General features: G+C 43.0%; 1 protein-coding gene across 4 annotated transcripts; it reads right to left on the bottom strand.

Annotated features, from left to right (window-relative positions):
- Positions 1-82,835: 82,835 nt before the first annotated feature.
- Positions 82,836-143,675, bottom strand: NUAK1 (NUAK family kinase 1). 4 transcript variants are annotated; one of them, XM_008179367.4, is made up of 8 exons: positions 143,236-143,368; positions 141,987-142,048; positions 112,098-112,218; positions 98,968-99,119; positions 97,285-97,350; positions 88,531-88,650; positions 88,063-88,195; positions 82,836-86,921 (listed from the first exon to the last, which is right to left on the bottom strand). In XM_008179367.4, exons 3-8 carry the CDS (start codon positions 112,168-112,170, stop codon positions 85,768-85,770), a joined length of 1,698 nt encoding a protein of 565 aa, XP_008177589.2. In that variant the 5' UTR covers positions 112,171-112,218; positions 141,987-142,048; positions 143,236-143,368; the 3' UTR covers positions 82,836-85,767. The 4 variants fall into 4 exon arrangements, with proteins under 4 accessions (XP_008177589.2, XP_005300841.2, XP_065420817.1 ...); XM_005300784.5 differs by lacking the exon at positions 141,987-142,048 and having other exon boundaries at positions 143,236-143,675; XM_065564745.1 differs by lacking the exons at positions 141,987-142,048; positions 143,236-143,368 and adding an exon at positions 112,803-113,138.
- Between the last annotated feature and the right edge of the window lie 504 nt (positions 143,676-144,179).

The following is a 144,179-nucleotide window of genomic DNA, read 5'->3' as shown; positions in this document are numbered from 1 at the left end:
AGACAAAGAACACTGCCTTACAGTGGGCAAGCTCCTTGCTCGTCTCATGTTTCCCTTTTAATGTGCAGTTAAGCTGGGTAACATTTCTGCTTACCCAAGTTAATCGGAGCTTTGCAGGTATGAAAATATTTGCTCTCTCAGGGCAGAGAGCAGCCATTGTTTGCCACGGCTTGAATTCCTAGCAAATGTTTTCTTATATTTACTTGATTCTCATCTCCTTTAGCTGAACCACAGCACAATCCCCCTTTTGTAACATAAACACCTTGGTATGACATGTAGAGATCTGTTCTGCTGAGCCATTTAGAAGGAAAGCATGCTTGTAACTGTGTAATTGAACTATATGCTGATATCCATGTGCCAGGGAACACTAACTTCTTCTAAACTAGCCATAGTCTCACATTCCCAGTGTTTTTCCAGATGGATTATAGCTGAAACCATATCTTTTATGTCCTTAAGATGCAACGCAGCAACACACAAGCTCCTTGAGCTCCACAGAGCATTGGGTGGAAAAGTATTTGCTTTGCCAGATCTGTGCTAAGTATTTCTCCTGACAGTGGCATGTTGAAAAACCATGTTACTGTGAGCACTGATAGCTACACTGTGCTTTCATAAGGGGGGGGAGGGATGTCATGGGTAAAGGTTAACTGACAGTGATTGATTTACTGTAGTTTTAAACAATCAAGCCAATCCTTTGAATAAATGTTTGTTTAACATTGAAAATGTTTGGGGTTTTTTTTCATGACACAACAAATGAAGTTCAAATGTTGACTGACGGGGACATAAGCAAGGTCAGGCTTACTTTCAGCCTTTTAAAATGAAATGCCTCGTTATAAAACAGCCTAATATGAAAAAATGTTTTGCCAATGAACAGAATAACACTCATACTATATTCTTTCTTGTAGTTTTCTTTTAATAAAAAACTTTAAAGAGTTCTATTATGTGGCACTTTTAATCAAAGTGCTTTACAAAGCAGATAAGTATCATTATCCCCATTTTACAGATGAGTAAACTGAGGCATAGAGTGGTGAAGCAGCTTGCCCAGGTCACCAACCAAGCCAGGCATAGAACCCAGGTTTCTTGAGTCCCAGTCCAGTTCTCGGCCCACTGGGGCACAAATTTCAGTCAACGATTCTCTGGCTGACAAAAAATGGATTATAAAAAGCTGGTAAGATAAGAAATGAAGTAAACACTATTTACCAATAATAGCTTTTAAATAGCAACGTGCTCTTTATGGGCCACGTCCAACTCCCATTAAAGTGGGATTGGGCCATATGTGACCTCACCACTTCATCAAGCAATGTTTATTACTTCATCAAGGTCTGAGCTGCGAGGTTCTGTGGCCTCTCCACTCCAATGGACTTTGGTGTGACAGGAAGACACCTGGCATATTACAGGACCACACCCCATTGTGCTTGAAAATGGGGCTGGGGTGTGTGCTAGAGCTCGAGTGGATCCTGTACACTATACTGCAGCATATGCAAACCGAATTATTGTAAAAGAAAGGGTGTCAGTGATACAGAGCAAAGCCAGTAATGGTGTCAGGAGACTTATTACTGTACTTAGCAGTGCAGCTGATATTAAATACATTAATTTATCTAGATTCTCTCGTGTGGTTTTCATCTAGATGCCAAAGTAGAAGTTATCAGGATAGGACAAGAAGTTGCTGGCAGGAGATAGAGAGGGGTCAGTTGTATGTGTGCTTGTTGGAGCTAATGATGAAGCAAGCTGGCAATCCCACCGATCAGGGTTGAGGAATTTAGGAAGTCAACCAGCCTAAGGAATTCAATTATAGTTTTCTAGACAGGCTCTTAGCGCTCAATCCTGCAAGGTGCTGAGCCCTCTGGCCATGGTCCAACAAAACACTTAAGCACGTGCTGTGGACCAAAGAAAAGAGTGTTATGTTGGACTTACTCCTCCACCACTTCTTCCAGAATGGCTGGAGACTGAGCATCTGGTGGGACCAGCCAGAGATTGGAGAGATTTGAAACCCCATCATGGCACCTGTTTGGCTGTTGACAAACCTAGTGATTATACATGCTGCTGACTGGGAAGACAGGACAAATCTCTCCTAGAAGTAGTAAGTTTTCACAGTATCCCTCCCTGAAGCTAGTTAATTTGGAAGCCAGCAGGTATTAGGGCATATTTACGATTTAGGAGTAGATGGATCTTGCATCTAATCCAGTAGAACAATTCCTATGTTCTTGTGAACACTGTGTAAGACTGAAGGAACACAAAGATTCTGGCTAGCCTTTGAGTTAAGTTGAGTTAAGTTGATTAAACTGGGTCTACCTCTTTCCACCCAAAATACTTATTTCTGCTATTTCATGATACCAGCATAACTGGTAGTGGTGGCTGACTCTTTCTAAAAAAAAACCCAAACAGGTGTAAAATCAGCCTCCTAGCGATATCTTCTCTGATACTAGTCATCATAACCGTATCACAGATGTAGTTCTTGTTCTTACACTTTGTAGAAAGAGTAATCTTATATGAAGTTGTAAAACGATCCTAAATGACGGCATGTGCAGTAAATCTACATAAATCCTGTAAGAATCCCATTCAAATCTCTTTCCGTGCCTAATAAGAGCAAGCCCCCCATCTTCCATCTATATAGTTTTACATACATCAAGAAGTAGTCTAGGATTTTCTTAATGATTACCCTTTCGTAAGAGCACAGCTAATCCCTCTGGGCCCAATCCTGAAGTTCTTATTCAGGCAAAATTCCCATTGACGTCAATGAGTGTTTTGACCATGTAAGGATTTCAGTAGCGAGCCCTGTGATATTAAATACCGTTTTGCTCAAGGTTTTACTCTATGTAAAATTATAGTAATCTTGGACCTGGTTCTATTGGTTAGAACTAGAGTGCAGAGCTGTGCAGCTAAATAGCATAATAATATTGAATGCAGTAGGGTCTGCAGGCTATCTGCTTATTTTATTGCGGTACCAAACTGGCTGCCAAAATGTTTTGAGTTTTTAACCACATGTCCTGTTTAGTAATAGTACTTATGGTACTGCAATTATGGTAGATTTTGGACTAGTTTTGCATTAGTTATGTATAATACACGCTCCATTTATACAACAAATGTTAAGGGTCTCTTGTTTGTCCCTACATCACTAGTCTAGTCATTTTTCTTAGCTCTGAAAGGTAATCTGAAGGGTTTGAGGCTTGTTTTCTTTCACAAATGTACAAAGGATCACCTTGGACTTTTGAGAGGAAAGGGAGAAATAGACTAATTACCCGAATATACTGTCACTGATATCAGACAGTTTGTACACTTTAAATATCAAGAGTTTTGTAAAAAACCTAACCAAAACAGAAAAACCTCTTAGCTGCAGTCTGAACACCAAAGGGCTGGATAAAGAGAAGCCTGCCTTTAGAGATTTATACTGTTGTTTATCAAGGTGAACATATCCAGCAATTCCTAAACTATTCTTCAGATCAATAGCCAACAACAATGAAGAATAACGAGCTCCAGTGATCATAGTCATGTAGCCCATCAATCTTTTCATACATCCAAGTTGCACAGAGAGATCTGGCAGGCAGGGCTGGCATCTAAGTATTCTTTCATTTAGTCCTGTCTCCAGTTTGATGATTGAAATTATAAAGGATTTCAAATGCTATTTTGAATGCTGTATCTACAGTACGTACCTCCCTGACAAGCAATTGCAGATTACTTTCCAAGGGAGGTAGTTCTGGCATCTGCAGATCACCAGCGTGGAAGAGGAAGTGGTTAGGTCACTAGCCTAGGTCTAGGGAAATTTGGGATCAAGTCCCTGCTCTGCACACAGGCTTCCTGTGTGACCATGGGCAAGTCAATTAGCCTCCTTGTGCCTCAGTTTCCCATCTGAAAGTGGGGATATTCACACGTCTGCCCAGGGGTGTTGTGATGATAAATACACTAAAAGATTGTGAGGTGTTCAGCTGTTATGGTAATGAGAGCCATATAAGTGCCTACGATAGAGACGTGCTTATTGTATACATCTTGTTTGATAATTTCTTTTCATTCATAACATTTGAAGACTATGTCCAGAAGGAAGACATGGTTGAAGGTCCAAGACACCTAAAACCCCTTTAGATCATTCTTAATATTTTACCACAAAACATGAGATATGCATCACATTTTACTGCTCGGTAAAGGAAATTCAGTCACCTCAATTAAGTATAAAAATATTGCTCATACCACTACATGAACATCGTCAGAGTCTTTTCATCCAGTGAACTGCTAATGCAATGGGGACCATATAATAAATGGATTGCTTTCTGCCTCTATCTTGAATAGCTTACATTTTTATGTAAAGTCACCATCAACTACATACTGTAAGTAATAGTTGAATAACTTATAAGTTGTATTTATCTATGTAATTAAACTTAGAAGTAAACCTATTCAAGCCCTAGGTGTACACTTCCAATCATCTGACAATGATGTCATGGCATCACGTGTGTTCTCATGGGGCTGTATAGTTCAATGCACACAGAGCAAGATTGCCAACAGATAGCACAAAGGGATGTGCAGGCTGCCACTGAAGACTTGACATGACGCTTGGCCCTTTTTTGATCAGTGTTTTGTACCTTACAACCTTTATTGATAATTGCTCTCTGTTAAAATCTGCCCTTGGCTAGGTCTTCAAGGTGAACAACACCTGCATGAGGTGAGATTCTGCTTAAGGGTGTCTTTGAAGCATTTTCATTGACCATCCCTCCTACACGTTTCCAGTTTCAGTTCACCACAGAAAACTATTTTTCGGGAGTCTGTCATTGCCTGTTCTGATAATGTGACCTGTCAACCTAACCAGAGCTTTGAGGATAATTGACTCGATGCTAGTTGTTTTTGCTTTTAAGGATGGTAATGTTTGAGACTTTGTCTCTCTAGTGGACATTCAGAATAGAGCAGAGACAGTGCATGTGGATTTTTTCAAGTTGCTTAATGTGCCCATGTTTCACACCCCCACTGTTTCAAATGCCTGGGAAAAAAGGATGAGCTTTGCAACATGCTCTGTAGTTCCCCATATTTGGGGTATTACAGATCAAAGGAGGTGCCCACAGAAAACACTTAACACAAACTTTCCTTTGTATAGATATATAGCTGATAAAGTAGCCTCTGCAGGAATCAATATACTTTTCTACTCTCATAGAGTTCACCTGTGCACAGCTCCTGATTTGTCTCATTTGGGTATTTTTCTAGGTCAAATTTAAACTTGTTCCATTTATTCTAGGTTGTTTAAACCATTTAAAATGAAATCCTCCCATCCAATATCTGGAAATTTGTACTACCTGAGGTAAGAAAACAAGCCCTTGCAAATCACATAGGGAGAGTAATTCCTCTTAAATCCTTAAGTAATCTTTAGTGTTTACTGTGCTGAAGCCTTGGAAACTTTCCTTTATAGAGGATAAATCTCTGTTTTTATTTGGGCTTGTCCTGATCTAAATTGTCAGTTGATGAGAGCATTGTAAGATAGTGAGAACAGGTATGTCAATTTCCTGGTTAAATAATCTTTTAGAGTTTCCTGACCTAGCAAAATGGAAGTACTTGTTGCAGAGAAAATATACTTTGGGGATGACAGATAAAGCAATCTCCATACCTGCCCCAGACTCCTTTGTTACCAGGTTAATGTTGTTGTTAAGTCTGTGAATTTCAATCAACATGAGTAGGTGATTATGGTCTTGATTCCAGAAAGTGCTGAAGTGCTCTCCTGAGTAGGGCTGCTTCCCTGAACTTGGGCCTATGTCATCTAGGACAGTAGTTCTCAACTGGGGGTCCATGGCTCCCTGGAGGGCCGCAAGCTGGTTTCAGGGGGTCCATCAAGCATGTCTGACATTAGACTGGCTGGAGCCCCACTGCCCCTTTGGGCAGAAGCCCCAAGCCCCGCCGCCCCACAGGGCTGAAGCCTGGAGCCCTGAGTCCCCCCGCCCAGGGCTGAAGCCGAAGGCTGAGGAACTGAGCTGGGCTGTGGAGTTTTTATAGCATGTTTGGGGGGCCTCAGAAAGAAAAAGATTGAGAACCCTTGATCTAGGGCCTGATCCAGCTGCCATGGAAAGCCTCACACTGACTTCATTGGATCAGATCTCTATTTAACAGGACTATAGAATCACTGCATAATACAACTGGTCCTTTGTCAACTGCATTCAGGGGCCAGATTCTGCTCTCTCTTTCATTTGGGATATATCCAAAGTAAATCCATTGACATCAGTGGAGTAATTTAATATTTTTTCCTGTGTAATTGAGAGAGGAATCTTTCCAACGAACTGGGTAGTAGAAATCAGTCAGCATTCCAGCTAGGAATACTCTACTTATTTGCCATGGTCAACATTGTGAGGTTTAAGAGCCAAAACATGACTGAAAATCTTTCTCCAGGTTTGAGGTATGAGATATTTAAATCTTAGAGATTATATTATTAAAGTCTTTTCAAAAATATACAGTGTTCAGATGTGTGTCTTGGATAACAAGAGTGCAAGTGTGTCACATCTCTGTATATTTCACATTTTGGGGATAACAATCTTTATCGCTCATATACAAAGGTATGTGTAATACATTGGCTAAGTGAGTCGTGCTCTTCTAGGGGCTGGTTTATATAGAGGATATGAGTCTACTACTGCTGCCAACTGATGGAGTTACTCCTTAAGGTCAAGCTCATGAGGTCTGTGCTTTAGATGATGAAGGTTCTGGGCTGTAGTCTCATGACATGTAATCATAGTTCTTACATATAAAAATATTTTTAAAATTATGTACAAGAACAGAGCCACACACAATGCCAGAGATGAATTCCCCCCTGGGCTTCTCAGCTCCGAGGAGTCTCTGAGAGACAGCCAATTATCTCAGGATAACTAGAATTTTGACTGTAGATCTTGCAGAAGGTATGGGAAGGAGAAGGGAGCTGGAAACTCAAGAAAAGTTTGTAGGAGAAAGAGGGACTGCTGGGACAAAAATGTTTTAGAACCTGACATAAAGGCTCCAAAATAGACCTGCAAATACTATAAAAGTATTATATCACATTAGAGCTATTTAGAGCCTTTGAAAGTATTATTTAAAAAACAGATATGGCTTGGAAGTAAGTCCTGCCCTGAGATACTATGTCAAGTACATAAAAGAACTCCAGACATAACACAGAGGTTTGATTGTCCAGTTATTTTAATCTAAGTATAAGAAAACAAGAGGTGGGACAAGAAAATGCATGTTTGCTGTTAAAGAAAAAATGCTTTGCGACCTAATGTATCAGGACGATATTGCTCAAGAACAAAATACTCTTATGTCCGGTAACATTGCCATCAAGAGTGAGACTGTGGCTTACCCAGTCTTCTGCTTAAGCAGTCAGTGGGACAGGGAAAACAGGGATAATTCCCAGAACCTGGGCAAAACAGCGTGTAGGTGTGAATGAGAGAGAATTGCATGAAACACTAGGCAAGGGACCCTTTAGATGATATATTCTTTGGGGTGGGCATTAAGAATTCCCACTTCATAGTTTGTCCATGAGACCCTGGAGAAACAGTAGTTCTCACAGACATTGCCAGGTGTTGGCATCGCAGCAGGGAGTAGAAGGTTGCTCCAAGCCATTGCTAAAAGTGACTCCGGCCCTCTTATCAGCCCCAATGAAGAACTAAAGCAGTAGAACCTCTTTCACATCTGACACCCTGTGAGGAGCTCCATGTCCCAGATTTACATGCAAGAAGCCATTTGCATGGCACAACAACAACATGCTTTATTGGTCTGATAAAACACCAGGGACTGTGCGGAACCAAGGGCACTGTTATGACTGGATTGCGCCCATGTTTTACTCAGCTGAGCAGGGACATAAGGCCCCATCCCCCAACCCTTTGTTCACACCACCTGTATCTTGGGACAGAGCCTGGTGTGGAGCACTGCCCCATGCTCCAAATACTCCTCTACAGTGAGCAAAGGGGCAGGGAGGGAGGTGGAAAAAAGCAGAGGTGGGAGGAGTTTTGGCTCCTCCTCCCCACTCATTGACCAGAGTAGCTGGTCATGGAGAGGGGGAGGAGTAAACAACACCCTTTCAAGATTGTAATAACATTGTCCCTTTGGCCTGGCGGGGTTGTTTTTGTTGGGAAGAGACATCACGACACCAGTCATGTATATTGGGGTAATATTGTTGATTTACAAGTACTGTACACAAAGTCCTGTTTCCCTGATCACAGTCAAAACAAACAGGAACAGGCAGTTTCCTTGCTCAGAAATCCTCAAGTCTGCCACTCCAGTTGGCTTTGTGCCCAAGAAGCCCTGTCCTCTGCTTCCTCTCAGAGTCAGACTCACAACTCCTCCTCCTTTCTCTCTCCAACATACTGCCTGCTATCAATACCCTATCCCCTGCATGGGCAACCAGGAAACTCCTATTAATCTACTTGGCCTGCCGCATGGCCTATGGCTTTGGTTAGGCTCCCCCATTGTCTATAGTTGTTTTTACTACATGAAGGAGCTTGATTGAGCCTGATAGTGATTGACACACCCATTGTGTCTAATGAGGTCTGTGATTTTTTTTGGATCCAAGACCCATCCAGTAATAGCCATTAGCACTTTTACCCTTTTTTTCATGTTTCTCTCTGCCCCATTTTGTATGTGTATATTCCCCCAAAGCAGTTCAGTATCTAGATGTAAGTCCTAAATTCCAGGTAGCTAAGGATACCAGTTGTGCATAAATTACACAGAGGAGTCATGTTCCTGCATATCTTATCTGTAGTTCATGGAAATCAGCTATGTAGAGAGTCCAAGAGAGCACCATTTCCATAATCCCATCAAACAGCTCCATTTCACCTAAAAGAGAAGTCCATGAATTTCTTACTTAGATTTATTAGTGTTTACACTAGTTACTAAAAAGTCATGGTCAGCAGCTCTAGCCAAACAGTTTTCTGGTATTTCTGGGGCCAATGTTTCTCACCAGTAAGTGCTGTTTTGCTTCAATGCCAAGGGTTTCTTCAAGTCTCATAGTTTGTTCATAGCCCCTCTTAAAACAATTTGAGGAAGTCACACTTTGGTATATGCTGATAATTCTTTGGCTTATTGTTGAATGTATCAAAACTGTCAGCAATAGTGCTCTACAGTTTAACATAACTTGTTTGTATGGGGGAGAAAGAAGCACACAGTCACCAATGGGATGAGAAGACTGGAGTTTATTATATAATATACTTTATATCCAAGGATGGCGAGAGATGAATTGATTAAGCCTTGCAACATCTCTGTGATGTGCAATAATGGAGTATTTAATGTCTTCTCATTTTGGGTAACCAAAGTAAGACACTTTGGACTTGATTTTCAGAGGTGCTGATCACCTACTGATTTCATTGACTTCCTCTGGAATTGAGGGTCCTCAGCACTTGTGAAAATCATGCCCGAGGTGATTCAAGCTAAGGCCAAAAACTGAGGTAACCCAACTACGGAGGCCACTATTTAAAATTTTGGAATAATTTAATTGCCCAAGATCCTATGGCAGGTCAATGATGGAGCTGAAATTGAACCCAGCTTAACTCACTTCCAGTCCCCAGATAATGCTCCCTCTCTAGGGATATTGAAGCATATTGTCAATGTGTTTCTCTTCCAGTACATTCTCTTCCTGCCTAAATGCCTGTTCTCTCTTATTGAAACTTCAGTGACACATTGTTCGTATTATAGCCAAGCATCAAGAAGTCAACCCTACTTTTATTTTAAAAGTACAAGGCTTGATTGTCCACTCTTACATCAGTCTGATGCTGGTGCAACTTCATCCACTTGCTTAAAACTGATGTCACCGAGTAAGGAATCAAGCCCCAGTTTCCAGTTCTCTTTGGCTTCTTTCCTTTGCATTACCTGCAGGTTCTCTCTTGAGGGTCAGTAGATTCCAGGAGTACATGTGCTGTTTCCATCCTTTCCTTGTGATACTGGCATTTTTCTCTGGAATGTAATTGCCCATTTCAATAATGGAAGGATTCACAAATGGCCTGCGAAGGGAGGGGAGATGCTCTTTGTTTAATCTCTGACTAATATCAAACCATGCATAATAGATGTAGAACATACTGTACTGCCTGGCTTTACTCTGCACAGTGTCAGTAGAGGTACTAGAGCAAATATCTACAACACTGCATCCTGGTAAATTTGAGATTTAACCTCTAAACAGAAAGTTACATAACCTCCCACTTCCAAATCCAATCAAAACAGGCTCTCTGAAAGACTGTAACTGTCAATTTATCCACTGTGGTATCCTCTGGGGTTTTGGTTAAGTATATCACAGTTACCATGATTAATGTGTACAGAGGTTTTCAGTGGGGACCTGTATTCTTCTATTTATCTAATGAGAGGATTTATTTTCACACTTTGGGTAGAAACAGGCACACATTTTGTGTGTGCCGGAATTGTGCACTGTGTTTATGTGATAGAAGGGGCCAGTTGCTCTCCCTCGGAAGTGTTGTGCTGCAGCAAGACTGTTTTATCTTGCCAGTGACACCACCATTTGACGTCCTGACCTTGTTTTCTAAACTCTGAGTTAATTTAGTGCTCTATTAGCACAATCACAGAAAACACCCAGCCCCTCAAACCTTGTGGGCTTAGTTTGTCTTCCCTCATCCAAGAAGAGTTATCAAAAACCTGATTTCCAAGTAACAGGTCTCCTACTCATTCCCATGCTTCCTCCACTAGCACACCCCTGCTCGGCCCCACCCAGAATTCCATCCAATTGCAGTCATGCTCTCCCTTTAAGCAATAAGCACTCAGCTGCTATATTCACAACTGCCTAGTCTACATGCAGAAGCTGACCCAGTTTAACTGAACATGCAACGTGACACAGGGTTGGTGACATCGAGTTGGTGAAACTTTGTGGGTGGACACTCTTACATTAGTTTAGCTTGTCCAAATAAGGGCAAGCTACAACAATGAAAGCCAGGCTTAAGGCCAGTCTACCCAGAAAGTTGCACCAGTTTAACTGAATTGGTTCAACATCATAACTGTCTGGCAATTTCTGTGTGTAGACCGATGCAGCAATGCTCAGGCTGACATGCTGGAGAAAAAGTAAAAACACCAAAACAAAAAACCACCAAACCAGAGTGACAGTAAAACATATGACAATTGGACTAAATTATCTGCTCATCAACGGAGATGTTGATTTAACGCAGCAGAAGCCAGGGTGCTTTAGTTCTATAGAGGAGGAGGAGAGGGGAGAAAGACTGTGGCATAGAGGACAGAGCACAGGACCGGGACTCAGGAATGTGTGTGTAGCAACTAACGCTTTGGTTCATTATAATGTACTCACTGTGGGTGTATTGTCATATCAGCCAGTAGCAAGTTAGCTTGTAGAGGTGTGGCCTAGTGGGTATAGTACAGCCAGGGACTCAAGAGACTTGAGATCTCTTCCTGGCTTTGCCCCTAGCATGCTGGGTATCCATCGGTAAGTCATGTGGTTGCTCTGTGCCTCAGTTGCTCCGCCTGTAAAGTGGGGATAGTGACATTGATCTCCTTTGCAAAGCATTTTGAGATCTGCTCATGAAAAAGTGCCATGTAACAGCTATGTCTGATTATTATTGTCAATCTCTCCACTTAAACAAGAGTTTCTTTAAGAAGTATGGGAGCAGCTTGGGTTTTTGGAGCAAAAGGACGAGAGTTCTAATCTCACCGTTGTAAGGGGGAAGTGTGCACACTCGTGAGCACATGCCTTCATGTAGTAAATGGGCCAGAGGCTCAGTCCCTCCAGCAGCACCCAGGGGACTTCAAGCAGCAGCTGAGGATTTGCCTGGCATGGGGGAACACTCAGCTGCTGTAGGACTAGCGTAGGGTGGGCTGGGGGCTGGGCAGGGGTGGAAGGCTGATACAGCACCCCATGACGAGGGAACCAGAAGCTATCTAAGCTCCTCCTCGCCCCTGGGTTCACCGCACACGGCTGTAGTTCGGTGTGTCTATTGTCTGCAACATGTGGATTTATAACACTAAGTGCACCAGATAGTGGCATCCTCGTTAGAGCTGTGTGAAATTTGGTAACGAAACCTGAAACCAGGTTTCACCTGCCTTCAGGTCCTGTTACAAAACTGCATGGTGGCCAGGTTCACTAAAAGTAGCTGGCCTTTGGGCATGTCTTCACTGCATACTAAGCCCAGGCTCTGACTCAGGGTCGAGCCCAAGCCCTGCTTCTGTCCACACCCAAATCAGTCTGACTTGAGTCAGCAAGCACTCAGTACTGGGTCCTAAGACACGGCTGGAGAGTGAGTCAGAGCCCAAGTCTGCTGGGACTTGGGTCCAAACTCTGTCATTTTCCAGTGTGGACACAGGTCAAGCCACAGATCCAAGTTGGAAGATCTGCATAGTACGGTATGATGGTAGCCCAGCTGTGAAACCCAGGTTTACAATGCAGTGTGGCCACTCAGTCACTGTGGGCTTGGAAACTCCACGCCCACAGACCTGGGTCCCAAAGACCTGAGCTTAGCGTGCTGTGTAGGCATTCCCTGGGAGAGCCTGCGCCAAATGTCCAGCAGACCTGAGTCCAGGTATCATATTATGTGGAATCCAAGTTTTTCATCAGTGATTTTTCAGTTTCTACCTGAAAGCAGGCAAAACTCTGCAGCTCTGGCTGAATTTCATTTTGAAATTTTGGTTTGTTCCATTCCAAGACTCGAAGCAAAACTCAGGGGGTCTAACAAACAATAAGAGAGTGGATTTGTGTGATCTTGGCTTAATGTGTGTTTTTGGACTTAAATGTGGATGTTTTTTAATAGTGTAACTACTACTCACCCCAGCCAGACCTTAAAGGGGTTTTGCTTGTGATATAAGGCCTTGTCTAGCTTATAAAATTAATATAATAAGCCTTGATTCTCTCTTACACTTAGGCCCCTTTACAATGATCTGGGGCTTTAAGAACATAAAAATGGCCGTACTGGGTCAGACCAAAGGTCCATCTAGCCCAGTATCCTGTCTACCGACAGTGGCCAATGCCAGGTGCCCCAGAGGGAATGAACCCAACAGGCAATGATCAAGTGATCTCTCTCCTGCCATCCATCTCCACCCTCTGACAAACAGAGGCTAGGGACACCCTTCCTTACCCATCCTGGTTAATATCCATTAACGGACTTAACCTCCATGAATTTATCCAGTTCTCTTTTAAACGCTGTTATAGTCCTAGCCTTCACAACCTCCTCAGGCAAGGAGTTCCACAAGTTGACTGTGTGCTGTGTGAAAAAGAACTTCCTTTTATTTGTTTTAAACCTGCTGCCCAATAATTTCATTTGGTGGCCCCTAGTTCTTGTATTATGGGAACAAGTAAATAAATTTTCCTTATTTACTTTCTCTACATCACTCATGATTTTATGTACCTCTATCATATCTCCCCTTAGTCTCCTCTTTTCCAAGCTGAAAAGTCCTAGCCTCTTTAATCTCTCCTCATATGGGACCCATTCTAAATCCCTAATCATTTTAGTTGCCCTTCTCTGAACCTTTTCTAATGCCAGTATATCAGGATGTAAATGTAACTCACTCCCACTTTAAGACCCTTTTATGCTGTCAGAGCAGCATAAAGTGGCCTAAGTATCAATGAGACTCAGGTTCAATGTCTTTTGTTGGGCACACATCACCAAAACGAATTATAGCTGATTTTCCTATTAAAAAAAACTACTGATAAATGCTGAAAAACTGTCCTCCTCTCTCAGAACATTTCTTACCAGGATGTGGTTAGAGCTAACCAATACCTAATCTGTAAAGTGCCAGATCTTGTGTGCTACACTGTCAAGGGATCAGTTTACTGGGCCAGTCATCATGCTAGCTTGGGAAGAATTACACATGCTTTCAATGATTAATTTCTCTTTCTGATTGGTATTCGGTTGCACTTAGAGGATTAAGTTCCTTCCGTGACTGTTCTCCCACCTACGCACATCATTCTAATGCAGCACTTATTGTATTGACGGTTGTACATTTATTTCATGGTGATATCCTATGTTTCTGAATTAAACAGAATGGGGCAAATTTATCTCTGAGGTAAGTTAATTGAAGACAGTGAATTTACACCAGGAGGAAATTTGGTCTGTGGTATTAAAGAAATAGTGAGACAAAATCCACAAGATGAACCAGCGATGTATGTGTATGCTAAGCAGTATGCATGCCTCAAAGAGCATTCTTTAATCTTTGGAGGAATTAAATAGCCTACCCTTTTTTAACTGTGCCAAGAATCAGGGCTCAGGTTAGCATGGATCAAATCCTTCTTTGTTACCCCAGCACTACTTTAATAAACCCACTACTTTATTAACCTTTATTAACAAGCCTGCCAGCCTGACATTGCTGTTTGTTTGAATATAAGTATCAAAACACTCCTTATTATAATATACGTGATCTGAAATAGAAGAGTCTTGGTATATGTTTGCCTTTACACTTCAGTGAGGAAAGAATAGAAGTATGTTACTCTGCAGATGCATGTGTGTGTATATATACATTATATGTAACATATGCAATGTGTAAATGCACATGCAGAGTGATACATGAATTGCAGATGGCGTACAGTATGCCCCAGTCTCCTGGGAATTAGTCAGTAATATACAACAACAACAACAACAACACAATCTCTGGGCTCTGCACACACCACACACACTCAACAAAACTAAAGGTTTCTTAAATCGTTATGCCAAATTGTAATGCAAACAGTGTACAGAAGGATGAACAAAGAAAATAATTGACATTTCCATCCTGAGGCTTCTCTCCAGATTAGAGAGGCCCCAGGGCTGGAATGTTATTTTCTTTGTTCTTCATCCTTTTGCTGGTTGTTTGCATTACATTTTGGCATAAGATGATTTAAGGCGCCCTTAGTTTTGATGGATGCAGGTGGCGTGTGCACAGCTCTTCAGTAAATAATGTTACCAATATGGATTGCTTTAAACGGCTCTGCTACGGCTTTAAAGAACGCTATAGCTTAATTTGAAAATGCATTTAGGAGATTAAATAATGTCTCGGTGCTGGATTATTATGTCTTCTCTGATTTGAATATTGTTCTAATTAAGACCCCAAACTCATAATTATTTAAAACATAACAGTAAGTGACTGGTTCTTTTTATTGTTATCAATTAATACATGGTGAGGGAATTAACCCAAAACACACATACACAAAGGGAAAGAGTAACCTGGCAAGCAGTAATACTGGAACAGCCCTTGGGATAATAGACAGCAAATCAGATGTGACATTGTAATATTATATGACTGCAGAAGAAGCCAGTGCAGTTTTGGGGATACATACACAAAGGGGTCCCAGGGAAGGGAGGTAATAATCTCTTGCAGTACAGCTCTGGCACAAAAGCAGCTGGAATACTGTATCAGTGCTAGATTTTGTGTACTAGAAAGATATTGGCAAACTGTTGAGGGGGGTTCAGAGAAGAGAAACACAAATTATCAGGGGGCTTGGGGTTTAAGAGGAAAGATTCAAAGAATTGGCTGAGTGACAACTGGATATACTTGCAGCCTGGGGCCTAACATCCAGCAGAGAGAGGGTAGAACAATCTTCTTCTAGCCGTAGTCCCATATATATGGGTTCAGCTTTTCAAGTCCTTCTTCTCCATTCCATTCTGTCTTGAAGGAGTTCCTCAGAAATTCCTCAGTTAAATCTTTTTGTATGACATCCATCCATTGAGTTTTGGGTCTTCCAACTCTTCTCTTACCCTCATTTCTAAATTTAACATGTTGTTTCCTATATATTCTTCAGATCTTCTTGACACATGCCCAAAGCATCTAAGTCTAGACTCTCTCAACTGTTCTATGATTGGTACCACTTTCACACATCCCCTAATTCATTCATTCCAAGCCTGTTCCATCCTTATAACTCCAAGCATCCATCTTAATATTGTCATTTCCACTGTATTCAAGATCTACTCCTATCTCTTCCTCAGTGCCCATACAAAAGTGCAGGCCTGATTACTGTCTTGTAGACCTTACTTTTCAGTTTGATAGTCATTCTCCTATCACAGGTCACTGTGCTCACTTCTCTCCATTTAGCGCATGTCTCTCAGGTTCTGCTTATAAATTCGTTGCTGAGTACACTATTTTCCTGTACTAATGAATCTACATACTTGAACTTCTGTACCTTTGGTAGTGGCTGGCCCTCCAAACTTCATCTTGTTGTTTTCCTGCAGAGTATCACCGAATCTACAGACCATCTACAGTTTGTTTTATTCCTGCTGATTTTCATGTCATTTCTTTCAAGTACACACCTCCATCTCTCTAAATCTTCTTCCACTTCCTCTCTGCTCTCCTCCGCAAGCTCTATATTACTTGCAAAAAGCCACTCTGAATGTTTTCTGTAAGTGCGTCTGTGACAGACAGACAATTTCCTGCAATATCCTGAATGAACTTTATTGAGTTAAGTTAAACCTTATTGAATTAGGGGATACATATACAAAGGGGTCACAGGGAAGGGAGGTAACAATCTCTTATAGTACAGCTCTGGGGCAACGGCATCTGGAATACTGTGCCCAGTACTCTGGGGACCCCTTTGGGGTCTATTGTATTAAAAATGCAGTTGTGTTTGTGTTATTGAGGAATTACATGTATTTCCCTGGGAAGGGTAAATAGGAGAACAGCAGGGGCTGATTAGGCAAATTCACTCTGATTGTAACATCCCCAGAGAAGCCATCCCCTGGTGACTCATATAAACTAGTTCAATCTGGATTCTCCAGGGACCGACAAACAAAGAAAGGGTTTTTGGATAAATAGCCTGGTTTTAAAGTGACTCAGGGTCACCTTCCTGATCCAGCAAACAGACAAGGCCCCAATCCTTATGGAAGAGTTGAAAGAACTGGGCCTACTGAGGCTTCATAAGACTGGGTACTTGTTCTGAGCTGAAGATGGGCTGAACTTGTAACCACAAGGCATTCCCCCTTGCTAAAGCCCATGTTAGGGACAGAGTTAACTCTGGTAAGCTTATTAGTATGTATGTCGGTTCTTTTATTGTTTTTAATGTTTTCTCGGTAGTGTTTGTTACCATAAGAATAAAGTAGCCTTGCATAGAAAGTGCTGTGTGGTACCTTCTAACTGTAACAATTACACCTGTTAACCATCTCTGAATGAAGAGAAAGCAAGCAGGTGTCTTTGGGCAGCCTGTCTGTGCTGGGAATCACACAGTGAAGGCAGGGAGCTGTGCAGCCTGGAAATACCCCAGTCAGAAGGGAGGGAAACATAGTTCTCCACCCAAGTCAGGTTGCAGCTGGGGAGCTGGGAGCCTGTGAGTGGATGCCCCGGCTGGACCACTGAGAGGCAATACCGGCACAATTGCCCTGAGCTGTGAGAGATTCAGTCACCAGGGTGAACAGAAAAGGGCTTAGTGCCAACCCTTGATGTACTCCGATGGACTAGAAACTGTTCAGTTTCGCCACCTGGCCTTCTGACTGTGGTAGCAGCACCCTTGTACATGTCCTGGACAAGTCTGATACAGTCTTCAGGGATCTGTTTTTCATTCTCACACATCACCGGATGACCAGCAAAGAGAGGAATTACTAAGCTATACCTAGGAGTTATAGGAAGAAACTAAGACAGGGAAAAATGTTCAGTTAATGAAATATATTCAGCTGTGGAATAGTATCCAAGGGCAGGCGGTGGAAGCAGGAGCCGTGGTGGTAGGCAGAGAAGGGTTAGCAGAGACAGCCCCTATCCCTGCAGGATGGTCCCTGGCTCTGTAAGGAAGGGGGTTCTCTCACCAGTCGTCTGCAATATTGGGAGAAGGTGTGAACTTGCATGTTCTAGTACCCCCTAGCACTTCTCATCAGAGAGAAAGCATAGGGAGAACTCTGCAGGGGGAAATCTTACTGAGTTTTCTTCACTCCTGCAGGTTTTTCCGCATTAAATGGGCGATCTGGTCCTATATCACACAGCCCTTTAAAATACAGCTACCTCAGGGGTGGATGGTAGCAACCAATCAGAGCAGATCACAGTACACACCAGGGAGTGGAAAAGGAAAATTCTGGCCAAGGATGTCGGGGAAAACTTTCTTTTACAGGAAGTACATTTGGGTCTTTAAAAACAACAACGAGGAGTCTGGTGGCACCTTAAAGACTAACAGATTTATTTGGGCATAAGCTTTCGTGGGTAAAAAAACCCACTTCTTCAGCTGCATGGAGACAAGCTTAGATGCTTCAGAATCAAGGTCTTTGTCCTTCAGAGCAGACAGGACTTTGGCTTTAAATGTCTCAGCGAGGAGTGAGTGTGAGAGAGAGAGATGCACATAGATGTACACATACACACACACGGTACATTGCTTGGAACTACAGCTTATTTAAGTGAAAGTCTGGCACATTCTGAAAACGTAGCCCCTAGAAAGTGCAGGTGTGTTAGATGTTTTTTCTCATACCACTAACCTGTCCTTTCTAGACAGTATGTTAAAAAATCTATCAAGTTGCGTAAAAGGGAATCATACCGATTAAAAGCAAAAGACTTGGTTCTCCCAGTCGACTAGTTTTACACTAGTGTAATTCCATGGGTTTTGCTGGAAAATACTTCCAATTTACACCCAACCATAAATGAAAGAAGAATTGGACCCAAAATGTTTACACAAAAATAAATATTTCAAGGCATCATAATCAAACAGAGAAAAGAAATGAGAGGTTGTGAACAAGGGTGCAGTGCCTTCTGATGAGCCCTTGGTTACTTTTCACAAGCATCAGGAACAGTATCTTGGGGCATTGTCCAAATCCTGCCATTGTGGGACCCAGACACAGTTTCAGGATCTAAAGGCAGATGATTGACATGAACATTATTGATCAGTCAATAGGGTGATGGTTAAAATAGAAAATCCACTGATTTCTAAGGGAACAGTCTAAGTTCAGGAAATTGCAAAGACATTTTTATATTATTCAAAATCTGCTTTGCTTTTTAAGTTCTAGCTTAAAAGGGCAAGATTTGTTTTTAAAAGCATTGTTTCATGGGAAACTGTTGAACACACACCATCATGATCTCTATCGTTCAGGTCCCTAACCAGGGTGCCATCTTTGACTCCTCCCTCTCCATCACCTCTCACTTCCAAGCCAAGTCCAAATGCTGCTGTTTCTAGCTAATCTGTATCTTTGTATATTGATGCCCATCACCATAGTAGCTAAGAGCCTTGTAAGAGTAAAAACATCCACAAATCTCTACCTTTCTTCATTCCCTCCCACAGAGAGGCCAGTTTAAGATTTTCTCCTGTGTGTATTTAAAGGGACACTGTCTAACTTTCGGGACAAATTTGACAAAGTTGTGATGTGGGCAGTCGTGAATTTTGAATGGCCGTTTTGCATAGTGACTTAGGCTTTATCCAGGCAGTAGCTGCACATTTCATCCCATGTTTCCTTTTAGGAAAAGCATTTCTGCCTTTAGATCTTCATGCCCCTCTGCTGAGCAGCAGCAGATTGTTGGAGGTTCATGGGATTTGGAGCAGGAATTGGTGACACAAAGTCAGGATATTTTCTTTGTCTAATTCATTTATTTACAAACCACAGGAGTCCTCTTCTCAGAAGCAAGGGTGGTAAGGAGCAGCACACGGACAGCAGACAGAAACACCAGGCCTAGCATCTCTGCTCTCTCTCAAGAAATGTCTCTGTCTCTCTCACATAGATCCACAAGCCCAAACCATCTGCTTCTGTTTCTCTACAGCTTCTACTATTCACTCCAGCTGCTTACGCGCACGTGGAATCAGCCTCAACTTCTGTTGTGGCTGCATGGCTGGCAGTACCTGAGCCAAAGCCTCTCAGTACTCTCTTAGCATCCCTCTGGCTACCTGCTTGTATCCACCCATTCTATAGAGCAGCGGTTTTCAAACTGGGGGTACACGTATCACTACGGGTACATGAGCTCTTGTCAGAGGGCACGCGAGCAAAATCCTGTAATGGCAGACAACACATTTTATTTAGTCAGACTTGGCAATCTAATCACGGGTATGTTATGACCCTATCTCAGATGGGGGTATGCAGTAGACTACATTATTTGGAAAAGGGTACGCAGCCTAAAAAGTTTGAAAACCACTGCTCTAGGGAATTCCTCCTACCTCAGTGACTTAATGGTGGGCCATGACAACATATTATATTTTATAATGATGTCATGCACTGGTGCAGAAAGAAGGCTAGTGGTCAGTCTTAGATCATCTAGCAGTGTGGTCTTCCTCCACATCTGTAAGAACAATAAATTTAGAGCCAAATTCTCTGCTGGTGTAAATCAGTATAATTCATGACGCTTCTCATCCATAAATCTTAACTGTTTCTGTCTATCCAGACAGAGAAAACACTCATCCATGCCATCATTTCTTTTTGTCTTGATTCCTCCTCTCTGACACCCACATCATCCCTTCAGACCATTCAACATGGCGTTGATAAAATCATTTTCCTTGTTCAATCAATCAATCTGATCATGTCAGCATCCCCTCCTTTGAATCGCTTCACTGCCTCCCTTTCTCCAATACACCAAGGTCAAACTATATGTCCTCGCTTTCCATGCCCTCCATAAATACACCCCTCCACTTACCTGAGCTTGTAAGCGGAGGGTGGAAAAGGGTGTCTTAACTCCCACCCACTGTGACTAAGCAGCAGCTACTAGTTGACTGCAGAGCTGTGTGAACCATTTATAACTGCACCCCAAACCATCGAGAAATCACCTACCAACTGCAGCCCAAGTTTGCCAAAAGAATCTTTATGGTCTGTGAATCTGGGCACATTTTCACAAAAACTCTGGCAAACTTTCTCTAGGAGAAGGCAGTGTCCTGGAGAGATGGATGGGTTTCTGGTGAAAAACATAGCAAACTGTGGCCTGGTCTACACTACGGGGTTAGGTTGAATTCAGCCACGTTAGGTCGATTTAAAAATGACTGCATCCACACAACCAACCCCGTTCCGTCGACCTAAAGAGCTCTTAAAATCGACTTCTGTACTCCTCCCCGATGAGGGGAGTAGCACTAAAATCAACCTTGCTGGGTCGAGTTTGGGGTAGTGCTGACGCAAATCGACGGTATTGGCCTCCGGGAGCTATCCCAGAGTGCTCCATTGTGACTGCTCTGAACAGCATTTTGAACTCTGATGCACTGGCCACGTACACAGGAAAAGCCCCGGGAACTTTTGAATTTCATTTCCTCTTTAGTCAGTATGGCGAACTCAGCAGCACAGGTGACCATGCAGTCCCCCCAGAATCGTAGAGCGTAGACTGTTTCTATGCTCCTCCTATCATCTCCGTCCCTGAGGTTATCACAGATTAGAAGGCAAAAAAAAAGCACTCACAATGACATGTTTTCCGAGCTCCTGGAGTCCTCCCGCACTGATAGGGCACAGCCTAATGCATGGAGGCATTCAGTGGCAGAGGCCAAGAAAGAATTAAGTGAGCGCTAAGAGCGGAGGCAGGATGCAATGTTGAGGCTAATGGGGGAGCAAACGGACATGATGAAGCATCTGTTGTAGCTGCAGGAAAGCCAACAAGAGCACAGACCCCCGCTGCATCCACTGTATAACCGCCTACCCTCCTCCCCATGTTCCATAGCCTCCTCACCCAGACGCCCAAGAATGCAGGGGGGGAGGCTCCAGGCACCCAGCCACTCCACTGCAAAGGATGGCCCAAGCAACAGAAGGCTGTCATTCAAACAGTTTGATTTTTAATGTGGCTACAATAAGCAATGTGGCCTTGTCCTTCCCTCCTCCCCCACCCCACATGGGCTACATTATCTGTTATCTCATTTTTGTCTAATTAATAAAGAAAGAATGCATGGTTTCAAAACAATAGTTACTTTATTTCGAAGGGGGGAGGGAATTAAAATCAACAAAGGGGGCGGGTTTGCATCAAGGAGAAACACACACAACTGTCACACCAAAGCCTGGCCAGTCATGAAACTGGTTTTCAAAGCCTCTCTGATGCTCCTTGCTGTGCTCTTCTAATCGTCCTGGTGTCTGGCTGCTCAAAATTGGACGCCAGGCAATTTGTCTCAACCTCCCACCCCGCCATAAACGTCTCCCCCTTACTCTCACAGATATTATGGAGCACACAGCAAGTTCAATAACAATGGGAATGTTGGTTGCGCTGAGATCTGACCAACAGTGCCAGCGAGCTTTTAAATGTCCAAAGGCACATTCTTCCACCATTCTGCACTTGCTCAGCCTATAGTTGAATTGCTCCTTACTACCGTCCAGGCTTCCTGAATGGATCCCCCGAGCAGGAGAGCAGAATTGCAGCGGAAGTGGTGGACGAGGCCGGTTAGCAGTTCTACTGCACCTTCTGCTGCCAGCAGCACCCAGGAGGACCAGAACGGATCCCCTGAGCTCGTCGCTGGGAAGCAGGAGAGCAGAGTTGCAGAGGAAGCGTTGGAGCCATACACCATGCCCTGAAGGTTGCTAAGAGCCGGGCAGGGAAGACCGGAACCCCCGGCCAAGCTACATGTCCGACAAGGACAATTAGCAGTCCTACTGTACCGTCTGCTGCGAAGGCAAGGAGCTGCTGCTGTGTGGCAATGCCAGCTGCTGCAGGTGCTTCTGTGTCGAATGCTTGGAGGTCCAAGTGGGGCAAGGTACCTCGGCCAAGGCAAAAGAGCAAGAGCCCTGGAGCTGTTACATGTGTCAACCACAGAAGAGCTATGGTGTGTTACAGCACTGACCAGACTGGAATGTACGACTTCTTCATCAGTGACAAAGGACAGGAATATGATGCACCTAAAATCTAAAAAGGCCCACACATTTCCCAGAGTTACTACCCTTGATAACAGAACATCAATGATTGCATTGGCTACTTGGATCACAGCAGCCCCCACAGTAGACCTGCCCACAACAACAGCAGTGACGGTGAGCTGAGCGGGCTCCTTGCTTGCTGTGGTATAGTGTCTGCATGGGTAACCCAGGAAAAGAGATGCAAAACGATTGTCTGCCATTGCTTTCACGGAGGGAGGGGCGACTGACGACATGTACCCAAAACCACCCACGACAATGTTTTTGCCCCATCAGGCATTGGGAGCTTAACCCAGAATTCCAATGGGCGGTGGAGACTGTGGGAACTGTGGGATAGCTACCCACAGTGCACCGCTCTGTAGGTCAATGCTAGCCATGGTAGTGAGGATGCACTCCTCTGACTTAATGCGCTTAGGGTGGACATACGCAATCGACTGTATAAAATCGATTTCTAAAAATCAATTTCTATAAATTTGACCTAATTTCATAGTGTAGACATACCCTGTGTGTTTTCAGTTGCATTTCCCTTTTGAACGTAAAACTCACTAGATCTGAATTCACATATACTAAAAACAAGAAACAGGTTTTACCATAACCTCAGTGAACCCAAACTGCTATGTGCATTTAGGCATTAGGTGCTCTGTGGCTCCTAACTCCCATTGGGGGTTCAACGGGTGTTAAGCACCTAAATATCTTTGAGGCTCTGGGGTCAGATGACTTGCCCAAGCTCACACAGGAAGTCTGTGGCAGAGCAGGGTCTCCCAAGTCTGAGGCGAATACCTTAACCACTGGACCATCCTTCCTCTCAAGACAAAGGACATGTGCTCATTGACATCAGCTGATGATCTGGTGCAGCATTTTGCTAAGGTGCCTCCAAATGAGGTAGATCTAGGGCCATGCACTCTGCTGTCTTTGCTATTCACAACCCAGCGCTTCTTGCAAAACCACTGCTAAATGATGTGACCCTATTCGTGCCATGGAAAAAGGTTCTCACTGGATTAATAGTTGTTGGGGAAAATATGAACTGATTATACTTTAGACACCTAACCTAGATGGCAATAAATTCAGCGCAGAGTTTAGCATTTTAAAAAAGAAATTTAATCTGAAGAGTGACAGCATATGCAAAGAATAAAACCAAAAGCTTACTAGCTAAATACTGAACTCATGAAGCACTACACTGCTCTGTGTGATTAGCAAGGTGCCAAAACTGATAGCAAACTGGATTATCTTCTTCACAGTGTGGCCTGGTTAGCACAAAGATAAATGACAACTTTTAACAATGCAGGTTGCAATTGCAGTGAATCATAGAATCATAGGACTGGAAGGGACCTCGAGAGGTCATCTAGTCCAGTCCCCTGCACTCATGGCAGGACTAAGTATTATCTAGACCGTCCCTGACAAGTGTTAGTCTAACCTGCTCTTAAAAATCTCCAGTGATGGAGATTCCACCACCTCCCTAGGCAATTTATTCTGGTGCTTAACCACCCTGACAGTTAGGAAGTTTACAGTGAAGCAATATAGAGATCACAGGCAGTTATTAATGGAATTACTTTGGGATATGAAGCTACAGTTAACATTCTCCAGCTGGACGTGTTACCTCTGGTTCTTCTTATCCAAATGGTCTATTAATAAATCGTTATGAAAAACACAAAGGCCTGATTCAGCAGTGCATTACTCCCGGCTGACAGCACTGTAACTCCCCGTTGACGTCAATGGAATAACACTCGGGAGGAACTGGAGTAACCCAGCAATGAATCAGGCGCATAGTCTCTAGCTATGCTCATCACCATGGCTTCTCACTGCAGTGGTATTTCTATCAGACTTCCTACCCAAATCCTCCAGCAGAATATCACTGAAGTCAAAAATCTGATGCTTTCATATTGGACTGCAGGCAGTTTACAGCTCCGATACACACACAAAAGTATTGTTACAGCTGATGACTTATCTTGAATTGGCTGCTATGTATTGTTTTGCAAAGCCGCTGCTTCATGTCTGATTTGACAGCTTTGATGTGACATTTCTCGGATTTAGTCTGGTTTGTGTGTGTGTGTGACAGCCTACTTTAACCTCATGTGTCTGCCAGATCTTATACTGTACCTATAATTATACAGCTTTACCCATATTAGGCTAACTAAGCCTATCCCACCTTATGCACTATATTCCAAACAGTGACAAGTTTACTGAAAGGAGATTAAAGGCCTGGCGTACTCACCAGAGACGCTGGGATCCATAGCAAAGGAATCAGCTGGATACTGTAGCAAGTAGTGTTTTTAAAAAGCGTGTGTTGGGGGTGGGGTGAGTTGAAATGGTTTTTATATATCTTAAGTCTGATCCTCTGAGGTTACATCACGCAAGGTCCTGAGTGCCTTCAGCTCCTATTGGGGCAGATTCATCCCTGTACCAGTAGTGATGGACAGAGATGAGGAGGTCTGCGTCTCCCCTATTCAGAGGCTGCAAGGGACCAGTTCATTCACCCAAGCACCCCTGTTGCAATAGCTCCTCTGGGCCATTGCAGAAGTGCAGAATCACCACTGTGAGTGAAGGACTCCTCTGGCCACGTCCCTTGCTTTCTCCCATCCTGCCTGCTCCCTCCCCAGAATTGCTCCAGGACTACTGTGGAGATGATGCAGAGGTGGCAGAGTTGACTCTGCACCTGGGGTAGGGCTCCCATGCACAAGAGATGTTCCTCATAGCCAGGCTTAAACCTCCTTTGTTGGTGCTAAGGGACCCTAGAGCAACAATGGACCTTGCCCAGTGGCTTGAGTGATTGTTGAGAACTTTAAGGCACAAGGGTTTTGCTTTGTTCTTGCAGCTTGGCACTTAATTACTCCTTGAGTGACACTGTCGGGTCATGAATCCTTATCCATGAATAAGGGCTGACGGTAGTGACTAAACCAACGCTGTGTTAGAGAAGAGCCTCATGATGCAATAGCACACATACAGTGGCTGTGCAGCTAAAATTGCTCTATCCATTAGGCGCTGTCAGTGGTACAACACAGGCCCACGCAGTAACTAAAGAGGCGAGGAATTCAGTGTTGTTTTTCTTCCCAAGGGAAACCCTTCCAGTAAATAACCAGCTTTCTTTGAAGACAATAAACGATGCCGGTGGATTTACACTTTTAGGGAAACCAAATCTGTTTTTCCCCGTGCACTTTGTGGGAAAGGCCAGACACGCCTGTGCATGCAGGGAGGGCCATATGTTTGACTAACTTTTTGGCCTTTCAGCGGAGACAAAGTTCGCACGTAGGTGCTGTGTTTGTCAAGGAATCAGACTTTACATAGCATTGTATAGCTTTCTCTGGTGTAAATGCTGACGGTGGCCTTGCAAAACACCCTCCATGGTGACAAGGCAGGCTTGGCGTGTGTGTGTGTGTGTGTGTGTGTGTGTGTGTGTGTGTGTGTGTGTGTGTGTGTGAATTTTGCGCATGCACACGCAAAGGAGTTATTGCTGCACGTTCGAGTTTAGCCAAATGGCTATGGAGTATGTTCTAGTCACAAGGGAGCATTTGCTCACCAGGTTGGCGGTGTTCTGTTATTTACACAGCTGAGGTAAAAGTTGTTCAAGAGGAAGGGTGGTGTCATGGGTAAGGATTTGGAGTGGGACTCCAGCTTCAATTCCTGGCTCAGCCACAGATTCCTATATGATTTTGGGCAAGTCACTTAATCTCTCTGTGCCTCGGCTCACCATTTGTTACACAGGGATGATAATAATACTTCCTGCCCCCTCCCCCTTTGTCTGTCTTGCTGATTTAAATTGTAAGCTCTCCAGAGCGGGCCCTCGAGCAATGGGGCCCTGAGTTGGGTTGGGCCTTCTGGGCGCTACCTTAATACAAATAATAAATAATCCACAAAGCTACTTAGGCATCTAAACCCAGCTGTAGGTACCTAAGTCCTCCACTGTGATCCACAAAAATCCCATCGAACCCAGGAGGCACCTAAACTCACTTGGCCACCTATGTTTTTCGAAGTAAGAGTTCCCTAGGTATCCGCCTCTGAGCATGTGCACTATTGCCTCACTCTAGCCATCCAGATGCCTGTCTCCCATGTAGGCCTCAGAGCAATCCACAAACCGGGGGAAGACAGGCATTCAGCCGCCTAACTTGCCCACAGGACCCGATCCAGTAGGCACCTGCTAAGCATGCTGACTGGGTTGGGCCCCATTTGAAAGCACGGTGATGACGCCACTCTTATTTCTTCTCCTACAGTGGTTAAAGTGCTTAGCTGGGTGGTGGGCAACACAGGTTCAGTTCCCCCCCTTTTCAGCCTGAGGGGGAGAAAGGATGTGAACAAGGGTCTCCTACCTCTCAGGAGAGTGCGCTAACCACTGAGCTGTTCTGCTGTAGGGCTCCCGCCATCTCACCTGTGGAAGCTGTTCCCCTGTGATTGGAGTAGGGGGATGGGCCCAGGGGTCACCCACCTCCCAAGTGAGTGCCCTAACCACTGGACTACAGAGTCATTCCCATGCCCTTTTTTTCTGGCCCCATTGATTGTTTAAGTGTTGAGCCACAGTGGAACAGCTTCAACAGGAGAGACTGAGGGAGCCCACCTCAGAATAGCCCAGAGCTCAGTGGTTACAGCACTCTGTTGGGAGGTGTGAAACTCCTGTTCAAATCCTTCTGGCAGAGAGGGGAGAACTGAACCTGGGTCACTGACATCCCAGGTGAGTGCTCTAACCACTGGGCTAAAAGCTATGAGGTGGGCAGTAACACCACTTCCTCCTCTGGCCATTTTGTGTGGAGTGAGGCAGGTGCTTAACTCACACCAACCAGAAACAATGTAGGCGCCTAAGCCAGACGAGAAGTTCCTGTCCATGGATCACTAGCGGAGCTAGGTGCATCCCTGCTGCCTGAACTTAGGTGCCTATCTCTGAGAAAGGGGCAGGGCTTAGCACATTGGCATCTCCCCTGGGCTAGCTTAGGTGGCTCCCTGCCTAGCACTCTGGCTTTTGTGGATCATGTTTTAGGGCACCTGTCTCATCCCATTCATTGTATAGGGAGACTAGGCACTTTACTCAAGCTTTGTGGATCACAGTGTTTCTATGCAGAGCCGTTGGCCATTATCTTTGAAAACTCATGGCGATCGGGGGAGGTCCCGGATGACTGGAAAAAGGCTAATGTAGTGCCCATCTTTTAAAAAGGGAAGGATCCAGAGAACTACAGGCCAGTCAGCCTCACCTCAGTCCCTGGAAAAATCATGGAGCGGGTCCTCAAGGAATCAATTTTGAAGCACTTTGAGGAGAGGAAAGTGATCAGGAACAGTCAGCATAGATTCACCAAGGGCAAGTCATGCCTGACTAACCTAATTGCCTTCTATGAGGAGATAACTGGCTCTGTGGATGAGGGGAAAGCAGTGGATGTGTTATTCCTTGACTTTAGCAAAGCTTTTGATACAGTCTCCCACAGTATTCTTGCCAGCAAGTTAAAGAAGTATGGGCTGGATGAATAGACTATAAGGTGGATAGAAAGCTGGCTAGATCATCGGGCTCAACGGGTAGTGATCAATGGCTCCATGTCTAGTTGGCAGCCGGTATCAAGCGGAGTGCCCCAAGGGTCGGTCCTGGAGCCAATTTTGTTCAATATCTTCATTAATGATCTGGACGATAGCGTGGATTGCACCCTCAGCAAGTTTGAAGATGACACTAAACTGGGAGGAGTGGTAGATACGCTGGAGGGTAGGGTTAGGATACAGAGACAAATTAGAGAATTGGGCCAAAAGAAATCTGATGAGGTTCAACAAGGACAAGTGCAGAGTCCTGCACTTAGGACGGAAGAATCCCATGCACTGCTACAGACTAGGGACTGAGTGGCTAGGCAGCAGTTCTGCAGAAAAGGACCTTGGGGTTACAGTGCACGAGAAGCTGGATATGAGTCAACAGTTTGCCCTTGTTGCCAAGAAGGCTAACGGCATTTTGGGCTGTATAAATAGGAACATTGCCAGCAGATCAAGGGACGTGATCATTCCCTTCTATTCGGCATTGGTGAGGCCTCATCTGGAGTACTGTGTCCAGTTTTGGGCCCCACACTACAAGAAGGATGTGGAAAAATTGGAAAGAGTCCAGCGGAGGGCAACAAAAATGATTAGGGGGCTGGAGCACATGACTTATGAGGAGAGGCTGAGGGAACTGGGATTATTTAGTCTGCAGAGGAGAAGAATGAGGGGGGATTTGATAGCTGCTTTCAACTACCTGAAAGGGGGTTCCAAAGAGGATGGATCTATACTGTTCTCAGTGGTAGCAGATGACAAAACAAGGAGTAATGGTCTCAAGTTGCAGTGGGGGAGGTTTAGGTTGGATATTAGGAAAAACTTTTTCACTAGGAGGATGGTGAAGCACTGGAATGGGTTACCTAGGGAGGTGGTGGAATCTCCTTCATTAGAGGTTTTTAAGGTCAGGCTTGACAAAGCCCTGGCTGAGATGATTTAGTTGGGGATTGGTCCTGCTTTGAGCAGGGGGTTGGACTAGATGACCTCCCGAGGTCCCTTCCAACCCTGATATTCTATGATTCTATGATTTTTCTAGGCACCTAGAAGTTAGGCATTGCAATGCCGAGCATCACAGTGCCTAAGTCTCTTAATAGATTCCACCATAAGTGACCATCTGGGGTCATATCTGGACTTTCTCTGCCTTGTGCTGATTGGCTGTTTGCTCCAACCCTTCCCATCACCTCCCTTGAAGTCTTGTCGTCTCAGATTCACTCTACTACTGCTCCTCTTCTCCCCGGCCCTGCCTTCCACACCTTCATTGCCTTCCCTTTTCTTTCCATGAGCTGATGCCTTCCTAAACAAAACCCACCCACCCTCCAAAAAAATCATGAAACTAACAAGACATTTACTGCCATCACACTGTTCACTCTGCCTGTGTGTTCTACCCTCCCCCTCTCTCCCCGCATCTGTCTCATCAGTTTAGACAGTAGCTCTTCAAGGCAGGGACTGTCTACTACTCTGTGTTTGTACAGTACCTAGCACAGTGGGGCCCCATTTTTTGGTTGGCCCTCAGGCACTACTGTAATAAACATGATTGTTGTTAATAATAATGTAATTATTTTGGGTGGGAACAAAAATTGGGGTTTTAGCAAAGGGATTCTCTGCTTTGCCTCTGGTAGAATTTCATTGGAGCAGAAATACCTTTAATAAAGTATTGCCAAAATTGGAAGCATTGCAATACATGAATTGGCCCCATTAAGGCATCAGCATTCACCCCTAGTTTATTACACAAAGGTTTCCAAGTTATGGCAGTATCTCCCTAGATTTGGTATAGGGAATAACCATGGCGTCGCAGATGGCTGTTCAAGTAAATACTGACTTTTTAATAGAGACCACTTAACAAATTTGGCATATTTAATATATAAGAGATCCAATGCAGTTTTGTGTTTATCATGCCTCCTACTCACTTGTCCTGTGCACCAGCTAAATTCCATTTAAGACCTAAATGTTGCTGTGCCCAGAGGAATTTCACCTTAAGATGTGGTATCTGTATACTGATTTGGCTGGAAGCTTTCCAATTTGAGGCCTTAATTCAGTAAGGTACTAAGCATGTGTCTAAATTTAAGCACTTGACTAGTCTTGTTGAAGTCTGAAAATGCTGAATGAGGGCCTGACTTCACAGAGGTTTATTTGCCCCTTTTCAATTGTTTTCCTCCTTCTCCTTCAATACAGTCTTATCCACATGGATAACTAAGGCTTCTATTTATTTTTGTCAAGCCTGTCCGCAGTTTGCTATCACAAAACGAACACCCCTGCCCTTATGGCACATACACATGACAGTTTAGCTAAAGAGATGCTGTCCTGCTGTGCCACCACTCCCAGAAGGAAGAGTTACTGCAGTAGCTCACAAATGTAAAGAGCTGAAACATGGAGCTAAATAACAACAGGAGAGTACAGTTAGATTGGATTCACTTCCAAGCTATTATACAGCACTGTAGCGTGCTTTACTACTAGACAATTTCCCCCTGGGACATTAACAGTGTTACATACTAGAGTGGGGGCCTGTAGATTTTTAATGTCAGATGCTAGTAGTATGATGGCTGCCATCTTGGCTGAGACACTGGGCATTAAACCAGGGACCTCGAGCTAAAAGCAGTGAGGTAAAGCTCTCTAGGTAGTACTGTAATGCATTCAGATCCTCTGCAGATCAGCACAGGGCCTGGAGGAGCTGCACCGTTTTAGGATGGGCATAAAAAAACCTGCACCCCAAACAGTATCCACTTATAAGTTCATAACTAATGTGTTGAATGGATGTTAATTCTCTGTTGACACCAGCAGGGAGGATCATTGCACAAAGGGGGCACCGAGAAAAGTTTCTAAAGAGGGAGTGAGTCAAAGTTTGGTATTTTGTAGTGCAGAGCTGACTTGTGTTTTTTGCTACATAGACTGGGGGAGGGAAATTGAGGATTTACCCGACATATTTGAGCTGGAGGAATCGCAGCCAGGAGCTGAAGCAAATGCCTCGATTGTGACATCCTGGCAAGAAACTTGTTCTAACAAGTATCTATTTTGAGAAGAGAAAAAAGACAAAAGTTGGCAAGAGTCACTCACAGCTCTGCACTTTACACGGATATTTTCTTATACTCTCCAGGCCACAGGGACCTTACCATGCTTCTCTGACTACAGTTTTCTGTGCTCCAATGGAGCCTCCCTCTTGATCTTCAAGGCCCTCCTGAACACCCATAGCCCTCTCTCTAGCTTTGTGCCTTTGCCTTTCAACATTCTTTTGTGCTCAGTTTTCCTCCAGCCTTTGGCACTCCCCTATTCTGCTTTTTGTGGTATGGTTACGTTTGACTCTACTTCTCCAGTTGCAGCTGCCTCAAATCTCCTCTGAACTGTCTTTTCAACTCACATTATTGCCAAAGTGTGTTTCCTCAGGTATCTGAGCTGTCAGGTAATACTGACTTTCAGTCACTACTAACCAGATTCACCCTAGGGCCTGATTCTCATCTGCCTGGGCCCTCGTGGTCATTGAGACCTGGGCAAAGTGAATGCAACGTGTCTGTAATATGCTACCAAACTAAAACGGTGGCATTTAACACCCACCATGGACCACTATAAATCGCAACATAAGGCCCATTTGTCACCATTATCAGTCCCTTGAGTAATATTGCCTCCAAATATTTGCAAATATTTCATGCATTTCAGTTATTTCTATTTTCTCATGAATAAAGGCTCTGGCCTAATTCTGCTCTTACTTACATCACTCCTGAATTGAGCTATTGCCAAACAGTGTTATTCCTGACTCCCCCAGTAGGAGAAGGAAATCATGCCCTGTGTTTGCATTTATATGGTTATCCTAAATATCTGCTATTCTAGATGTACTAAACAGCATCCTAAACTAATCTGGTATTAATGACATTTTATAAACCAGCCCAGAAAACAGACCATGTTTAATCTTGAATTTTTCAGGAAGATTATACTCAATGTGGCGATGTTTTTCACTTAATCTCTTAATGCTATCTAACATCAATGGAAATACTTGATGGCATTATCCCGAATCAAGGCTACGTGACTGGGGGAACTGAGGAAAATGCAAAGCAATTTAGCCTGCAGGAGCCGCGGTGCCTCTTGTCACTAGTTGCAGGTTTACTAAGGATTTGTCTTCACTACCGGGGAGATGGATGCTGCTGCAATTGATGCAGCGGGTGTCGATTTAGCGGGCTTAGTGAAGACCCACTAAATCGACCGCACGGCGCTCTCCGGTCACCCCGGTGCTCCCCGAAAGGAGTAAGGGAAGTCGACTGGAGAGCGTCTCCCATCAAAGCAGTGCAGTGGGGTAAGTTGACCTAAACTACATCAACTCCAGCTGCGTTATTCATGTAGCTGGAGTAGCGTAACTTAGGTCGATTTACCCCGGTAGTGAAGACAAGTGTCACATTCTGGTTCAACCTGGCAACACATTTCCAAATGAAATAACTAATATGGGCGGTTTAGCACTGATACATTATTGACATTGATAATGTTTATACAGAAGACTTTTGACAGGCAAGAATCAGTTAGCATTGTTACAAATCCCTGGTTTGTTGGTGGGATCATGCAGAAAAAAGTGACCTTCTCTCCCAAGGTCGTATAGCATACATTTAAAGTAGAACTGGATCTGGCCTAATTAAAATTCCCTCAGAGATCCCTAGACAACAGAATATAAATGGGAGGAGGGAGGAAAAGTAGGTAATTGTTTCCTCAGATAAAGGGCTTCAGACTGAGGAAGCCAGACAAACACTGAATTGCAGTGACCCAGAGCCAGCTATGTAGCGACACAGAGAACATCAAGTTCTAACAATGCAGCGCAGTCACATCTACGAAAGGAATCAGAAACTCAAACATCAGGCACTTGGCAAAACAGTATTAAGGAAGCTGCCAGGATATGTCCTAGTAGGTGCCACCAAAAATGCTAACTCACAAAACTGGATACCAGCCCGTCAATACTGATGGACATTGATGTAAACAAGGGCAAGTTATAGTCCTGTGGAAAAACACTTTGCCAGAGAGTTAGGCTCACCAGCTAAACAGATAAGTGATTCTGATTTTCCTCATGTAGTGGCAACTGGCCAATTATTCACAATAGGAAAAAACCAAAATAAACCAGGTTAACTTCAGTCAAATGTTATGCCCATCACAATAAGGGGAATCCGGATGTGCAGAGGAGAACTCCCTGATGAGCCCAGACAGGAAAGAAACAAAATAATCACTCAGTGCTGTAGATCCGCTGTGGAAAGAGGCTCCCGGAGCCTTGCTAAATAAAGAACAGCAAAGTTCAGTCCCACAGGTCTGGAGTTATTAGATGGATGACCACTGATTCTGATTCTTGTAATTATAATGATTCCTTTTCCCACTGGAAGGGGTTAACAGGTCATTAGAGCTTTTGCAACTGGTAGAAGATGATGACTTTACAGAACAGGGGTGATTCTAGCAAAATATTTTTCTGGTTCACCACTCAAAGTGTATTCTAGAAATTCAAGAATATCCAAATATCCTATCCAATCCTGGCTCTTTGGTCTGCCTCTACCCCTGTTTTGCTATAAATAATGGCAGCAATCATAGGGCCTGTGTCAAATAATATTTCCAAGTAACTCACTCAGATATTCAGCCCAGAAATTGCCTCTACCTTCTTCCCTATAGGCACCCTGAAATTTTGGCCTGGTCCACACTAACAAGTTAAGTCGATCCAGCTACTTCACTCAGGAGTGTGAAAAATCCACACTGTTGAGCAACATAGTTAAGCTGACCAAACCCCCAGCATCGACAAAGCTAGGTTGATAGAAGAATTCTTCCGTCTCTTGGAGAGGTGGATTACTTATGCTGACGGGAGAACCCCTCCAGTGGGGGAAAGTAGTGTCTAGACTGAAGCGCTACAGCAGGGCAGCTGTGCTGCTGTCGCGTTACAAGCATGTCGCGTTACAAGCCATGCATAGATTAGATAGACTGTGGCACTTATGCCACTGCCCTCATGAGGAATGAGGAGCATTGGGGAAGTTATGCCTCAGGCAGACACAATCTCTTTTGGGCCTCTGCTTGGTGCAGTGAGGTGAGCAGTTCCATAGTGCACCAGCCTTCCTCCAGCCACTGCAGAAGGGGCAGGAGCTGTGCTATATGATCTCCTCTCCTCCTCATCCTTCCCTGCCCCTCTCGCCTCTCTCCCAGTGTCTTGCATCCCAGGGGGAGCAGAAGTGAGCAGTGCCTGTGCTCCCTAGTGTACAGAGGTGGCTGTTGTGCAGAGCTTCCTGCACATTCTGAACACCCTCAGAAAGGCCACTTGGAATGTGGACTATAAGGTGCCAGATTTTGATCTCAGTCAGACCAGTATAAAACTAGAATAAGTCCATGGATGACAATAGACCCTAGACCAGGGGTCGGCAACATTCGGCACGCAGCTCGCCAGGGTAAGCACCCTAGTGGGCCGGGCCAGTTTATTTACCTGCTGACGGGGCAGGTTCGGCCAATCGCGGCCCCCACTCGCCGCGGTTCGCCGTCCCGGGCCAATGGGGGCGGCGGGAAGCGGCGTGGGCGAGGGATGTGCTGGCCGCGGCTTCCCGCCACCCCCATTGGCCCGGGACGGCGAACCGTGGCGAGTGGGGGCCGTGATCGGCCGAACCTGCTGTGTCAGCAGGTAAATAAACTGGCCCGGCCCGCTAGGGTGCTTACCCTGGCGAGCCACATGCTGAACGTTGCCGACCCCTGCCCTAGACAATTACCCTAGAATCAGCTTGGCCTTAGACTCAATGAATCTATTACACCTGTGTGATACAGAGCACAATCTGGCCCAAAGAAACCCCACTGTCAGATGCAGCTAACTTTCCATTCCTATAAATACGGATTCCCAACTGCTCATAGATTCAGAGAGTTGAAAGCCAGAAAGGGACCTTAGATCATCTAGTCTGTTGTAGATCACAAGCCATAGAATTTCACCCAGTTTCCCTTGTGCCCAATAATTTGTGTTGGGCTAAAGTCTGTCTTCCAGAAGGGCATCCAATCTTGATCAGGAGACATCAAGAGATGGAGAATCTATCTTTTCTCTCAGTAATTTGTTCCAATGGTTACTGTTAAAAATGTGTGCCATGTTTTCCATTTGACTTTGTCTGACTGTAATTTCCAGCTATTGATTATTATTATGCCTGTCCCCACTAGATTAAAGAGCCATTTAGTACCTGCTGTTTTCTCCCCATGAAGGTCCTTACACACTGTAATCAAGTCACCTATTGCTATTCTTTCTGATAAACTACGCAGATTGAGCGTCTTCAGTCTCTCCCCATAAGGCATATGTTCCACCCTTAAATCATGTTTGTGGCTCTTTTATGCACTCGCTCTGATTTTTTTCAATATCCTTTTTAAAATATGAACACCAGAAACTGGACACAATGGTTCAGCAGCCTGCTCTCAGGAAAGGGGAAGACTGGAGAAGATGAAGTGTCATCTGAAGGGGCCAATAAGATCCATGGCTCCTTTGCTGAATTTGGTTGGCTCTTGGCATAACAAGGATCCAAGAGCAGAATTTGGACCATAAAGAGTAACTATATACTCCTAGTGCAACTGCATCATAATTCCATGCTTCTGCTGAATACAGTGCTTAGCAATTACACACAGCAGGCCCAAAAATATCATTTAACACGTATGCAGGTTTTTAAGGCAAAAATAATGATGAATTTACTTGGTGATTATATAGTACTTACCACATACATATTATGCCAATGCATGATACTCACCATGTCATTAAATGGTCAATAGTTGCTCTGGAAGTAAAGAATACTTGTAAAATTGTTTCCTGTAAAAGAAAGCATCGTTAAAAAATCATTAACATCTTCCCCATGACATTTTTCCTAGGGATAAATATGCAAGTCTTCTAGTTTAACTTTAGGCAGCCAACCGTCTGCTGGAGACATGTTTTGTTTTTATTGTGGAAGCGTATCAAGATGTTGCTTTCAAACTCTCTATCTTAGCTTTCTGTGATGCTTCCTTCCATTCCTTCCCCTCTCTTGGCCACTTATTCCCCTGACCCTAAAAATATAAAATAGAGACTGATTGTAAATTTTAGCCAAACCTAGAAAAAAATGACTCGCTCCAGTTGCAGGCAATGGACATGGCAAAGTTTCCATTGACTTCAGTGGGCAAATTCTGACAAGTTACACCTGTGAAAACGTGGCGTAACTCCACTGAAGTGACTAGCGTGGGTGGATATGGGTGGGTGTAAATGACAGTTGAATATGGTCATAGTGGCAGCAGGATCTGCTCCTCTTTTTTTAAGCCAAGGCACATACCAAAAAGGACTGGGGTTCATAATCTATTAGGTTTCTCTTTAGCTTTGCTGACAGGTTATGTGAGCTGATTGGACTGCGGTGTTATTAAGATACAAGGGGGCGAGGGGGTTACAATGAGGGGACACTAGGAACAATACAAATTCTTCAGATGATGTGGCTCTTCCAGTGCTTAATCTGTGCCAGGGCATGCCAGGGTTGAGCCCGACCATCTTTAGGCTTGGCGGTTCATAGCCCTGGCTTGGCTTGCTGCATCAGTTCTGAATGTAAAATAATTGCTTGAACCCCAGCACCTCTTTCATGACAAATTAAGCACTGGACTCTTCTCGTGATTTCTCAGATGGTCAAATTCAGCTCTCACTTACATTGATGTCCATCTAGATTAATTCCACTGAAGTCAGTGGACCATAAGAATTAAGGAGAAAGCTCCATCAGTCGCCATTGCTAGAAATGACAATCAGGGCTTGTGGTGTGATACAGAGACATTTAATTGGAAGTACAGGAAATTTGGGGTTCTAAATGTTTAGCTCTTCTTTTGTTTTGTTTTGCGGTTTATTTGTTTGGGTTGTTTGGCATTTTGGAAGTAGACTGACAAGGAAAACTGGGAAAAAAAGATGCATGCTCATGTGGCACAAGTTAAGCTACAAGAGTGGAAATGACCCATCTGTAGAGGAACAGCAGAAGGCGCATGCATCACTTAAGTCCTCAAAATAGGGCTTTGTGCTGGTCTCCTGCACAGGGTTGTATTTCACTCTAATTCTTTTATATATCAAGGCCCCATCATGGGAATATCGAGGACAAAAAATAACCAACATTAAACTATTAATGGTCTGATCCAACATCCATTGTAGTCAGTGGAAAGACACTGACTTCAATGGGGGTTGGATCAGGTCCAAGAGTATAAATGAAACCTGTCAGTTTGAGATGGCTCCTTCTGTATCGTATTCTGAGGTCAGAGTAAGAAGATGAATGGCCTTTGAGAAGTGCAGAGAGCTCAGTGAACAGTATGGGAGGAAAAAGAAGATGCAAACACAGCACCTTCAACCACAGGATTACTTGCTGACTGGCAGGTGCAACAAGTATTTTAATAGCTACAGGGCTGAACCACATGAAATATTTCTAGTAACAAATGCCAGACCTCAAAATATTGTGAGGATTGCATTCTTTCTTTAATAATAATAAGGTTTGCCTCCTTTGAAAGCCACACATTTTCATTAGCCATGGCTCTGAGGAAAACCACCCTTTTTCAGATGTTTCTCAGCTGATGGATTGCTTTGGGGGCGTGTCTTCTGAGGATCCTAGGGACATGGCTTCATCTTCCTTGCATGTCTCATTAGGCTATGCATACCTGTGTCTGAAGATGAATTAAAGAAATGGAGTCATTTAAAGTAGCCATGTCTGTAAAAAATACATCTCAATTGTAAGACAATGCATATAGTTCAGGGATTTGAATACAATCATTCTTCACGGGATTTTTTTTGTTCCGGTGGATGTAATACATTAAACTAGCTTCCTTGGAACCTCTATTTTTATATCTACATGACACATGCAGTTTTTCTGGAGCCAAATAAGGCTGCACAATTACTGCTTACTTGTATTCTGTTATCCAGCTGAGGAAAACCTAGTCTTTCTGGCCTGCTATACTTTTAATAGAACTAGTACCTAAAAATATTCTGCTGACCTGTTGGTTTAAGATGATTTCCCTATCATAACATCCTGGTCCTTTCTGCTCTCCTGAAGAGATCAAAGGCTATCTATTTTAAAATGGTAAAAAGGCCAAAAAAGAACCACTCCGATCTAGGTGCAAGCAAAGGAGGCAGGTCTGCTCTAAAAACAGGAGCAGCAAGAGAGATGGATGGTGACTCAAGGCTTGATTCTGCTCTCAATTATACTGTGTAAATCAAGAGTAATTCCCTTGAGCCAGTGACATTACCACCAGTTTTAAATGGTGCTCCTTCATGATCAGTTCGAGGCTTGTCTGCCTTCCATCCAGAAGGATGGAAATTCTAGTGTGCTCTAGAGTGTCACACATTAACTGGCCTGTGTGGACTGTGCCGGTGTGCGCTAGAATCATAGAATCATAGAATATCAGAGTTGGAAGGGACCTCAAGAGGTCATCTAGTCCAACCCCCTGCTCAAAGCAGGACCAATTCCCAGCTAAATCATCCCAGCCAGGGCTTTGTCAAGCCGGGCCTTAAAAACCTCCAAGGAAGGAGACTCCACCACCTCCCTAGGTAACGCATTCCAGTGTTTCACCACCCTCCTAGTGAAATAGTTTTTCCTGATATCCAACCTGGACCTCCCCCACTGCAACTTGAGACCATTACTCCTTGTTCTGTCATCTGCCACCACTGAGAACAGCCGAGCTCCATCCTCTTTGGAACCCCCCTTCAGGTAGTTGAAGGCTGCTATCAAATCCCCCCTCATTCTTCTCTTCTGGAGACTAAACAATCCCAGTTCCCTCAGCCTCTCCTCATAAGTCATGTGCTCCAGCCCCCTAATCATTTTTGTTGCCCTCCGCTGGACTCTTTCCAATTTTTCCACATCCTTCTTGTAGTGTGGGGACCAAAACTGGACACAGTATTCCAGATGAGGCCTCACCAATGTCGAATAAAGGGGAACGATCACGTTCCTCGATCTGCTGGCAATGCCCCTACTTATACAGCCCAAAATGCCGTTAGCCTTCTTGGCAACAAGAGCACACTGTTGACTCATATCCAGCTTCTCGTCCACTGTAACCCCTAGGTCCTTTTCTGCAGAACTGCTACCTAGCCATTCGGTCCCTAGTCTGTAGCAGTGCATGGGATTCTTCCGTCCTAAGTGCAGGACACTGCACTTGTCCTTGTTGAACCTCATCAGGTTTTTTTCGGCCCAATCCTCTAATTTGTCTAGGTCCCTCTGTATCCGATCCCTACCCTCTACTGTATCTACTACGCCTCCTAGTTTAGTGTCATCTGCAAACTTGCTGAGAGTGCAGTCCACACCATCCTCCAGATCATTAATAAAGATATTAAACAAAACCGGCCCCAGGACCGACCCTTGGGGCACTCCGCTTGAAACCGGCTGCCAACTAGACATGGAGCCATTGATCACTACCCGTTGAGCCCGACGATCTAGCCAGCTTTCTATCCACCTTACAGTCCATTCATCCAGCCCATACTTCTTTAACTTGGCGGCAAGAATACTGTGGGAGACCGTATCAAAAGCTTTGCTAAAGTCAAGGAATAACACATCCACTGCTTTCCCCTCATCCACAGAGCCAGTTATCTCCTCATAGAAGGCAATTAGGTTAGTCAGGCACGACTTCCCCTTCGTGAATCCATGCTGACTGTTCCTGATCACTTTCCTCTCCTCTAAATGTTTCATAATTGATTCCTTGAGGACCTGCTCCATGATTTTTCCAGGGACTGAGGTGAGGCTGACTGGCCTGTAGTTCCCCGGATCCTCCTTCTTCCCTTTTTTAAAGATGGGCACTACATTAGCCTTTTTCCAGTCATCCGGGACCTCCCCCAATCGCCATGAGTTTTCAAAAATAATGGCTAATGGCTCTGCAATCTCACCCGCCAACTCCTTTAGCACCCTCAGATGCAGCGCATCCGGCCCCATGGAATTGTGCACGTCCAGTTTTTCTAAATAGTTCCGAACCACTTCTTTCTCCACAGAGGGCTGGTCACCTTCTCCCCATGCTGTACTGCCCAGTGCAGCAATCTGGGAGCTGACCTTGTGCGTGAAAACAGAGGCAAAAAAATCATTGAGTACATTAGCTTTTTCCACATCCTCGGTCACTAGGTTGCCTCCCTCATTCAGTAAGGGGCCCACACTTTCCTTGATTTTCTTCTTCTTGCTAACATACCTGTAGAAACCCTTCTTGTTACTCTTAACATCTCTTGCTAACTGCAACTCCAAGTGTGATTTGGCCTTCCTGATTTCACTCCTGCATGCCTGAGCAATATTTTTATACTCCTCCCTGGTCATTTGTCCAATCTTCCACTTCTTGTAAGCTTCTTTTTTGCGTTTAAGATCAGCAAGGATTTCACTGTTTAGCCAAGCTGGTCGCCTGCCATATTTACTATTCTTTCTACACATCGGGATGGTTTGTTCCTGCAACCTCAATAAGAAGTTCCCTAATGCACTGTAGAGGGGTTTTGTTAGGGTCACCCCCCCTCTGGAGCAGCTGGGAGCCAGGCCGCCTCACTACTGAGGTCCGCTGAGTCAGGGAACCAGCCGGGTGAGTCAGGAAATAGTCAAGTGCTCAGGTCCTTAGGGAGGGGCTGAGCAAATAGTTCCAGAACAAGCCCGGGCCCTGGGTCAGGGCGGGGCGGTAAACAAGCAGTCTAGAGCTCAGGCCCCAGGCAGGGGCTGAGCAAAATAGTTCAATATCAGGCCCAGGCCCTGGGTCAGGGCGGGGCAGCAAACAAACAGGGGCTCAGACCCTCAGACAGGGGCTGAGCAAATAGTTCAGGAATAAGCCCAGGCCCTGGGTCAGGGCGGGGCAACACACAGTCTGGAGCTCAGGCCCTCATGCAGGGGCTGAGCAAACTAGTTCAGTATCAAAAACCCAGACTCTTGGTTCTGAGCATCTGGGGCGAGGGGGGGACTGCTACCCATAAGTGGGGTGGCAGGGGGGATGCAGGCCCGCCCACTCCACTGCATCCCAGCCCAGGGCCCTAACAGCAGCAGGCAGCCTGCTGCTATGTCAGTGGGGATCCTGGCCGCAACACACTGACATCGGCTCTGGGTGTGCCGCAGCCAGACTAGGGTTGGCTGCCCCCGGGCTACTTCCTACCTCCCCCTCTAGCGGTACATGCATCTGGTCAGTGTCCTCCAGGGAATCAAGGACCATGGGCTCCTCAGGGTACTCGGCGAGCAGTAGGCTTGGCAGCTCCTCTGGGTCGCTTCTCTCCGGTAGGGTTGACAGCTTCTCCGGGGTCTGGTCGTCATCAGGCCTTGACTGGTATGGCCAGTCCTCGAGTCGGTCACAGGCTGCAGGAGTCTCCCCAGCGGGAGCTAGGCCCCCAGCATCTGGCTTCTCCGGCAGCCAGGCAGCTTCTGAGACCTGGGATGCGGCTTTTATACTTCCGGATCTGTGCTTTGACCTTTGGGGGGCGGGTGCAGGCTCCAGTGGCTCCACCCACTTTGGCAACCAGAGGGGCTCGTCCCTCTCTGGGGCGGCTGGGAGCCAGGCCACCTCACTACATGCACATTAATATAGCCCTGTATGAAATGGGACTGCATTAATGCACATTAGGGAACTTTTAGTGTGCACCACAGGCCAGTTACTGCATAACACCTAGTACCCACCTGAATTTACACCGCTCTAGTGTGGACTAATGCACATTGTAGATTAGCCCTAGACTAGCCTATGTGAGATCAATATGATTCAGTCATGACAATGGATTAATTTTTCATCTGGTGTGAATCAGATTTAAAACAGGTGGGGATCTGGCTCAGTATATAGAAAGAGAATTGATAGAGAACAACAATATAAACAATTTGGATTTAGTTTGGGGATAAATTGAGAGTAATGAATTATATTTCTGCGGCACACAGTACATGCTATATATTGGCTACAAAAATTAAGAAACACTGAGCACTAGAGTTGGTTGACTCTAGTAAAAAATGGGGGAGAGGGTTGTTGTCAACAAATTTTTTGTGGAAAATCTTTGATGAAAATGAGCATTTTTTTTCATTTACACCAAAAATTTTCAATGAGGGAAAAAGTTGTTTCCCAACCAGTTCTCCTGAGTTCTCTCAGTTCCCAGTGCACAGGTGCTGACTCACCAGAGCCTTTAGGGTCTTCCAGGAGTGAACCCTGGAAAAGAGAGAGATTGCTTGAAAATCACACAAGGAGCCTTGGCAACAGAACTCTCCCTAGTGGAAATCTTTAAAAGGGTCTAAACAATGTGCAAATTGTTGGGATCTATGCTGTAGTTAAAACAGTATAAAGCCATAGGAGATATTCTGCTGACTCTGTACTGTACTTTGTTCTGGCTAGACCCCCCACTTCGAATACTGGGCCACCTCATTGCAAAGCCGAGGTGTGATCAGACATCACTTATTGTCCACCGAGGAGTGGAAATGAAAACAGTTTAACATCTGCTACTCCTCACAGCAACAGAACAACTCAAGTGTGCAACTCAACTATCTAGCTTTTATACAAACAAAATATCACATCAGCATTTACAATATTATAAATCAAGGTTACAACCCCGAATGATCTTAGTCACACTATAAATAAAGATAGGTAAATCAGAAAAAACATCTAAGCTAAAAAAACCCCATGTCTATTGAAATTTATGCTGCTGCTAAAACAAAAGGGATGGGATTCAATGGGAACAGATGTTCCTTGCATGCTGTTGCCTCCACCCATGCATTTTAAACAATATTCAGATTAAATTGAGCATTCATAATGATATTTTTTTTCCTAATGCTTTTGTAAGGTCTGGCTCTTTCCCCCACGCCCCCATTCCCTGACATTTTTATCTCCCAGCTGCGAATTTCATAGATACTTCAGACTGTATCACTCACAGGCGGTCTAAAGTCTTGACTCCTCTTTTGGATTCTGTAGACATTAAAGCTGATACGGCCGACGCTTAGCTGGTTGGTTGTACTATGTCTTGAAAATTAAATCTTTAAACAGGCCAAGTTGGACTGTGCCTTTGAGAACAGAGCTAAGCAATAGCTGAGTCCAGACGTTTCAGTACACCCTCCTCCTCTCCCTCCCTCCTCCCCCACACACATACAAAGAGTGGCCCAGGAAGGCACTGTGGCTCAGACACACAATTCAATGATTCTCAGGAATAATTCTCTCTCTGCTTCTGTCTTGCTCCTTGGTGTATGTGTGCAGTAATTTGCTGCCAGCAGAAAATTAGGACACACACCCAACAGCTGCATTGGCTAGTGCATTGGGGGGCCAGAGCCAATGTTCCACCCACCCCCTGTGCTTTGGGGTTGGGAGTAGCATTCCCCCACTTACTCCTACAATCCTGGACCAGAGGCATGGTAGCCCATGCAGGGATGCAAGGGATGGCCCTACTACTGCTGACTCCACTGTTTGGCTGTGCAGTCCAAGTCACAGTACAGCCCTTAGAGAATATCATTCAACAAGTAAGAAGGAGGACACATAAGGTTTCATGGGCCAAAGCAGCGTAAAGAGGCCTTGGGATAAATGACAATCAGGTCCTCATTTGCATAATAACTTTCATTACCACTATTCTATTATACACAGGTTCTTCTTATACTACCCTCATCACTGTAATAGCTAAACACCTTCCAACAGGGTATTCAGCAACATACTGACAAAGTGGGGATTTAAGGTAATAGGAACACCCTATTCTATACAGGTTCTTTTGCTGCACTCGACACCATAGTGCAGAGGCCCCAAACTGTGGAAGTGCCCCCTGGGGAAGCGCAGAGGAACATTCCGGGGGGGCACAGTGGGGCCCAGGCCAGCCCCCACAGGGAGCGAGGAGGGAGCACCACCAAGCCCCGCTCTGCTCTGCTATGGCCACGTCCCCAGCTCCAAGCCCCATGCCCAGTCCTACCCCCAGCCTCAGTCCCCGACCAGGGCCCGGCCACGGCTCCACACCCAGCCCTCTCCTGGCACTGGCCCCGCCCCCAGCCTCAGCACCTGGCCACAGCTCCGTTCCCAGACCTGCCCCCAGCCTCAGTCCCATTACCCCTGTCTGCAGGGGGTGAGGGGCACAGAGCTGAACAGTTTGGGGACCACTGCCATAGTGTCTGAGAACCTTCCAGTAATTCATCAAGCAACATGATTAACATCTGCCACGAGTTTGTCCAAGGAAAAAATATTTTGACTTTTTAAAATGTGTTTTAAAATAAAAATGCAGATATTTTCTAAGGTGTAGAATCAAAAGGAAATGTGTGACTATATCTGATTAGATGGCATAGTTACCAAGGGACCACATTTTCTATGGCATTTATATCCTGACAATCCATTACCTGCAATGCAGATGCACGTGTGAAACTGGGTGCCTGGGTGTAACTGTGGGGAGAATTTGCCCCAGTGATTTCCTCTGAACTTCATTGTTCACTGCTAAACTGCAATTGCCACTGAGTTCTCCTTCATTTTGAACTACCCCAAACAGTTACAGACATCGGCATGGGACTAGGCACCTGACAAGGGGTATTTTTTAAACTCCCTTTTTAAGAAGACAAAAGAATGTAGCAAGGGTTTGAATTGGGTTGGGTTTTTTAGATCTAATTATGCACCAAAGTCTGTAAAGTGCTCAGTATCTCCTGGGTTGTGCTGTGCAGCCTCCACTCCCATTCACTTCCGTAGGATTGAGGCCTCTCTTTGCTCCTTGTAGGATGTGGTCAGAACCTAGAGGCTAGGGGCCTATGGTTCTGATTCAGGAAAGCATTTAAGCATATACTTAACTGTAAGCATATCAAGTAATCCCATCCCTATTCAGCAAAGCTTTTAAATCCTTGCTTAACTTGAAGGACGTGCTTAAGTCCTATTGATTTCAATGAGATGTAAGCATATACGTAAGCCCTTTGTTTAATCAAAGCCTATATGGTTAAACAATCCTAAATGTAAAAGATTTTTTCTTTATTTTACATTTCCAGTATCCCGTTCTAGTAACACAATTTGCCAGACATTTGTTTGGATTTGTTATTTTCAAGGCACAATTTTGTGCACTTTTCCCTCTGTCATTAAAGCAACAAGCCAAGCAAATAAATAAACAGCAATAGTTCTAGTGTTCTATACAGATTAGTGGTGCAGCTGGAGTGAAATTCTTTTTTGTTGTTCACCGTGTCAGTGAATTGTTCTTCTCCAGATGTTTTTTTCTGATAATTAGTGCTCCACAAAATTCATTGTGGCATTTAAAGCTGGAGCAGGGAGAGAAGCCAGTTTTGTTGTATGTAACAGAAGGAGTTTTGTGAACTAAGTTCATTTTCAGTTTTCCCAGATAAACACAAATCTTACGATTTAACTGTGGTCCTCATCCTGCAGTGCTGTATTCCTTCTTCACTCAAATATCCCACTGAAGTCTATGGGACTCATTGACTAAGAAAAGATTGCACAATTGGGCACTATATATGTAACCTGAATTAAAAAAGCAGTTTATGAAAATCCAAGCAAAAATCAAAACTTGCACCCAATCCTGCACCTTTGAAGTCAATAGAAGTTTTGCCACATAGGAATACTCATACTGGGTCAGACCAATGGTCCATCTAGCCAATATCTTATTTTCTGACACTGGCCAGTACCAGATGTTCCAGAAGGAAAGAACAGAACAGGGCAATGTTGAGTGCTCCATCCCCTGTCGTGCAGTCCCAGTTTCTGACAGTTGGAGGCTTAAGGACACCTGGAGCACGGGATTGCATCCCTGACCATCTTGACTAATAGCCATTCATGTACCTGTCCTCCATAAATTTATCTAATTCTTTTGTTTTTAACCTAGTTACACTTCCGCCATCACAACATCCCCTGGCAACAACTGTCACGGGTTGACTGTGCATTGTGTAAAGTATTTCCTGTTGTTTGTTTTAAACCTGCTGGCTATTAATTTCATCAGGTGACCCCTGGTTCTTGTGTTCTGTGAAGGAGTAAATAACACTTCCCTATTCACTTTCTCCACACCAGTCATGATTTTATAGACTTCTATTATAACCTTCCCTTAAGTCATCTTTTTTCCAAGCTGAACAGTCCCAGTCTTTGCAATCTCTTCTCATATGGAAGCTGTTCCATACCACTAATCATTTTCATTGCCTTTCTCTGTACCTTTTCCAATTCCAATATATCATTTTTGAGGTGGGGCAACCAGAATTGCACACATTATTCAAGGTGTGGGCATACCATGGATTTTTCAAAGTGGTATTCTGATATTTTCTGTTTTATTATCTATCCCTTTCTATTAGCGTTTTTGACTGCCACTGCACACTGAGGGTATGTTTTCAGAAAACTATCCACAATGACTCGAAGATCTCTTTCTTGAGTGATAACAGCTAATTTGGACCCCATCTTTTTGTATGTATAGTTAGGATTATTTTTCCATTGTGCATTATTTTTTCATCTGCCATTTTGTCACCCAGTTTTGTCAGATCCCTTTGTAATTCTTCAGTCATTTTTGAATTTAACTATCATCTGCAAATTTTGCCACCTTACTCTTCACACCCTTTTCCATATCATTTATGGATGTGTTGAACAGCACAGGACTCAGTACAGATCCTTGTGAGGAGAGCTATTTAACTCTCTATTGTGAAAACTGACCATTTATTCCTACCCTTTGCTTCCTATCTTTTAACCAGTTACTGATGCATGAGAGGACCTTCCCTCTTATCCCACAACTACGTAGTTTGCTTAAGAGCCTTTGATGAAGGACCTTGTCAAAGGCTTTCCGAAAGTCCGAGTACACTATATTGACTGCTTGTTGACTCGCTCAAAGAATTCTAATAGATTGGTGAGGCTTGATTTCCCTTTACAAAAACCATGTCGTCTCTTCCTCAACAGACTGTGTTCATCTATGTATTTGATAAGTTTGTTGTTTACTATAGTTTCAACCTATTTGCCTGGTTCTGAAGTTAGGCTTGCTGGCCTATAATTGCCAGGATCGCCTCTAGGGCCTTTAAAAAAAAATAGGCATTACATCAGCTACCCTCCAGTCATCTGAAACTGAGGCTGATTGAAGCAATAGGTTACATAGCACAGTTAGTAGTTCTACAATTTCATATATGAGTCCCTTCAGAACTCTTGGGTGAATACCATCTGGTCCTGGTGACTTATTACTGTTTAATTGATCAGTTAGTTCCAAAGTTTTCTACTGACACCTCAATCTGGGACAGTTCCTCAGATTTGTCACCTAAAAATAATGCCTCAGGTGTGGGGCTCTCCACCATATCCTTGAAGCCCAATACAAAAAATTCATTTAGCTTCTCCACAACTACCTTGTTTTCCTTGACTACTGCTTTAGCATCTTGATTATCCAGTGGCTCCACCGACGGTTTGCCAGGCTTCCTGTTTCTGATGTACTTAAGAAAAATTGCTTTTAGTTTTTGTGTCCTTAGCTAGGTGTTCTTCAAATTTTTTCTTGGCCTGTCTTATTATTTGTTTACCCTTGACTTGCCAGAGTTTATGCTCCTTTCTATTTTCCTCACTAGGATTTGATTTCCAATTTTCAACTGATGCTTTTTTTTTTTTACCTCTAGCCACCTCTTTTACTAGGCTTTTTAGCCAGGCTTGCATTCTTTGGTTCTCTTGCTGACTTTTTATTATTATTTGGGTTATACATTTAATTTGAACCTTTATGGTGGTGTTTTTAAATAGTTTCTGTGAAGTTTGTAGGCATTTAAGCCCTGTGACTGTTCCTTTTAATTTCTGTTTAACTCATTTCCTCATCGTTGTGTAGTTCCCCTTTTTGAAGTTAAATGCTATTGTGGTGGGTTTCTCTGGCATTTCCCTCCACACAAATACACACCCCACATGGATGCAAAATTTCATTGCATTATGGTCACTATTACCAAGCGATTCAGCTATATTCACCTCTTGGACCAGATCCTGTGCTCCACTTAGGACTGAATCAAGAATTGCCTCTCCTCTTGTGGGTTCCAGGACCAGCTGCTCCAAGAAGCGGTCATTAATGGTGTCTAAAAATGTTATCTCTGCATCCTGTCCTGAAGTGACATGTACCCAGTCAAATATGAAGATAGTGAAAGAAAGCATAGTCAAATAAAGCAAAAATCTTAAATCAAACTGTACCATGGATGGATGCTATGGAAAGAAATTCCATGCTTGAACAATAAAAATATAGCAGTAGGAATATACTACTGACCATGTGACCAGGATGGTGACAGTGATTGTGAAATGCTCAGGCAGATTAGAGAGGCTACAAAGGCAAGAAATACAATAATAATGGGGGATTTCAACTGATAGTGCCACTCCTCCACCAGTGCAATCTACTCTATCATTCCTATATACACTTCTACCCCGATATAACGCTGTCCTCGGGAGCCAAAAAATCTTACCGCGTTATAGGTGAAACCGCGTTATATCGAACTTGCTTTGATCCGCCGGAGTGCGCAGCCCCGCCCCCCCAGAGCACTGCTTTACCACATTATATTTGAATTCGTGTTATATTGGGTCGCGTTATATCGCGGTAGAGGTGTATTATGTACCCAGGTATCAGCATGACCCATTGATTATCCTCATTCCATCAAGTTTCAGCAATGCCTATGATATCAATGTCTTCAGGCACTCTAGTTAACCCATCTTAGTATTTAGACTTCTAACATTTGGATATAAGCACTTGTATATATTGTCAATATTCCATTGTTTGCCTTCATGTGTGTGACGGGTTGGATCACAGAAACCCCCTTGGGGCTGCCAACTGATGTGCCAAGACTGCCCCTGCTTTCCTTGCCAGCTTGGGACTCCAGAACCCTGCCTGGTTGTGCCAGACACACTTGCTGGCCACAAACACAGACCCAGGTCTGAACCACGTTACACAAACTGCAAGCTTAACTGAAAGCAGCTTAAGAAGTGTTCCTGTCTCTAACACTCAGATGCCCAACTCCCAATGGGGTCCAAACCCCAAATAAATCCGTTTTACCCTGTATAAAGCTTATGCAGGGTAAACTCATAAATTGTTTGCCCTCTATAACCCTGATAGAGAGATATGCACTGCTGTTTGCCTCCCCCGCCCCCAGGTATTAATACATACTCTAGGTTAATTAATAAGTAAAAATGATTTTATTAAATATAAAAAGTAGGATTTAAGTGGTTCCAAGTAGTAACAGACAGAACAAAGTGAATTACCAAGCAAAATAAAATAAAACATGCAAGTCTATGCCTAATACAGTAAGAAAACTGAATACAGATAAAACCTCACCCTCAGATGTTTCAATAAGCTTCTATCACAGACTGGACACCTTCCTAGCTGGGCACAATCCGTTCCCCTTGTACAGCCTTTGTTCCAGCTCAGATGGTAGTTAGGGGATTTCTTGTCATTGCCCCCCCTTTGTTCTGTTCCACCCATTTATATATCTTTTGCATAAGGCAGGAGTCCTTTGTCCCTCTCTGGGTTCCCACCCCCTCCTTCTCAATGGAAAAGCACCAGGTTAAAGATGGATTCCAATTCAGGTGACATGATCACATGTCACTGTAAGACTTCATTACCCACTTGACAGCACACACGTATATAGGAAGACTTACAAGTAAAACAGAGCCATCTACCGACAATTGTCCTGGTTAATGGGAGTCATCAAGATTCCAAACCACCATTACTGGCCCACACTTTGCATAATTACAATAGGTCCTCAGAGTTATATTTCATATTTCTAGTTTCAGAGACAAGAATGATACATTCATACAAATAGGATGACCACACTCAGTAAATTATAAGCTTTGTAATGATACCTTACAAAAGACCTTTTGCATGAAGCATATTCCAGTTACATTATATTCACACTCATTAGCATATTTTCATAAAATCATATAGGGTGCAATGTCACAATGTGTTTTATTTAAATGGGATTTTTTTTACATTTGACTGTTCCTCACTAACTCCAACCTGTACTTTACCAACTCCTTTCCGATTCTCTTTACTAGGACATAGAGTTCCCCCTTTAATAAATTCATCCCTAAGGGATGTCTCCACTTGAACTGGGGGCTCCTCCACACCTGTCGGTTCCCCAAGCCCTAAGTTTAAAAACTCCTCTCCAACCTTTTTAATTATAAGTGCCAGCAAGCTGGTTCCATTTTGGTTTAGGGGGAGCCCATCCTTATAGGCTCCTCCTTTCCCAAAAGGTTCCCCAGTTCCCAATAAGCCTATATCCCTCCTCCCTACACAATTGTCTCATCCATGCCTTGATACCCAGCAGTTCTGCCTGTCTAACTGGCCCTTCATGTGGAACTGGAAGCATTTCAGAGAATGCCTCTATGGAGGTCCTGGACTTTAATCTCTTACCTAACAGCCTACATTTGGCCACCAGGACCTCTCTCTTACTTTCCCTATGTCATTGGTACCTACATGTATCATAATCACTGGCTCTTCCCAGATCTGCAACCATCTGGCAGGCAATTTACCATGTAGTTCTCCCGGCCATCACAAACCCAGTTGTCTATATTTCTTTTAATCAGATCCCCCATTACTATTATCTGGCTTTTCCTAGTAATTGGGGTTCCCTCCCGAGAAGGGTTGTCCTCAATGCGAGGACATCATCTGGAAGGAAGATCCCGAGTATGCAATTCTTTCCCTGAGACTTTCAGCCTCCTTAACAGCATAGAGGCTGTCAGACAGGGAGTGGGATCTGCTCTATTGTGTCCCTGAAAGTCTCCTCTGTGTACCTCTCTGTCTCCCTTAGCTCCTCCAGTTCAGTCACTCTGGCCTCAACAGCCTGAACCATGTTTCTCAGGGCCAAGAGCTGCTTGCACTGAATGCATACATACGGCACCTGCCCGCAAGGCAGGTAATTGTACACGCTGCATTGAGTGTGCTAAACTGGATAGCCCCTACTCTGCTGTGGGACTTTTGTCTGCATTATTTTTACTCTTGAAGGTTTGTTTGCTTGTTTTGGGGGGATGGATTTATTGGCCTAAGTTTACAGTATGTATGTTCGGTGTATCTGTCTCTCACACTCCCTCTCTAAAGTCCCTTGCAAAACTCCCCTGTTGGCTAGATCCTCTGGTCGTTTAGGAGCTGACTTTTTAAACCACTGTTCAACCTGAGTTAGCCCTGCCCCCTTGTAAGCAGAATCAGGACCTAAATAAGATGGCAAAATGCTTGACTGCTGTGCTGTCCATTGTGTGCAGCATATAACTTCAACAAACAGTAAGACTGCTTCATAATCATAATCATAAAATTTCAATTGCCCCAAATAAAATGAAATGAAAGCTAGAGAAGGCTGTTATTGCCTAGCTTTGAAGAAATTAGTAGACTAGCACCTGAAAAACACGGGGAAGAACTTTAGGTTCAACTCATAAAACAAGTTTTGGGCTGCAGAATTCTTGCACAGCGGAAAGCATACAGATGTCCAGCTTATGCACCAGTTCTGTATGTAAGTGTTTCATTAGCCCTGCCCTTATTAATCCTCTGTTGTCTGTGCCCCTTTAGTAGAAACAACCTTATATTGAGAATTAGCCACATGAAAAAGGTGGGAAATGCATCCTAATTTCTCATTCATAAAAATGAATGGCTCCATTTATAAAAACATAGGATGATGTTGAAATTACAGGGAAACCAGAGTACCATGACAAGCTCAGTGAGTTCAGCACTTACGGTGCTTACTCCATTGTCTCTCGTGAGCAGAGCAATGTCATGAATAAAGTCCTGGTACTGAGAGTTTTAAAGGGGAGGGGTGTGCCTCATCAGAAGTGCAAGTTTAAGAGGAGATGAGAGCATTCTGAAGAATAAAGCCAAGAGAAGAGAGAAAGATGCACCAGGAACAAGAAACATTAAACCAGGTTTGGACTAGAGAAATTTAGTCCACCACAAGAGTGAAAATGAGACGGATTTAGGCTTGGTGATCTTGAGGCAGTGGGATCAATTTGTACAGAAGAATAGAGGAAAACACACATAACTTACCACCAGGTGCTTCTTCCAGGAGTGCCTCTTGGAAGAGAGCACTCAGATACTTTAGAAATCAGCACATTATAAATGGATGGATGTGGATAGAGAGAGAGATCAGGCAGAAGAGAAGAGAAAAGTTTCCTTTTGGCTTGAGAGGATTTCTCTCTCTCTCTCTCTCTCTCTCTCTCCATGTAGTTGGTCAGCAACACAAAGCAACCTCTACAAGAGGAAGGATAGGCTTGAGGTTAGGCTCTGGGTTTGGACTCAGGAGATCTGAATTCCATTCCTGGCTTGGCCACAGACTTTCTGTGTGACCTTAGATAAAACAATCTCACTGTGCCTCAGATCCCTATCTATGTAACGGGATAGTTCTTTTTTCTCCTCTCTGTCTTGTCTATTTTGACTGTGAACTCTCCAGAGTGCAAGCAGGGGCAGCTCCAGGTACCAGAGCAGCAAGCGCATGCCTGGGGTGGCAAGCCACGGGGGGCAGCCTGCTGCTCCCTGTGAGGGCGGCAGTCAGACTGCCTTCGGCGGCATGCCTGCGGGAGGTCCGCCGGTCCTGTGGATTCGGTGGCAATTCAGCAGCGGGTACGCCAAAGCCGCGGGACCGGCAGACCTCCCGCAGAAACGCCGCCGAATCAGCGTGACCAACGGACTGCCCGCAGGCACGCTGCCGAAAGCCGCCTGACTGCTGTGCTTGGGGCGGCAAAAGACATAGAGCTTCCCCTGGGTGCAAGCACTGTCCCTCTATATATATGGACAGCACCTCCCTGATCTCAGGTAGGGGATATCTAGCTGCGTCTGCTCCTGCAATATAAATAACAATACTGTCTCTGAAATCAATGAGAGTTTTTCTCTTGGCTTGGATGGGAGCAGGACCAGACACCAGTTATATTTATGATAATACAAGTGATATCATTTAGAGCAAAATTTTCAAAGGGCCTCTAGAATTTGCTTGCAGTATTTGAAAGCTCATCTGTTGCCACAAAAACACTCACACTTGCCCACCCTGCACAACGGATTATTATGCAGGACAGGTATTACGTTTGCAAACAAGAGCAGCTGCAAAAATTGAGGACACATTACCAGACACCCCAACCAACCTGTGTTTGTTTAGAGGCACTTTGAAAATATGGAACTTGAAATACCTTTAGCAATGCCTCACTGTGTAATCCACATTCGTTATTAGGAGTGTGCTACTATTTTTGAACATACTAAAATCTGACGACATGTCCATGAGGAGTCCATGGAATTCATTTTAAACAATAGCAAAAAAAAAAGAGCTGAAAACTTCAAATCGTGAGTGAAAGTGGATGCCAGGTTTTTTGCGTGCCAAACGTACAGAAAATGCAATTCACTATTTTCATAGGCATGGGTTTTCCTGAGTGGAATTTCCATGAAAACAGTTATTCCAAATTATACTCCGGGCATTTTTTACAGAAAGATCCACTTTCCTTGCAGTCATCTCTTTTTTTTAACACCAAACTCAACCACAAAGCAAACCATCCATCCCCACAGCCTAAACTACCTGAGTTTAATATTTATTTAAGATGCTGAAATCTGCTAAGCCACTTCCCCCAGTCAACCTCACCTGCTACAGGTGTATTTCGTTCCTCTCATCTGCTGAAGTCACAATGTCACCCAAATGCTGGGTTTTGTTGGGTGGCGGGTTTGGCTTTTAAAACAAGAACAAAAATGCAGCTTCTAAAATCAACTAGCATGTATATGGAAAAGCTTAAGAATGAGATTTTAATATTTCTGAACAGTTAACACAGATATGTTAACCAGTTTTTCCCCTCCCTAAACACGAAGATCCAGCATTTTTTATATTCACTCCTTTGTGGGGGGGAACAGGGGAATCCTTCAGCTCCATGTGTTTTCACAAATGAGACATATTATCCTCTCCCTGCCTTCCAGGAAGAGGAGGGAGTGACTGGTGTGAGAACAGCTCACTTTTCAAGTGTACTGTAGTGTTAACACATATACAGCAGTGTTGTCTAGTGATCTGATCACACACCTGGGAACCAAGCACTCCTGCATATTAACCCCAGCTCTGCCACTTACTTCCTTTGTTGCCTTGAATGAGTCACTTGCAGGGCCTAATTTTCAGAAATGCTGAACACCCTCAAATCCTGTTGAAATATGTGGGAGCACCTCCAAAAATCAGGCACCTTAACTTTTCTGTCATATCTGTAAAATGTGGCTGATGACACTTCCCTTCTTCACAGGATTGTTGTGACGGGATTATGTAGTGCTCATGAAGTGTGAGGTAAAGCCCTAAGTAGTAGTATTACTATTAACAGAGGACAGTTTTTATGCAATACCAGTCCCAAGGCAGAACACATTAATGTCTGCAAATGAGTCACTCAAACACGTGTGGCCATGAAATATACTGATGGTTTACACAGGACTGTGCTGGCACTTGATGACGGAACTTCAGTGTGCATCGGAGACACAACTATAAATAAACCTCCATACCATACTGCAGAACCAGCTTTCATTCTCACGTGGGTCCCTCCGAGGACCCAGGAGTAACAAGCTTTGGGGATTGTACTTCTACGTCCGAGTCACTTTCTACTGCAGTTGGCGGTTCCATTTCACCTCTGGTGAGCTGAGAACATCCTTAACTGTGCACCGAACCTTGCAGCGGTTGTTAGCACGTCTCCTGTTTTAATAATCCACATTCAATAGCCTGACATTCTGCACAGCTTACAGCATGTCTCAGAAGCAGCTGACTTCCTTAAGTACTGAAGCAGGGTACCTTACATAACCTTGGCGAAGGAAACACCAACATTTCCCCCTCACCGCCTTTGTTTTCGGTTGCTAATCTAGGAAACACACGTCCTTTCTATTTACTGAGAAAATAATTAATACGAACCTCGTTGTGCCTGGATCCCACTGCTCCTCGCTATTAAAATGGAAACCCTTGTGCTGCAGACATGGCTAGGCTGCTAGAGCACTTAAGCAACACACCGTGAGTTGCAACCATTTACTACGTGCAATTGTTTCTATGAGACCTAATAGTTCTACCATTGTTATTATAACACTGTGCACTAATATAAATGAGCCTGTAAATGGGGAGGCAGATAAACTAAAACCATTATAATCACAGCCTGGGTTGTAAATCACAGGCCAGCGTGTTGTGCTGTGGTTTGACTGAGAGCCAGGCAATAGTCAAATAATCAAACTGCAGATGTCGGGATAGCAAATTTAAACAGTGGCAAAGAGCCAAGCAAGGGCGGGGGGTGGCGGGGGGAGGCAGGGCTTTGCACAATGCAGGAATTCCCCCTTCCCCCTTTGTTGTTAACTGGGGTCTATGAAATAACCAGACATGTTAACCAATAATAGCATTGTTCCTTGGAAGCGTGTGTGCCAGCAGGGGCTCATGGGCTCAGCCAACCTCATTCAGCGCAGCACTAAATATCTGCAATAGTACTAATAATTAGCATGAGTTTCCTGACTTCTGAAGTTCCCCCCTCCCTCCCTCTGCAAATGGTGGGAGTTAGAGCTTCGGCCCTGAGTGAGAGGAATCCAGGTGTTTCAAAGAGTTTGAAAATGCCGGCCGAATTCCGATGTCCTTAACATGGGCGTAAATCCAAAGGAACTTCACGGATTTCGGTGCAGTCACCCCCAAATGTATGCTCGTGTCACTGACATCAGAATCAGGCCCTCGACTTTGAACAAAACACCCTCCTGTGTTGTTCTAACCTTCTTGCTCTGATTTTCCCTTTGCCCCATTGCTTATTTCTGTCTCTGTGCTCTTATTAATGACCACAACAATCCTGAGTAATCTAAAGTCTCTAACCACACAGCCCAGAACACAGCTACAATTCAGCGCCTAAGGCTACCCACTAATAGCCTTGTGACAATTAATTAGTGCCTTATGCTGAGGGTGGTGCCAAGCTGCACGGTCCCGCTCCCCTCCCCTCTCTGCACCCTGCCCCCAACAAGCATCAGGGGGTACTGTGCCTCAGAGAGCCCTGTGTCCTACTGGCTCTTTTTGGGATGGCAATTAGCAGGGAGAAGGCCCTGTGTCTGTGAGTGCTCAGAGGTTGCACTTGTATTTGGTCCCTGAGCAGTTGACACCAAGGAGGGAAGGTTCCTTGCACCCACATTCTCACAGCTGGCACATTTCTGTGCAGAAGCCAGATATAATCTGGCCTGAATTGTGTTGTCCATTGAGAGAATAGTGATTGTTGTTGCATTGGTGTGGGGTTAGGCAATGAGAACCCTGAGAGAAAGGAAGTGAAGGACCAGAAGTGGCACTGCAGGAATTATAAGCTGCATGTTCAGACAGTAAATGTGTTTAGTTGAGGACATGAGGGGGAAATTCACCCTGTGCAAAGGACCAGCACAAGGCCTATGCAAAATTTAAGCCCCATAGGGCCTTGTGCTGGATACAATAAATATCACTTTATCTTTTTTCATCACCTGGCAAACCTGAGAACTCACGCGCTACGTGAACCTAGCCGTTACCCTCGATAACAGTCTCAGCATGTAAACGGGGATGAGGAGTCCAAAAAAACAAACAAATGGAGGCTGAGATGACCAGAAGTATGAATGGTTTCAGAGTAGCAGCCGTGTTAGTCTGTATCCGCAAAAAGAAGAACAGGAGGACTTGTGGCACCTTAGAGACTAACAAATTTATTAGAGCATAAGCTTTCGTGGACTACAGAAGTATGAATGAAATCCATAACAAGGGGGAACCAGACTGGAAAAGTAGGCTTGAAAGGCAAGGCAGGGGAGCTACCTCCTTTGCAGGTGTCAATCGTCTTAGCACCACTAAAAGTCAGTGCATTTGAGCTGAGAATTCTTGCTATGATTGTGACTGTGGTAACAATGACAGGACACTCCTGAATGCTCGGGCTGTGTTCACTGTTTCCACAGTTGTGAGAGATGCAATGTGGTTGCTTTTCACTTCCAGTCAGAAGCCAGACTCTGTATCAGTAGTATATAAACAAAGGAAGTATGTTTTCATTTGGCGAATATACAAGCCCAAGCCACTGCCCCATGACATTTCAAGTGATATTATAAGCTTCTTTTAGGAAAGTACATTTCCATTTGTTTCTCTGACAACCCAAGGCAAACAAAATGGCTGGATTTCAGTTTTCTATTTAATACACATCAGCACGCTGTCATGGGAGGTGACAGGAGGGCAGTAAAATATGAGAGCCTCCTTCATGTTATTTTAAAATGACCATGGAGGAATTTTTGTAACGGTTTTGTTTTTTTCCAAATGTAACATTTAAAGGCTGTCAGCGAGTGGTAAGAGCAGTCGCTCATCAGGCACCATGGAAATGTTTTGCTGAAGCAAGTAGCAGGTACTATCGTGCAGGAGATAAAAGAGTGGCCTGGATGGAGATAGTCATGACCTGAGTTTGCCAGCGGTAGATGAAGACTTGATGGATAACAAATTGGTTTATAATTATATTCTAGAACTCTCTCCTTCCCCAGACCGTGATGCTGACACAGCAGCAGTGAATGGTACTGTCATTTCCCTGAAATTCAGAGATTCATGCCACCAGCAGGACAGTTTCCCCTTCCTGCTCTGGAAGTGTTTGCAGCTGAAGTGTCCTGAAGGTTATGTGAACTCTCCCTACTCCAGCTCCAAGCACAAGGACCATAGGCATTGGGTGGCTAGGGCCAGACGGGGGCACTGCTCCCCCCACCCCAAATTTATGTCTGCTGCAGAAGTGCAGTGCTCCCGGAGTGGTCCGGAGCATTGCTCCTGCATCTGCAATACAGGACAGAGCTACACTCCAGCACTTCATAAATACCCACAGCGAGTTTCTTGCCTGCCAGCTCTGCTCTGCTCCCAGCCTCCTCTCCTCCCCCCACACACAAACACCTGACAACTCTGTCTGGGACTTGTAGTCCTGCTGGGGGGCTGGGCTCCCTGCCTCTGTGCCACTGGCTCTGGGCTCTGCACACTACAGCTCCCACAAGGCCAGGAGGGAGGCTAGGGCAATGCACTGGAGAAGCAGCGATGTGTGCAAGCCAGGCCTGCTGTGTCAATATCAACAGCAGCTGCCGGAGTTTCAAGGGTATCGGCTTGGCCCAGTTGGTATCAATATCTTTGCAAATTGTTCCCTCCTTCCAACAGGCTCCTTCTAGACACCCAGGACTACCCCTGCCCCTCCCACGCTCTGCTAAATCACAGGGAATTATTTATCCCATCCCACTCCTCAAAATAAATGCCTTATCTGCCACTCCTTTTATATGCACAATGTACTTCGTTTGGTTTGGCACTAAATGAACTAGCTAGCCCTAACCTTGGCTCTAAGAAAGAAGAATGGCTCCAACCAAATACATGGAGGTTAGCTGAAGAGAGGAAAGAGTTAAAGAAGAGAATTCATCAAGAAGGACACAGCAGTAAAAGAGATATTCTCAAACAAAAATATGTGGGCAAAGACAAGGAAGTTAAAAAATCATCCAGAAGAGATAAGAGAGAATGGACAGAAAATAAAGCAAGGGAAGCTGAGGAGATGTACAAGAGAGGGGAATTCCAAAAAGCTCTTTCAAATATCTAAACAGCTGACATCACAATTCTCAACTGTTGTGGCATTATGAAGGCTCAGGATGGTACAGTTTTAACCACAGAGGAAGGACAGAAAGCCCAGTTGGATGGAACATTTTCAGGCGGTGCTCAGCCAGTCAGAACACTAACACACATTGAGAGATGTGAAGCATTGGCTGACTTTATCCCTAGAAGTAATAGCCTTTGCTGAAGTAGCTAAGACCATAAACCAACTGAAGAGTGGAAAAGCAGCAGGCTATGATAAGATCGATGCCGAAATGTTAAAAGCTGGAGAGGAAGTGATGGTCAATTACATAGGCAGGTTGTACAGGTTGGTTGGTGGAAAGGAGAGCTGTCCTAAAGATTGGAGAAGAGGTGTTATCTGCAAAATTCCTAAAAAGAGGAGCCACTTCTATCTGTACCTGGAAAAGGGTTTTGCACTATCATTTTGAATAGGATGAAAACTACTGTTGATAAAGGACTCCGAGAAGAACAGGCTGGATTTCAAGCTGGTAGGTCATGTTCAGACCAGATTTTCACTCTGAGAAGACTTATTGTGAGAGGCTCAAAATACCAGTGGAAGATGAACATAACATAAGAATGACCATACTGGGTCAGACCAAAGGTCCATCTAGCCCAATATCCTGTCTATGGACAGTGGCCAATGCCAGGTGCCCCAGAGGGAGTGAACCCAACAGACAATGATCAAGTGATCTCTCTCCTCTGCTCTCTCTCTCTCTCTCTCTCTCTGCCATCCATCTCCACCCTCTGACAAACAGAGGCTAGGGACACCCTTCCTTACCCATCCTGGCTAATATCCATTAATGGACTTAACCTCCATGAATTTATCCAGTTCTCTTTTAAACACTGTTATAGTCCTAGCCTTCACAACCTCCTCAGGCAAGGAGTTCCACAAGTTGACTGTGTGCTGTGTGAAGAAGAACTTCCTTTTATTTGTTTTAAACCTGCTGCCCGTTAATTTCATTTGGTGGCCCCTAGTTCTTGTATTATGAGAATAAGTAAATAACTTTTCCTTATTTACTTTCTCTACATCATTCATGATTTTATATACCTCTATCATATCCCCCCTTAGTGTCCTCTTTTCCAAGCTGAAAAGTCCTAGCCTCTTTAATCTCTCCTCATATGGGACCCGTTCCAAACCCCAAATCATTTTAGTTGCCCTTCTCTGAACCTTTTCTAATGCCAGTATATCTTTTTTGAGATGAGGAGACCACATCTGTATGCAGTATTCAAGATGTGGGCGTACCATGGATTTATACAAGGGCAATAAGATACTCTCCATCTTATTTTCTATCCCCTTTTTAATGATTCCTAACATCCTGTTTGCTTTTTTGACCACCGCTGCACACTGTGTGGACGTCTTCAGAGAACTATCCACGATGACTCCAAGATCTTTTTCCTGATTTGTTGTAGCTAAATTAGCCCCCATCATATTGTATGTATAGTTGGGGTTATTTCTTCCAGTGTGCATTACTTTACATTTATTCTTTAAATTTCATTTGCCATTTTGTTGCCCAATCACTTAGTTTTGTGAGATCTTTTTGAAGTTCTTCACAGTCTGCTTTGGTCTTAACTATCTTTAGCAGTTTAGTATCATCTGCAAACTTTGCCACCTCACTTTTTGCCCCTTTCTCCAGATCATTTATGAATAAGTTGACTAGTTGATCGCTTTTAACTTGCTTGATTTTATGAAAGTGTTTGATAGCGTCCACAGAGAAGCCCCCTGGAAGCTCCTGGGACACTATGGAATTCCAGCAAAGACTGCTAATTTGATAAAAATGTGTATGATGAGTCTGCATGCTGCATCAGGACAGGGAGTGGACAGCCAGAGTGGTTTAAGATTTAAGATACCGGTGCAAGGCAATGTTGTGTGCTATCCCCACTTCTCCTCCACATTGTCATAGGCTTCCTGATGAGAAGAGTGATGGTTGTTGTCAAGGACATTGGTTCTGTGTGGGCTGCAAGACTTAGATTTTGCAGATGATATAGTTATATTGGATACCAGCTTGGACGGAATGAAAAGACTCTTTATGAGCAGAAACTGCTAAAGTGGAACTTTGTATCAGTACGCAGAAGACCAAGACCAGGGAGGTAGGAGAGAAGGCTGTCAACACAGGTAGACATGTGATTGATGGAGAAGAGCACAAACAAGTTGATAACTTCATCTCTCTTGGAAGTACAATATCTGCTAGTGGTCAGCTCACTAATGAAGCGAAGGCAAGAATCAGTAAAGCCAGTGGATCATTTTACTGTTTGTCAAACATCTGGAAGAATAAGAAGAGGCATCTACACACTTAAATGAGAATGTTCAACACTATTGTCCACCTCACTCTACTATATGACTCAGAAATGTCACAGATAGTGAATGTATACAACAGGAAGCTGAATGCATTCAACCACTGCTCGTTAAGAAGAATATTGGGAATTCGTTGGACAGAATGTGGAACCAATGTGGAAGCACTGCACTGCAGGTGTCAGCAGACTGTGGACTCAGTAATTAGACACAGATGGCTACAGTGGTCTGGCCATGTCATCAGACTACCTTGTGGCAGAAGCACAAAGTACATCTTAGGCTGGATTCCACCTGGAGGGAAAAGAGGGCATGGAAGACAAATGAATGACCTATCACAGGATAAGCGAAAAGGATGCTACCATCATAGAGAGAACTTATGATGGAGCCAAACATCTTGCTCTGGACAGACAGCAGTGAGGAAAGTGGGTTGCCTCAGGTGCCACTAGGCAGAGCTGATTCTAAGTAAAGAAATCTCGGTCCAGCCCCTTGGGACAAAAGCCGCCACTGTGGGGGTGAGTGCAGGTTGGGTTCGCTTTCCAATGCCCCACCCCCTGCGGCCTGCCCTCCATACCGGGCCTGGATAGAGACAGCAACCCCCCACATACACTGGGGAGTAGGGCCTGATACTCCCAAAGAGTGAGCTCTTCCTGCACACACACAGGGGTGGGGACCTACCCCCACTCTGTGCACCTAGCATCCCCCAACCCCCATGAAGATAATTTTCCTCAGCTGCCTCGGGTGAGGATACTGGCAAGGTGTTGTTTTAAAAAACTCATTAGCAGATTGAAACCCCTTTCCGGATTGCTCTCACCATATGAGGAGGCTGAAAGCCTCCTCCTTTCTGCCCTTTCTCCTTCTTCCTTTCTTTAAAAAAACTGTGTCTCTGAGACAGAGAGCTGATTCCGCCTGAAATTCCTGCTACAGCAAATACAACGTGAGAGCAGGAAACTGTGCCACTTGGAGCACTTCCTGTAAATGACGACTTTGATTTACACTGACTATAGATCCTCTCTCCTGGATTCCAAATTCCATGGGCCTTTCCTGCCTTTTCAGTCCAGCATACCATTTTTAAAACTGCCATTCTTTTGATCTCAGGCTTACCGTAAACCAGTGTTGCTCAGAGGAAACTTGCAGAGAAAATTCTACGTCCTCTCATGCATTCCTGCATTGCTTACTTGGTGAACAGAATTTTTTCTGGTATGTGATTCAGCCAAGCTTCCTCTGGTTGTCATCCAAAAGATAAAAACAACGCAACCTTGCATCGCTGATACATTGTGCTATGTGTGATATGAAAGACTTATTATTCTTTTGCTACATATAGGTGCTTTGCTGTAATGTGCATAGATTAAATCAGTTCTGAAGGTCACAATGAACATTAAAAAATCATTAAAGAAATTGCAAGATTGTAACAAGCAGCTTGGTGAATAATCAGATCATCCTGCTGGGAATGCTGATGACTGTACATAAAGGAAATTTCACCTTGCGGCTTATAAATTTAGTTGACTAAATTAAGAACAAAAATACTAGACAGACTCAGCTTGATTCACCACGGTGTCACTCCAATTTATTAACACAATAGAGTTACGCCAGCATAAAAGTGGGGTAGCGCACTGGTAAATCGGGTCCATTTTGTTTTTAAAGGCTCAAGACTTGTTGCCATTGACTTCAGTAAGAACAAGGATTAGGTTGTACGTATACCCACCGGTGCCATACTCTAGCTGTGCAAAAGGTGAATATGGTAGCTGATGCACCTTGAAAAATTATATGCTTGCATTTCTGGTATACAAGTTGCACCCACTTATAGTGAACTCAGATTGAGTGACGGTTCACAGATGAACTGGAATAAAAGTCCAATATTGTTTTAGTGTGTGGCAGTGCAGACATTTCAAGTCCATATATAGTGAAACTCTTCTTATTAGTTCAATTATTCTGTGAAAAGAGTGACTTCATCGCAGGAGAGGTCTTCTGTACTTGCTGCTATGAAAGCTGAGCTCTAAAGCTTCTGTAATAAAAATATGACTGAGAAGACTGTTTAAGATCCCATGCTATTGACAGTACCATAAACATTAGAGAAGGAAATGACCTGGTAGGTTATCTGTCCCATCACCCTGTTGATGCAGAGTTACTCTCTGTGGTGTATTGTTGTGGGTGTTGGCTAGTCTACTGCTAAATAGGGTGTCTACCAATTTCCTTGGGAAATTATTCTGTGGTTTGATTAGACCTTCCCAGGATTCTTTTCCTAATACCCAGCCTAAATTTTCTTTTACTCAGCTTCATCCTAAACCATTCCTCTCCCCGCTTGGTGTGATTTGCATCCTTCAGATACTTCTAGACAGTTATTATACCCACCCCCTTCACTTGTCATTTAGCCAAGTTAAACATAGTCAGCTCTTTTAATCTTTCTTCATAAATCCAATTTGCTTTCTTGAAATCTAATCCCCTTCTATTTCAATGTGCTATCCACCCATTCCTGGGAATGAAGACGTCAAATACTTTATGGTTAATTCCACCAGCTATCCCCACTACTGACAGGAAGGAATCATTGTGAGGTTGTGAAGCAGATCCGGGATAGCTTCTATTCTGGTTGAATCCTCTGCTCTCTGGATCATGACCATGGCCTCAATGACCATCAAATTTTGGGATCTCTTTGAAGGTTAAAGTCATTGGAAATTTCTGAAGCTGAAACCCTATGCATCACTTTGCAAACTAACTCCGGAGGGTAACAAATTAGCCATTTTAATTCTTATTTTATATTCTGTGATATATAATAATAATATCTAGTTCTTAAATGTCAAAGCACTTTACAAACAAGATTGGTATCATTATCTCCACTTTGTAGAGGGGGAAACTGAGGCACTTCCCAAAGTCACCTAGCAGGCCAGTGGCAAAGCCAGGAATGGAGTTAAGATCTCCTGAGTCCCAGTCCAGTGATCTGTTCACTTGGACACATTGTCTCAAAGACAGCAGTGTAACCAACATAGGGTACACTTGAGTGTTTTTTCACTTGCCTGCTGTGAAGGTATGTTAACATATAGGGTAAAATTTGACTTTCAAATGGGAGTAGGATCCTAAGTGACTTAGGAGCTTATGAAAATGTTACCTACATTGTGATTGGTTTTCAATGAGTGACGCAAGTACCAATGTGAGACAGAACTTGTTCACACAACTGGAAGAACATTTGTTATTCTTTCCCAGCACCGAATTTCGTATAGCCTAAGGGCAGGCCTGTGTAAATAAGAAGCAAACATCCACTCCTGTGTGTTGTCAGCCACACAGGGTCAGGGGTTTGTTAAACTATATTTTTGCACCAAGCTCAGAGGTGGTGTCAAGGAACATCTCTTTACTTATCTAGTTGTTGTTCATAGAGTTAACATATGTCACCAGATCATCAGATGGCATAAACTGGGAGAGGAAGGATGGCCTACGACTTGAGAGACTTGAGTACCAGAATCTGATCTGCTACAAACTCCCTGTGTTACTTTGGGCAAGTCATTTAGCCTCTCAGAGACTCAGGTGGAGATAACACTCCCCTACCTCACAGGGATAATGTTTGGATAAATATACAAAGGCACAGTACACTGAGACACTCGGATAGTGTGGCCAAAATAGATATTTACCTAAAATAGATAGATAAACTGGTGTAACTTTATTGACATCAGTCAGTGGGTGCTGGCTCATGACCTTTATGTAGATCATTGGAGGATACTAGAGCCAGAGGTGGCAGAGAAGGTATCCCAACCCTGCTACTGACCTCTTGGTGAGATCTTGGGCAAGTCACTTAACCCCCTCTGTGCTTGGTTTTCCATGTGTAGAAGGGCACAGTGATGCTTCCCTGCCTTTGTAAAGCATTTTGGAATTCTTAGATGAGAGAGGCAGTATAAATCCAACTATTCTAATCACCAAACCTGTTTGTAAATTTCTCCTCAAGCCACAACAACTTTGTGGTACTGATAATGCTTTCCACCTCAGACCTGTTCCATAGGAGCTTTATTGTACAGATAAGGGAACACATTTAGGCGGAGATTTTCAAAACTGCCTTAGAGATTTGGATACTCAGTCTTCAAGGTATCTCTGAATAGATCAGCTTCGTATATTGGTGATAAACCATTGAAACAACTTACTAATGGATGTGGTGGAGTCGCCATCCATTGGAAGCTTTAAATCCAGAGCAGATGACTTTGTAAAAGAGTTGCTGGAGCTCAACCAGAAGTTGATTCAGGAATCACTTGATAACATTCTATGTCTTGTGTTAGACAGGAGGGGCAGACTAGAGGTTCTTCCTTTCTGCCCTTAAAAGTATTTTAATAACCCAGAGTAATGGGGTTTACAAACCCCTCCCTAAGTCTGAGGCAGGGGATGTGCTGGAGCAGGACTGGGCCAGGAAAGTTCTGCCCTTCAGGCACAGCCGAGCATATTCCTGGGGCAAGGAGCAGTATTAAAAGAGCTCCAGCCACCCAGGCAGGGGGAGGAGAGAAGACATTTCCAGGAGGAGCACTGTCCTGAGACAGGAGGAGAAGAAGGAGCTCTTACCAAGGCTGTGAGTCTTCCCTCTGTTCCTTTGAGACATCACCCAGAGGGAGGGAGAACCACATGTGGGCCACCAGAAGGTCATGTGCATCAGCCCCGAGGTTCTGGGGGTTTGAAGCAAAGCACTATAATCAAACAGCAGCCACTTCCCAGACTGAGACACTGGGAGGGGTAGGAGGTGGGCCAAGCACAGGCCAGCCCATGCTGTCATATTGTCAGAGTCCTGAGCCTGGACACCACACACACACCCATATTCCCCTACCCCAGCCCTGGAATGGGCAAGACAAGCTGTTTCCAGTCAAGAAAGCTGACCCAGCTGCTCCCTGTTGAGGGGGTCCTGACACACTGAACTGAAAGAGAATCTAGAGCAGCAGCCCCTGACCAGTAAACCTGCTGACTGAACAACCTTGCTACACCCACTTACATAACTCTATGTGGATAGTTTTCATATATTTTACATTGGGTGTTGGCCTCATTCAAGTGCAACACCTAAGAGAAAATGTCTAGAGAAGAACCAGGCTAGTTAGAACAGCTCTTGGGGAAAGCTGCAAATAATGAGGGAAAATCCCCAGTGCACATGATCTGAGTATACGCCTTGTCCCATTTTTATTTCCTCGGGCCAGCATTTTTTGTTCATCTAGTCTTTATTTACATGTTGCTGAATCTCCATCTAACTGCAGTTGCAGAGTGAGTGATCAGGAGAGCTGGTTGAAGGTTTTTGAAATTTTAGATGACATTTTTTCATGAAAAAATTTAAAAAAACTGTGAAAAATGTTTTCCGTTTTTCGACCAGCTCTGGTGATTGTATTGTTTTAATGGCATGTTTGATAAGGATGGGGAAAATACCTAATTTTGATCCATTCTTTTCTTTTTGCAAAAGCACTGATAGTGACGGCATTCCAAGCTGCTTGTGTTGGGTTCTTACACAAATGACATAATGGGCAGTCAGGTGATTCCATGATGATCCATCATGTTCTATCTACCAAGTACTGTGGCTGGTCTGTGAGTATTCATAGTCAACTAGACAGGCATTCCTATTGTGAGGACCTCCCGCAGGTTGCTTGGCTTAGAACACAATGAGCTCATAAGGATACGCATACGCAGCTGTTGGGGTAAGATCACAGTCCCAAGTTAATGGAAATACAATGGAGAAGGAACATTCTCTATATCTATCACAGTCCCAAATACCTCAAACAGCTGGGGGAAACAAAATTCTATCAGATTTCTAACTCCTTCTCTGGTCATGATATCTTTCCTATGAGATCTGGCCTACACTGTACCCTCTAGTCACCAAGAGAAACCTACAAGTCTACAGGAGATGTCTGGAGTAGTGACCAGTGACTTCAGTTAGAATTGTGCTTGGGGACTACAGAGTTTGCCTCATTATTATTTAGACAGTGTCATAAGTGTACATGATGTTTCACAACCAAGCACAATATCAAGTCCCTACCCCAAGGAGTCTCAAATCTATATGATATTTTACATAGCCGGGAATGACAAGCAAACTAAGAAAACGTGGTCTAGATTAAATTACTATAAGGTGGGTGCACAACTGATTGAAAAAATGTACCTGAAGAGTAGTTATGAATGGTTCGCTGTCAAACTGGGAGGGCAGATCTAGTGGGGTCCAGCAGGGGTCAGTTGTGGGTCTGGTACTATTCAACATTTTCATTAATGACTAGGATTATAAAGTGGAGAGTATGCTTACAAAATTTGCAGATGACACTAAACTGAGAGGGGTTGCAAGCACTTTGGGGGACAGGATTAGAATTCAAAATAACTTTGACAAATTGGGGAAATAGGTCTGAATACAACAAGATGAAATTCAGTGCATTGTACTTCATTTAGGAGGGAAAAAAATCAAATGCACAAATACAAAATGGGGAATAACTGGCTAGGTGGCAGTACTGCAGAAAAGGATTTGGAGATTATAGTGGACCACAAATTGAATATGAGTCAACAGTGTGATTCAGTTCCCCCCCCACACACACACACCCAAATATATATATTCTGGGGTGTATTAACAGGAGTGCCATATGTAAGACATGGTAAGTAATTGTCCTGCTATACTTGGCACTGGTGAAGCCTCAACTGGAGTATTGTGTCCAGTTCTGGGTGCCACACTTTAAGAAAGATGTGAACAAATTTCAGAGTCCAGAGGAGAGCAACAAAAATGATAAGTTTTAGAAAACCTGTCATACGAGGAAAGGTTAAAAATCAGTGGGCATTTTTAGTTTTGACAAAAGAAGACTGAGGGGGACCTGATCACAGTCTTCAAATATGTTAAGGCCTGTTATATAGAGGACGAGGATCAACTAGTCTCAATGTCTACTGAAGATAGGACAAGAAGTAATGGGCTTAATCTGCAAAAATGGAGATGTAGGTTAGATATTAGGAAAAACTTTCTAACTATAAGGGTAGTTAAACTCTGGAATAGCTTCCAAGGGAGGTTGTAGAATCCCCATCATTGGACGTTTTTAAAAACAGGTTGGACAAACTCCTGCCATGGATGGGCTAGGTTTACTTGGTCCAGCCACAGCACAGGGGGCTGGATGTGATGACCTCTAGAGGTACTTTCCAGCCCTACATTTCTGTGATTCTATGACAAAAAACATGAGAGGCCAGGGGGTCTGGGAAAGTGCAGCTCTCAACAGTGAATATCAAGTACATCATATTATGGATTCATTTTGTTAGCTCATCTTTGCCTTTGGGGAAAAAATGTAGTGTCACATTACAAGGGTTTGTGGATGGAGAGAAGGCCAGGCTGGAATGGAAGGTTGACTGAAAAAGTGAGTCTTCAGGAAGAATTTGTGGGTGAGAGAAGCAACACAGATTCTAGGGAGTGGAGGAGGGGCACACTGGCTGTGGAGGCTACTGCTGGTCTGTCTCCAAAAGTGGCCACCAAGTGGCTTGTCTGTTGCTGCTCTGTGACCTGGAGAAGGGAGATACATCTCCTTGGCCATGAGGAAATCCTCATTCCACAACCCAGCAACTTTGACTGCTCCTGGATTCCAGTGTTTGGCCTCCTGACTTCAAAGAAAGTTGCATGCTTCTAGCCAAGGGCAAAATTTGCCCTATGTTAGGGGAGCCAAGGTGTACAAACCAATGGATTTGATGACCAACTAAAGCCAGATTCTGACCCAATTATCACCTGTGCATCCCTGTTAATTAAATTGACTTCAGTGGGATTAAGCTGGAAGTAAGTGAGGAAAGAACTTGGTCCGAAAGTAAGAGCCATCAATTAGACAATGAAAAACAGCAGGCAAGCCCTTAATAACAAGAACAAAATTAAGGAACTAGTGTTACAAAGAAACCACAAAATGGATACCAGTAGCCATGAAGTACAACAGGTGTAAACAAAAGCCTACCGAAGGGACAAAGCAGCAAAAAAAAAAAAAAAAAAAAAAATTAAAAATCTGTGAGGCTACTGTGTGTGCAGAGATCCTGAGTGGGGAGTGAGGTTGGAAAAGAGCATTCTCCTAGAAGTGGACTGACACAGGCTGATAATTTTGACAAAGCTCCTAACATCTGATCAAATGTGACAGTGGCTGATGGGCACAGCGACACCCTCAGGAATGAAGAAGCTGAGAAAAAAGTAATCGGTAAAACTAACCATTTTTATTTGCCCTCTAGCTTTATGTCCTTTCTTTTCGGTTTGCTTTGCTTGGGCACTTTAAAAAAAAAAACGAAACAGATTAAAGGCCATCTTACATTTTTCTAAAGTTTAAACTATGAGCAGAGGAGATTTTCTGTGTCACTTGGGAAAGAAAAATCTTCATGTAAAACCTGATTTGACGGCCCATTTTGAGTTGCAGCTGCAATCATACTGGATAACATGCAAATGAAAACACGCACAGTAGTTCATTCTGGGTAAGAGCCAAACAACAATAGCAGCTTTGATATTGGTATTGTTCATATTGTCTCTAAACACACCTAAAAAAGGAACTTCTAAGATACAGTTATAATTAAAATGTCCTTATTTTGCAGTTTCCGAGGAAGGCAGTGGTGTATTTTCTGCATGCAATAAGCCCCATGTAGCACACCTCACACATTTTCATCAGTCTGAATTTAAGACAAAGACTTGACTTTTGAAGTCTTAACAGGGAAACTCCTCCAAAAATCGGGGAGGAGGTGGATTTTCCTAAGCACCGCTCTCTCTGTCGGCGCCAGAGCACCAACTGCGGATGCACTCCACCGACACAAAGAGTGTTGTGTGAACATGCACAAGCGATATAATTACAGTGGTTCATGAATGTCAACGTCAGTTAAATTGACTTAACTATAGTGTGGACATGGCCTAAGGTTCCTAAATACCTTTGAGGATCTGTCCCTTACACTGCTCTCATCAAGGTCAATGGAAGCTTTACCACTGACTTCGGAGGAAGCAATTAGACCACTGCTGGGTACTTTTGAAAATCCCTCCTTTGGTTTATCTATTAATAGCACAGTCATTGGTAGGATTGACCTCCTGAGGGCCATTTCTCCACTGAAAGAAATATTCAAAATAGAACATAGCAAGGCAAAACTACACTAGCTCTTGTTTTCCCTGGATGTTTGGGATTTGCTGAAAGACAGATCTGTAGTATTCCTCGGTCAGTTCCAGAAAGCCACTTCTAAACAGTGTTTGCCAGACTCTTCGTTTATGTTTAAAAAAAGTGAAACTCTTCTCTCGCTCTTCCTATTTTAATCTTTGATATATCTTAAGAATAGCATTTCGTTGTAAGCTAGAAAACATGGCCCAGATTTAGCAAGGTACTTAAGCCTGTGCCTAACTTTAATCAGGTGAAGAGTCCCACTGGCTTTGAAGAGGATCTACTTGTGTTAAAGTTAGGCACCCGCTTAAGTACCTCGCTGAATAAGGGCCCACCTGAGAAAGAGAAGATGGAGACTTCATAAGAAGCCTGACATAGTGAAAAGATCTGTAGCTGTTGAGTTTGGAACTTTAAATGCAGTCACATTTTTTCCTTTTTTTTTAAAGGACACATCAGCTCTGGGTCAGCAACAGAACTCTACTTTATAAAGTAGTGGTTCTGCAGGGAGACAGACTAAACTTGGCACCTACCTTCCCAGTGTTCTTATAATAGACCTAAGTTATGATGCATTATTTATTCTAGACAAAGCCACACAAAATAGCAGTCTTTAACGGGGGGCAGCCTTAATTTTGTGGGTGCTAGAAAATAAAATATACCCTGAAAGGAATCTACCATGGCCAAGATGTACAAAAGCAACTAGTGCTTTAGGGTCCTTTGATTTTTGGATGTCCAACGTAAGACACCTTAAAGGGATCCCGATTTTCAGAAAGTACTGAGTCACTCACTCTCTGAAAATCAAGCCCCTTATAAGTTTCTCAATTGGACATCCAAGAATTGCGGCATGTAAAAATCAGTAGCCATTTTTGAAAGTCTTGGCTCATACCTATAAAGACTCTATTTTACTAATGAATAGGTCTGTAACAAAAACATGTTTGTCCTGCTGAAAGACAGTGTCTGTGATCACCTCTAAGAAGCCCACATTTCGTTATTTTTTGTCATTCTTCCCCACTCCTCAAAGCAAACTGATATGACCTTTTAACACTAGTTTATTTCTTCTCCGCTTGGTCTGAACAAAGGCTTTCTATTTCACATGGATCTGAATGCGAAGTGGAGATTTTTGTGATGAAAGGTCAAACCTTTCTTTTGAACTTTGCAGTGCATGAGCTAACTGTAGCATCACTGCGGATTTTGCTGTCATTTCAGAAATCAACCAATGAAACGTTATACTAGGGGTGTGTACCCAAGTAGAGCTGAGAGAATAATTTAGAGTGGGTAATTTACTGAATTAATGTAGCCTCTTTGTCTGCTTTCAGGATGTTGGGGATCCAAATGCAATTTCCTCCAGTTTATTTGTGTTTTGGAATTGCTTGACAGTTTTTCTGTGGATTTTTTTTTACTATGAATTGATCATGAACAATTCGCTACTAACTATTCACTACTCAAAATTTGAGCTGCTTGGAAAAGTTGTGATTGCCCACATTAGTCACATGGTATTGTTTCAGTTCCCCAATAGGATGAGCATAACTTTAATAACTTTAGTGGCCTTGAAGCAGCTATTGACTGGGGCTTTGAATCTCTCTGGGAAAAGGAGCAGTTTAAGAAGTGGAGGCAGATGAACAGGATTAGGGCGTGTTAAGACATTTTTAACCCTTTTCCTTTTGCAGCCCCACAGGCCTTGTCCAAGGTATGACTCCTAAGAAAATCAAACTCTTGTAAGATTTAATGGCTGGGTGCAGAGTTTTAATTTAATGTTGTCTCATCCACATTCATTAAATGTAATCAATTATGTATGTGCAGTTCTACTTACACAGGATGAGGTCGGACCCTTGGCTGCCTCTATGCAAGGATACTGGTGAGGGGTGTTGTGGCTCCCTGCTGGGTTAATAAGCAGCTTCCCATCCCATTTAAAATAGACTAAGTGCTTTATTGCATTTACATGTCTGTAATTTTATGTCAGCACCACAAAGATCAGCAGAAAGTAATTGCATGTGCGTGCATGGTCCTAATTGTGAAGAGTGCAAGTCGCATCAGTGATGTGCTGCCAATACTTTAACAGGGAGCTCCCACAAAAATGTTCCTTCCCCCCTACTCCCCAGCTCAGCTTGTGCTATACCCTGTGTACCAGGAATATTTCCTTTCCCAGGAAAATTGTTTTAGCATTTCTGCCATTTCAAGCAATTTGGTCCATTCCAGAGGCAAACATGCTCTTCAAAAGTATTTTTAGACTATCTCTGGCAAGGGTGACTTAGGAGAATTTCAAGAGGGGAGGAAGGCTGCCAGAGAGCAAAATCATCCAAACCATCCCTTCATTTGAGTGGCAGAATTTTAACAAGAGGCTCCCTGGAGTCTCCAAGAGCCCCTTTCAGCACACTACTGCTTCCAAGCCCTGTCTCACTTGGGCCAAGGTTCTGGTGAGGGACTTGGAGAACCCAGCCTGCTTCTGCTCTGAGCAGTGTCCCACATCCTGTAAACTATTGCACTTCCGCTGCCAATAGCCCAAGTGTCTGAATGAGGAGGACCCAGGTGAATGCTCTCAAACTTTAGAATGGGAAACTTGGCAGGGAAAGCCCATGGCCCTGGGAAAGCCCCCTTCCATTCCTCCAAGGAGCTGAGGATGTAGGCCTCCATTCTGTGAACACATATTTCACTTCATGCACTGTGAGCCATCCCAGTGACTTCAGTAGTGGTTCCTGTTGCTCTCAATGCATGATCAATGGCAGTGTGGGCATAAGTCTTTGCAGGATTGGGGCATTAATTTGATATGTTTCAAAAACTGCATTTTGTACTGGTGCCGTCTTGGTTTGCAGTCAACGCTTCGCTGAGCAGATACAGCATAGGTAGAAGTGTCGTGAGTTTCTCACAGCTCTGGCCTATAGGGACCATCTCTACTCATGGGAAAGTAGTCTCAAGACCATCTAAGCCTGAGTGCCTCCACTGAAATCACCAGGAGGGGTTCTGATTGGAGGGGAGGTTATCATATGGATTCTTGTCCACTAGGAACTTAGCTGAGGCCACCAGTTCATTCCTACAGAACACCGAACAGTCTTGGAATGATGACTTTGGACCGCTAGCAATCTGGCAATCATTTGAACTGGAATTGCAGAGGTGAAAGGCTCTGCATCCCATTACCAGTACCCTCAGCCACCCAGTCCTGCTACTTGAAAGATATTTATCATGATTTTTCTTATGCACCTGAAAAATTACTTAACTATCCAAAATCTTGGTGGAGGGAACTTATATAACCTACTGGAGCTCTCCTCCACTCTACTGTATAAATAATGTGAAGTGTTCCGCGAAGGATTCCTGAGCAGAGATGAGGTCTGTGACGCTGGCAGACCAGGTGCCAGCTCATGCCAAGGCCCTAAGCCTCCCTGAACACTGACAAATGCATATCTGGAAACCAGTCTGGCTCACCTGTGGGTTAGTATAGTTAAAATGAATATTAGTGTTATAAGAATGTGTTTAGTTTGTAGACTTTATGGAATGCCTGTAGGATACTGCATGTATTCATCCTACTTATATCTGTATCCCATGCTATAAGGTAATACTTAAGTGTTTGCTCTATAACTGTAAAATGTTTGTTATGAAACTCTGTAATTCACAAAACAGGAAAAATACACCTAATGCAAAATTCTGGATTGTACAGAAGGTGTTATCTCCTGCCCCTCAGGAAGGACTATTGAATCCAAATGGGCCTCTGTGGAACAAAGACTTTATTGATTGCTCCCCCTACCCACCCACAGTGAGGTTATGTGTGGAAGTGCTCATCCCATCAGCTTGGACTCTAGGGAGGGGAGGAATAAAAAATCTCTGACCAGAAGGAAATAGGGTCTTTTTATGCTGTTTGGACTCTATGGGACAAAGTTTCCTAAATATAAGCAGGAGATCCCCAAGATTAACCTGAGTTTGCCCTCATGGACATAGAGAGCTGGCATATTTCAGCTGCTCTGTCACCATCTGAAACCTAAGACTGCAACTCATTTGTGTGTGTGTGTGTGTGTATCTGTTTTAACCTTGTAAATAACTCTCACTTCTCTTTCCTAGTTAATAAACCTTTAGTTAGTTTATTACATGATTGGCTACAAGTGTTGTCTTTGGGGTGAGAACTAAGGTGCAAATTGACCTGGGGTAAGTGACAGGACCTCTGGGACTGGGAATAACCTGAATATTTTGTGATCTGTCGTGTCAAGTGACCATCTATCACAGAGTCAAGCTTGCCTGGATGGCAAACTAGATTGGAATGCCCAAGGGGACTGTCTGTAACTCCATCTTAAGCCTGTATAGTGCCTGAGGAGTTTACACTTGGTTGGTGAAATCTAATTATAGAACTCACAACCAGTTGGGATTTGTGCCCTCTTCTTAAGAGTCTGCTCTGAGGCTAGTATTCATGTATCACTCGACAGTGTGACAGAGTCCACCTATCAAGGAAGGGGAAGAGTATCTTTGGATGCAGACTGGCTAACCTAGCAAGGCAGGCTTTAAACTAGGTTTGATGAGGGCAGGAGACAAAAGCCCACAGGTATGTCCAAAATATGGACACCTGGGTGAAGGGTCAGAATCTGGGGCGGAACATGGGCAATCGCAGCAAAGACAAAGGAGAGACAAAGAGGTAATATGGGGCGAAATCTAATGAACTGATGTCTGTATAATAATGCAAGAAGTATGGGGAATAAACGGGAAGAACTAAAAGGTAGTGAATGATCACAATTATGACGTAACTGTCATCACAGAAACTTGGTGGGATAGTTTACATGACTGGAATATTGATATAGAAGGGTACAGCTTGTTCAGAAGGACAGGCAGGAAAAAAAGGGAGGAGGTCTTGCTTTGTATATCAAAAATGTATACACTTGCACTGAAGCTGAGATAAAAGTGGGAGGCAGACCTGTTGAAAGTCTCTGGGTAAGGATAATAGGGGTAAAAAACAAGATTGATGTCATGGTAGGTGTCTACTATAGACCAGCTAACCAGGAAGAAGAGGTGGAGGTGGCTTTTTTTTAAACTAACAATATCATCCAAAGCATGAGACGTGGTGGTCATGGGGGACTTCAACTACCCAGAGGTCTGTTGGGAAAATAATACAGCAGGGCACAGATTATCCAAATTCTTTAATTGTATAGGAGACTTTTTATTACAGAAGGTGGAGAAAGGGAGTAGGGGAGAGGCTGTCCTCGGTTTGATTCTGACAAAAAGGGAGGAACTGGTTGAGAATTTGAAGATGGAAGGCAGCTTGGGTGACAATGAAATGACGAGTTCGCGATGCTAAGGAATGGTTGGAGGGAAAACAGTAGAATAAAGACAATGGACTTCAAGAAGGCAGACTTCACCAAACTCAGAGAATCAGTTGGTAAGATCCCATGGGAAGCAAGTCTAAGGGAAAAGGAGTTCAGGAGAGTTGTCTCTTTAAAAACCTGCCCTTATTAAGAGAACAGGGGCAAATTATCCCAGTGCATAGGCAAGATAGAAGGTATAGTAAGAGATCACCCTCGCTTAACCAGGAGATCTTCAACAATCTGAAACTCAAAAAAGTCATATAAGTAGTGGAAACTAGGTCAGATTATGAAGGAAGAATATTAAAAACCACAAACGTCTAGGGACAAGATTAGAAAGGTCAACACAAAAAATGAGATTAAACTAGCTAGGGACATAAAGGGTAACAAGAAAACATATTACAAGTACATTTGAAGAAAGAGGAAGACCAAGGACAGGGTCGGCACATTATTCAATGAGGAGGGAAAGCCAATAACAGATAATGCAGCAATGGCAGATGTGTTAAATGCCTTTTTATTTTCAGTTTTTACCAAAAAAAAGCAATGATTGGATGACTAACATAATGAACATCAGTATAAATAGAGTAGGAACCAAGGCTGAAATAGGAAAAGAACAAGTTAAGAATTACTTGGACAAGTTAGATGTCTTCAAGTCAGCAAGGCCTGATAAAATATATCCTACAATACATAAGGAACTGGCTAAAGAGATCTCTGAGCCATTAGTGGATATCTATGAGAACTTGTGGAGGATGGGCGAGATCTCAGAGGACTGGAAAATGCAAATATAGTAACTGTCTATAAAAAGGGAAACAAGGACAACAGAGGGAATTATAAACTAATCAGCTTAATGTCGGTACTTGGAAAGATAATGGGAGCAAATAATTAATTTGTAAGCATCTAGAAGAAAATAAGATAAGTAACAGTCAACATGGATTTGTCAAGAACAAATCATGTCAACCCAGCCTAACATCCTTCTCTGCCAGGGTAACCAGTCTTGTGAATGGGGGGGAAGCAGTTGATGTGGTATACCTTGACTTTAGTAAGGCTTTTGATACCAAAAAACTAGAGAAATATAGCCACCTAGACAATCCTACTATAAGGTGGGTGTGCAACTGATTGGAAAAGTGTACTAAGAGTAGTCATCAGTGGGTCACAATCAAGCTGGAAGGGCATATCAAGTGGGATCCTCAGGGATCTGTCCTGGGTCCGATTCTATTCAATATCTTGATAATTGAATCAAGATTCAATTGATTTTGATAATGGCATAGAGATACACATATAAAGTTTGCGGACGATACCAAGCTGGGAGGGGTTGCGGGTGCTTTGGAGGATAGGATTAGAATTCAAAATGATCTGGACAAACTGGAGAAATGGTCTGAAGTAAATAGGCTGAAATTCAAATGCAAAGTACTCCACTTAGGAAGGAACAATCAATTGCACAAATACAAAATGGGAAATGACTGCCTAGGAAGGAATGCTGCAGAAAAGGATCTGGGGGTCATAGTGGATAACAAGCTAAATATGAATCAACAATGATACTTTTGCAAAAAAAGTGATCATCATTCTGGGATGTATTAGCAGGAGTGTTGTAAGCAAGACACAAGAAGTAATGCTTCCACTCTACTCAGCATTGATAAGGGTTCAACTGTAGTGTCTCCAGTTCTGGGACCCACACTTTGGGAAAGATGTGGCCAAATTGGCAGAGGACAGCAACAAAAATGATTAAAGGTCTAGAATGCATGGCCTCAGAGGAAAGTCCTGCACTTAGGATGGAAGAATCCCATTCACTGTTACAGACTAGGGACCGAATGGCTAGGCAGCAGTTCTGCAGAAAAGGACCTAGGGGTTACAGTGGACGAGAAGCTGGATATGAGTCAACAGTGTGCCCTTGTTGCCAAGAAGGCTAACGACATTTTCGGCTGTATAAGTAGGGGCATTGCCAGCAGATCGAGGGAGGTGATCGTTCCCCTCTATTCGACATTGGTGAGGCCTCATCTGGAATACTGTGTCCAGTTTTGGACCCCACACTACAAGAAGGATGTGGAAAAATTGGAAAGAGTCCAGCAGAGGGCAACAAAAATGATTAGGGGGCTGGAGTACATGACTTATGAGGAGAGGCTGAGGGAACTGGGATTGTTTAGTCTGCAGAAGAGAAGAATGAGGGGGGATTTGATAGCTGCTTTCAACTACCTGAAAGGGGGTTCCAAAGAGGATGGATCTACACTGTTCTCAGTGGTACCAGATGACAAAACAAGGAGTAATGGTCTCAGGTTGCAGTGGAGGAGGTTTAGGTTGGATATTAGGAAAAACTTTTTCACTAGGAGGGTGGTGAAGCACTGGAATGGGTTACCTAGGGAGGTGGTGGAATCTCCTTCCTTAGAGGTTTTTAAGGTCAGGCTTGACAAAGTCCTGGCTAGGATGATTTAGTTGGGAATTGGTCCTGCTTTGAGCAGGGGGTTGGACTAGATGACCTCCTGAGGTCCCTTCCAACCCTGATATTCTATTATTAGGAAAATTGTTTTTGTTTAGTCTGGAGAAGAGAAGACTTAGGGGCGGACATGATAGTCTTCAAGTAAATAGAAGGCTCTTATAAAGAGGAGGGTGATAAACTGTTCTCCTTAACCACTGAGGACAGGACAAGAAGCAATGGGCTTAAATTGCAGCAAGGGAGGTTTAGGTTAAACATTAGAAAGAACTTCCTAACTAAAAGGGTAGTTAAGCACTGGAACAAATTACCTAGGGAGGTTGTGGAATCTCCATCATTGGAGGATTTTAAGAACAGCTAAAATATCACATGCAGGGCCGGCGCTTCCATTTAGGCGACCTAGGCGGTTGCCTAGGGCACCAGGATTTGGGGGGGCAGCATTTTGCCACCCTCAACGGCAGTTCTGCGGCGGGAGGGTCCTTCCGCGCTCCGGGTCTTCGGCAGCAATTCAGCGGCAGATCCTTCACTCACTCCGGGACCTGCCGCCGAAGTGCCCCGAAGACCGGGAGCGCGGAAGGACACCCCCCCCCCGCCGCAGTATTGCCGATGACGACCGGGAGCGCGGAAGGACCCCCGCCTAGGGTGCCAAAAACCCTGGTGCCGCTCCTGATCACATCAGGGATCTTCTAGATAGTCCTACCTCAGTGCAGGGGACTGGACTAGCTGACCTATTGAGGTACTGTCCAGTGCTACATTTTTATGAGTCAGTGAAATTAAGGCCAACATTTCTCAAAGTGGTCACTGAGTTTGGGTACCTCAGTTTTGGCTGTCCTGTCCGACACACTTGGGATTTGATTTTCAGAGGTGCTGAGCCCTGCAGCTCTGACTGAAATCAAGAGGACCAGAAGGTGTTCAACACTCTGAAAATCAGGTCCAAGTTGTCTCAAACTGGACACCCAGAAACTGAGGTACCCAAAACAAGTGATCACTTGTGAAAATTTCGACCTATAGATGGGAATTTGCCAACCAACTCTTAGGGCATGCCCTGCTCCCATTCAACCCAAAAGACTTTTTACAATAGTATAATTATTGTTGATATTTTAGGGCCAGATCCTCAGCTTGTGCAAATCAGCATAGCTTTATTGATGTCAATGGAGTGATGCCAATTTACCTCAGCTGGGGCACTCAATCACTACCCATTGCATTTACCACTGTGACATAAATTGCTCCTGGAAGTACAGGTGGAAGCTTCATACTATTGTATGGTTGGAGTAAGCCTGCAAACTACATGCAGCACCAGGTTATATTGGAACTTTGCAAACCGCCTCCTCCCAGTGAGGCAGCAAGTTCTGCTGAAGAAGACTTCTGATTTACCTAGCAAGATCTGGTGCATGCCACTAAAGAAAACAGGGAACATAAAAAAAATTCAGCCTATCCAGGCGTCTTTCTTTGGTAAATCCCAGTGCACACAGAATGCTGTCATATGGCTAGTTCCAGCAAGCTTTCCCAGCAGGCCTTTACATGCAGTTACGGCATCTTGCAAACAAACAAACAAAAATGTCCTGGCATCTGGTTTGAATTTGTTCTCCTTTTGTTTCTATTTACAGTATGCCTTGTCCTATTATCTCTGAGGCTGAACGTTGGAATGGGGGTGTGGGAGGTTAATAAACTGTATCATTGCAGTGCAATAGAATAAACTGTCTCCAGTCGCTCCTGCTTTCACTTACTAGCCAGTTCTCTTCTGGCAGCTCCTTGCTCAACTTTCTGTATTTTCCAAATGCAACAGTTTTGTCCCTATGTATGAAAAGAACATAGTTTTTCTAAGTGGACTCCTGCTGAGGATTGTAGAATCTCATAATAACTTCTGCAGAATTAGATTGTTGGTCTGTCTATCATAGCTGTCTAGCTTTTTAATTGCTCCTCCACATGGTCTCATTTTTGGTAGAGAACAAGCCACTATTAGTGCAAGGTGTCTTCCAATTGTCCTCCCTAAGTTCAACATCCAGAAAGAAAAATTACCTGATACTGGCCACCAGAAATTGAGCCAAACCTGGCAGAGCAGAACCCTGCCATAGGCTAATGGTCTAAAGAGATGCCAGTTACTGAATCAATACCACAGCCATGCTGAGTACCCAAAAAGAATGTAGTTAGTAAAAGCCAGCCCAACATATGACAGGTGTCACTGAGTCCATGTTGGAAAACTAAAGGCTATAACAAGCTAGGTTTAAATCGAGAGGGAATGCCATTACTTGTGTAAATTATATAGTGTAATACACAGGGGGAGAGAGTCAAAAGAGAAGGGCAGCTAATGCCAAATTTTTCAAATAGCCTCTGCTATTGGATGCTTTAGTTTTGGATGTTCAACGTGGGCATGAACTTCAGAGGGGCAGAGCACCTAGTGCTGCTATTGGATGCTCCGTGGAATGAGCAGGGGGTTCAGTCTCATTATCCATGTAACCAATCCCCAGAGGCACTCAGCTATTAGCAACGAGACCGATAGAAGTACCTAGAGAGAGCTGGCGTTTGTGAAGGCTCCATCCTGTATTGGATAAAATGGCACCTTTAAATGTCAGCTCACGGAGCATGTATATGCATATGCAAATAGGAACGAGTATAATGTCCTTTATGCCAACGATATGCAGGATTATGTATGCCCTGCTGATATGTATGTCAACTATTGTATGTACTGAGGGAAAGTCCATACAATGTTTTAAAAAGGAGAATAGATCCTGATGGCCAGAAATAGAGCTAGGGAGGGAATCCAGAAAAGCTCTGGCCCAACCCAAGTTCAACTAGTTAGTTATTCATGACAAAGTTGTCTTGATTTGAGGCAGAAGCAGACAGCCCCTCATGGAGTACTAGAGCCAATACATAGCTAGATAGTGAATGTCATTGTTCAAGGGAAGAAGTATCAGTAATTCTTCTATGTAACACCCTGAAATGGGGACTGCTGAAGATGTCAGGGGAGCCTGGGATGACACAATCAAACACATAGTTGTTCAAGAATTGTCATCCATCTGTAGTGATGGACCTGCACTTTTGCAACATTGCCTACAGAAACTATCTTTGCACATTAAAGAAGCACATTTGAACCACCAAGATATGTGTCTGCCTAAACTGAGTAGTCTTGCTATATATGTAGCCCAGGCCTTATTTGCCCCTCACGCTCTTTGGGGTGTGTTACATCCTCACTTGTGGGTCCATCATTTAGGCCCTGATCCTGAAAAAGCTCAGACACATGTTTACACTTTACTCATGTGAGTTGTCCTCTAGATGTTGGTAAGTAGTGACACTGAAATCATTGGGACTACACACATGAGCAGAGTTATGCACTCACTTTTGAGGCTCAGGGTGTTAGATTCTACATTCCTCAGGGCAAGGACCTGTGCATACTAGGACACTCCAAGCATGGCTATGGACTCTATAAAATAAACAATAATCATGGGCACTTTGCCTGTGTGCTACGTATCTCCCAGGGCAGTAATGCCCTTCTCCCATCTTATCCACTCAATGAAATGCCAATAGTTATTTGGAAGCAATCTGATCCAGTAGATGAGGACTGGGACGAGATGACCTGGGTTTTTATTCCTGGCTAAATCACAGATTTGCTGCATGACCTTCAGCAAGTCACTCATCTTTTGTGACTCCGTTTCCCCAGTTTTAAAATGGGGCTAAAATACCCATCTTTGTGAAGTGTACATGCTTGGAGATCTATAAACACACTTGCAATTAGTACTAAATGCTCTTCGCTTCCTTGCCCCAAGGCCAAGCTGTTTAGATTTTGTCTTCCAAAAGTCAATAATTTAAAAAAAAAAAGTTGCCTAAATTTCCCTTTTTTTAGTGTGTGTGTGGCGGGGGGGGACGGGGAAGGGAGGGAATCCTGACAAGGCTTCCCAAGTGCTGTCACAGCATAGTCTGCTTTCCTCTCATCATAACCACCTCCCCCACCACTTTATCAGTAAGGAGGCTCCAAGGCATGCCCTCTCCCTCACCACACAATTTAGTCCTTATCAGCATCAGGTACATTAATGTTATGACTGACTCTGAATATGCACTTAATACTTTCCTGTGTCAATTACTGTAAAGCTGGCTTAATTGCTCCCTTTGTAATGTAGTAATGTATGTTTGCTTTGGTGTTCTATTGGTTTGTGGTCACTATTACCCTGCTCTGTTGGGTAGTGTTGTGTTACTTAAGTCCTGCACCGAAATTCCTGAGTTCTAACAAGATCAGGGTAGAATTAATTAGAGAATGAATTCACATGGCACCCAAACCTCCTGTAAGTAAAAAACAAAAAAGGCACCTGGACTGACTAACTCAAGCAAGAGGTTTATGCAGCCTCACTCAGAGCCAATGGCAGGCCATTACCACCATTCCCTTTATTGAAATAGGTCCTTGACACCAATGGGAAACCCAGTCTCCGGCTTCCCTCACTGTGACCCCATATTACCAAGACAAAACACCAAGATTTAATCTCTTAGCATCAAAGGCCTCCAATTTTCAAGTGGACTCCAACCAATTAAATCAAAACGAAACTCCCTTTTTGTCTTCCACCAGCTGACTGCTCGGGTTCGGCCTGCTGAAAGCTGTATGACTAAAACCACAGCACATCTGATAGCAACATATGGCTGATAGCCTTTTGTCCAAACAGGCCTTCGATTACATCAGCAGGAAGATTTAAAATAATAATACATTTCCTTCCCTGACCAGGGAGGGGAAGGGACTACTGTTGGGGGTGTTGCTTGGCATAAATAAATTTGCTGTTGCCTGGCTGTGAGACAGCCTGTTCTGCCCTCACCTGCAACATACCTGGCTCATGGATCTCAATCTCGAAGAAAGGAGATCCCAGTTAGCTATTCTTCTCTGTGCTATTTTAATACAGATGAAAACCATGGCTTGTTCATGCCAAATCTCTCTTAGGGTATGTCTACACTACCTGTCAGATCGGCAGGTGGTGCTTGATCCAGCAGGGATCGATTTATCACATCTAGTCTAGATACGATAAATCAACCCCCAAGCGCTCTTCCGTTGACTCCTGTACTCCAGCGCTGCGAGAGGCGCAGGCAGAGTCGACAGGGGAGCGGCAGCAGTCGACTCACCACGGTGAAGACACCACGGTAAGTCAATCTAAGTACGTCGACTTCAACTATGTTATTCACATAGCTGAAGTTGTGTAACTTAGATCAATGCCCCCCCCCACCCCTCAGTGTAGACCAGGGCTCAGCATGCAAGTCTCAGTGGCCACCCATATTCTCTTCAAATACACAAATAAGCCAAAAGCTTTGAGTAAACAACTCAGTATAGTTTGCTGGAGATGCTGCTGTATTTTTGCATGAGAAGTTCATTGGTATTTGGCCACAGTTGATCTACATTTAGTTAAAGAGAAAAAAAATCTTACATTCAGTTCATTTTATTTTTATTTAATAAAAAACAGTATCAGGTTAAAAATACAAACACTTTGGGTGATTATCCAGCGTTTTCCCTGTGTGCCTTCTAAAGCCAACCAATGAGTGGAAAACAAAACAAAACCATTTTGGCTGCAGCTGTAAAATAATGTTGCACCAATTAAATTACACCAAATATATTATTATACCTTTTTGAAATGGCTTTCAGACCAATAAATAAAAAAAGACAAATTCAAATAAAAAAAAAGTCAACTTTGTATTACAAAAAAATTAAATAAAAATCACAACACTAATAATAATGTGCAGTCAAGTTTTTTTTTTCTATTCTTCTAGGAATGATAACATGCCAGTAAATCCCTACATGACATTTCCAGTTTGGCAGCAAGCAGTCAATCATTCATTCACATTTGTACACAAGATGGCAGGCCTGGGCAAAAATCTAAGGAGATCTGAGCCTTTGGGGTGCTTCTCAGTTCCTCACAACAGCAAGCTGAGGTCCGTCTCCTTCATCTTGAAACCTGTATAAATCATTTACCCATTTAGAGCCAGATTCAAAGCTGGTATCAGTCAGTGTAGGTCTACTGAAGTCAAACGCCATTAGGTCAAGGGAAGTAGGCTGATTGACACCAGCTCAGGGTCTGGCATCTTAAACTCTAGGGCATATAGTTAAAAGAACATCGTTTGCCCAAGGCTGCAAAGCTCACCTGAATTGCTGAACCCATGTGGTCTCTAGTTCACATTTCCCTAAAATGGAATATGGCAAACCTGTCAACTTTGCACCCCTCAAAATAGTACATGGATTTTTGAAGAGGCAGAAGCAACACATGTAAACCCTTGGGAGGACAGGCTGCCTCACTATCATATTGAAACCCCCCTTCTTAAGAGAACAGTGAGCATTTGCTTTGTGTGAGAACACCACCACGGATGCCTTTTACACCTGGGCTGAATTTTGGCCAAGTGTCTCCTGGAGGAAAAAACCTCTCCATTGAAATAGAGAAGGCGATTCAGGAAATTAAAACTCACCCACCTTTATGCCTGTTAATCCTGCTGATTTTAAGGAGGAGCTGACAGAGTGAAGTACTGTGACACACAAAATAAGGAGTTTTCAAGCTGGGAAGCAATGAGCAATAAAGCAGCTCTTTGTTCGATCTTAAATCTATTCACATCGCTATTCTGGATTCTCCGCTAATGCAAATGGAACTTGGTACTATTTCTCTATGGCTTTTAGGATTTTAGAGCATGCCCAGAGAGAGTGGGCCAAATTCTGCTCCCAGCTGAAGTCTTGGGGTAAAAGATGAGAGCAGAATTTGGCCCATTAACCTCCAGTTGTTTGTGTGTTTGGACTGTTAGAGCTGTAGCCAATTTGACCTCACAGGCCAAATTCTGCCCCCAGTCACACCAGTGCAGCCCCAATGAAGCCCAGGGCCATATGTTCATGTAAATGAGATCTGAAACTGGCCATATGACTCCAATTTGCCCAGGCCTGTCAAACGCATAGTGCCTTGCTAACTGAGGCTTACATTCAGGTAATCCAGTAGACCCAAGTGGTACCTTTATGGGAGTTGAAGCCTTTAGTCTGGATATTTAGATATATCCAAGGAAACATATACATTTTTCTCCTTTTCAGACTACCACTGCTCATGCAGTACCAATTACAAATAGAGATAGATATCTGCATTTTTACAACAAATCCCTTGTCGAGTCTACTGTTCTCATTCCAGCACTCATAGTCAAATTCCTTCTGTTCCACTACTACCTACTTCAAAACATTCTTATTTGGAAAAAGGCACATTCTCACTGATTCTCAGTCCTCCGTCCATTTACTACATGCTACAACCTTTTCTTAAGCTAACATTCTAGAAGCAAACTATTCTCCACTCTCAGATACATGCTAATAAGCAAGGTGGCACCATTTGCTGACAGTGAAAGTGACTGAAATCTGGATTTTGTGTTTAATTAACCCTTGAGAGAATGTGATAAACACCCCCCCTTCCAAGGCATTTGTTTGGCTGGCAATCTGGAAAATGTCACAAACCTAGTAAATATGTTGGGGGTGGGGAGCAGAAATCAACTAGCCATTTGCAATGTACAACTTTTTCTAGCTCATACTATGGTTTCAGTTCTTGTATTTTTTCACTATTAGTACTGATAGTCAGATACGAATCTGTGCTCCTTGCTAGTGAGGAGAATGACATGGTAGCTGGAAAATGTGAATCTGTAGCCACATGCCTCAAATTTTCTAGGCACACCACACTAAGGGTGACTATTTAAAACTACCCTTCCTATAGCACATTCAGAGATATTTAAAGCCAAAAGGGACCATTGTGAACATCTACTCTGCCCTCCAGCATAACACAGGCCATAGATATTTCACCCCGTAATTCCTGCATCAAGTCAAATAACTTCAGGATGAACTAGAGTATATCTTTTAGAAAGACATCCAATATTGAGAAAGATTTAAGTGATGAAGAATCCACCACCTCCCTTGGTAAAGTTGCTCTACTAGTTAATTACCCTCACTATTAAAAATACCTGCCTTATTTCCAATTTGAATTTGTCTACGTTATGCCTTTGTCTGCCAGATCCTGGTGGTGGTGGTATTATTTATTTCTTTGTACGATCGCAGCACTTAGAAATTCTAATCATGGACCAGGATCCCACTGTGCTAGGCACTGTATGTTTGCATCCCATATGAATATTTTCTTTGGGCAACTAGGTAATACTTTAATAAAGCAAACTAAAAGAGTTTGCATAATGCTTAAAAGAAGACTTTGGGGTTTTTACATATGTCATGATTTTCAGCTGAGAATGCGCATTCAACCCATTTTGATGATCCTACCACTGTCAGCAAATTGGTAACCAGGCTAACTCCATCATAAAGGTACACATGACAACTCCCTTCCCTTCCCACCCTCTCCACTGTGCTAGTTGAGCTTGTTGCAGATCTCCAGAGCTTTCTTGTAGACCTGAGTCACATCATCCATGTCCGTGAGAAGGGAAAAACTGCTGTCCCCCAGCCGATTTCGATAACGTTTCAAATGCTGTGGGCGTGGGCGGTTCTGGAGTCCTTCAAAATCTTGGATCTGGAGGAAGTTTTCAGCAGAGACACAGCTCCGTATCCTTTGCCTGTTTGGCCTGCTCTCTTGCAAATCTAGCAAGTCAAAGGAGTCACTGGACAAAATACTGTCATCACTAATCACACTAGAAGGGCGACTGTAACTTCGAGATAATCTATCCCCAGGCAGGACCCCTTCTTCCATGGCTTCCACCATCGGTGTTTCAGGACTGACCAAAGCAGAGTCAATGCTGCTGGTGGAATACTTGCTGTTGTGTTTTAAGATGCCCTTACGTCTATAGGAATGGCTATGAGGCCCAATTCTTGATGTTTCAGTGATGCCTGGGGAAGTGTCACTGTTTTCTGTCTCATCCTTATTGTCCAACAATTCAGAAGATTCACTTCGTTCTGGAGAAGAGTAGTAGCCAGACTCTCTCTGCTGAGTCTTCTTTAAGATTCCTTTTTTTGGCATGAGGGAAGACGCTTTAGTGCCGTATTTGCTTGCTATTTCTCCCTCCATGGCACTCTTAATGACAACACCAGTCCTACACAGTTCTTGCTCTATCTTAAAAGCGGAGGGTAAGGCTGGGTTGACCACTCCTTCAATGAATCCTGCACTGTGAGACCGATGCTCACTGTTGCTCCTTTTCTTCAAGATTCCTTTGGGCCTCTTGGAGGTTGGTTTGGATGCATTCTCAGCTCCTCCTTCCTGGATCGATTGCACAATGTCATTTTCCTTCTTTGATTTTTTCAGGGACCTCTGTCGCTCCAGCGTAACTTCGGAACCTTTGGGTTTGGAAAGGCACTTCATTTTGGTATCAGTCTCTGGCTGGAGACCCGTCGAACGGTGATGCCAATCAATAAACCTAGCCAGCAGCGGGGACTCTGATTCTCTCAAGGCATCACAGTCACAAACGCTGCTCTTGTAGCCCCAATTAACCCACCAGTGATTGGCTATGTCTTCGATGGTTGCTCGGCGCTCAGGATTCACCATCAGCATCCACCTGATCAGACCACGAGCATCTACGGTCAAAGAATGACATTTAAAATAGTCAAAATATAGACATCTTTGTTTTTTCATTTTAAAATGGAAATATGGGCAAGACAGCTTAATAGAAATTATGCTTCTCAAAACAGGTGAAGTGAACGTGCTATGTGGGAAGACTTTGACCATCAATTCAACTTCAGGAAATGAAATTAAGTGCTATTTCATATCTGAAGCCACATGATACACCCAAGCAAATGTAACACTGGCTTTTCAAGTAGATGAGTGTTTTTCCTTATTAGTGAAGGAATCTAGTGTAGACACTGAACTTTACATCAACCCAGATTAGTATAAGCCTTAGAGGAAACCAAAAGGGCACTCAGGTAGTTCAAATTATGTATATTATTAATTTTGTATCTTTGTTTTTTTTTAAGAAAAGAGGGGGAAAGAAAGTAAAATGCAATTATAATATAGTCTTTTATGTATTTTTAAAGATAAATTTCCACAAAGCAAATTAGGTAGGAATAACCAAGAGGGAGAATATGAAAAATGGTGGCAAACAAATGATGAAAAATAAATGCCTAGTGAAATTTATTGATAGATTCATAGATTTCATGGTCAGGGACCATTATGATTGTGTAGCTGGACTAGAATGTTTTGGTGCCTTTCTATCAGGGTTCTAATCATGATGGCATTCCCTTGTGTAATATTAATTGTGAACATATTGGTATTAAATTCAGACTTCAGAATGGGTTTTTGGGCCAAGTGGTTGCTTCCCCTATTCAACTTCTCTCTGCTTTTGATAGATATCACACAATGTAGTTAGACTAGAAGACTGATCTGTATCAGGACCTTGTATCAGTTTACAGCTTGTCTGAACAATTTCGCTTGCAATAGCTAACAGACTTTCCACTGTCACATATCTAGTTAAAAGACCCTGTTAAAGCTTCCATAAGGCAATAAAATCTATCTGCTGTAAAACTTTCATTTCAAAAGGGCTTTTGGTAAGGGCTCTATCCAGATGGGAACTGATGGCAGATGATGTTTTGAGAGGGGATGGGAGATCCTTTTACTTGTCATTCTAAAGTGACACACCAGAAAATGCTGGTAGAGGCCAAGTCAGCCAGCCATTCTGAACTCCTGTCATCTCACTGCATTACACCAGCTCTTTTTTTATACCTGAGGGCTGTGTTGGCTCACGATATTCTCCGCTGCTGATCTGCCTGATCAGATTTTTGTGATCAAAGCCATCAAAGGGCATCGTTCCATAAACCAGAGTGTAAAGCAATACACCAAGGGCCCAGCTGTCGACCTAAAAATACATAGACAAGAAGCGTAAAGGCTAGAAAAGCTGATTCCTGCAGACTTCCAGACCATTAGCACCACAAAAGCAACGGAACATCCAGCTGTGCTTGGTTACCAGCATGCAGGTATTTAACAGCTGACAAAGTGTAAGCAAAGCAAATGAAAGTTACAGAAGGCAGCTTGAATACTTCCAACCTAGGAGAAGCCCAACATAGTCTATGTGTGAGATACTATCAGGACAGAACTAATGTTCTTGCTCATTATTACCAAATATAGATCGTATATGTGCCACCAACACAAGATTAATTTTAATTTCACTTTCCTTCTCCCGTGCCCCCTTACCTCTGGGCCTCGATAGGGTCTTCCATTAACAATTTCTGGGGAAGCATACAGTGGGCTCCCACAAAAGGTCTGTAGAAACTTGTCTTTGTGATAGAGGTTGGAAAGACCAAAGTCTGCAATCTGTAAAGACAAAAGGGGTCTGTAGTACTGACATTTACCTTATGAAAAGATAGGGATGGAGTGAGATCTACTGGTTAAATCTTCAGGATTAGGCACCAGGACTCTTGGTTTCTATTCACAGCTCAATCACTGGTTCCCTGGACGGCCATCAGTAAGTCATTTAATCCTGGATACCTCACATATCTTTGCAAGGATAACTGGAAGAACCTGGACCTTACTATCCGCTGGTTGCCCTGCACCATGTGTAGTCATTGACACCAGTGCAAAGTGAGCATAAAGTGCTACCATTCTGATGTGGCTGCACTGGTCTAAAAGCCTACACAAGGTGCAGGCAAACTGAGAGTCAGGCCCTTAGAACTCAACAGGAGAAGTGAGGCAGTGGTGTCCTGGGGACCCGGGGATAAGATTACAGAAGGAAGTGGCATCTGAAGTCATTTGGAGCCAATTATAGTAGGGGGAGAAAGAGTAACACACTGTCTAACCTTTCCAGGTTCAATAGGCTTTGATCAATTACGCCATTATGGATTTGAATGGTCAACCAAACCAGTGTACCCTCTGTAAGGCAATAAACAGAAGTCCATTCTGAATTGGAAACAATGGACCCAAATCCTGCATTCCTAAAAATGCCCCTTGAGATTGTTGGGACATTTATTTATTTCTTCTAGTCCAGCAGCTCTCAACGAGGGATCCGGGGCCCCCTGGGGGGCCACAAGCAGGTTTCAGAGGGTCCACCAAGCAGGACCAGTGTTAGACTCACTGAAGCCCAGGGCAGAAAGCCAAAGCCCTGATGTGCAGAGCTGAAGCCCAGGGCCCTGAGCTCTGCCACCTGGGGCTGAAGTTGAAGCCTGAGCAAATGAGCTTTGTGGGGCCCCCTATGGCATGGGGCCCCAGGCAATTGCCCTGCTTGCTATCCTCTAGTGCCAGCCCTGGCTTTTATATGCAGAAAATCAGTGGTGGTGGCACAGGTGAGCCATGGAGTTTTTATAGCTTATTTGGGGGGGGGGGGCTCAGAAAGAAAAAGGTTGAGAACCCCTGGTCTAGTCTCTGCTCTTGTTCTTATCAAACAAAAGTTGAGGATTGTGAGACTGTGGCATAAAAACTCTCACATCCCTTACATTTTCATTGTTTCCCCAGCACAAGGCAACATAGCTCAGTTTCATCTTGTTTTTGACCCAAATGTCTGTGTCATAGAGATCCACATTTTTATTATTGTACACTATTGACACAAAAATGATGGCTCACAAAACTTAGAATTGGTAATATTCACAGTAGCTTTCTGTGCAGTTACCCCAGAAGCCACACTGCAGCTGCAGGCACAGTCAAGCTGTCCCTTCACGGGACAAATCCTGCTCACCATACTATCGTGCCTTCAATAGGACTATCATGTGAGTCGGGGTGTGGCTTCCTTTGAGATCCTGGGGGGAGAGTAGCTTGCCAACCCATGGTTCTGTAGAGGGGGTGGATGATCACCTAGGATTATGTTACTAGGAATTACATTGCTGGGGCTTTGCTGGGTTTAAATGCCTTGATAGACATTTTTTTCTTATTTAGTTGTTATTTAAATTACATTATAAAAATTAATCCAACACAATAGCAGGGTAGCAGAAGCTGCTTCCTCTTCCCCTTCTGCAAATCTCTGGGAAATGGTGGCACAGAAGCTGAGCCTCCCACCATAGTAGAAAAACAGTGTAGCAAAAAATGGGTCAGAGGGTTGGGCCCATAAAATGCAAAAGACCATTCAGCCAGCAGAAGATGGTTTAGGGGTGCAGTGGAGTGGAGCTGATAAACACACACAATAATGGCTGCCAGGGATGCAAGAAGGGTAGAAAGCATGCAGAGAATACATGAGACAAGTATGACAACTTGTATCATGGTTCCTGCCATGATAATAGATGGCCTAAACAATAAACAATACAAAAAAACAAATAAACAGAATGATAAATTGGGTTTGCCCCTGTTTTTGCATCTTTATGATGTATAAAGGAAGCTTCAACAGTATTTTTCAGACCAAAAAGAAAAATACTAAAAAGGAAGGAGTTTTCTATTGAGTTTTTTTTTTTTTCACCTTATAAATGCGGGCCTTTTCTACCATGAAGAACTAGTGATATTATGACATCATAAAAGACAAAAAAGCAAAAGCAGAGTACTGTAATCAGAAGGCAAAGAGGATTTTTTTTCAGCATTTAAAACTTTTTGTCGTTGTTTGCTCTTGCTAACATCTACATAACTGCAATGTCTAATCAGCGTTTAGGAAAAAAGAGGTCCTTGTTAAACTTTTTTGACACCCCTCACTCTTTTGCCTTTCTCTGAGACACCCCCCACCTCCAATGTTCTGCCGCAAAACTAGGGAATGCCAGACTAAAAACCAAAAATAAGCAGCAGGGTGGAAGAGAACTTCCAGGTTTTCTTTATATATCATAAAGAAAAAAATGGGGGCCATGTTCATTTTTTACTTAAATCCTTGGTCACCTTTAAAATCCTATTTATCCCATTTCAAGCTCCCACCTCTAATATTTTGCTGGGGTGCATATGTGTGTGAGAGTCCTGCAGATATTTGCAGCTCCTAAAGTAGACCTGAAGGAGTAGCTGATTTCTTTTCATTAATAGTACTTTATCCCATTCCAGTATAATTATTATAATTTGAATTTATTCAATATCCCAACTAGTGCATTATCAATCTGTTGTAGCAAATTCAACCCTTAAATAAGTATGTTTTGTAAAATCTTCATTGGATGGCTGGAAAACCATTGAATGGGGTGTACTACTGCAATCTGCAGACATATTCTCATGGCTCAAATTGCACTTAATTGCCCTAAATTCCACTTTCTTATCAAGTCACTCTGACTGGCTTGCAGGAAGTTGGTTTTAAGTCTTATGAAGTGTGTCCTGTCAATCAGAAGAAGAGTGGAACCAATTCAGTGTTAAAACTTTCCTGCTAGTCCCTGAGCTTTGGTTTAGTTCAGGATACAGCTAAGACGGGGCAGACACTGCACAGTATGCTTCCTTAAGAAAATACATTCCCTTAAGGCCATGGAATGTATAAAATGTGTGTATATGTGCATTGACATATATAGGGCTACACATACCACTCTTCACACCAAGGAACTCCTAGACTTGGACATTCATGTTTTCATTTTGGCCATTCAGGAAAAGGGTATTTATATTACAATCCACTCCCATACTCACAGACTGATATTTATCAGATTTTCCCGTAAAAACTGTCGTGCCCCCCAAAACAAGATTAATAGAAGCCAAGATTACTTCATGTTCTTGGCACTTAAATGGAGCTAAAGCATTAAGTCAAAAAACCTTCAAAATTGGGAAGTGCTGGCAGCAGGCTTTTCTTCCCTTAGCTTTAGGAGGTGCATGTTACATGTTTACTGTTAACTACAATAACCTAGATGTAATTTATTGGTTGGTTATAAGTATGGATTGTAAATTCCATGAAGTGTGCATTCATTTAAAGAACTTGGGCCAGGTCTTCAGCAGGTATAAATTAGCTTGGCTCCACTGACTTCAATGGAGCTATTCTGATTTACATCATATCAGGATCTGGCTCTTTGTAATTCAATGCAGACTAAAAATATATTTGGTCCATTAAAGCAGATGAATGACTGAAGAATTTACATGCTAGGGGTGAAATTTTCAAGAATTACATGTATCTACTGTGAACAAACTGCCTGTTCTGCATATATGTAATCCCCATGGGTTTATTCTGGCTTGTTTCCATTTTAAGGCCCAACCGAAGGTGCAGTTAGCATCTTCTTGTCACTACTACTTACATTTTTCTCTCCTGCTGTCACTCTGTATCATTTTAAGTTTATCATATCAACAGGATTTTTGGTCTTTTGGTGCTGCCTTAGCCCTCCTGTCTTTCTAGCCATTGATTGCACAGGCACGTATGGGGGATGATTGTGAAAGAGAGTGACCCCCTTCCTCTTGGTACAAAAGGCATTGGTGGGAGACTGCAATTCAGTTGAGCTGAGGGGAGCAGCATAAGGGGTAGCTGATTGGGAGGATCTATGTATGCAGTGTTGTTGCAGCCATGTTGGTCCCAAGATATTAGAGAGACAAAGTGGGTGAGGATCTATCGTTTATTGGATCAACTTTTGTTGGTGAGAGACACAAATTTTGAGCTAGACAGAGCTGAAGAAGACCTCTGTGTAATTCAAAAGTTTATCTGACTCCTCAACAGAAGTTGATCCAATAAAAGATAGATCCTCACAAGGTGGGTGAGGTCATTCGACATACAGAGACTCTTAGTTTCCAGCATTCCACACAATGTTTCAAATTAATGAGAGCTGGAGGAGCAGCAGTGAGAGGGAGGAAGCTCTTATTTGGACCAAGGTCGGAAGCCCAAAGTAGTAATAAATTCATTTTAAAGTAAATTGTATTGCTAGCAGCTGGGAAGTGAGTCAGGACAGGGAGAGGCTAATATTTGTTGCACGATCCCACGCTTCATTACCACATGACTTAAACTGACTATTGCTTTATGTATATTGCACGGTATACAATGCAATAAAGATTGTAATATTTTTTCAACATAGCAGACTGTGCTGACTTGGGGAATCCTGGGAGGGATCAACTCATGAGATTCCACCCCATTTTTCTGCTCCAGGATAAAGATAGTCAATATCCTGGGAGAACCATTTTTGAGCATGGACCCGTGACTCTGTTCCAGAGGCAGGGAAGTTCAGTGGTCAATCTGCTAGTAACACAAATCAGACAGGTTTCATCACTATCAGTTTCCTTTCTTAGTTTAAAAAATGTTTTTTCTTTTCTGACATAACAGACTGTCCATATTTGTTATAACCATTTACTGGAACTGATGTAGTGTCTAAGAGTCTCATTCATGGATCTGGACTACCGCTGTGCTAGGTGATGTCAGCACCATTACTGACATGCAGAATAGTAACACTCTGGGTCCAAATAACACTGTGGTTCAGTTCAGAGGTCTTAGCATCATCATACTTTGCAGAGTTATATGATTTATCCATTGAGATTCTGTGCTAAGGCACAATTTACCAAGAAACTGATTATGCAGCCATTTGCTCCAAAAATGCAACATAATACTGACTGCTTTGGACATTAAGTACTAAGCTATAGGACTGCAATGGTCAGTTCTAAGCCAAAACTAGTATGGTTGTTTTTCTTTACTTCCAAAGGATCTGAGCACACAATCCTTCTCATGAGTGACTGAAACAAGACATTATTTATGATTTAATATATATCAGCTCCCCCCATTTCAGGGAGTGTTCAAGAAATGGTTTTCAGGGAACACCACCACCATAGAAAGTCCTTTGGTAATCTAACCATGTAACTTAGACTAGAGGCCCCTACGCACTCTGATCTGTGGAACAGCGGGGATCTTCCCAACTGTCTGGATTCCAATGATGCTACATTTGTCAATCTTCAAACATTGATGCTTCCTGTTTGTTGTACTTCAGTCCATGACTCTTTCAAGTTTCCAGAGACTTTACTGGCTAATTAAACTCGAAAACCCAATTATCTCTATGCACACTGTTCATCTGCCTCATGACTTAAATTTAATCAGATCAAATTTAAGGATGGCTCCAAAGTTGGCAGGATATCAAATAGAAAGGATAGAATAAAATGACTAAGTGAATCCTTGAGCTCAGAGGGTAATTTCTAATAGATGAAATGTTCTTCACTTCCCGGCCTAAAAGCACTATAGTGTGCTACTCTACATTGTTCTGGTTTCTTATAATGACATTTATTAGATGTTAGCTGTTAACATAGTGGATGAATAGTACAATTGTGTAATCTGTACTATATGTGTCACTAGTTATTTGAAAAGTTTATACTTTGCAACCCAGTGAACAAAGTGGTTCCTTTTTATATACATTTCTTACAACCGATCAGTAAAATTTGTGAAGGGCTTTGGGATCTACTGGCAAAATAAAAAATATAAATATTAGTTCATGAGGATGGGCATTTTAGAAAGACAGAAAACTATAAGTCTCATCCCATTTTAGTAGATGTGTTTCCACTGAGCATTCAAAACCAGCCACCCCTTCCTAAAGCCCCAAACTGCACATTTCTTTCTTTCTGCATAAAGCATGTATAAATATTTTCAGAATCAGGGCCTGTTAGAGTTACTCAACTGAAAATAAATAATTTACAGCTCCAGATGTGTTTCCTTGCCAACAAACACTGTTTATGAAACAGGAAAAAAAGGGGGAAATAAAACCCTGTGTCACTAACATAGAAACCACAATAACAAATTCTAACCCCAAAGTATCAAGGCAAATAGCAGCAGTCTGTTTAATATCAAGTACTGGAAGTAGTTCTCAATGTGGTAGGTAAGGTACAAAAAACCCTCCCTCAGAGGAATCCAAATTCAAACACCATTGATAGTGGGATTGTGAAATATAAACCGTTTCCAAATCCCAATCCTTAAACCTCAAGAGCTTCTTTGTTTAAATATAGGCATCATGAGAAAGCAAGACAGCTTATAGCCACCTGTGTGTATATCATGCCCATGCACATTTGCACATATAGAGATGTGCATTACTTTTAGCAAAGGAATGAGTGAGGAAGAACTGAAAATATGCAAAAGGCACACACACGGTAGGCTAAGCAGAATTTAATCCAACAAAGGGGGGGTCCTTGAGAAAACAGTCTATGAATACCCCAAGTTGTTCTTTACTGGGAGCTGTAGGAAATGTGTAATTATTAAAAGATTCATCAGCTACCAATATTTCTTCAGGTATTCTATGAACACAAGATTTATGTTAAAGTACCACTGCAGTATTTGACATGTCTAGAGCCCCAGGGTGAAATCCCAGCCACAAGTTTTTCCACTGACGCTAGTGGGGCTAGGATTTCACCCCCATCCTGCAAACCCTTGCTCACAAGAGCAGTCCTGGCTCATACCCATCAAAGTCAACAGGATGCTTCATGTGGGTGAGGACTTGCAGGATCAGGCCCCTAGTTACTTTCTGACTAGCATCTTCCAAAAATAGCACCAACCACTGTAGTATCTGAGAAAAAAAGTCTGTGATTTTGAAGTGCTTTGATCACGCTGAGTTTGGGTATTATTCACCTCTCACTGGGGTTTAAATCAGGATTCAGTCCCTTGAAATCAGAAGAGTTGAAGTGGTATAAAACAGACATAAAAAGGGAATCAGGCCTTTTGTCTTGATGCAATTTCCTACAGGCTTGAGAAAATGACTGGTTTGCATGTGATGAACGCAGCCCATCCCATTTAACAAATTCCCCAAATTCTTCTTCTCTCTCTCTCTCAAGAAATCTGTGATGAGCTCGGAAGATAGTTTGGTACGTAATGCCGAAAGAGAGGCCATCCTGCATGCAGAAGCCTGGACTACATACAATGTCCTAGAAAGGCTATTTTTTGTTTTCAGTGCTATTAAAAGGCGCAGTGGGGCTGCCAGCATTGGTGACACTGTTGGCGCATAATGGGAGAGATTGACTCTAGCACTACAACTCTAACGTTAACAACAAACATTCAAGTGTCGCATAGGACATGCCCTCTGTAAAATGCTATTTTTAGAAACTGCATATTTATGTGTCTTTAATCCACCCGTTGAGCCAACGTAGCTTCTGTCATCAGTTTTACACAGATGGTACCTACCATATGTTATTGTCTATTTCCATTTCCATTGTGCATACATTTAAAATGAATAGGATCTCTTAGTATGATGCACAAAAGACAGAGCAGGGAGCACGGTGGCTATCAGTGGAGAGACAGGACAGAGAACTGACAAAGACAAAACTTGAGCTGTTGGGATAGTTGGCTGTGTAGATGGTTTCTTGATTGCTTCATTTTCTTAATTAAGCCATAAGGCACAACAGCCAGTGGGTAGTATCGATCATCTGCCTCTCTGTTTGTCCATAGATCTATACACCTAACCAATCTATGCTGCATCAGGAGGGGACAGTGACTGTATGCCTCATGAGTGTGAACTGACACCAAGCTGAAGGTGAAACAGATTCACCATCTAGGAACTTCACTAATCTCCCAGAACTGCATTACTTATCTTGTCTTATGGCTATTATTAAAAAAAAAAAAAGAAGAAGAAGAAGAAAGGAAAGAAGGTCATTCCCATGCTTTCACTGGGGATTACTGACATGGATATGACATCACTGATCGCCAGTCAGAAAGCTACATTTGTGTCTGGAGTTCTAAGGCCATTTCCTAATGAAGCACATGTGCTTTTCTAGGTTTATTTTGAAACTCTATTTGCTTATTTTCCAGACGTGATCAAAAGGACATTCGGAGTGTTCTGTAGGAGGCACTTGAACCCTCTAGGCTAAGAAAGTTTTTTCGAGCCTTAGCAGCAGCCAGCAATAATACCATTTGTAATGTAAACTGTACCGCTTGAAACACTCTGCTGTCTTCCACTGGCAAATTAATATTGCTTTGGGAACTGAGCCCCTTGGGTGGCGAGAAGGGTTTTCCCCCCAGAATTATCCAAAACTCCATTTAGCACTTCAAACTAACCATATACAGTACTCTCTCTCCTCAACTTCCCACCCGCTCAGTTACTTGCCAGTTGCTGTTGCTGTAATACTGGATCCAATCACACCTTGGCTAAAAATTGCTATGGAACTTGCAAAGCCATTCAGAGAAGGGGACAGAAAGAACCTTACCTTAATGTTAAAATTGTCGTCAAGAAGGATGTTTTCCAGTTTTAAATCCCTATGGACAACACCATTCTAAAATGAAAAACAAAAGGGCGGCGGGGGGGGATATTGGACAGGTTAAAGAACTGAACCATCAGGGTGGTCTTTGTATCTACATTTCAGGGCTGAGTTTGCTGTCATAACACTCACGGCCCAGTGACTAGTGACAGGAGATGTATTAGTCACTTGCTGTGTGGTTAAGAGAAGAATGACTGGAATCTGTCCTCCCACAAAGCCTGTAAAACAGCAGGGGGATTCTTTTCGGAACTTAATTCCAACTCCTATCCTACCCCCACTGTGTGAAAGCAATATATTCTTCCCAGGCACCAGAAAACAGAATCTGTCAATGACATTAGTCCTTAGAAAAGCTCTAATTCCTCCAGTGTGCAGCTGTTTGGGCAAGGGGAGTTATAACCCTAAAAGACAGCTACTGCCTGCAAATGTTAGGGATGGAAATTAACAAGAAGGATTTAAGTCTTAGCATCTTATTCCTAAAGTTCTGAAAACTAACCCTGTACAAAAGACTGTGATAGATTTTCTGTGCTGGGCACTGAGGACTTTGCAAACCTCCCTTACTTAGCAGAATTTAAAGGGAGATTAAAATGTTTTAAAATTCTAACAAAAAGGCTGCACTAGCTGCTTATTGGCTTTAGTCTGGTGCAAATTTTAGCTCTATACCTCCATGGCCCACAGGAGGAAGGATAGCCCAATGGTTGGGGCACTCGCCTGGGAGACCCAAGTTCAATTCCTTGTTCTGCTACAGACCTCCTGTGTGACGTTGGGCAAGTCACTTAACCTCTCTGTGCCTCAGTTCCCCATCTGTAAAAATGGGGGTGATAATGCTTCCCTGCCTCAATAGGTTCTGGAGAGGAGATGGGCACTGCTGAGATAAAAGCAACACCCATTGAAATGTCATGAACGTAACATCCCTACAACTGCATCAGTCACAGGGTATGTGGACAACCAGGGCCCGTAAGGGAGGATGAAGGGCCCATGAAGTTAATCAGCCTGAAGCTTGTTTTTCATGACTTAAATTGTCCTTCAGAAGCATGCCAAGAAGGATAAAGACAACAACAAGGGGAATCCTTCTGCTGCTCCTATTATATCTGGAGGAGTTACTTTTGGATAACTTAAATGACTCCATGACAGGTATTCTCACTTTCTTCCCCTCTCAAAAGAGTTCCCTTGTTCTGAAGTAGTATATTTACACCTCTGCTCTGCTTTTTTTTATTGTATATACTGTACCTTATTCTCCTGTCAAAAATTGTTCTGAATTCAAATTACAGGAAAACTATCAATCCTTTTCTATTGACTGTGTCACTAACAGTGGTCTTTCTTCTACAGAAAGCTAGTGGAGAATTCGGTCACATAAGGAGAAAATTTTCAAAGGCTCAAATGGGAGTTAGGCTTGGTGTAAGGGACTTAGCTGGTGGAAATGGGCCCAGGTAAGGATATGGCCTTTAGTCTCTAAACATGGATGGTGAACTAGTGAAATATTTGCACTTGTGATATCTTGCTGTACACATAAAATACTGCACCTGGACCCTCCCACTTCAGCAGCTGAACATTTTTACCTCACTGGTTCTTTTATGCATGAGAGTCACTGTTAAAGCCTCAAATAGTTAGGTTAACACCAAATGCTGTGCTCACCTTGTGACAGTAATGTACAGCGGAGACAATCTGCCGGAAGAAGTGTCTCGTCTCCCTCTCGCTCAGCCTCCGCCTCTCGCTGATGTAATCATACAACTCCCCTTTGCTTGCATACTCCATGATTATCACAATCTTATCTTTATTTTCAAACACTGCAGAGGCAATAAAAAAAGATAATAAACTGTTCATTTGATAGATTTAAAATTGACACTTAAAAGGGGGAAGAGACTAAAAATGATTTGGGGTATGTGATGCACCATCACTGGACCATGGAGAGGTTTCCAATATACTGCCACCAACATGCTTGGCAAAGGTATGGGCTACTCAAGTGCATTGGTTCTAAACTTGAAGGTCACAACCCTAAGGGGATCATGAACAGGTCAAGGGAAGAAGGGTTGTAACTACCCTCACCGTCTCTACAGCTAGATGGGAGGGGGATCCTGACACTGTAATATGGGGTATGAATAAGACCACTAGGCTCTACCAGTCTGAGCAAAGTACTAGCGCCAGGAACTCCTGAGTTCTAATCCCAGATCTGACAATGACATCCTATATCCTTGTGAAACACACTTAGCCAGTCTGCAAGATTGGTATTGCACATCTTTTGAAGAACCTAAATTATCTGGCATGCTAGAGAAACAAGGCAAAACTGAAATGCAAGTGATGAGCCCACAGAACTACCTTCATGCCCAGACATCTTTCGTGATCCATTACTGCACCAGATTCAATCCTTGCCTAAGTTATCTTTTCAAATGCTTATCCAAACAAATCATGTAACTCCAGGAGCTACCTAGGGAGAGAGGCTGGTTCACAGGGCTAGGAGTTCGGAATTCCTGGCATTAGAGTCCTAGCTCTGACCCTAAGTTTCATTGTGGCCTTGATCTTTTGCTTAGGGACAAATTCTCAACTCACGGGCACTGATGTAAATCCCAGAATAACTCCAGTAAAGACAGAAGCAATATCCATCTCAGAGGGGTGTCATAAAGATTAGTTACTGCTTGTAGAGGCACAGTGTAAAGCACTCATCATTACTATGATTATTCAAAAATACAGATAACTTAAGACACATAAATTAAGTATTAGTTAAACAACAATAAAGATTAGGTCTGAGCTCTTTGCTGCAGGCATAATTAAAGGACCTGTGATAAAGGCAAAGGTGCTTAATGTTCTACACTTGTTCATATTATAAATCATTACTGCTACTAGGTATCATTTTGGTCAGTTAAAGCAAGCTTTTCCCCTACTTTTACTATTGTGTACTCACAGTGCCATTGAATAGCCATTAAGACAAAAGGGCCTGATTCTGTTTCCCTGCACCATGTGTCATCAATTACAGCAATGCAAAATGAGTGTAAAGCCATTCCGGTTTGTCAATGAAGAATCAGGCCCAAAGAGTTCTAGGAGTCATATCTTTAACCAGAGTTCTGCAAACAGGTTTCTATTTATTTCCAGTAGTAATACAGTCCAGACCCCTCCGTCACACTATCAATCTGTTGCCTTCCTGGTCTGAAAGAAGTCTTTTGTAACCATGACTCATAATATGCTTAGAGACTGTTGGATATGTGATTTTATAAATCAAACAATACATAAATAATCAGTTAGGTCTTAAATGTGTCAAATTCATGAAAAATTATTTTACTGCCTATATTTACCATCAATATTTCATATGTTTGATGTTTTTCATTAGAATTGAAAACAGCCACGCTAGCACACATTTAAAGGCCACTTCAAAGGGGTTTTGAAGTTATACTGTTAACTTTTATTAGAGACATTACAGTAGTGAGCCAGGGCCCCATTGCACTAGGTGCTGTACAAACACAGACAGACAAAGACCTGGCTCTTGTCCTAAGGAACACACCCTCCTCCACTTGTTTAAATTGGTGAAATCAATGGAACAATGCCAGATTCCATCAGCTGAAGCTCTGGCCTTAAGGGTTTATGTTTACTGTACAAATACTTTAATTTAACAATTGTATTACATATTTAGCATACAAGGGGAGTCTGGGATGTCTGCAGGGGGGTTCATTTCCTTACTGTTGCCTGTCCTTCTCCCAGGAAGAGGCTATGCCTGTGACTGACTTTTACTATCACAATTCTAGGCATTATTAATTATTACTTAATTGTGTGAGCGCACTATTCTGAACTTCAGTGGAAGGGCTGGCTGCTCAGCACCTACAGGCCTCCCCACAACAGCTCTCACATATACCGTGTGCGTATGTGTGTGTGGGGGGGGGAGGGGTTGGCTATCAAATATTTGTGACTATTCAACTTTCTGTAAAGGCAAATGCACGGCCACTGATAAGAACTCCAGAAAGCTTATCTTCATGGACATAAAAGTTTACCAAGGACTAGATTGTGCCTTTAGTGATCAGCTCTATATTGGGTGTGAGTTAGGAGCTGCCACTCAGCCCTGGGAGTTACCAGAGGGATTCTGGCTGACTCAGCTAGGACTCCTCCTGGGGCCTTGGGAAAGGTGAAAACAGGAGCTCTGCCATCCTTCGAAAGTGTCCCGTGTGCGCTTCTCTCTAGGCACATCCAGCTCCTTTGGCTGGTACAGAACAGGCACATGGCCATGGTTCTGCTTTCACCCATTCTTCCCTGCCTCCTCTGGGTGAACGCCACTGATGCTAGCCTCAAGCAATGCCTGTGCTCACTATCCTACAAGTGCGGGTTTGTGCCACCTTTGTCTCTTGTGCACCTGTGTAGGGCCAACTGCAGTCTGGCCCACAGTGTGTACTATCACACCTCTACGTTCACTGTAGTACGTGACATGACTGCTCCTTCAGAGCTCAATCCTGCAAGGTCCTGTGCTGTGTGCCATCGACTGCCACTAACTCCACTGGGAGTTCATGAAAAATAAACATTTAAACTAACAAAACAGGTCGTGACCAGTTTCAAATTGCCACACTACTTTGGCTGATACATAAAATTTCCTCTGACTCTGACAATGTACTGTACAGACAGGAAACATGGTACCTGGCCTACATAACCACAGTTCACTTTAGAATGTATTGAATTTCCTTTTATTTCATACTATAGAGGCAACTTGCTGAGGCAAGACCATGCTGGCAGTGAAACTTCCGCCAAAGTAACGAGGTTACAGGGAGTCTTCCAAACCAGTGCTTTTCTGGACCCGCACAACTGGAATGTTGTCTTCCAACATGGCCATTAGTGTTTTAAGGAACATACTTCAGCTTTTGCAGCTCCGTGTGAAGCTGCAGCTCCCAACACACAGATAGTTTTTATTCTTGGGCTTTGTCTCTTGTCCCCTCACACCTTGTCATTAAATTCTACAAGCCAAAGCCTCTCTGCAGTTCTTTCTAAATCCCCCTAAGCTTCAGCAAAATGGCTCTGATAAAAGGGAAAGGGAACTGCCAGATAAAATTGGCCACTGACTTGTCTGCTGGCCTTACAGTACCCTGAAGCATAGACTCCTGCCAGTGATTACATCCTACATGCATCCTCATTAACAATAACCTTCGGAAACTGGAAGAGCTGTCTCTGGATGGATTATACTACAATATCCTCTCCAAGAATGATAGACTGATAGTCTCTGGAAAGGACTCAACATAATATGTGTTCTATACAAAAGCGTTCTGACGTGTTATTGATACAGCATTAATGAGTGCACCCATATCTCTAAGCACAGAGACAGTTGCTAACTAATCACTATTCAGCCCAGGAAGGGGGAAAGGAATAATTCTTTACGCTTAGATAATACACTAAAAATACATGAATTCGACATTTTGAATCAGAAGTGAAGTCAGTTCACAAACAGCTATTGAAAAGCGTACCAGGCTTTATTGTGTACTCTATGTACAATTAAACTGGCCAAATTCACCACTGGTATAAGTGGGCCAAGCTCCACTGATCTCCATGGAGTTTCACTCACAACAAAAGTGAATTCTGCCCATGTATGTGCAAGGATACAATGGGGCTTAATTAATCCCAATGGGTTTGCAACTTTTTTCTGACTAATAATATTGAATCTAACAGATTGTTTTGCATATATGCTGCTTGAGGGCTAGCAGCTCTGAGTAGGGGGTGGTTTGTAGCTGCACTGCCTCCAGAAAGCATTGTGGGCTTAGGATTAGGGTTTGTGAGCAGCCAGCTAGCATGTGTCTGAGGGCCATGCACAGGGCGATGGCCCCTCTTCCACTCTGCTGTTCTTGGGGTGGCTTGCACTCCCAAGGGGAGTTAGCAGACAGAATGCTGAGCCCAGGAGAATGTTAACCATGTCATGGGGCACAAGTGGAAAGACTCCTTTTGCCTTTGGACAACCCTCCACTCATGACTGAGGATGTCACAAAAGCTGTTTGATGCCACTAAACATGGTAACTTCCTGGTGTCCCATGACTGATGATAGTATTCTTTTGATAGATGGATTTATTGAAGTTGTGCCTTAGCAACTCAACCATTTAAGTTTTGTCAAATTTTCCTTTATATTTAGAAATTTCTAATTCCATGACCAAATTTCCCTCGCGGCTAAAATTTGACATCCAGTTTGAGTCTTGGTCCAAGAATATTTATCTACAATTACATAGAAGCATATACAGACAGTCTTTGGTTTGAGAAAGGCACGTTATTATTTATATAACATTTTAAGTGCTTTCTATTCTCCTCTAACAAGCAGAGCTTATATTTTAAAAGCTAAATTTAGAAAATACTAAATCTCTACTATGAATTTTTGCCTTTGGGGGGAAAAATATATTGGATCCAATCAATATATGAGCATTTCAATACCTAGCATCCTGGATTCACTACACTGTCTTCTGAAGGATGCATTGATGCGTATTATTTATCTCCATGAAGGAGACTTTTCATAGGGACATTACCCTTTGACTTACATTGAAATTGTAGAAGCTCTCTCAACATAACCAAAACTGAATGAGCACAGAATAGGCAGAAGTACATCTCTGCACTGTGGCATCAGTACAACAAGGAGTCCCCACTACAACACAGAGGAAACCCTTCAAGCACAGATTCCTTGGCATACAGACCTTTCCATCCCACCTGGGACATCCCTGCATTCATCCTTGGCCCCATACCCTCCACATCTTTTCTCACACCTCGGCCCCTCACATCCTTATTCTCTCCCTGCATGCTGATGCAGATTTCAATGCTCTAATGTCTACATAAAAATTAATACCAGTTTTAGAACAATCACCAACACATATTACCCATTTGCATAAGTTCTCCTGAACGTTACAGAAAAGCTTGGCACCTCCTTGGCCCCATACCCCATTTGCAGCCTGCCACTGTATTTTATTGCCTACATACACCAATACACAGTCCTGTACAGTGTAATGAAAGCCACACCTACCCTACATTAATCACCAAAACACCTGAACACATACCCAATAAACAGGGGTGTACAATGGTTGCTCAGGATGAGGGTGGAGATGGTGGTAAAAAGGACATAGCTAGATTGAGAAGGGAAAGTAATGAGCGGAATGGAAATGCATGGCTTTGTTGCTTATTTCCTGACTTTCTAGGGTTCACATGAGTGGGATATGCAATCTGAACTCAGAGATAAGGAGTCCAACATTAAACATTCACTGAAAGTAGTGTTTGTATGGGAATATCTATCTATCTATTAACATACTGTGTGTGTGTGTGTGTGTGTGTGTGTACATATGCACCAAATGTAGTTTTAGAAATATATGCCCCAAGTTGGGGGAAGGGAGGAGGGCATTAACTAAATGCTGGATTTATTTACTGCAAATAATAATGAGGTAATAAATATGCTACCCTGTTAACACCTGGGCTGTGACTTGCAAGCTGATGATGGACTGATTGCCTCTGCATAACTCCTGTGAATGTTTGGTGCACATTGTGTTTTCACTGTGTTTGATTTATTATCTGCCATCCTCTGCCATTCTGAAGCTCACTCCACTTCTGAAGTACTTCTGCTGCAGCTGGCAATTTCAAGGAAGTGGGTTTAGCCAGGAAAGATTGCTCCAGGAACTCTCCATGGCTTGCTAATGAGGAGGCCAGTTCATGAAAGGCTGCCCTGGACTGCTCCTCAACTGCTGATGAGGGTCACGGAGCATGAAAGGTTATTTATGCATAACAGCAGTGGGACAGCTACGCATAAGTCCCTGAGGGAAACAATGCAAGCAGGGCAAGTTAATCAAGAGCAAGAAACGGAGAGTTGTCAATATCAACACTTGTTATAGGACAGAAAGAAGAAATACTTGTTAGAACCTGTTTATCATTTTTATTTTTGAGCCACTGACTTTGCATGTATTTAGTTCCAACACCTTGTAGGCTGGGTGATGTTGGGAGAGATGTAGCAAGGCCCCAGGAAGTGGTGGAGGGAGCGCCACAGTAGGTGGGGGAAAGGGCCACGGTAATGTATCGGGAGGTGGAGGGAGCACTGCAGTAATGTATAAGGAGGGCGGGGGAAAGTGCTACAGTAATGTATCAGGAGGGGGTGGGAGCACTGGAGTAACATGTCAGGAGAGACAAACTATGTATCAGGAGGTGGAGGGAGCACTGCAGTAATGTATCACGAGGTGAGGAGAATTATTTTTCACTGAGCTATAAATTTGTTTCAGTCTTCCCACTCCAAAGAGCCTTTCCTAAAAGTATGAGCAGAATTGTGCACAACCAGCAAAAGGCGCTTACGTTCAAATACTCAAATATGTGTTGCAGCGTCTCGTTCTCTCTTTTTTAATTTTCCTGTTAATTCTAAGGAAAAGGGGTTTATTAGTTAAGAAGAAAGCTCCACGTTTCTGGGCAGATAATTGAAATCAAATCCCTTGGATTGGGAGCTCATTGAAGAATACAAACGTAAAACTGGACATATACTTCACTTCTCACTACCAAAGATATATTTGAGCCGAAGTACATTTTGTAACGTCAACAATCGTCTCCATCACACTCTGTGCTACTATAGCAATAATTCCTGGATGTAATCTTTCTACTTAACTATATTTAGAGGGCTTGAAATGATGAACTCAGCTTCTATTCAGAGCTTTACAACTCCCAGATAGGACCTGTCAGTGCAGAGACCGCTCTCTGCTCAGAGCACTGGGAGTCTATTACACCCAAAGTGAGCAATATTCCCCTCTAGGAACACAAGAGTTACACTTCCACAGAAACCGTATGGGCTAAATTCTGCTATTGGATGAACACACTTCACTATCCATTTAAAGAAATGGGAGTTACACAAAAGTGTACCTGAGGCCTTGGCTACACTGGCAATTCACAGCACTGCACTTGCTGTGCTCAGGGGTGTGAAAAAACACCCTCCCTGAGCGCAGCGCCGTAAAGTGCCAGTGTAATCAGCGCCTGCAGCGCTGCAAGCTATTCCCCTCGGAGAGGTGGAGTACTTGCAGCGCGACTACACTCGCGCTTCACAGCGCTGCCACGGCAGCGCTGTGAATCCGCGAGTGTAGCCAAGGCCTGAGGGTAGAATATAGCCCTAGATATGTGAAACACATATGAATATGTCTTTGCAAAGATTGGTCAAAAGGATTCAGTGATGTTGTGGACATCTTTTTATTAGGATAATTTGCCTTGGACTTGTTTGACACCTCATTTCAAAAAATACCCGGATCCCTTTGTTTCTGTGTTTACAGAATGCTAATTCAGATTGGGCAGGAGTTTGTTTGTTTGTTTTAAATGGACTACCTCCTCATGGGCTGATTCCTTTTGTTTTATATGTAACCCTGGAGTAAGAATTTTAGTTTGTTGGTTTAAGAGGGGCAGCCAATCTCCCTTCCACTGGAACCATTTGAATTCTCCTCATGCCTTTGCTCTCTATCAGAGCAATCTCCTAAATTAGTTCCAGTATGTTGACATTCCTTCCATCTGGTGTCTTTCCATTCCGCGGTATTTTTATTACTCTCCTAACAGCCGCAGACAGAAGTACCTTTCCTCTGCTACAAAGTGTTCTTTTATTAAAGGTCAGCCAAATCAAAAGAACAGGCAAGTTTATCTTTAATTTTAGGCACACGGGTTGGAATAACCTTTTCATTCAATAAAATCATTTAAAGCCCAATTAGCACACTCATGTTATAAAGGACAAATTATTCCTCAGAAAGACACTTGAATAATGGGAAATAACTTCTTCCTAAGGATTATAGCCTAACATATCTCATCAGTTCATGACTCTTTGGAAAAACAATGTGTAGCTCTTTGTTCTAAAGCCCCAAATCAGTATCTTCAAGATGTTATTTACTAGTTTATTGTTATATAATTTTTAAAAATAAAGTACATAGTGGGCTTGAGTAGCCTTCCTCTTTCAGGGTCCAATTCAGCAAAGAATTTATGCACATGTTTAACTTTAAACATAAGCTTAATTACCATTGAAGTCAATGGGATTTAAAGCATATGCTTTAAAGTTAAGCATGTTCTAAACTGCTTTCCTAAATCACAGCTGCATACAGTGGAAATGCAATGCATTTCTTCTTAAATTAAAGGAATGTAGTTAAGATCCTGTGATAATCGTTTTAAATCAGTCTGTGGGTTAAAAATTAATCCCCACTGAGTGGATTAAATCAAAATGAGAACCATACTCCTTGCTGATATCCATTTTCTGTATACATGGATGAGGAAACATAGAATTTGATGTTTCACCATTTAAAAAGAAGCTGAGAAAAATGTGAGAATCACTAAATCAGCCATAACTTTTAATCTCTCTCTTACACTATTTTATCCCAATTTTGCCCGAGTGAAGAACAGACTTGCTAATTACATTTTTAAATTATGATTACTTTGTAACCTCAGACAAGCAAGCTTATGCCATGAGGTGGCAGTTAGAAATTGTTTTTATTTTTTAAACATAATGTAGCTTGAGATTATGTCAGAATGTGATTTGAAATTGCCAGTGTTCTCAGGAACCTGAGGGTTCATCTCACAAGTGGTGTTGTTTAGGTGTTAAACCATACTGAATGCAAGGAAATTCATGTGGGTGGAGTATGATAACCTAGGAGTTAAGTTTGTTTATACTTGTTTCATTACTAATCACTAGACTATAGAAAAATTGCTTTATATTCTTGGATGTTATCAAAAGAAAACAATGGAAATAATATACTTGAAGGTCAAAAAGCTATATAAATAGAGGAAGCCAATTAGCAATGTGGTTAAATGGTGTCACCATTGAAATACTTTCCCTTGGTTAAATTAAAAAAAAAAAATCTCAGTTTTCTAGTTTTTATCATTCATGTTAAGCACCCAATCCCGCATGTGCTTCACACTACAGGACACCTATTGACTTCACTGAGTTCTCCACACAGAGGCTCACATGATCAGGCATTCGGGTCCATTTTGAGTCTGTCTGTAAAAATGTAGGGTGGAATTGACTGACAATGACTGAAAACTAACCCATCATTTTCTGTTACTGTTGCAGAAGCACAATACGAAATGTTAGATTTAACATGTATTTGTAAATAAAACAACTATTATAACTAGGCAAAATACACCGTCTTTGTAAATATATGTTGGATTTAAAAGGTTTTACATTGAAGTTAAAAGGTTTAAAAGAACTAAACTAATTTCCTGATTAGCAAAGGTAGGAAACTTAATTCAAGTCAGTTTACATTTGTAATTTATACTTTGTGGAGATGTGTGAAGAATCTTTTTATTCTCTTTTTTATTAATCAATAAAATGCAATTGCAAAGACCTAAGGAAATCTGTTTTTTAAGGAAAATGCAATTTTAGTACTGTGATGTTTTAAAGGAGCTTGACCCTTCAAGGTGCTGAGTGCCTTGGCTCCAACCCAGCAAAGCACTTAATCCACGTTTTACTTTATGTACAGGAGTAATAATGCTATTGACTTCAATAGGCTTTGTATTGGGCTCATAATATTATATTTCAATAGGCAAAATCTTTATTAAATCATTTCCACAGTGTTTGCAAACAATGTGTTTACTTTTCTTAAAGTAACTTGTCCTTTCCATAAATGGAGGAACTTCTCTGTTTGTATTTACTGAAACCTGGGACAACACCCGGGACACGCAATGGAAACTCTTACACAAACACTGTACTTCACCACATAGAGACCCATGGGCCTGATCCCGTGCATCCATGTGTATAACTTTACACCCATGAACAGTTTTACACATGTGTAAGTGTTTACAGGATTGGGCCCTATACGCTCCCCATGTTTTAACTTTTATAAAGTAAAGTATTGCCAGATGGGATGTTTTTTGCAGTCAGGCTACCCAGGGAATAATATGTTTACTCTCGAAGGCTTTAGCTACCAAGTCCGGGAGTTTGCAAGGGGGGGGGGGGGAAGGAGAGCGGGGGTTTTGCTTTCTGAGTTAAAATTTATGCCCTGAAATCAGAACACTTCTGGCAAAGTCAGCTTCATCTATTCAGTCCTTTTCAAGGAATTTAAAGTCACTCGAAAGAACACTTCCCTTCCAGCTGCACTCTAAAGATTGCCAATTACAGTCTTGCTTGAGAGGATGGAATTTCTTCTGACTCAGAACTGGAGGTCTACCTCTTGCAAATAGTGCATGAGATAAATTCATTTTGATTTGGGTACAAAAAGTATTATTAAACCAGAAAGCCTGTTTATATGCATTTGGATTTGCTTAGCATTAAAAACCAATGGCTTACGTTTACACTGAGTTGACAAATTCAGAGGTTAATCACCTTCAGCCAACAAGGTCAAGAGGATACCAAAACATGGATCCCATTTCAGGAAAACACGTGTTTGTAAGTACAATTCAAAGATCTTTTAAAGATCTTCCAGACAGAGAGAGCAGTACTCATTCTAGCCAGACTCAGTGCAGCCCTGCACCTCTGCTTATGGATTTTAGGGAGTTTGATGGCAGTTCAAATCTCTTCTTGAATACCCACAGCAAAAGATAAATTATAAATAGACAACAGAGAACTAAAAATAATCTTTATATATAACAATATAACTATAATCATGTTTATGGCTCATTCATGAAGATGGCTTTGTAATCTAGGCCCTGATGCAGCAAGCTACAGTACCTGCCTAATCTCAAACATGGAAGTAGTCCCATTAACTTCTTTGGAACTACCTCTTATTCTTAAAGTGAGGCACCTGAAGAGCTATCTTTCTGAATTGGGATCCTAATAATTCTGCAGTATGTAACTATTCCCCTGGTGAATATGGCTCTGTCTCAGCTGGTTTGCCCTGCACTTCAATACCCATGGTATGATGTTGGCTGTTGGAGAATATTTCTTTTGGCCTCCTGGAGTTGGTGAAGCTACAGCTCCCATGTCTCTGTTCCCAGTGCTACATGATTGATTTTATAATGGATAGGATCACACTGTCCATCTGAATTCCCATTGCCCATCTCCACAGGCCATGACTGAAATACCGAGGATCATGCCAGACTGCTCTAGCTTCTAGATAATTATTTTGTTTCAATAACAGAGTAGCTATTTCACCAGGGATAGAAGCAAACAGTAATGTAATGAACACCCTGAAAACCTCTAAAGACCAGAGGAAAGCTGCCTCCAGCTTCCGTGTAGAAAAGCGTCACTCATGCTTAAGGAATCACAACAGAATAAACAGCACGGGATCTCACTGAAGGTAACACTGTCATGTGCCATATGCACTTTCACTGGGGAGGAAGGGGTGAAAAACCCTGAACTAAAAACCTGTCTTGGTTCTGCTGCGGGAAGGGATCATCTTCAGCTAGAGTCAAGGAACTGAGGGTTGTGGGGGAAGGTTTTGCTTCAAGGTAACTTTAAGTTATTTTCTATTTTTTTAAATCTTTCTAACTCTTTAAAATATTTTAACTCAGTAAAATTATTTAAAGCAGAGCAGGGGACATAAGAAGGCCACTTGGTCAAAGCACTGTAGCATACCTAATTTTTTTAGTTCCAGTGCACACTGGAAATAACTTTTGCTCCATTTGCAACCCACATGCTGACACAGCATCCCTCCCCTTTTCTGTTCCCAGACCCTGTTATGCGTTTATTCCATAAAAAGACAGATGAATTCATCTCCTTTCAAGTAAAAGAACATGCTTTTGAATAACTCAATATGTGATATTGTAACATTATTCCAAGCCAGACCTTGTTTTAATCAGTCAGATCAACTCTCAGAATGGAGTTGCCATATACCTATCATCACCTAGCGTGTACAGTGGGTGTGTAGAGTTAATACTTAGGGCCAAATTCAGGTGCCTCTTCCCAATATAAGCATGTGAGAAAAGAAGAATGACTAACTAGGGGAAAGCTCCCTCAACACCTTTGGAGTTTGCACTCTGCAGGTCCTCTGTGGCTCCATTCCTACTCAGGACCAGAGAGCATGTACACTTCCTAACCTGTTCAGGTCTGGCCAGGACGTCACAGCCTAAGGAAGGAAGAAGGAGGAGCTTCCACTAGAGGCCACTATTCTATTTTAAAAAAGGTTCCCCAGAGTCAGTAGCAGCCCTGGAGCCAGGAACTATCAGCTGGAGAAAGCGACTAGCCCCACTGCCATATGCTGCAGGGAAGGGCGCTAGGGAGCAGGAATGCAGAGCACAAGGGAAGGAGTTGGGACTGGACTGGGAGACAGGAGTGATGAGCTAGTGACTGGGTTGGGAGCAAGGGTTGAGAAGTCAGTGGGAAGCTGAACCTTGGATTCAGGGAGAAACGGGCCTGGGAAGACAGCCAGCAAGAGGGGCTGGCAGCAATGAAGGAAACAGGGTGTAGGGAGACTGAGCCTGACCAGGTGGGCTCCAGGGAAGTTAAAGCAATGAACTATGTGGGGAATGTTTGGGGGTTTCAAAGAGTTTAAGACCAGAAGGGATGATCAGATCATCTAGTTTGACTTCCCTATGTGGTTGAGGGGCATGAACTGAAATTGATTTTATATTGGTGGAGGGAGGAAATGAATTGGAATGGGAGGGGGGAAATGAAATTGATTTTCTGGTTTGGGACAGGGAGGATTGGATGGTTTGTGTGACAGCTCTCCTCACACTCAGACAGAAGCATTTCAGCCACACATTAACAACTTCCCCCATGCAAGGAATTCCTGTGGTTGCTAGAGAGGTGGTGTACATTTGCAAAGTAGAGTATGATTTGAAGGGGAATTGGTGCACAAAACTGTCTCTCTACTAAGAGATGGTATAAGACCTAATCTAAAAGCATATGAAAACTAGGTCTGAGAAAACAAATAGTACAGATGGTGAAAAGAATCGCAGTCACTAACCTTCAAATATAGTGATGATATGAGGATGGCTGAGGGATGACATGATTTCAATCTCCCGTCTGATGTGAACCATATCTTGTTCATCCTTAATTTTGTCCTTACGAATGGATTTTATTGCAACCTATAAATTCAGGAAATCGAGCATTACTCTTGGAACTGAACAGATGCAAATAATCTATTAGGAGAGTTCAGAAAATAAATACAGATGTCAGATGCTGGCAGAATGTGGAATGACCAAAACAAAGTTTTAAAATACATACCCCGTGCCCCCTCCATTTCATTATAACACTGCACATACACTCTCATTACCGTAGTAAATCACATTAAGTTTTGAGACTTTTATTTGTACGGCCTTATCCTTCAAAAAAGGATGGGTGTTTTCAAAAGGACTCAGCGTTGGCCTAAATCTGAGGTCAAATGGTAAAGCACCCCATTGATTTCAATGAGAACAGCATTTGGCCAGCGTTGATTGTTTTTGACAATCTCGCACAAAAGCTTTAGCCCATTCCCATTAGAAATCCTATTAGTTTTTCAGAGAAAGATGCTGAAATTTTAGGGTACTGATAACAAAATATATTGGGCCAAGCTAACACAATGAGCATGATATTAATACAACTTATTACATGATGAGCTACAATACAAGTCCTAAGTCCTGAGCAGGCCTAAGTAAAAAATAAAGAAATCCTTAATATTTGCAGCCACTACCTTGAAAATTGCTCTTGTATAAATCCTGTACTTTCATGTCCTATACAGCACTTATGCAATCACTCCAAAACCATATCCTTCCTGCATCCTTCCTCAATCAGCCACCTTTCACAAGCACATCGTGTGACTGGGTATCTTTCCAAAAAGCAGGGTGGGAACAGAGGAAGTGATAGGCAAACTTGCAGCACAATTTCAGATTCAAAAAGCCCTTGCAAGTGTGTGAGTTGCCTGTGAAAGAGAGGATTTATATGAGCAAGCTCATAAATAATTGCTGAGGTCAGATCATGCTACAAAAGAAAAGCATAAATCAACAATGGGAAGACCCTGATAGGGGGAATGTGCAATTTGAATTATAGCAAATGGCAACACTGACTTTATGATCACAGATCTTTGTGTCCTGGTTTTAAAAAAAAAAGCCATTTGGGGTAAGTAATAAATTACCAGCTAGTTTAAAATCAAACATTAGCCTTTTGTCTATCATCATTATCCTCCGGTGCTCCTCCAATGACCTTGTTCCTACTACGGAGACCACCCTTTTGTGGGTGAATAACACTTTTGTTATTCCACAAGCTTATTATAACATGGAACTTTCCTGAGAAAACATTTTGTCTTGTGAAAAAGTATTTGGGTTTACAGTGCTCCAGTCTATTGTGAAACACTGTTTGCGTGCATCAATAATTGGAAATGGCATTATTGGTGCCTTTTTAATTATTATAATGTATAGCATCAAGGACATTGGCAGGAAAGGGAAAAATATAAAAGAATATTAACATGAACTGTGCTTAAATGGGAACTACGGAGTCCCCAAATTGGGAAGGCATCCCTATTCGGCAAAAACTTAAGCACATGCTTAACTTTAAGCATGAACCTAAATCCCTCTGAAGTCAATAGGACTTAAACTCATGCTTAACTTCAAGCATGTGCTTAAATGCTATCCTGATATAGGCCTGAGTGAACAACAGAACACAGCAGGCAGTAAAGGATGACTGAAGTCATATATCTAAAAGCTAAACAATTCTTTTCTGCTTCTTGGCCCAAACATTTGGGATAGAAGTTTAAAAAGTAACAGTGCAAAGCAATGTTTTCATATAGGATTCACACCTTTCTAGTAAAGGTAACAAGAAGAAGTCCTCATCAGAGGAATTCTAAGCAGAGGGCTAAAGCAGCTAACACTAGCAGACAACACATGATTTTTCTCTCTTTCCATTTTTCTGCACTTGGATAGGCTGTAAGTGCATACCTTGTTTACAAGGAGGATGTGGGTGGCTCTTGGAGCAGCACATGCATTCCTGAAAGTAAATTTAGACATGGGTAAAAACATGCCTTTTATTATAAGGCAGCCTTGCACTTGGCTCTCAAGAAGAATTTAAGAAGGATTTTATTGTCAAGCATATAACAGGTAGCAAATTCTTCACCATCCGGGGTCTGGAAAGGAATAATGGCATCCAGGAGAGCATGACAGCCTGCCAGCATCCTAACTCTATACTTGACAAACAGGAAAATTAGCTCTCATAAGTAGTTTCTATTTTAAACATGGAAGTATATGCTTTTTATATGAAAAATACATAACAGTGATTCACATAGAATCATAGGACTGGAAGGGACCTCGAGAGGTCATCTAGTCCAGTCCCCTGCATTCATGGCAGGACTAAGGGTATGTTTTCACTACCGGCCGGATCAGCGGGCAGCGATTGAGCCAGTGGGGATTGATTTATCATGTCTAGTCTAGACACGATAAATCGATCCCCGAGTGCTCTCCCGTCGATTCCTGTACTCCAGCTCGGCGAGAGGCGCAGACAGAGTCGATGGGGGAGCGGCAGCAGTCAACTCACCGTAGTGAAGACACCGCGGTAAGTAGATCTAAGTATGTAGACTTCAACTACGTTATTCACGTAGCTGAAGTTCAGTAACTTAGATCAATCCCTCCCCAGTGTAGACCAAGCCTAAGTATTATGGTTGCATATAGACATTAAAATGTATCTTTGAACTTGCCTTGGAATACAGTCTTTGAACTTGCCTTGGAGATGTGTTGCCTGTGGCTAAATTTTTCATAAGCACCTAAGTGACTTAGAAGTCTAAATCCAATTTCCAAAGGAGTCTTAGGCACGTAGAAGCCTGTCTCGTTGAATATCACTTTCTTTCTTTCCTAAGTGCTTGTCATTTTTGAAAATGGGAATGGATAGACTCAACATCACAAAGACTAGCAATCGTGTCGGCAATCTCATCTTAAAGACCAAGTATTGACTGGGCCTGGATACTGATCTTTCCCCCACAGAGGCGGTACCCAAGTCTAGACTGCACACTTCAGACTTACAGAGTTCAGAAGCTTATATTGGAATCCATGGTGTTGCTTTTTTGTGGATAGAGGAAACTTCACTCTCCAAAACTGTCACTTTCACCAGTACCAAATTCACAGATAGGGTCAGATTGTCAGCTGGTATGAACTGGCACAGTTCCATTGACTTGAAAGAATCAACACAGATGAGGATCTGGCCCAACATCTTTCAGTTCTATTGTTTTTGAAGTATTTTATTGAAACATGTTCAATGGTTTCTCTTAAGTGCCATGAGGGCATTTTAGGAAATTATTGTACATGTCACTGTTTTGGTCTCAGTGAACAAAACAAGATCTCTATCTGCTTGTTATAGTATCAAAATGTAAAACAAGTCTCTTCTAAGCACTCTAAATGCTGCTAATGGATTTCTGTTTGACATTTATTTTATACAAAAATACGTTCAGGAAAAAAGCAGCCTTTCTAAAATGTGTTTACTCTTTTAGCACTAGAGGTATTGAAGGCTTCATTTATCAGAATCTTAATTATGAGACTGATGCCAGAGACTGTACATGAGGAACCTGAACAATTTAGACCTAAGAAGTTATCTTAATTGAAAAATACATTTTAAAAAGCACTAAATTTGTTCATCCTGCAGGTGCCCTTCTTTGAAAGCAACAGATCTGTTCTGTTCATCATCTCAACTTATTAAGTGTCAAAGTACATGAAATTTGGTAAGATAAAATACAATATGCATTTTATGCCAACCTTATCAACAGCTCATGACAACCCAGTTCCAGATCTGACTGCAGAGGAAGTGTGATTAGCCCTTATGGTAATCCCAGAAAACAGTACATGATTCTTACCGCACTTTTTCTTTGTGTTTTGCTGATTTTAAAACACCTCTAGCTTTATATCTCAGAATATGTAATTATGGTATTTTTGGTAACTTTACTAGCAGAGCAGTTTAGTTTTTCCCAGCCTCCTGAACTGATGAGATGTGTCGGGTAACTAAGAACCCTAGTTGTAGACAGAATAACATACCTGGTTCATAATAGAGAGATATAAAGTCTTTCATTCCTGTGTTACAGGTTCAAGATCAATAGAGACAAAGGCCCTGAACTTGCAAACACTTAAGCATATGGTATGGGTCATCCCTAAGGGAGTGCGGGGTCTGGGGCGGAAGTGACGAATCTGTCACTTCCGGGACCAACTGCACCAGCCAATCGCACCAGCCCATGGGGCTCCCCCAAAGCATGGGGCCGGAGCAGTCGCCCCCAATTCGCCATACCCAAGCGCCGGCTCTGCATATGGTTAACTTGATGCACGTGGAACTACTCACATGTGCAAAGTTAAGCCATGTGCATTTTCAGAACTGGGTCCAAAAGTAGTTGCCACAAGATGGTTTCTTTGGGGACCACAATAGGATTTGAGGACACAATAGTTCATTTCTTCGAGGACAGGTGTCCATTGCACATGTGCACCCAAAAGGATCACAAGTAGCACTAACTAGAATCTTTGTCAGTCACATACTGAGGCCAAGGATTATATGGGCATAGAATGTGAACTTCCCTTTCAGCCCTACAATTGGTCAGGATTGAGTTCATTCGTGGAGAGGAGCTGGGAAAATCTCCACTCCCCTCTTCTGAGGATAGCCAGAAGTAAACAGAGTAAATCCTGCACTCTTCAGAAACACAAAGTAATAACAGAGACAAAAACATCTAACCAACAGTGAACCTTTTTTCAGGGAAGTAGCTAACTCCAGTCTTAAGAGTTAATAATTTGCCCACTCTCTGCTGATCTACTGACAGGAAAAGAAAATGTACCTAAAAGTATAACTTTAAAGTAGAAACTTCTGCACTGTGGAGGTCACCCACTCTGACTCAGTTCAGTGATGTGCAATGTTAAGAGTTAAGCAGCATGGGTGAGGTGCATTTGGAAATGAAGCTTTCAATTAAAAAACCCCACAACACCACACTTTACTGTTTAAACATTTTGGGTTATATTGTCACTAACCCTCACATGGCCCTGCAGGGCAATATGGTCTCCTCAACAGTCTGGTGCAATTGTGCCACCGGTGATCACATCATGACACTGGGTCCTGTCACCCATTGTTCCCTCTCCAATAAACACACAGGCAAAGATGGGGCAGAGCCGTGGAGGCACTCCTCCATGCAATGGCTAGCGGAGTTGGATGGGCATGAAGTGCAGGGAAGTAAGTTAGTCCCTTTGCGGGGCTACAATAAATTACCTGTCTGACTTTGCTGGAAAGAGGATTTATACTCGCTCTCTGGGCCTGCCTGGGGGATGGTGGAGAATTTCCCAAGTATGTTTCATACTTATTTGGCTTTTGTTTGTTGCAAATACTTTGTATCAAGTTATATTTCATAGATGGTTCGTGACAGTTACAAAGGTTTCTGTACGTTCAGTGCTATCTTCATGAGAAATGTTTCACTTCTTCCAGACTTCTGGGCAAAGCAAAATGGTTGGAATTTTCCATAAAGATACAGTAAAAGCGTTGTGCACAGCAAAATATGACATATTATAAACACTTGGTAAAGTGTACAAGTAGGTAGTAGGTGTCCACCTCCTGGGCACTCATTCAGTTCCCAGTAGATATGTATGTTTGTGGGACCAATCTGGCCATCAGGTTATTGACATGTGAGGGTGGAGATTAAGCCGTACAGACTTAATCTTGAACAATAAAGCAATATTTTCATGAAAGAATAAAACAGTTCCTTTTGTCTGTTTCTAACTGATTTTTAAAGACAATGTGCCAAATTCTGACTCATTTCCCCCTGGGATTGCACGAATGTAAACAAAGGCAGAATTTGCTCTATGGCATAAATTTATAGATTTTTAAGGCCAGAAGGAGCCATTATGATTATCTAGCCAGTCCTCCTGCATAACAGGCCATAGAATCTCCCCCAGTAATTTCTGTATACAATATGTTCAGTTTGGCTGATAGTTTTCTTATCTTCTAGTCTGTAGAATATTTTTGTGTTTGAAAAATAAACAAAGAAAGATCCATCTGTGTGCTCACAAGCTGTTCCATTTCACTGTGGAGGCTGGGAATTTTAAGCTGATTCAACCTTAGACGTACCAGTTAGGCTGTGGAGCAAATTCCAATTTGTTACTGCAACAGCATTCTAAGAGTGCAGGGAAAATGACATCAGGAGAGAATGCAGTCCCCTGAGGGAGGAAGACCAACTACTGTCACTAGGAAATATGTTAAAAATGTAGCTTAAAAAAAGTGATTTAAAGCAGAATAGGGTTTGCTTCTTTTTTTGGGTCTGTGTGTGGAGGGGTGGGGGGTGTTTTAAAGCATACACAGGCCACCACTTCCTCAAATCTTTGACCAGAGGGGATCATCACTGTGTGATGGGAAGTAGTCAGGTCCAGCCAGGTCTGTGGTTCTGTTTCCCCTCCTCTGGACTTCATGGAAGATGTAGGTCAAGAGCCAGTGCTGACTGCCAGATGCTGGGACTGGATGACAGGGGATGGATCACTTGATGATTGCCCTGTTCTGTTCACTCCCTTGGAAGCCCCTGGCATTAGCCACTGTCAGATGACAGGATACTGGGCTAGTTTACTCTTGGGGGAATTCTGTTCTACTGTGTGTGCTATGCATATTTTTATTTTTTTGCGTAGAAAAAAGCTTCTGTTGAAATGTTGCTGCATTTCTGTGCCAAAAAGGGCACATATCACCACCAGAGGGCACTGTGGTGATAGAACACAGCAGCAGCTTCCAGCCAGCTAGGGAAGAGAAAAAGCCTGCCCTATTTGCAGCTCCTGTCAGGCCAGGTCAGGAGACAGGGGCTATGGGGAGACAGACAACCTGGGACTGCTGGGGGGGTCAGACAGGGGCTCATAAGGGCTAGTAGGGGAGGACAGACTGGGACAGGAGCTGAAAGGGAGTGGAGGCACAGAGCCACGGGGGGAGGGAGGTGCAGGGCCACATGGTGATTGGGGAAAAGGGTGCAGAACTACATAGGGACAGAAGGTGTCTGAGTGGTGGCACAGAAACACATGGGGACGGGGGAAGGGGTACAGGGACACATAGGGACAGGGCAGTGGCTGGGTGGGGGCACAGAGGCACATGGGGGATGAGGAGGAGGCACAGGGACACATGGGAGGGGGGTGGCTGAATGGGAGCACAAAGACACATGGGGACTGAGGGGAGGGGTGCAGGGCCACATGGGGATGGGGGGAGTAGGTATCTGAGTGGGGGTGGAGGGACACATGTGGACAGGGGTGCAAGGACAGATGGGGACAGGGGTGAAGAAGTGCCTGACTGAATGGGAGAGGCTAGGGGTCAGCCAGGGTCTGCATGGGGGAAGCTCCCTAATAATCCCTCCCTGCCCTGCCCCAAACTTATTCCATACTTTTCCCACCCATACCCAACAGCCCTCCAAGTTCACACCCAGGCTCCTTCCCAGCAATTTACTTCCCTCTCCCTGGGCTCCTCTGTTACCCCGACTCCCCCAAGCCTTTGCACTGCTTCTGAGGGACGTGGGAAATACGGTTCTGTATTGTAGTTTAAATGTATTCTTACTCAGAGTTCTGTATTAATATGCCTATTAAGGAATCTATTTGTCAAAAAACATTTCCTGAACCTTTTTTGTTGTCTGTATTGTTATAGACATACTTGCAGACACGTATTTTGAAATAAATGACCAAAAATAGTTGAAACTGGTGTTGAAATAATTGAAATTATATTGTGTTATTTTGACAAAGAAAATATGCAGAATTTTGCAGAATCTGAAAATATTGTGTGCATAATTTTTAATTTTTTGTTGCAGAATTTTTAACTTTTTGGCACAGAATCCTTCCAGGAGTACTAGGTTGGACCACTGGTCTGACCCAGTATGGCTGTTCTTGTGTTCTATGTGTGGAGTTATAGATTGGGTGGACCAAATGCAAGGAGTGGCAGGATGAGGTAGACCAGGAGTAGAGCCAGTGTTTGTGGGAGGGGGAGGGAGCAGGAGACATGTTCCTCCCTCAGTCCTATGGAGCATAGCCAGAAAAAATAATAAAGGTTGGGACTGTATTAAATTTTTCATGGAGCCTCCCCTCCTTCCCCGGGCAGTCACGGGGCAGCTGCAGTCGATTGGGGTGGAAGGGGCCCTTGCAAGTGTGATTCCATTGGAGTTGCTCTGCCAGGGTCCAGGGAGGCACCAGGGATCAGAGCTAGGTAAAGGGCTCTTTTAGATCTGCTAGGTTTGGGGGCAGATCCCATGGGTTATTCCATGGGGAAGGTGAACAATCAGGAAAGAACTCCACAAGGGCATCCTTGTGGAGATTTCCTCTCCTAGAGCCCCCTCCTGTGTGTCTTTCCATACTCCTGGGCCATACTCCTGCTCTTAGCCGGAGATGGAGAAGTACAGCTCTCTTAGCAATCTGATTTCAATCCATATTCAATATAAACGGAAAACTGTTTACAAGAGGCTTCTGCAGAGACACAGAAAACATTTCATGTGCTGAGTGGAAAGTCAAATAAAAAGGCATTATATGAGTTGCTGTAAAATTAGTGCCTGGCCTTGTGACATTGGACTGATACATCTCAGAGTGTTCTCCTTTTGCAGGGCAGAGAGAGTGAGGTCATCACAATACTATCATCTTGGAGAATGTTACTTTTCAGATCCTGCAAGCTAAATCATCTCCATGGAGATACTGCCTGGGAGACAATCATGCGGCAAATTCCTAATTAATTATTTATAAACTACCCAACTCCATTGTTTAGTAGATTAGCAAACTGTGTCATAATCAGGGAAGTTGCTTAAATGCTTTCCTCTAAGCAAGCAATGGTGCAATCTGTACCCAATGGAACCCTGCTGATTTAAACCTCAGGGATTTTGCTTTTTTTTTTTATTTGCGTGTTTGTTCATGTCATTACATGGATGTTTCCAAAGACGAATGCTGCTTTTTGAGAGCCAGCAGCTGCATCAACAAGCACATAAGGGCAAGCATGCACGTGCCAACCAAAGGTTATGTAGGCACCTTTGATTTCTCTCTCTTAAAAGGCGAGGTAACTTTTACAGCAAACTCATTCAGTATGGTAAAAACAGAACATCTGTAACCATCTGCTTCAATCTTCTACATCCCAATGTGTCATATAAAAAAGATTCTATTTTCCAAATCTGAAGCTGATTTACTGCTACCATATCTCTGCCTGTCGAGAAACTCTCTCCTTCTCAGGCACGGGAAGTCCTGGGTCTAGATGATAAATGTCAAATCAAAATTTGATTTGCATAAGATGAGACATTGTGTGCCTGTGCCTTTAGAGAGAGCCAGGATACTTTTATCTGTGTTTTACTTCTTCGTTTCCAATTTTGTTGGCTGTAAATGCCATTATCATATCATGAGTGGTGACTCAGCAACAGAAGAGGAGTTAGTGATTCAGAAATATTAGGTTGATTTTCATTGCCTTTAGCATGCCTCCTTTATTCACAGACTCAGAAAACTGCCTGTGTAACCAGGTATGAGCACTAGAAGCAATCAGAACAAGAGATTTATGCTGTACATATACAAAGTGGGTGACAGGAGGCATATTGTGCAACACCCTTCCTCCCCTTCTGCCCTCATCCTTGTCCATGGTATATGTTAACAGGATTTATGTGCGTATTTCCTGAGTAATGCCCTGCTGGAAATTTTACATCCCTTCATTGTTTGGTACCTGTTGTCCTCAGTCTGCTGTGTAAATGCAGCTTGGCATATTTTTACTGTGCATCCTCTAATAAAATTCTCTGGGCAGACCCATTCTTTTGGCATTCGGAAGGAGCTCAGCCTTGTCTTTTCATTATTTCCAACTGGAAATGACAGCTCTGCATCAACCATTTCAAGATTGATTTACCCTCAGAAATAAAAGGCAATTCATCTGGTCTGGCATAAATCTTCTTCCCAACAGGACTTAAAATATGGGTTAGCAATTTGGTTACTCATGTTCCATCTCTGTGCAGTGGATCTTGGAAAGGGGCAACTGGAGGGCTCAGTCAATGAGCAATAAAACCTTCTATTTCTAGATTATTGCTTGTTCAAATCCAGCCTAAATCAGTTACCATCTGATAGCTCTTAAATTTGGTAGTCTCAATCCAGTTGCCACAGAAGCTTTCACATCCCAAAACCAACATATAAATTGATGGACCTTACAACTCTAAAGAAAGCCACCTTCCCCATTTAAATATGGCAATAATACAATTCCATATTGCAGTAGTTATGTTCAAAAGAAGAATAAATATATCATAAACATTCTTAGGACTTAAGTGTTATCCAATTTTTCAAACACTGGATCAACATTAATCCATCCTCTCGATATCCACCCACGTTATATCAGTTATAATATACCACTGCAGTTCCAGAAACACTCCACTCTGGCACAATCAACAGTGAAGCAAGTTTATCATGGTATCTACAGAATACACAGTTCCAGTCATTTTCCTTTTTTTCCCTTGAACTCTGTAATGTCCATCCCACCTCATTCACAAAGACTCCATCTCCCCAGGAAGGAGTGGTGGAGAGCAATGATAGTTCAGGAACTAGGGAAGAAGATTGCTGTTACTTTCTCGAAGTGGAATTGCGTGGGGAGCTACTGAAGAGTAGAGATCCACAGGTCCATAATTGGAATTAAAATAAAAACTGTCTTACAACCTTAACTACACAGTCACTCTTCCTTAAGAAATGTTAACCAATACTGAATGCCATTTTCATTGAAAGGATAAAAACTGCATTTATATTAACTTCTAGTGAAGTTGCCAAGCAGATGTTTATTTTTGGCTTCCACATTTACTAAAGCCAAATGCAACAAGGAATTGGGATTCCACAATGTCTAACTGCTTTCCTTCCAGGTTACAATTTTGTTGGAACCAAAAAAAAGCTGACTTTACTTATAAGCAGGAAAAAAACCTAGTAGCATCTGTTTCAATGTCTGTTTATATCATAGTTTGAATAAGGTTACAATTGTGAAATCTTTGTTACTGATCAGCTTCCAAACACAGCACAGCACCATCCAGAACATGTGCAAGGGAGGAAAACTTACTGCAAGTGTCTCATGTGCCAGTCCTTTAAGGTCTGCGAGTCCACGTGCAGAATGTTTATTACTAATTTAAAATACTGGCAAATCAGGGAAAAGGGGAGTGAAATAATTCACAAGTCCCATGATTACTGTGCTCGGTTTTGCATGGTTACTAAAGATTCCTCCTCCAAATCCTGGAAGACAGTTTTCAAAATTAATTTTGCGGCTTGATTTCTCAGCTGCCATAGCCAATGATACAATGAAAAATGCCAAACTGAAGCAGTAGAAAGGATCTTTAGTGATTCAGTAGGCAACATCTTCATTGTGAATCGGTCTTGAAACATAGTGTTACAGGGCACACTGCCTTTGGAGGTGCTGATTTGGGATGAAATGTAAAAGCAAGATGCTGGTCACTTGTGGTCATCTAAAAAATCCCTTACACTTTTCTCAATCATAAGGGTCCTAGCCTTGGTGTTGTGACAAAACTCCAGTTTGAATATATTCTCCTTGTCTACTATTCCCCCCTCCCCAAATTTAAACTGGTAAATATTATTCACATCCTCTTAGAAACTTGCATCCTGTTGTTGTGTGTGTTAAACAGTTGCAACAATGTACTTCATCGGTTAGAAAAGTTTGTAACATATTGGCATATGTTTAGGTGAAAGGTGATATGAACAAGTCATGGGGACCCACACTCTGGGAGAGATGAGTGAGAATGGAGAGAGATTTGTGGATTTGTGTGCACTTAACAACCTGGTCATACGAGGTAGCATCTTTCCTCACAAGCGGATCCACAAGAGTACCTGGGTATTGCCAGCAGGCACGATAGAAAACCAGATCGATCATGTCTGTATTAGTAAGAAGTTCAGAAGATCTTTGCAGGACGTTAGAGTTAGAAGAGGAGCAGACGTAGCGTCCGACCATCACTTAGCGGTGGCCCGATTGAAGCTGAAGAAGAACTGGATAGACGCATCAGATAGAAGAGCGAAGTACAACGTCAGCCTTTTGAAGGACCATAACATCAAGGAAGATTTTGGACTGACGCTGAAGAATAAGTTTTCAGTACTACAGGATCGGTCTGAGGAAGAGGAAGACAGTGTATCCAACAGATGGCAGAAAGTGAGAGAGACACTTAGGTCAGCATGCCAGGAAGTGCTTGGAATCAAGAAATACCAGCAGAAAGAGTGGATCACAGCTGAGACCTTGACTAAGATAGAAAGAAGAAGAAGGCAGTAGTTAATAACAGCAGGACTAGAGCAGCAAAGGCTAAAGCGCAAGAAGAGTATGCTGACGCCCATAAAGTAGTGAAGAGGAATATTAGGAAGGATAAGAGAGATTATGTGGATGGACTGGCAGCAGAAGCGGAACAGGCAGCATACAATGGTAATATGAAACAGCTGTATGACATCACAAAGCGACTGTCTGGAAAGTTCAGCAAACCAGAGCGTCCTGTCAAAGACAAGCAGGGAAAGTCTATAACAGAAATAGAACAACAGATGAATAGATGGGCGGAGCACTTTGAGGAACTCCTAAATAGACCAGCTCCACTAAATCCACCAGACATTGACCCAGCCAACGAAGACCTTCCAATCAATTGTGATAGACCTACCAGAAATTAGATCAGAAAAGCCATCACTATGATGAAGAACAGGAAGGCGGCTGGACCTGACAATATTCCAGCAGAGGCCCTGAAAGTAGATCTGGATGCTTCAGTGGAAATGCTGTACCCCCTTTTTGAGAAGATATGGGAAGAAGTGATACCGGCAGACTGGAAAGAGGGATACCTTATTAAAATCCCCAAGAAAGGAGACCTCAGCAGTTGTGCCAACTACAGAGGAATCACACTTCTGTCGGTGCCAGGGAAGGTCTTCAACCGAGTTCTCTTAGAGAGAATGAAGGATGCCGTCGATCCACAGCTACGAGATGAGCAGGCAGATTTCCGGCAAAATAGATCATGCACGGACCAGATAGCAACGCTCCGCATCATAGTCGAGCAGTCTATGGAATGGAACTCCCCGTTGTACATCAACTTCGTTGACTATGAGAAAGCATTCAATAGCGTGGATCGAGAGACTCTCTGGAAGCTCCTTCGGCACTATGGCATCCCAGTAAAGGTGGTTAACTTGATTAAAAACTTATATGATGGCATACACTGTAGAATGATCCATGGAGGGCAGCTTACAAACAGCTTCCAGGTGCAAACCGGAGTCAGACAAGGATGTTTTGTTGTCACCATTTCTCTTTCTCCTTGTCATTGATTGGATTATGAAGACATCCACTTATGAGCACAGGAACGGAATCCAGTGGACGTTGTGGACCCAGCTTGATGACCTGGACTTTGCCGACAACCTTGCACTCCTTTCGCATAGCAAACAGCAGATGCAAGAGAAGACTAACATAGTGGCAGCCACGTCATCACAGGTTGGCCTCAACATCCACAAGGACAAGACCAAGATCCTCAAGATTAACTCCATCAGTAATGACCCAGTCACACTGAATGGAAGCCCTCTGGAAGAAGTACAGTCCTTCACCTACCTAGGCAGAATCATCGACCAACAGGGTGGCACAAATGCAGACATCAAAGCAAGGATCGGTAAGGCAAGAGCAGCTTTCTTACAGCTCAAGAACATCTGGAGCTCCAGAGAGCTGTCTTTGGCAACAAAGATTAGACTGTTCAAGTCCAATGTGAAATCAGTCTTATTGTATGGAGCTGAAACCTGGAGGACAACTAAAACAACCACCAGGAAGATCCAGACCTTCATAAATAGTTGCCTTAGAAGGATTCTCCAGATCCGCTGGCCAGACACCATCAGCAACATCTACCTCTTGGAGAGCACCCGTCAACTTCCAGCGGAGGAAGAAATTATAAGGAGAAGGTGGGGCTGGATAGGACACACGCTACACAAGTAGCCAACCAACATCACTAGACAGGCATTGCGGTGGAACCCCCAAGGCAAGCGGAAAAAAGGCCGTCCAAGAAACACCTGGCGACACGACCTTCAGGCTGATAGCATAAAAATGGGCTATACCTGGAACCAACTAGAGCAAATGGCCCAGGATAGAGGACTCTGGAGATCTGTGTTTGGCGGCCCATACCCCGATTGGGGTGACGGACGTGAATGAGTGAGTGAGTGAGGTGAAAGACGCTAGATAAATGACACACATAAAACAAGAGAAGAGTTTTGGATGATTTTAAAACTCTTTCTTACAATTAACTAGAATTTTCCAAGGACCTACTTGCAGGTACATTTTCCTTTCAAACATAAGGTCCAGTTGATGATGATATGGATTGACAAGTTTAACACTGCCTACATTAAGGGAACTCTTCACCCTATTTTCTCTCTCTACTGTATATTGCCACTAAGATAATTAAACTTATCTTAATAATAAGGCCCATTACATGGGCACGTGCATGCTAATAAAAATACTTGGCTTTCTTTGACAGAGCTCTAACAAAGGAGTAATCTACAAAGCATTCTCTCAAAATAAAGACAGTAGGGGAGAAGCACTGCATGCTTCTCTAAACAATCAAAATCTAGCTCCCATTGAAGCAGTAGGAGTTTTGCCCTTGACTTCAATGGGAGCAGGACCAACCCACTCCCTGAAGACACTACTGAGGGAAGAGGTCTGCCATCCTCCCCTCAGTATGTCACAGAGAGGGGGAAATGTCTATTGGCCACACCCCTAATGCACTAAAGATGGCCTGCAGCAGCCTAAGGTTTGCCATAAGGCCCCACAGCAGGTAGAGTGGTGTGAGAAGATAATGGACCAAAGGCCTGTCATGGGGTGTATAGACCCCATGCTGGCTAGGCAACCAATGAGTTAATGCAGGAACTACCAGCCAACACTGATTGGCAGCCTCACAGCAGCTGGGAGAATAAAAGAGCTGAGAAGCACAGGGGTGAGGTGGCTGCCAGAGGAAGAAGCAGACTAGAGAAAATAGGTCCTGCCAGCAAGCTGGTGAGAAGCTGTCCCAGAAAAGGGATGACCAGCACCACAGGCTGCAGAAACCAATAGAACTAAGGGAGGTAGGATGGAGCTCAGGGTACAGCAGAAGAATTGTTGAGGGTTGATTCTGCCTGCCAGGGTTGAGGGCCCTGAGCTGGAACCACAATTGATGGGTGGGCTTGGGTTCTCCAACCTATCCCTTAACAGAAACTTAAGAACCAAAGGGGGTTCCAGACCTCCTGAGGACAAGGTACAGCTAACCCCTGCCAAACGTAAGGAGAAGCCCATACACTCCAGTGAGAGAGAATTTAATGTCTTTGCCTGCAGAGTAGGACTACAGAGATTCAGACAAGAAGGGGGGACTGACTGCCCTGCTGAACTGAACAGACTCCGTGCAACACTCTGTCTGACCAAAGGGAGGTGCTGACACAATAGGGCACCAGCTCATAGGGCCTCTATAGATTCAGAGAAGCATCAGGACTGCTGTTTGCTCATCAAACCACAGACTTTGGGGGTTCTCCTCTCCATCATTAATGAGAGGTAATTTTATAGTATAAATGTGGGGAGGGGTTATGTGCTCATGCATACACTTTTACAATGCTTATCCTGGGTTTTATGTGGATTTTGTTTTATTCCCCCAGCACTGTTGGTCTTAGAAGCAGGATGAGAGTTAATTAAAAGGGAAAAGAGATTATTATTTCAGTCTGAGCACCACAGCATGAAGAGGTTTTCTTTGCAAAGTTTATTTTTAAAGAATCCATATTCCTGGGTTATGACTGTGCTAATCAAGGCCCAGACCTGTATTTCTTGAGCATCTAAAATTTCCAGTTAGGTCAATGGGAGTTTTGGGTGTGTAGGAAATTCAGGCTTTAGGTTTGCCAATTGTGGGCAGCAATTATGATACAAGGGGTGGTGTACTATACAGGGAATATGATATAATGTGCACAAAGGTATGTAATGAAGAGGGAGGGGCAGGGGCTTCAGTTTATCACACAGGAGTATCAACTCTGAGGCCCTGATGGCTAAATTATAATAATTTTCTAAAATGGACCAGGCTGCAAATACAATCCTCTATTGGGGGCCTAGTAACCCACAGTCCCCCATCCTGTTTGGAGAACTGACCCTGGAAAATATTTTCAAATGTTGGCAACTTTGTCAGTTAAACCTCACCCAGTTTCCTTTTGTTCTAGGTCTGCAGATCATTCTGTAATACTAAACTCTCCTCTCGTTTTTCTAATAATTCTACTTTGGTTTCATCTTGTTTAGCCTGAATGGTATTAATTTAATTGCCCTTTTTGGTTATGGACCATCCTGGAAATTATTACAGAGTTCCATGGAATTATTACAGAGGGAAGAAGGGAATTGCTAACATTATTTTTCCATCCGTCTCTGATTTCTAAGAAATATCTGTATCCCTGAAAGCAGAGGGACCTGCTGCTGCTCCTTTCTATTTATCAAAAGTAAATGAGAGGGGCCAACCTAATGGCTCGGTGGAAAGGGTAATACAGAAACAACCATGCTCCGGTTCTCCGGGGCCAGTAGTGCTGGAGTGGACAAAGATGTGATAGGGAGGGTGAAGAATGAATTGTCCTATCACAAGATCTAGCAGCTGGTTACCAAGCAATTTTGCAGCCACAGAGAAGGGTACCTATTCTCCCTGTTCAGAAATCAAGGTGGTTGTTCTGAACAGTTGGGGGAGAATTAAATTTGAAAAAGAGGCAACCCAGAACAAAGGAATGGGTAAAAAAACCTTTGGCAATGAACTCACTCGGACTGTGTAATTTCACTCAGACTGTAGCCCCCACCCCCATCACACGCACACCCCCTTTTCCTGGCAGCTGCCTTAGCCAGAGTCAATTGAACAAGGGAGAGTCAGTGCTCAGATTTCTGGGATCCTTTTGCCAAAAAATTAGGTAGAGCACCAGCAGCAACACAGGCTTCCCACTTCACCCTGCCAGTGACCTTAACACAGACTTGGATGTACCACCGTCCCCAGAGTGGAGAACAATTCCCTCTCATGCTACTTGGTCCAGAATTTCATCCCAGCAAATACCACAAATCATGTCATACTGCGTAGAACTATTTAAGTGGTGCTGTGCAATGTGAATTGCTGTCCATGAGGGACTGAGCTAGCGACTGCCTAAGCCATTTTATTTAACTTTTTACTTAAACTACCCTGAAGGAGGAGGTTGCATTGCTACTCTGGAACTTAGAACCACTTTCATCTCATTTGAGCCAGGCATTCCTTTGCTAAGTGGCAGAAATAATTTAATTTTTAAAACAAATCCTAAATAAAAACATTTGTGACATTTTCTACATAAATTATTGGCTCCATGTCCTAGAAATAGACTAATCCTGACTTAGCTAAAATAAAACCAAATACATTACATTCAGTGGAATTACACCAGCAATTAAGTCCTTTTTTTAGCCTCTGGATAAAACCATGCATTGTATTAAATTATGTGTTTTCCTGGTTTTGCATTTTTACATTCCTAAAAAAACAAGAATGCACATGGCTACCACTAGAATACTGATAACTTCCAGCTCAATCCTATATTAATTTGTGCAAGCACTGCATTAACCTCTCAATTGCATCAGATAATCCATGACAAGGATTAACAGAGCTGCCTTGTTGAAAATGAAGCAATCTTAGCCCTCCTTTTACTGTGACTGCTTTCTGAAGTGTGCTTTAATGTGCATGCCATAGCTCAGAATGAGCCAACATTTAAATTAGCTTATATAATAGGCTGTTAAAGTGTCATAGAGGGCTTTGTTGGGCAGATAATGAGAAGAATTTGGGTGTACAGTGAAACAAAGACACAGCTGCCTGTGCCAAACATCCAGTTTATGGCAATACTTCATACAAATTATTCCCTATAACAACTGAACTGTCATATCCTACAACCACATCCCAGGCAACCTCCCAACTGAGCTCACTAAGGCTGCAGTCTGATGTGCTGTACACACAAACACCAGTAATACCCAGATGTTCTCTATGTAAAACATTTGGTTTGAAACACAGAGCACTTCTTTCCAAAAAGCCATTACATTTGTTTAATGGACTCATACAGTTCAACTAAAATATCCTGGAGCAGACATTTGACTGCAATTCTACTCTATGAGCCCCATCTGCAAAAAAGAGAAAAAGCAAATGAGAATGCTTTACATGATTTATGCTGCCTTTATGATCAGCCAGTTCATAAAACACAAGCTCTGTTCTACAGACAATAACACAGATTGCTTTCAAGTGTGTCGTTTAGCCCTTGCCTGCATTAAACAAATACATCAACTGAAACAAAGGGCCAAAATTCTTCAGCTTACAACAGAGCTAGTGTAACCAAGAGCAGAATTTGGCCCAAAGACGTCACAAGGAATGTGATTTTCTGTTTTACATTCAGGGAGAGTGAATAATGATCGCCAGTAACGTTCATGGCTACACAGTTTTCTTCGCATGTGAGGAAGGCTGGAAGGAGGGAGGTTAAAGTACATAATGAAATTCTTTTCTCTAATGAATTCTTCCATGGTAATATTCACTCCACAATGAAGCATTTCATGGTCCTGTTAGAACACATTTTTATAATGAAATGCTAGACAGGATGAACTGAGACTATACTTATTTCACTGAAATAAAGAGATGCATAGAAAACTCTTGGATTATACTCAGAATAAGACAGTTGCTGAAAAAGAGGGCCAGCCAATCACTTGGCTGCCAATATGTTGCACAATTTTTTGCTGAAGGCCCTTGTTCATTATGAGTCTTAACTACTTAAGCTGATAATGGGGTAGGGTCTGGGCATGAAGAAGAGGAGACAGTCCGTGGGTGGAAGAAAAGATAACATCTACGGTGCTCATGGGCTACAACTACAGCCTCAAAGGAAGATACTCACTTTACTTGTCACAGAGGAAGTGCAGCCTTTTCCTGGGATGTATGAAGCTGCCATATATAGTCAAGTAGAAGAAGGCTAGGCTTATGATTAAGGCACTGGAGTGACACTTGGGAGATTGGGCTTCTGTTTCTGGCTCTGCCACAAATTTCTTGTGTGACCTTGGGCAAGTCACTCAATCTCTCATTGCCTGAGGCCTTGTCTTCACTAGGAAGGGTTTGTCAGTATAGCTAAACCAGTATCGTTATACCATCAAACCCTCCTAATGGAGACACAGCTTATTCCAGAAAAACAAACAAACAAACAAACAATAAAGCCTTGACAGTATAGCTCAGTCCAGTTCCCTCAAATGAAATAAGCTATACCAGCAAATAGACTTTTTTTTGCCAGTATAACTGTGTTTACAGTAGGGCTTTTGCTGACATAAGCTGTGTTGGTTAAGGGTATGATTTTATTTTTTCATAATCCTAACTGATATAGCTCTGCTGGCAAAACTTTTCAGTATAAACCAGACCTCATTTCCCCCTCTGTAACATGGGAGAAATAATTCTTCCTATCTCAAAGGGATGTAGCAAGGCTATGTCAATGGCTGTGGGGTGCTCCGACATTATGGTGATGACAAGCACCACAGAAAAAGCCGATAAATAAAAATGAATGAGGAAAAGTTGAGTTATATAAAGAAAAGGCTGCTCAGGATAAAGAAATGGATAAACATCCTATTACTCATATGCAGACAAGGTTCAAATAGTCTTTGCTTGTGGGAGGGAGGTGAGTACCCCCCTCATGTACACCCTTATCTGGGTTAATTAAGGCCAACTAAAGCTCATTCTCAGATGACTGGGAACAACGAACCATAAAAATAGACGTAACGTCAAACAAACAAATGTTTAGCTAACCACTGCTATCACAATAGAGTTATTAAATGTTTTTACCCATTGGTGTAGGTCCAGCTGTACTGCTTTCTAATGTATTTTAAATACTCTTGTAGTAAGGTAGTAGTACTGTATTTTAGCTGGTATTTTTACAGGCTATAATATTTCATATCGGTACGCAACTACTTCAAGCCTCAGGGAGTGCAGTGTTAGTCAACCTACCCTCCTGCTGAGCATTCAGCTACCAAGGAGGTTTCACTCTTCAGTATTCTCCCGATGGTCACTTTTTCCTATGCCAAAATGTTCCACTTGGAACAACAAACCACAGAACACTGCTAAGGTGATTATGAGGTAAGTCTTCATTTCAAATTTAACTACAGATGCAAGGGTTCTAAATTCCAGGACTACACTATTTAAAGCATGTCATTCCTTATGACAAACAGAATTAAAAGCCCCAATATGGAACCAAAACGTATTATGACTTTATGTCGCAAAGCCCAGCAAAAACAAAACAAAAATTCCAAATGTGTATGATAGTGGGTTGTTTTTTTGAACAAATGATGCACAGTCATTTTTCTTTGTTAATCTTTTGCTTAAATATGGATAATCTTTTGTATCAATAATAAGCAAACCAGTTATTTTCAATTCTGATCATTAGCAAACACTGATCCTAAAGTTCATGCTGTCTTGCAGAGATGTTTTTATCTAACCCTCATTGCTAGATTATGAAGCAGGTTCTACAAGGAAAATATTCAGATTCATGTTTAAATTAAACAAATCTCCTCCATAATATTCACTGTATTTGGAAGTGTCCTCTAGCATGTCCATCATTAGGATTGTGGCAAGACTGATAGTTATAGTAGGGATTAGATCCCTTTTCTGTGTATGGGAAATATATTCTGGAGGCATCAGTAGCAACTCCATTGTCAAAATTGCACTGTGATTTCCACCTAAAGCAGGACCAAAATCTCTCTGCTCTATATCTTAATGACTGAATTTAGTCTCCAACTTTGGCAGAATAATCCTTCATAGGACAAACAAATGGTCTATTTTTTTCAGTCAAGTATGTACAAATCACTATGTCTGTGCCAAGGCATCAGTGCTTAAAGACACCCTGCCCCCTCTACCCCCATAAACACTGCTGACTCAGCTCTCCAACACACTGAAACACTCGCACCATGGGGAGTCTTTCAAGCACCAGTGTCTCAGCTCAGACACTTGGCTCCTCCAGTGCTCCTGCCTGAGCTCTCCAATATGCCAGCAGCAGTGCCAAGGTAACTAAGGGCCTCTATTCCAAAATACCAACACATCAAGGGCTTACCAAGTGCTGCTGACTTGGTCTACCAGATAGCCAAGGCAACAGGCCTGAAGGAGCCCCTTTAAGCACTGATGCCCTGTCACAGAGACAGTGGGATCCCTAGTCACTCTCCTGCCCCCCATCAAATCTCCAATACCATCAAGCTCCCCCACATCCCACCTCATGTCCTCCTTGGTTCCCCAGTGCACTATAAAACTGCCCCACTGGAAGTGAGGAGGTGGTGAATGGTCCATTTAAGGAGACCATGAAAGGCTGAGCAGGGATGTGGGAGAGAACATGGAAGGTGAACAAAATGTGGGGTGTGCAGTGGGCAACGGGGTTGTGGAGGGAAGAGTGCTGTGGTGTGGACGTTGCTGAAGTCATGTGGACAAGGAACAACTGTTGTAGGTTGTGAGGGATGACTGGGGAATTACTTACTGGAAGATTAACTCTTTATTAAAAAAAGCTTTTGGTCTTGGATAGAAGAATGATGGTCATGTGATCATTTTCGCCAAGGAATGGACTTGTGGCCATGAAATAAGCTACAACCCATGGAATGAACTGCATTTAATTTGCAATTTTGAGTTTACCTACAGTTGGCTCACGAATCTAATTCCACCAGGACTGCTCCTAACATTCCAATCCTGTCAAGCACTTTTCCCACATCAGCCATTTTTTTTAAATAAAAGGAACTAACCATAAAAATATTTTATTCCTTTCCTCCGTGTGTCAGAACAGGACTTGAAAAAAAAATCACACTCAAGCAAGATCCAGGACTAGTATTCAATCCTGGACCAGTGGCAGTTACAAGGTCTGATATCTTGGGAACAATCAAAGCTAGTAGCAGTGCTATTTGTCCTTGGAGAGCAGGGATATTACAAATATCAATAATCCATATTAGTTTAATGGCGTGACTTGGGGATTGTTAATTTGTACACATGGTGATAGGTATAAAAATTATATTTAGCTGCAATCAGAAATTAGACAGCACCACAGCAAGGGACGACTGCATTCAGGCATTTTTTCCCCATTTGAACATGTAGTTAAAGGTGATGGAAGGGCCTCTACATGAATTAAACATCTGGTATTTTTGGTGTGAGTCCAGGATGTTTGATCAGTATGGCCAGACGCTATACTCTCCTGGAATACCTCACCCAGCCCCCTAGTGTTCAAAGGTCTAGGATCTTCTAATTTATACAATGTACAATGTTGTCTATGCAGACATGGTGATAAATATAATCTGTTTAAAAAGCAGATACTTCTCAAATCATAACTCACAGATGCTTAAAGGCTTTCATGTGGGTAAGACAAATGAGAGCCACAGTGCCTGATTCTCTAGCCAGGGAGTACAGGAAGCAACAGCAGGAGAACACTATTGAAAGCCTGGATACACTTATGGCTTTAGTGAATTGGTCATCAAATATAACAACACACAGATGCAGTTTTTACCTTGCTCTGTAGTTTTTTTCACTGTTGGCCATATATCTAGCAAAATGTGGAAACAGTTTTTGGTTTCGTTTGTTAAATAGACACACATGGTATCCCTGTCTGCTAAAAGATGCATCAACCAATATAATTTGCATATCTAGTATTACACTTCTGATTGGTCCATATATGGGGTATAGTTGGAGTTGCAAAGAAGTGTGTCTCAAACGAAGAAGTATAACAAGAATATTTTTTTAAAGAATCAGGTGCATGCCCTGACAATGTAGGGCCAAATTCTGTTTTCTGGGGGGAAAGAACAAGAGAAAAATGTCAGCAGATCTGTGTGTGCTATAAGGGCACTAGAATGTTTCCCACATTCTCCCTCCTTTGATTTTCATGGATCTGTGCACGTGGATCTGGCTGTAGCCAAGGTTTACCAAATATTGTCAGTGTTTTTTAACCCATGTATGGCTTTCTCCTCTGGTATTTTGTGGCTACCACCTGCTGCTTATTGGTTCTCCAATCCAGCAAAGACCTTCTAGTTATTTATTTACCAAAAAAAATTGACTCACATAGTAATTGTGATTAGAATTCTATAATGAATAAACAATATTTATCAGGAACTGTAAGTTCCAAATAGCTTTATCCAACACAGATGAGCTCAAACTAGAATATGTATGAAAGCACTCTCCACATGTCATATTGTAATTGTGATTCTTAGGCAAAGATAAAATCACACACAGCCTAACACCATAATACATTTGATTAATATGTACCAAGAGATATTTTGTACAGTTTCCATTCTGTTGTGTTCTCACACACAACAGAAACCATTTGTAATAAAACTTAGTACTTATAGCATTTTTTTAACTGAGAGCTGCTTTATAAACGCTAGGACAAATTCTATCACGACTTTCACTTCAGTGAGATTGCATGGGGTGTAAATCAGGGCCGAATTTGGCCCATAAATTAACACAACTTCTCTGTGTGGCAAAGTAGCAGCATCCCTATTTTATAGATGGACAAGCTAAGGCACAGAGAAGTTAACTGAATTGCCCCAAATCATACAGCAAGTCAGTGGAAGAGCCAGAAATAGGATCCCAGAGCCTAGAAATCCATTCACTCGTTTATAGATCCAAAGTCCTCCAGTAAATGCCACCCACTCGATGTCCACCCAAGAATCAGAGTTAACATCTGGCTCCGACTGAGCTAAAAGATTTGTGAAAACTATCATATTCAGACAACTACGAGTCCTTACTGGCAACTCATTGATGCAGACTTTTACAGAATATTTATTTCACCAAATTAACTTGCTTCTACGTTTTTCAGCCATTACGTTATTTTTAGCTAGGAGCACCCCTTTTGATCTAATCACTCTCTAGTTTGAGGATCTGGAGAGCTGTGCTTTAGGAAGGATGGCAGAATACAGGACAATCAATTTCTATTTCAATCCCTGAAACTCAACCTCTTCCTGCACATTTCAGATACTCAAGTATGTATGTGAGGGTTGGATGTAGCCACTTGACACTTACCTCATGATACTTCACTGTAATAAATTTGTGGTACTTTCTATGAAGGACTTTAAGTAAAAATAAATTATACACCATTGGATTTAATTAGGAAATATTTACACCACTGTTTTAGAACAAAGTTACATAATAAGTAGGGATGGAACAAAACAACAAAAATCAGTCCCCAAATCCAATTTGCTTAGGCTTATTATAGGCAGTGCAGGTAGCAATTCCCATAGTTAAGGTTGCCTGCCACTTTCTGTTATAAGGCTCTGTTTTCAGTTGCTTATATCTTTCACAAATTTTAATTGTTTGGACTGCCAATTTTCCATGCTGGGATCTGCCTCAGGATGAATATTGCTGGAAAGTTTTAGCGGTTCAGCCATTTCCAAGAAGGAGGTTATGAAAAATGTTGTTTTGCCCTTATTAAAAAAAAAAAGTCTTATAACTTTTTCACTAAGCTCTAACACCTCCATGCTTTGGAGCAGGAACTAGAAATTTAGCAGGGGGTCTCCCTGGTGTCAGGAATGTAGCTTCTCTCATCTCCATGGAAACTTGCCCAAATGTATCAAAAGTCATAAGCCTCTGAAAAATCTCAGTTTGCATATGCTCAATAGAGTGTTTTTAGAGTTTGAAGCTAAATTCGCCAAAGATTCCATCTGCACAGAGCATGTTGCAACCCTCTCACAGCTCCTGTGCGATGACTGGAGCGTGTATGCACTGTCTTCACAGAAAGACTGAGCATGCTCCATCCTGACACTGCAGGAGCTCAGACCTTCCCTGCAATTGCTTCATGCAACTGTTAGGTCCCACTGTGGCACCAGGCACAGGAACTGAGAGCAGGAAGACTCTCTCTCCTGTACTCTCAATGCTCCCCCAGCTTGTTCCCTGTCAGTACAGAAGAGGAGAGTGCAGCTTGACTGGAATGCAGATAGTGGGTTTTCACAACAACATTTTTGGTGGTCTCTAAGTGCGGCCACCAACTCTTGCTGGTGGCCGCTCTGACAAATTTTCCTAAAATACTTAATTAACTTTAGGAAAAACAAATAAATATGCACATATACTTGTCCAAATCATTGTAATTTATTTATGCAGGTTTTTTTTTTCAGATTCAATAAGGTATAGTTGTATTTTGATGCTCTTGGCCCCCGCTGCCCCGCCCCCCATGGATGTCCCTGGCCCCTGCCTCTTCCACCCCACCCACCCCACATTGCCCCAAGCTCCCTTCTGTGGCCTCACACACCAGGCTCATCCCGCTCCTTGCCTCTTTACCATGGCGCCTGGTAAGATCAGCCTTGCTAAAGCCCAGAGCCAAGTGGGAGAAAGACTGCTCTAGGAACGAATCAGGATTGAGTAGTAAAAGGGGTTGTCTGTGGGACCCCTGCCTCATTTGTTGCAGAAGTTAGAAGGTACGTAGTGAAAGAGGCAGGGAACTGCAAGAAAATAAATGATGATCTCATGACTAAGGCACTTGAATGCTGCCTTGGGGAACTGGATTCTATCCCTGCCTCTGCCACAGAGTTCCTGTGTGATGCTGGGCAAGTCAATTAAGCCAAAAAAATTACAGGTGGCTACTGTGTGTTCCTCATTTTCTGGGTGCTTGACTTGAGGTGTTAGGGTCTGATCTGCAGAAGTGCTGAGCGCTCACAACAGCAACAGAAATCTGCAGGAGCTCTACTCTGAACATACAAAGTGCTATAAAATGCTAAGTACTCTGAAAAAGTCAGGTTCCAGCATCTCAAAGTGGGCATCCAAAGTATGTTGACACTTTTGGATTTAACCTCTGCTCCTCACTTCCCCATGCATAAAATAGGAATAATAATCATATCACTTCACATCACAGCAGTGTTCCAAAGACACATTAATTAATGTTTGTCATGAACTAAGTTACTACAATGAGAGCACTATAGAAAAATTATAAGGAAATTTATAATTCTGTATTTGGTTTGAATAATGTGTAGTAAATAATGCATGGGGCCACACATGAACAATGAGAATAAAAATAAATACCTCTAACCCGATATAACACGAATTCGGATATAACGTGGTAAAGCAGCACTCCGGGGGAGCGGGGGAGGCTGCGCACTCCAGCGGATCAAAGCAAGTTCAACATAACGCAGTTTCACCTAGAACGCGGTAAGATTTTTTGGCTCCCGAGGACAATGATATATCGGGGTAGAGGTGTATTGAACAACTGTCCATTCACTGTATGAGGGAGGAGTCCTGTGGATAAAACAGGACGTGATCACATAATTAAAATAAAGCATACAAGAGAGTTGAATTAAGGTTCCACAGACAACTATACCCCTGACATTTCCTAACTTTTGAGTGCTTGACTTTTCAACATTAACTTGCTTTTAATGTATGTTTTTTTTCCCCTCTGGCTGTAATGGATTACTGATCTACCCCTAAAGGGCTCAATTATGGGTTGTCTGACAGACACTTTATATAATTTGCTGATGTAAAAGTTACATAAACTGGACCTGCCATAAAGTGGTTCCCCACTTGCCACAGAGCTCTACTGGAACTGCACTGCACCAGACCCTTCTCAGTTCCCCATGTATGGGGCATGCCGGAAGACAGAATGAAGAGTGGGTGCTGCTATTCTCAGTCTGCAGCCACTGCAACCAGAGCATATTGTCCGTTAGAGCAGCCCTATAGCCCTCAGGACTGGGCAGAATGTTGACTGGACCAAGAATACTGGAAGGCTTTAAAGTGGTGCACAACCCCGTTACTCCCACCCTTCTATTCCTACACTGAGATCAACTCAGCAGAATGGAGAATCGGGGCACTACTCCTTGTGATCTGAACAACTGCTCTTCTCTTGTTAATTGGGACATACTCCACTTAAAAAATTTTGTTGTAATCAAACAAATGTATGTCTTACAAATAAGACCCTAATTATTAAAATGACCAAACTTAAAAAAAAATCCCACTTACTTGTCACTACTTATCACTACTACTATTATGTTTTCTACTTCCCTCTGTCAGGGCAATGACAGTCAATGAAGCCAGTTTCCCTTTGTTTACACTATTTCACTTTCAGGTTCTCAAAAGCAATGTTTGAGTTTCCAACACTACAGGGAAATGCTGATTTGTTTTGAAACAAGGTTTTTTCATTGGAATTTTTTCAACTGTGCCAATGTTTCTATTGATCTAATTTTGCAAGAGATTGCTTTTATACAATGTAAATTTGCAGCCAAATTGAATTTGGCATTGTCCCTATGACTAAGAGCTGCATGGTGCACTTCTATACAGAAAAGTAAATAAGATGTAAACACCTGTACCAATATGCATGAAATTCCTGTGTTTTATGTTGTGCTACAACTTGTCATCAGTTCTCAGAATAATATGCCTGTCTTAGGGGTAGGGAGAGAAGAGTAATGTTTGCCCTCTGTTGGCCAGGAGGAAGATAAAAGCCCTGACTCTCAGGAGGGGACCAGAGAAAAAAATTCCCTGCTGCTGCTCCCACTCCCCTAGCCCACTCTTGGGCACTGCAGAAAGAAAAATCTGTCGAGTGAGTTGAGGGGGACAGAGAGGGACAGAGACTGGGTGCTTGGAGAGTGGGCACGTGAAAAATTGTTACATATAATATACAGTGTTATTAAAAATTGGGATATTGGGGTATGGAGCGGGGACTGAATGATGACACAAGAGGGAACCCCTAAATAAGTGGACCCGCAGGGGCTCTGGATGTGCCTCCTTTAAAAAAAATCCAGTTCTGCTTTGCTTTGAGTGCATCATGCAATGTAACAGGCTTTCATCTGGATTCTTGCCAATTTTCACAATACTAAACCTTCTTTTGCCGATATTAACCAAAACATGCACCGTATCAACAGAATATCATTTACTGGCTTATATGTAATCCCAGAATAAAATTACATAAAGATGGAATTAAGGTTGAAAGGACCTATCAGCAATTTAGGATAATTATCCCAAAAGCAAGCATTTCCTAGCATGAGCATCTTGCAGCATTTCCTTTCGTTATGCACCGTGCCCTGTACAGGCACATATGACCATTACCTAGCATGCCTTGCACTTATATGATTGTAACTATGGATTCCTTGGCTAACCAGTACTGATTATAGTACATGAGCAAAGTTTTGTTCTACTGCTTTCATGTGCAAGAGGACAAGTGGAGAAAACACCTACAGGAATTTCAATGTACATGCTATTTCACAGACTTTCTATATCCTCTTTTCACCCTTATACTTATTGGAACTTTCACTTAAGATATCATAAGGTGTGAATTTTATACCCAACCAGTACTAAATAAGGAAATCTTGTTTGGAAAACAGGGTGCCCCAAAATATCATATTGGGGTATTAATTTCTCTGTTTCATGCAACACACAACATTGTATGTAGTAACTAGTACACATTCAAATAAGTTGTTTTAAGCAACAAACTAAATATATCATACAATCCACCTAGCAGTTTTACTTTCAGAACACTTTGTGAAGATGTTTCAATGCAAAATGGTAAAAAAAAAAAAAAAAAAAAAAAAAAAGATAAACTAAATATACATAACCTGCTAAATCAAAGCCAAATACTATTCCTACTGAAGTCAATACAGACTTGCTGTTGGCTTCAGTTGGGGCAGGATTGAGCCATTTATGTATATAGGACTCAATTCTCCTCTCATGCTGGTTTTTAATACTGATGTTACTCCATTGCCTTCTGTGGTGATACTTCTCATTTACAGCACTGTGAGATCAGAATCAGACTCTTAGCCTTTCAAACCTGCCGAATGACTTTGTTGTTAAGTTGTTTATTACAGTTAGAAACAACTGAATGCAAAATTCAAAGGCTTATATTTTATATGAAAGTCTGGCTACTCATGCAATAATCTTTAGCAAAACGTTGTATAGCTAAATTGCTTGCTGGCTAATAAAAATGTTAAAGGCCAAATATGTTAGCGCAGATCACTTGGATAGGGCTAATAACTGGGAATGTCATGTTGTTTCCAAGGTTCAGGTTTGCAATCTGTTGCCATACAGCTTGAACTATTTACATACTGCTGAGTGAAAAAAAGATGATTGGAAGCAAACAGCCAGGTTAGAGAATGACCTTGGGACTCTTGAAACCTAGCTTCTGGTTATTGGACAATTTGTGCTTAAGACATAATGGAATGGTGCCTGCCACACTGCTCTCCGTGCATCCCCTGCTGGTCACAGTATGAATCTATTCAAGCCTTTTCAATGATGCCATAAATGCTGATGACTAATGAGAATAGAAGGGAAGAAAGAAAAGAGAATGAAAAAAAGTTGAATGAAAACCCTGTGCCTCTCCTGACCCAGCCCCCTTTTGCTGCATTCTCCTCTTGTGGGTGAAGTGGTCTGTGAGAGAAATTACTGCTCGAAGTACGGGAGTCAGGGGGAAAACTGGGGGAAAAAAGGTCATTTCTATTAACTTCATGTCTGGTTGGGTTCAGGGCCACTAGCTCTAATTCTTTAGAACAGACAAAATGCAGATATTTTACATGTGCTCAAACAGGAGAGTTCAGGCAAAAACATTACATTGTAATTGAATGTATCTTAATTAATAAAAAAATAAATGCCATGTGGCAAGGATTATGTTTTACAATATAAAATTAAGCTATAATATACTCCAGAAAGTATTCTAGATACCGGTAAATAGATTGTATGCAATATTTTTATTTCATTTAAGAATCCAGCTGTACTGTGATTTTCACCTTTCTCCCTATTTCCCCAAGCTTTGCTACCTCAGCCACATAGATTCAATTCAGACTGAAATTTGAAAAACTGCATCTCTTTTCAGAAAAGTTTTCCCCTAAACAAATCGGATTAAAGCCCATTCAACATCTTTCTTTAAGTTATTCAAGTTTAAAAAATTGATGTTTGTTACTTTTTGCAACTAAAAACATCTCCATAATAGAGATCATTAGCTTCTGTTAGTCTGAAATTTTAGACCAGCCAAGACAGCAAACATTAAAAATCTTGTACTTGAAGTGAGCATGTGCAGAAATGTTCATCTCTGGTTTCTCTTTAGCCAGCCTCCAAATGAGCTAGTAAAATGAAAGAACACATAATGTAATTGTACAGCTTGGTTGAAACTCTCATTTTAACTGTTGACACACAGATCTAGTTGTAAAGTAAATGTCCCTTGTTAAAGCCATCTCACTGGCAGTTTCTGTTTCTTCCTTCGGGTATGTGCTAGGTTTGCAGACAACCAAAACAAAAACAGCAATTAAACAAAACTTGTATCTCACTAGGGCAATGTCTTGCTTTTGTACAAAGTCTGCTGAAAATCAGTCTACCTCAAATGAAATATATGTTAAGATGTCTTCAGAAAAGCATCTATGTCTCTGAGCAAGCAATCCCTAATGCACTCGCTGCATCTTGTACCATCACCCTACTACTGGAGATGTATTTCAATTGAAAAACAAATGGCAATGTGTGTGTTACTTCAGATGCATTACAAGAGCCCATCTGTATGATGCTGAAGGAGATGTTGGAGGACTTGCTGGACTCCAGTTATTACAGGGTGGCCTCAAGGCTGTGTTAGGTCTTGAGCCATCCCACAAAACTGAGCCATGAACTGGACTGTAAAAATCAATGGGGCTGAATTGCAGTCCCAGCATTTTTAGGTGTCAGCCAAGTTCAGATCACAAAAGTTAACTGCAAGAAATCACTGCAATGTATCACTTAAAAATAACAATTAATATTCTGACACCATTCTGAAGGTCACTTCAACACAGAAAGGGAACACAACAAGCTTCACTGCACTATACATTTCCACCCTTAGAAATAAAGATAAGGTTACTGGTGATGATGGCCACATCTGTGAAGGCCAACACAAATACACATTTTATTCCAATCATAAATATCATTTGGCACCAGGTAAATATGCCCAACTATATAAATACCCCACATGCTTCATCATAAGTATTTGGCTGGAGTCAAAACACTGGTTCCAAAGGCACTTGAAGACTATTCAGATCTAGTTTCAAACTCCATAACTAGCTGTATAATGTAGAACCCCAAAGAGCTGGGTTCATAGTCTCCCATACAATGGGGAAATTTCAGCTCGAAGCTTTGTGGCTTGGGCACCTCTTGAATGCCACATTTTCCTTTCTACCTCCTCTGAGTTAATGGTCAGGGGACTGGTCTCTAACGAGCTCCTGGGAAGATGCACCCGAGGAGCGGTGTTCTCTCTGGGAAGCTATAAGAAAAACAGCTCAGGCTGCCTTACCACTCTGCCAGAAAACCTCTCGATGGCCCTCTTGACTTTGCCATAAGTGCCCTTGCCCAGGGTCTCCTGCAGCTCGTAGCGGTGCTTCAGGTTGTGCTTGTGGTGATGCCTCTTCACCCCTTGCTGTTTCCTCAGCTCCGGCGCCGCTGTCACCTCGGAGGATGGAGCCTCTTCCGCGGGCTCCTCCAGGGCCGCGGCTCCCTTGCCGGCGCCCGGCTGGGAGCCGCAGGAGAGGCAGCGCTGGGGAGAGGGGCCGCGGCCAGCATCCAGCTCAGCGCCCTCCATCTCCGGCGGCGGCGGCACGGCGCGGGGGGCACTCGCGGGAGCGCAGCTGCCGCCTCTCCGCTCTCCCCACATCTGCTGTGCACCAGCCCTTGCGCCACTGGGGTGGGGATCCGCAGCGCCCCCTCCCCCTCCTCCTCCTCTTCCTCCCCCTCACCCCACTCTCCGGCTGCTGAGGCACATTTGGCACTCGGGGAACAGGCGCCGCTGCAGCCCCGCTTGGCAAGTCCCCCCACCCCACTCCGCCCCCCGGGAAGAAGCGACGCCCAGGAGCTACCCCGCTCCGCCCCGGCAAGCCCCCGCTGGCGGGGATCCCCTGGCTGGAGCTGTTCTGGGCAGCCCCCTCCTGGCCGGTGGCCCCGGGCTGGGAAGCGGTTCTGGGGGTGGCGTGGAGACGAGTTCCGTCTTTGTGCTACAGCAGCGGCCGCTGCCGCCGAGGAGACTGCCCCGCCTGGCCCCTCACTCAGCCGGGCTGCCCGGCCGGGGGGTGTCGGTATTTACAGCCCGCGGGCCCGGCGCTGGCTGTCCCTGCCGCCGGGGCCCCGCCGCACATGTGCGACTGGAAGGTGCCCTTCTGCTCCGGGCTATATTTGGTGGCGGAGGGTGCCCGGGCTGGGGCTGGAGCCAGCGGCGGGGCTAGGCGGCCGAGCCGCTCTCTCCGT

The sequence above is a fragment of the Chrysemys picta genome, chromosome 1 (assembly GCF_011386835.1).
Source record: "Chrysemys picta bellii isolate R12L10 chromosome 1, ASM1138683v2, whole genome shotgun sequence".
NCBI lineage: Eukaryota > Metazoa > Chordata > Testudines > Emydidae > Chrysemys > Chrysemys picta.
This window is presented reverse-complemented; position numbering and strand designations above follow the sequence as displayed.

Bases quoted from the DNA above. Each gene is read 5' to 3' on its own strand.
- NUAK1 (XM_005300784.5), bottom strand. From the start codon at position 143,592: ATGTGGGGAGAGCGGAGAGGCGGCAGCTGCGCTCCCGCGAGTGCCCCC. The intron at 88,651-97,284 runs GTAAGGTTCTTT...TTGTCTTTACAG, and splicing joins ACGACAATTTTAACATTAAG to ATTGCAGACTTTGGTCTTTC. The intron at 86,922-88,062 runs GTATAAAAAAAG...CTTTGACCGTAG, and splicing joins TGAGCCAACACAGCCCTCAG to ATGCTCGTGGTCTGATCAGG.